At 40.6% G+C, this 104,420-nt stretch overlaps 4 protein-coding genes across 4 annotated transcripts; 3 read left to right on the top strand and 1 right to left on the bottom strand.

Moving 5' to 3' along the window:
- Positions 1-8,517: 8,517 nt before the first annotated feature.
- On the top strand, positions 8,518-13,204 carry LOC103279824 (uncharacterized). Its single transcript, XM_008116650.3, has 2 exons — positions 8,518-8,721; positions 11,342-13,204. The coding sequence occupies exon 2, from the start codon at positions 11,346-11,348 to the stop codon at positions 13,041-13,043; it is 1,698 nt and encodes a 565-aa protein (XP_008114857.1). The 5' UTR covers positions 8,518-8,721; positions 11,342-11,345; the 3' UTR covers positions 13,044-13,204.
- A 6,263-nt stretch (positions 13,205-19,467) lies between these two features.
- On the top strand, positions 19,468-57,367 carry igfbp7 (insulin like growth factor binding protein 7). Its single transcript, XM_062971703.1, has 5 exons — positions 19,468-19,988; positions 47,894-48,003; positions 52,990-53,106; positions 55,382-55,508; positions 57,175-57,367. The coding sequence occupies exons 1-5, from the start codon at positions 19,514-19,516 to the stop codon at positions 57,192-57,194; spliced, it is 849 nt and encodes a 282-aa protein (XP_062827773.1). The 5' UTR covers positions 19,468-19,513; the 3' UTR covers positions 57,195-57,367.
- Positions 57,368-82,800, bottom strand: polr2b (RNA polymerase II subunit B). The gene is made up of 25 exons (XM_003224643.4): positions 82,631-82,800; positions 79,661-79,733; positions 79,156-79,306; positions 77,688-77,800; positions 77,295-77,514; positions 76,477-76,635; positions 75,680-75,844; positions 75,264-75,460; positions 74,811-74,930; positions 73,378-73,564; positions 71,093-71,236; positions 70,399-70,538; positions 70,199-70,310; positions 69,808-69,962; positions 66,753-66,951; positions 66,464-66,632; positions 65,184-65,280; positions 64,044-64,138; positions 62,713-62,963; positions 62,541-62,630; positions 60,107-60,214; positions 59,374-59,487; positions 59,109-59,269; positions 58,404-58,599; positions 57,368-57,641 (listed from the first exon to the last, which is right to left on the bottom strand). Exons 1-25 carry the CDS (start codon positions 82,647-82,649, stop codon positions 57,552-57,554), a joined length of 3,525 nt encoding a protein of 1,174 aa, XP_003224691.1. The 5' UTR covers positions 82,650-82,800; the 3' UTR covers positions 57,368-57,551.
- A 1,813-nt stretch (positions 82,801-84,613) lies between these two features.
- Positions 84,614-104,013, top strand: noa1 (nitric oxide associated 1). The gene is made up of 7 exons (XM_003224666.4): positions 84,614-85,628; positions 88,012-88,176; positions 89,290-89,495; positions 99,735-99,866; positions 100,875-100,991; positions 103,312-103,429; positions 103,658-104,013. Exons 1-7 carry the CDS (start codon positions 84,689-84,691, stop codon positions 103,870-103,872), a joined length of 1,893 nt encoding a protein of 630 aa, XP_003224714.1. The 5' UTR covers positions 84,614-84,688; the 3' UTR covers positions 103,873-104,013.
- The last annotated feature ends 407 nt before the right edge of the window (positions 104,014-104,420 follow it).

A 104,420-nucleotide genomic window follows, 5' to 3' on the forward strand; every position in this document is an offset into this window, starting at 1 on the left:
GGTTCTCATCTCCATTTCTAAGCCAAAGAACTGGCATTGTCCATAAACACCTCCAAAGTCATGTGGTTGGCATGACTGCATGGGGCCACATTACCTTCTTGCTGGAGCAGTACCTATTGATCTACTCACGTTTGCATGTTTTCGAACTGCTAGGTTGGCAAAAGCTGGGGCTAACAACAGGAGCTAACCCCACTCCCTGGATTCAAACCGCCGACCTTTCAGACAGAAAGTTCATCAGCCCAGCAGTTTAACCCGCTTTGCTACTTTGCTGCTGAATATGCATGCCCAGCGTAGAACACATCTCATAACGTTAAAACAGTAGATGTTGCTCTTAATGAGACATGCCGCATTATCACAAGATCTCTATGCCCCACACCACTGAAGAAATTATACTATTTCGTCAACATTGCACCACCTGACATCAGTCAGGAACTAGCAGCCAATAATGAAAGGGTCAAGGCAGTGACATCTCTGGCCCATCCTCTGTTCAGACATCAGCCAGCACGCCAATGCCTTAAATCAAGAAATAGCTAAGATCTACAGAGATACTCTCAGGAACACCTCAGCAAGCAAGAGTCAAAAAGTGACAGGCTAAAACCCGGAACTTCAACCCATGGCTGATACTGAATGAGAGGTTCCCTCCTGGGCACACAGATGACTGGGTGACTTGGAAGGGGCTCAACTAACTATGCTCTGGCACCACGAGGTGCAGAGCCAATCTTCAGAAATGGGGCCACAAAGTGGAGTCCACAACATGCAAGTGTGGAGAAGAGCAAACCACAGACCACTTACTACAATGCAGCTTGAGCCCTGCCACATCCACAGTGGAGGACCTTCTTATAGCAACACCAGAGGCATTCCAAGAGGCCAGCTTCTGGTCAAAGGAAATCTAGTATATTGCCAAGTTTTTAAACTTTGTGTTTTTAAATACATTATAAATGTAACTTCAACACAATAAATAAAATTCTACAATGTAAGTGCATCCTCAGTCTTTCCCCCCATTTATGATGTTAATTCAGTTCACCCAAGGAATTTACATTATTTCTCCAGAACCATTTTAAGCCATGGATAAAATCCTATTGTCTCTTCAGTTCTTTGACTTGCTTTCTGGCTAGTTTCAAACCTTCTATCAGCTGTAGTATAGTCATTTGAGATTAGAGCTAATAATAGTATAATCATGTCATCTGGACTGGAGATGCTTTGTAGTGGTTGGTAGGCTTGATCGATCCACGAAAAATTTGATTCTAAACTCGTTTCAAAACTAGAGGGGGGCAGCGTTTCGTTTCTGAAGGTATTTCCGAATTTTGCCCCCCAAAAAATTCGAAATTAACAAAAATTCGTTATTTTCAAAATTAATTCGTTAATGGCGGACGCGCATGCGCAATTCCCAAAAACAGCACAGAGGGAGAGGACTTTACAGGACTCTCCCACCCTCATTTTTTGAGTGATCTTCTTCAAACTTGGTACAGTGGTAGAACACATTTAACACTGATAGCTCACCAAAATTTGGAACGTTTCCCTTATCCTCTGATTTTTGGAGAATTTTCATAGCTTTTATAATAAACCATTTTTTAATAATTGAGAAATCTGTTCCTGGTTTGAAAGTCTTATTTCCTGTTAAATTGGGTTGTCTTTACTGTGAAAGTCATTGTTCTACTTCAGAAACCTTGTTTTTGTGGCTGAAACTTTGTTAAATTGGTGTGTGTGTGATATATACTGTGTATATATATATAGTCCCTGCATATGTGTGTGTGTGTGTGTGTGTGTATAGGTAAAGGTAAAGGTATCCCTTGACGTTAAGTTCAGTCATGTCTGACTCTGGGGGTTGGTGCTCATCTCCATTTCTAAGCCCAAGAGCCAGTGTTGTCCATAGACACCTCCAAGGTCATGTGGCCGGCATGACTACATGGAGTGCCATTACCTTCCCAGAAACACCCAGAAAATGGGAATTCCAGACAGGAAACAATCAGGGCCAGCTAATACCTCCCAACAAAGGATTCCCCCAGGTAGGAAGCAGCCAGGCTTTGAAGCTGCAAGGCTATTCAATGCTAATCAAGGTGACCAATTGCAACATTCACACTTGCCTCCCACAGACAAGAGTTCTTTCTCCCACCCTGGACCTTCCACAGATATATAAACCCCACTTGCCTAGCTTCGCACAGATGTCAAAACCTCTGAGTATGTCTGCCACAGATGTGGGTGAAACGTCAGGAGAGAATGCTTCTGGCACATGGCCATAGAATACATACCACAAGAGTGTGATCCCGGCCATGAAAGCTTTCGACAACACAACCACAGTATCCATTCAAGTTCATGTAGCGTGGTATGGAGACCTGTATTGGGGGGAGGGAGGGTGCGAATCTGGGCCCCTGGGAGTCGTAGTCCTCCCTCCCTCCCTCCCCGGGAGCAGCCGAGGACGGGCCTGGCCCACACCCCCTCGCATCCCGGGCCTCTTCCTCCTCACCGCCGGGCCCCTCTCTGTCTCTCTCAGTCTCTCCAGGCCTGAGCTGAGGCGAGGCGGCGGCGGCAGCCATTTTCCCCCTCCGTCTTCCTCCTCCTCCTCGGCCTCCTTCCCCCTCGCCCCCTCCCATTGGCTGAGCCCGTGACGCCCCTTTTGCTGAGGGGCAAAAGGAAAGGGCCTGAATGGTGGGAGTTTGGGTGATTTGCAAAAGCTTTTTTTTCCTAACGAAAAAAACGAAGAAATAAGAAAAAACGGCCTCTCGCGATTCGAAACCGCGATATCCAGACGTGTGGACAATCAAGGCCGTATATTGCTTCAAAACAAACGAAAATAACGAATTAATAACGGGTAACGGGGAAATCGAATTATTTGAGCAAGTTGGTGATGGTGTGGCATATGATCTCTTTTAATTACCTACCTGTTCGTTCGTCTGTTCTTTGGTGTTGTTCAGAGGAATGATGCTCAAAATACAACAATGCAAACTGTACCAAAGTTACATAGGGGTGAGTCCTAACCTTGTCTCCTTAGAAGGAGAAAATGAAAACTGATGTCTTAGTTGTACAGTACGTTTTAATGTATATTTGGAAAAATATTGAGATTGGAAAGAACACTAGTCAAGACTGCAGAATTTCCTGAGACAAGTCGTGGTGGTCTCCTTGTCCTCTTCTTTTTGTTTGGTTCCTGTTCTCAAAAAAAAGAAATTCCCCCTGTAAGAGAGGTTGGGTCTGCCACCTGGTGTCCTAACATAAAAAAAAAAAACAACTTCCCGGAAAATGCCTTAGGTCAACAGATACAAAGCAAGTTGCCCGTCCCCTTTGCACCCTTTTTTTGCAGTTACCCATCTATACTACAACTCCAATGATTCCATAACATTTAGTAACGGTTGTTCAAATTGTGTCAAACTGCATTCATTCTACAGTATAGATGCACCTTCAGAGCATCTAAAACACTAAACTGCTCCAGTTGTTTTGGGCCTTCAACTCCCAGATATCCTAACAGCTGGTAAACTGGCTGGGATTTCTGGGAGTTGTAAGCCAAAAACATCTGGGGATCCCAGGGTGAGAACCACTGGTTTAAAAAAGTCTAATTTTTGTTTATCCTCCAACCCTCCAAAATCTGCATAGAAGATTAGAATGGCACCAAGGAACTGCATGGAAATGCAATGGACAAATAAAACACATTGTATGATAGCAGAATCTTGGGGGGGATGCATTTATGTGATATTATACATACATGTTAATAACTGATTGCATTTTGTGGCATAAGGACTGGAGCTGAGGAGACATACAAGTAGTAGTATCACTAGATTTAGGACGTTATCTCATTTGGAGGGGGAGATGGTCATATCACCATAGGGTAAAAGGCCAAAGATGTACAGTAGAGTCTCACTTATCCAACATAAACGGGCAGGCAGAATGTTGGATAAGTGAATATGTTGGATAATATGGAGAGAGTAAGGAGAAGCCTACTAAACATCAAATTAGGTTATGATTTTACAAATTCAAGCATCATGTTATACAACACATCATGTTATACAACAAATCTGGCAGAAAAAGTAGTTCAATACACAGTAATGATATGTAGTAATTACTGTATTTACGAATTTCACACCAAAATATCATGATATATTGAAAACATTGACTACAGAAATGCGTTGGATAATCCAGAACGTTGGATAAGCAAGTGTTGGATAAGTGAGACTCTACTGTATATGATTTGAAGAGAAACCACAATGTGACGCCATAATGAAAATTGCATCTCTGAACATGTGCAAAGTGCTGACCAAGTTATTTTTAATCTATAGCAAACACATATCCTTCATGCATCTTTCTCCCTCACTGACAGTAAAAAATACATTTACATTTTAAATAACTAGGTATTTGCTAAGCTTTAATGATTTAAAAAGCAATTCCCTGTAGCAGCTGCTTCACTCTGTCTTAAAGCAGCAAGACCTTTGATCATAGGGAATCCACACCTTGATCCTATCCACTGCAGGCAAGTTAGGGAGAAAGGTTCTATCATATCACATAGTTAAGAAATATTTATTTGCTGCCTGTTTTTCCAAGATAAGAATCAAGCCAATGCAAGGTGAAAGTTGTCTCTACAGTGGACTCCGCTGTTGTTTCAGCATCTGGCAAAAATAAAAACAGGAAATGATTGGGAATAGCTCAAACATTGTGTTTCACTCTGTCTGATGATAGAGTCAGTCCCAAAGATAATATTCTACCAAAATAATTAGATCAGTGGTTGCCAACCTTTGGGCATCCAGGTGTTTTGGACTTCAGCTCCCACAATTCCTAACAGCTGGTAAGATGGCTGGAATTTCTGGGAGTTGAAGTCCAAAACATCTGGAGGCCCAAAGACTAGGAACCACTGAATTAGATGAATCTTTAGTAATCTATTCAAGTTTACACATGCTTATGTGCCCTTAAGTTGCCTCTTGACCAGTGGTTCTCAACCTGTGGGTTCCCAGGTGTTTTGGCCTACAACTCCCAGAAATCCCAGCCAGTTTACCAGCTGTTAAGATTTCTGGGAGTTGAGGGCCAAAACATTTGGGGACCTGCAGGTTGAGAACCACTACTCTTGACATATGGCCACCTCATGAATTTCATAAGGTTTTCCTAGTCAATAAATACTGATTTTGCCAGTTTCTTCTTCTGAAATATAGCCTACACCTCCTAATGTACTTTGGTGGTTTCCCATCTAAGTACTAACCAGGGCTGAGACTGCTGAGCTTCTGAAATCAGACAGGATCTGGTGCTTTTGTTGTTTTGTGCCCTCAAGGCATTTCCAGTTTATGGCAAACCAATCACAGAGTTTTCTGAGACTAATAGTGTGTGACTTGCCCAAGGACACACAGTAGATTTTGATGGTTAAACAGTAATTAGAATCCTGTGCTAAGTCCCCTTTTGACTGAATGCTGAATGGAACAAACAAAACAGAATTATGATTATTAAAAAGGTAAAGGTTTCCCCTGATGTTAAGTCCAGTCATGTCTGACTCTGGGGGTTGGTGCTCATCTCCATTAATAAGCCGAAGAGCCGGCGTTGTCCGTAGACACCTCCAAGGTCATGTGGCTGGCATGACTGCATGGAGCGCCGTTACCTTCCCGCCAAAGCGGTACCTATTGATCTACTCACATTGGCATGTTTTCAAACTGCTAGGTTGGCAGAAGCTGGAGCAACAGCGGGCGCTCGCTCTGCTCCCGAGATTTGAACCTGGGACCTTTCGGTCTGCAAGTTCAGCAGCTCAGTGCTTTAACACACTTCGCCACCGGGGCTCCAGTGATTATGATTATTACTATCACTTTAAACTTTTATTTCAGACAGTTCTAGAGTGAGAAGGACGACGTTAAAATGCAAAATATAACAATTTAATTTCATGTTTCATCTTTTTCAGAATAAAAATTAGACTTTTTCCCCAGAACTAAAGTTGCAGAGACTTTTCAAACTCACACTTTAAAAAAAAGCTTATCAGAGGTTGTACAACAGAAAGACACAGCAGAAAAAAGAAATCAACCTGAGAAGCACTATTTCGTGATGCAGACACACACCCAGATTAGAAAGAAATGGGTCCAATACTCATCATTGCTAAGTAGTTTCAGACTGAAATGCCATAGCTAGAGCCCATGCTCTCCAAGACATTGGTGGCTTTTATTGTATATCAAAGCATGTGTCCTTTATTTACTATGAATATTGAAAATACTGAAATTAAAAAATTGAAATTAAAAATACAATGACTAAATTAGTTATCCCATTTGTACACGTCTGGCTAATTTACTTCATATATACATGGAAATGGAAATGATTATTTTAAGAAGGAAAGTGTGTTTTACACTTTTTAAAATATTATTAAAACAAATTCACATTATGTACAAAAAACATTAATGACTTCTGCCCCTTGAATTATTCAAATATTCATTTGAATTATTCATTTGAAGAATTCATTAGCATAAGTTATATGCTTTTGTCTTATTTTGCATTATTTATTTGAGGTGTATTACTCATGGCAAGAGATACAGGCCTATTCAAAAGTCTGAAGGAGCAAATAGAGAAAAACAAGGAGGGTCTTAACATACTAGAAAGGTTTTAGCAGGTCTTAAAGTGAAGCAAGAGGTCCAAGAAAAAGTAAGAAAAGCTATCCCACATTTAAGGAGCTCTACTGTAAAATTTGGAATGACAGAAGCAATAGACAAAGACAAGATCAAAAGCTGAAAAGGGTGAATAAAAGAAAAAGCTTATATGGATGTATTAAAAGCTGATAGTGTCTTGGTTCTGTGGCTTTAAATTGTAAGCCACAGGGCAGTGAACTGTTAAATTAATAATATGTAAATTGCTTTTGGGATTGTTTTTGAGTAAAGAGTGGAGCGTGAATGCTCTATAATAATAAATGGTAAGGTAATAGAATTAGGAAACACAGTTTAGCATTCTTATGTCATAGAAGACAGCAAAATCAGTGCTTTGGATCATCTATATATCCATTTCATTGCAAGTCTTACGAGAAAATGTTGCAAAAAACATGTTTTTTCTCCAAAACATGTTTGTTCTCCAAAATCCTAAAACTCATTACATGGAACTCACAAATTGGTCAATATTATTAAAACTGTGCTGTCAAAGGCTTTCATAGCTGGAATGACTGGGAATTACAAGCCAGGCTTTGAAGCTGCAAGGCCATTCAATGCTAATCAAGGTATCCAACTGCAACATTCACACTTTCCTAAGCAGACAAAAGTTCTTTCTTCCACCCTGGCCATTCCACAGATATATAAACCCTACTTGCCTGGTTTCCAACAGACCTCACAAGCTCTGAGGATGCCTGCCATAGATGTGGGTGAAATGTCAGGTGAGAATGCTTCTGGAACATGGCCATAGAGCCTGGAAAACTCACAGCAATCCATTATTAAAACTAGTCAGTGGCATCAAAATACAATCCCGCATTCCTTATCGATTCTCTGTCAAACATAGGAGAAACGTGCAGATTATAATTTCTAAATAGCAAGGTCTTACATTTTAAGGAATTAATATTTCAATCCTTCATTATCTATCTATAGCAGGGGTCCCCAAACTTTTTAAGCCGAGGGCCGGTCCACAATCCTTCAGACTGTTGAGGGGCCAAATTATCATTTGAAAAAGAAAATGAAAAAATTCCTATGCACACTGCACATATCTTATATGTAGTGCAAAACAACAACAATAACAATGAAAGACCAATACAATATTTAAAAATGAAAACAATTGTAACCAACATAAACCTATCAGAAGTGTGGGCCTGCTTCTGGCCAATGAGATAGTCAGGTTAATTAGGATTGTTGTTGTTGTTGTGTCTTCAAGTCATTTCAGAATTTGGCCGAGCCTAAGTCTAAAATTAATTATTTATTTACTACATTTATATCCTACCCTTCTCACCCCGAAGGGGACTCAGAGCAGCTATATGTACATACAATATATTATATTATTAGCTTAACACAAAATTAGCATTATATACCACTATACTATTTTATAATATGTAATACATAACATATAATTAATATTATTATATGGTATTACTATTAGTATAATATTGTATAACATAAGATTATTATCAATATTATATGTATATACAATATATTATATTATTGAAACTGATATAAAAATATTATATTATAAAACTGAGGGTGGGGGCCAGGTAAATGACCTTGGAGGGCCGCATCCGGCCCCCGGGCCTTAGTTTGGGGACCCCTGATCTATAGTATCACTTTAAGACTTAAAGCAATGCAATCATGGGAGACTTGATTAAATTAACAACATGCTTTCTCCCATGAGTAGAACCCACACCTTTTTCAATAGGCAGAAGCTGTGTGCTTGTTGACAGCTGCATCACTGGCAAAAGTCAATTGGGAAAGTTTTCCAAAATTTCACCATTGCATCCCCTTATGTGGTTATCAAATGACTACAACTTCTATTCTTCTAAAATATGCAAGCAAAAAGTTACTGCATCCCTACTGTCTTCCTGTACTAGCTAATGCTATGCATACAGGTGTCAGTATGTTGCTATTTGGGATCTTAAGTCCATAGCATAGCTTTGCTCGTGGGGGTTTCTCCCACAGGCTGAGAAGGATTGTTTCAGGAGCCCCACATGTGTCTTGGAGGGGCAGCCAATGAGAGGGACACAGGCAAGCCCCCGCCCCACCCCAATAAAAGAGCTCAGCAACTGGGCTGGTTGTTACTAGTCTATCTGGATGCTGTTGTGTAAAAACAGGGATAACTGATTGCGTTAAGAAGGTAAGTGGTGATGTTGGTGTGTTTGTGGAGAGTATATGTTTACTGTAGAACATTATCTGTGGGGAGTTATGTTATGCTGTGCTGTATCATAAAAGAAAATTAGTTTGGGGTGGTTGGTTTTACCTCCCAGAATCCTGGCCAAGGATTTTTAAAACCTGAAAATTTTCAGGGGGGGGGGGTTGAACCCCATACCCCCCCCCCCCTTGGCTACAGCCTTGAGCACAAGTGACTGTCATGTCAGGACTACCATGATCCTAGCATTGCTCAGTTTGAAAGTGGAAGTTCAATATGCTTCAATTGCTATGTGACACAGACAACCCAGGGAAATATTTTCCTCACTCTGTGAGCTTGAGCAGTTTTTGCCTGCAGTTGTTGAAAAACACAACACTTGCACATCTTAAAACCACAGTCATGTGTAAGGTGGAAAATCATGCTTTTTTGCTGGAACCCACATGACTGTGTACAATTGATTTATAGTGCATCCATTAATTTCATAGGATTTTGTTAGACAAATGGTAGCCAGAAGTGGTTTCCATGTGGACATTAAGCTGTGATCTCCTTTCTCAGCATGAAGAGTGATTTCACCTGCTTTACTTTCTGCATTACTGTAAATTGCCTTTAAAGGCACAATATCTGGCAACAGTTGAAAAAGGCCTTATAGCAGGCATGGGCAAACTTTGGTTCTTCAGGTGTTTTGGACTTCAACTCCCACAATTTCTAACAAATGACAAGCTGGTTGGGATTTCTGCGAGATGAAGTCTAAAACACCTGAAGAACCAAAGTTTGTCCATGCTTGACTTATAGGTATGTGTGATGGCCCAAGGAGGCTAAAGTGCATTGGTAGCAAATAAATAAATAAATAAACAGACAAGCCTACAGGTGCCAAGATATCAGTAGCAGGAGAAAGTAGAGCCAGGTGAAAGTTTTGGATGGAGTTTAGAAACAGGTCAGATATCTGATGGAGGATAAGCACCATGACGTGACCCTCACGGTGGCAAAGTTCCTTGCAGTGGCAACAAGGCTGAGAAAGAGCCTAGTCTCCAATCAGAGTACAGTGTTCCCTCACTACTTTGCGATTCACTTTTCGCGGATTCGCGGTTTTTCAATAAACTCTAAAATACTATTATAAATCATAAAAAATTATAATTTACAGCCTCAGGAAGGGAGGAAGAAGGAGAAGCCAAAGGGAGGGAAAAGGAGCCCAAGTGGCAACGGGAGGAGAAGGAGGCGATTTATCAATACACAATTGGTTGATAAAGACTTAAAATAGTGTATAACTACTAAAATAATGTATAAATATTAAATAAATATAGTGCCCCTACTTCACGGATTTTCACTTATTGCGGGTGGTCCTGGAACCTAATCCCAGCGATAAGTGAGGGAACACTGTATTACCTGACTTTGTGTAGTTTGTGTGTGTTAAGCAATTTCCCCAGTTTGACTGTTCTGTAAACTCTTGTATGTTACTCATTTAACAGCTGTGGGTCCATGGACCATAATAAAGTTATGTATGTATGAAAGAGATGGTTCTTTCTGCCATAAGCTGGGCTAGTAGTAGTAGTAGTAGTAGTAAACATTATTTTTGTCTCATCACCATCTCCCCAAAGGGACTCGGGGCGGCTTACAAAGGCACTCCGGGGTGGGGCCATAACCAGAAAAAAAAAATCGGGGGGGGGGGGGAGTATGAATTTTTTTTTAAGCGAATCATGAAGTGTAGTTCCATAACAAAATAATTTAGAAATCAGGCTTCATTGATAAACTTCAGTGGATACTCATGGGGATTTGGTTAATCAGTTAAAATTCATGAGTAAACCAGATTTTTTTAAAACCTGAAAATTTTCAAGGGGGGGTTGAACCCCTAACCCCCCCCCCCCGGGCTACAGCCTTGCTCCAGAGTGCACATATAACGTACAGTAGGTAAAAACAGTACATAAGTATAAAACAAGTCATATAAAATTACAACAACCCCTGTCAGCACATATAGCATAAAATCAAAATAATACAAATTTAAAAACAGTAAATAAAACTAGTTGCCATCAATTCACCAAGTGCCAACATATGGGCCCATTCAGCCTACTCAGAGTCAAAAGCCTGTTTGAACATCCATGTTTTCAGGTTGGAACGGAAGGATTGAAGGATGGGGGAGGGGTTAATCTAATCTCTTTTGGGGGGGTATTCCAGAGCTGGGGGGCCATCACCAAGAAGGCCCTCCCTCTTGTTCCCACCAACTGGGCGGTGGTGGGACTAAGAGAAGGACCTCCCCTGTCGATCTTAGAACCCATGCCAATTTGTAGAAAGAGATGCGGTCCCGAAGATAGGTTGGACCCAAAGAGCCTGGAAACTTATTGGAAGCCAGTGGAGCTTCAGCAGGGATGTGGTATGTACCCTGTAGCTAGCTCCAGTTAGTAATCTAGCAGCCGACCGTTGCACTAGTTGCAGTTTCCGAACTGTCTTCAAAGGCAGCCCCACATATAGAGAGCATTACAGTAGTCCATTCTGGATGTAACTAAGGCGTGGACCACTGTGGCCAAGTGAGGTTTTTCAAGGTACAGCCAGTTTGCTGTAAAGAAAACATTTTCCATTTGCCTTTGTCTTCATTGAATGTCTTGTCATCTTTCAGAAACATGGCCAATCCACCAAGGACCCCTGCCAAGACCCCACGCCGCCGTGTTTCCTTGACCTCAAAGGATGAGACACCGTCCCAGTTTTCTCGTGGCTGCCCCCTTCCCGATGTCTGCTCCACAAGAGTCTCCCAGATTCGCAAACAGGTCTCTGCCTCATCACTTCCTACCGAAGGGCAGTCCCGTGTCACTTCACTTACTTCACCCCGATGCTGCCATGCCAAATCTGAGCCAAACCCTTTAGTGATTGCCTTGGTGCAGGCCGTTGCTCAAGCAGGCCTCCCGCTTTCAGAAGCTGAGCTCTTTGAAGGCCTTCTCCGCCTCTTGGGGGCTAGGCGACCCATACTCTCAGTTGCTCAGCTCCATCGTACCGTTCTCCCAGCCTTGGGGCGGCAACATGAATCAGCCCTGCGGCACGCTCTTCAGCACCGTGAGGCCTTTGTCTTCCTCCATGAGGCAACCACTGGTGATGGACGTGCTGCCCTAGCTATCTCCCTTTTGCCTCTTGACAGGGCTGGAAAGCTCCCACTCCTGCTTGGGGTGGAGTTGCTGGAACAGATGAGCCATTCTTTTGTGGCCCGGGCAGTTGCTCGTGTGCTTAGTGAGGGGCATGTCTTATTCCATCGAGTGCTGGCCGTGGTGACCTCTGGAAGTCCTCCCATGATGCAGGCTTTTGCTACTAATGGGATTTTGGGTGCTGTCTTATCAGCTGCCCTCCATGTCCCCTGCTTGTTACATCAGCTGGAGCTGATGATGGAGCTGTGGCCAGACAGGCTGGAAAGACTGGGCATGCTGCTGCACCTTCTGGAGGACACGTTTGGGCGGCGTCCTGCCCTCCGTCACCGCTATGAACTGTTCCTACAAGAGCGGCAGTTGAGCCTCTCCTTGCCCATACTCAGCACGGAGATGGGCCCAGAGGCCTGGTTGAAAAAAGCCACCAGCATTGCAGAACATCTCCCTCTTCTGCCAGAGTTTGTGGCCACTGATGAAGAAGAAGGTCCCCTGATGATGAAGCTGAAGGCCTTCCTAGGAGAGAGTAATGAGGAGTTAGTGGCAGAAGCAACTTTTGTAGCAGAACATGCATCCAGTTTGTTGAATATGGCCCATTTTCTCCGCCAGATGGGTGAGCCGTTGGCCCATCGAGTCTACGGAGAACTGGACTCCTTACGCGTTTCTTTCTCTTACCACTTAGACACAAGATTGGGGCCTAACACAGAAAGACAATTAGCTCTTTGCCAACCCCCACTGATGGATCGGTTTCGTGGGATCCTGGCTCGTAGTCTGGCCAGGCTAGAGCACTTGTTTGACTCGCATCCTGCTATGTCTGCCCTGAGAGCAGTCCGAGTGCTAGATCCCAAGCAGCTAGGGGCTGTGGGCCGGAGTGGATTGGAGCACGAACAGGGGATCCCTGGGCTGGCAGAGGTGCCAGAGATTGAATGGTTCCGGTACCAACACTTGGCAGAAGCAGCTCCGGCCAATGTCTCTCTGCCCCAGTGGTGGGAAGTACATGCAGAGCAGCTTCCCACACTGTCTCCACTGGCTCGGCGATACCTCTGGCTGCCTGTCTGTTCTCCCAAGTCCCCCTTTGGCCCAGGAGAAGTGCTCAAGCTAAGAGGTGCTGAGGAGAGTTTGACCGGAGAGGCTGCCCGCCTCCTCTGTATGCTCAAGTATAATCGTAACCGCCTGCTCTCTCGTGCCTGATAGAGTGAGCTTAAACCCCTGTTGCATGGCGTGGAAATCCTGGATGTTGTGAACCCTGTTCCATCCAGCCTCTCACATTTGCCTTTTTATGGCTTGTTAACAAGATGAGTTATCACAGTCTATTATGGTAGTGGTCTAATAAAATCCTATGGTCTGCACAAGGTGTTTCTTGTTCTTTCCTTTTGATAAAAAATCCTACAAAAGGGATGGGGGTCATGAAGAAACATGGGGAAGCGGAGGCGGGGTGAGTGTGAACTTGGATCATTTTCAGTAAGATGTAAGCCTCATAACACTATGTAACATGATTTTTGTTCCTGGGTTATAAATGTCATTTCCTAATCAGTTCTACCATAAAAACATGAAAAAAAGATTATTAAACTGCAAAAACTTTGTTTTTGCGGGACATCCTGCAGCATATTTTGCTATAGATTTTCAATGAGTATCTGATAGTGTCAGCTCCAACTTCTGCCAACCTAGCAGTTCGAAAACATGCAAACGTGAGTAGATCAATAGGTACCGCTCCAGCAGGAAGTTAACGGTGCTCCATGCAGTCACGCCGGCCACATGACCTTGGAGGTGTCTACTGTCTACGGACAATGCTGGCTCTTTGGCTTAGAAATGGAGATGAGCACCAACCCCCAGAGTCGGACACGACTAGACTCAATGTCAGGGGAAAACCTTTACCTGATAGCCTCAATCTATTCAACATAGTTTGTGACAGCCACAAAACAAAGTTTTTGGAGTATAATGGGAATGTTGAAGAGTGTATAATCTTTTCTATCTAGTTTTGCTTGGCAATATGTTAATTGTTGAGTGGTTTCAACTACTGCAAGAACCACAGGTTCAGAGTACAGCATGTCGAGCTATGGACATTATCACATTACATTGTTACAGTGCAATTTTTCCACTTTAAGTGCTTTGGCTTCATTATTTGGGATTTTGGAGCTTGTAGTTTATAAAGACCTAAGAACTCTCTGGCTAAGAATTATAAATGCCCCCACCCACCCACCAAGTCCCAGCATTGCATATAATCATCATTATAATCTTTATTTCTAGACAGCCCTTTCTCCCTAGGGGACTTAGAGCAGTAGGGACTCAGGGCAATATGATGCTGTCATGGCAGTTAAAGTAGAATCCATCCCACACTGACTATGGAAAATGTTGTGGAAGATATAGCCTACAATGCCACATATGGCCTTCATTTTTGCATCCTCCAAAACCCCGATTCTTAAAAAAAAATTGCCCAAGAAACTCAAAACATGTCAAAAAAAATACTCTCACCCCACCAAATTTTTCTGGTCATCTATCCATCAATATGGTGGTCAGAAATGAGTATGTGTCAGTACTTCCAGATGCAATTTTCAATAGGATTTGCCCCAAACAAAAGGTAATTGGGGACATCAACAGTAGAGGCTGTTGCCAGTGGCCGCATTCAGTATTTTCCCTAGAATAACAGAGTTGAAAGAGACCACACAACCCATCCAGTCCAACCCACTGCCATGCAAGAAAAGTATAATCACAAAGCACTCCTGATAGATGGCCATCCAGCCTCTATTTAAAAGCCTGCAAAGAAGGAGCCTCCACTACACTCCAAGGCAGAGAGTTACACTGTTGAACAGTTATTATAAGCAAAAAGTTCCTCCTAATGTTCAGGTAGAATCTCTTTTCCTGTAATTTGGACCCATTGCTCTGAGATTTAGTCTGTCCACCTCTTCCGATCAAAACCCAGATGGCCTGTTGTGAAACACAGGATCCTGCAGGACACTGTTTATAAATATGAGTGAATTATTGCTAGTTTTTGGCTGCTTCCATCAGAAGACAACATAGGTGACCGCTTCCTCCATGGAAGTGGCACTTTGACCATGTAATATGACACTTGACCAGTGGAGGGCACCACTAGGCCATGTTAAATGGGAACTTCTGAAATTTAAGTGAGTTAGATGTGGCTTTGCCTATTCCAACTGCAGCACCAGAGCTTATTCCTGTGCATGCAAAAAGAAAAATGTATGCCACTGTTAATGTTAAGGTAGTTGTGCCCTGAGAACATGTCAGACTACACAGAGAAGCCATTGAAATCCACAAGCATGAGGACAATTTCAACAGAAAAGAGAAAACAATAAAAATGAACAAAATCTGGCTACCAGTATTAAAAAAACTCTAAAATCAGGACAGTAAATAAAGAACAAAACCCAGAAAACAAGGGAATTCCAGACAGGAAATAATCAGGACCAGCTAATACAGCTTGGAGAGAATAATGATGCTAGGGAAACAGGAAGGAAAAAGGAAGAGAAGCTGACCAAGGGCAAGATGGATGGATGGTATTCTTGAAGTTACTGGCATGACCTTGAAGGAGCTAGGGGTGGTGACGGCCAACAGAGAGCTCTGCCGTGGGCTGGTCCATGAAGTCACAAAGAGTCGAAAGCAGTTGATCTAATAAGCAACAACAACACCTCAGAACAAAAGATTCCTCCAGACAGGAAGCAGCCGAGCATTGAAGCTGCAGGGTCATTCAATGCTAATCAAAGTGGCCAATTGCAACATCCACACTTGTCTCCAACAGACAAGAGTTCTTTCTCCCACCCTGGACATTCCACAGATATATAAAACACCACTTGCCTAGTTTCCAACAGACCTCGTAACCTCTGAGGATGCCTGCCATAGATGTTGGCAAATCGTCAGGAGAGAATGCTTCTGGAACATGGCCAGACAGCCCAAAAAACTCACAGCAACTCAATTTAAAAATAAGGATTTGAGTGGGCATGTTTGTAGCATTTTTAAGACTAGCTGGTTTATTTTTGCATGATCTTTTGTAGATTTCAAACCACTTTGTCAGATATAATGATGGACTAAAGCATTCCAGCCCTAAGTGTAAAGGCACACGTTACATAACTAAGACTTGGAGGCGGGTACAGATAGCTAGCATGGTATTTCCATCTGTGGGCATGTCTCGACAGCAGCTCCTTCCCTGAGTGGTTTCACTGTTGGTTTTGCAGTGGTGCAGGCTAAACCAAGCCCTGCATCTACTTCCTTTCCTCTGCCACCCTTCTGGAACATCACAGTCTAGAATTGCCTGGCATGGATCATTCAAAGGAGGGGGGGCTTTAAACATCTGGTTGAAGCCATCCTCTGTTCACAGATCTATTGCCATTAGATTGTAACGTGCTTGCTGGAGAAGGAAACACCCTCTGCACATATTTTGGAAAACTGTCTTAATATTTTACAAGACTGATTGTGGGACTGGGGCATGCTGAAAGGAACAAAGAAAATGAAACAAGGGATCGAAAAAATAGGAGGGTCCTAAAAGTCAACTAGTCCAACCTCAGGACAGTGCAGTTAGTCAGTATGATGGCACTATGTGGCCAGTTACTAATGTTTCCTCAAAAATAAGAACTACCTTGAAAATAAGCCCTAACACAGTGTTTCTCAACCTGGGGGTCAGGACCTATGGGAGGGTTGAGAAGGGGTGTCAGAGAGGTTACCAAAAACACAAATTAATTCACAATGCTCTTCAGAGGTAGGTGAACTACATCTCTCCTAAATCACCGTCAATTCCTCCCAAATCCCTCCGGTATTTTCTGTTGGTAATGAGGGTTCTGTGTGGGAAGTTTGGCCCAATTCTATCGTTGGTAGGGTTCAAGGGGCTCTTTGATTGTAGGTGAACTATAAATCCCAGCAACTACAACTCCCAAATGTCAAAGTCTATTTCCCCCAATCTCCACCAGTGTTCACATTTGGGCATATTGAGTATTCGTGCCAAGGTCCAGACGCATCATTGTCTGAGTCTACACAGTGCTCTCTGCATGTAGGTGAACTAAAACTCCAAAACTCAAGGTCAATGCCCATCAGACCCTTCCAGTATTTTCTGTTAGTCGTGGAAGTTCTGTGTGCCAAATTTGGTTCAATTCCATCGTTGGTAGAGTTCATAATGCTCTTTGATTGTAGGTTAAGGACAACTCCCAAATGACAAAATCAATCCCCCCCACCCAACCCTACCAGTATTCAAGTTCGGCATATCAGGTATTTGTGCCAAATTTGGTCCAATGAATGAAAATACATCCTGCATATCAGATATTTACATTATGATTCATAACTGTAGCAAAATTACAGTTATGAAGCAACAAAAATAATTTTATGGTTGGGAGTCACCACAACATGAGGAACGGTACTAAGGGATCGCAGCATTAGAAAGGTTGAGAACCATTTCCCTAGCATAATCTTTCATGATTTTTGAGGATGCTCAAAATATAAGCCCTGCTTCAAAAATAAGCCCTAGTTATAGTTTGTAAAAAGATAATGTCCAGGCAGCTATAAATGTAAAAAAGTAAAATCGATTGGCAATAGAATGTAGCCGGACATCTAAACCCCTGACCAAGGAAAGCAAATATTCCCAAAATAATCACACTCAACAGAACCCAATGTTGATTTTTGTTCATGACTATCAGGAAATGTAGATTGTTGTACACGGAAAAAGGAAATAGAATAACAAAACATTCATGATAGAGTCCAGGACTTGGTGTGTTATGATGTCATTCCAGAATATGATGACATTGACTATATTTGATTTTTTTTTTTTTGGTTCAAGAATAAATGCAAGTTGTTGCTCATGGAAAAATAAGATATCACCTGAAAATAAGTCCTAACGCATCATTTGGAGCTAAAATTAATATAAAACCCTGCCTTATTTTCAGGGAAACAGGGTGTTTGGGCCAGACTGTGGCACAGCTGGTTAGCAGCCAGCTGCAATAAATCAGTACTGACCGAGAGGTCATGGGATCGAAGCCCGGGTCAGATTGAGCTCCCAACCATTAATAGCCTAGCCCGATGTCCACGTTTTTTAGTAGAAAATCTAGGTAACGCTTATGCAGGGAGGCTAATTTAACTTAATTTACGACACCATAAAAACTGCCAGCAGCGTGTGGAAAGGAATGAGGAAGTACTACCATCAAGTGGTTAATGAAGCGGCAGCTATCAGTATTTTAAAAAACTCTAAAATCAGGACAGTAAACAAAGAACAGCACCCTGAAAACAGGGGAATTCCAGACATGAAACTATCAGGGCCAACTAACATCTCCCAACAAAGGATCCCAGCCAGGCTTTGAAGCTGCAAGGCTTTTCAATGACAATCAAAGTGATTAATTGCAACATTCACACTTGCCTTCAAGTGGTTTTTCTATACATTATAACTGTATTCTCAATTCGCTTCTGCCATGATAAATAAATAAACTAATGCTTTGTCCCCAATCCTTGTTTCCACGACAACCCAACATTTTCAAGATCCAATTGTCACAGGGAAAGAAAGTGAAGTGAAATCTTTCAAGCAGGCAGACAGCAAAACAAACACCACAGGGGTGTTAACCCTTCCCTATGCTATCCAAAGCTAAGAGATAATATATATATATTTGGCTAGAGTAACAATTAAAAATGTATCTGTTCTGATTTACATATTAATTCTGTATTTTAGAATGTATTTTATGAATGTCCGATGTAAGTTAATAATTTTCAACTGTTTTATAGTGTATTGTACAATTTTTATATGTGTTTTATTGTAAGCCGCCCTGAGTCCCCTGTTGGGTGAGAAGGGCGGGATATAAATATTGTAATAAATAAAATAAAATAATAAATATCTCAGCTATTGCAGCTATTGCAATGTAAATTGGTAGAAAAGAAAGGCAGATAATGACAGTGTGATTAACCAAAATTCGGTTGTGATAGTCCTTGTAGTTCTGAAGGAAAACTAGTTTTGTTTTCCATACCTCACAACCTCTGAGGATGCCTGCTATAGATGTGGGTGAAACGTCAGGAGAGAATACTTCTGGAACATGGCCACACAGCCCGAAGGACTTACAACAACCCTGTGATCCCGGCCATGAAAGCCTTCGACAACACATAGTTTTGTTTTGGTTCTCATAGGTTTGGCATGGGGATTTGGTTAACCCAGTGGTTCTCAACCTGTGGGTCCCCAGATGTTTTGGCCTTCAACTCCCAGAAATCCTAACAGCGGGTAAACTGGCTGGGATTTCTGGGGGTTGTAGGCCAAAACACCTGGGGACCCACAGGTTGAGAATCACTGGGTTAAGCAGTCAAAATCCATGAATAAACCAAGTTTATTTTTATTTTTGACCTGAAAGATTTTGGGGGTGGTTTGAACGGCGCTCCAAGCAGTCATGCCGGCCACATGACCTTGGAGGTGTCTACGGACAACGCCGGCTCTTCGGCTTAGACATGGAGATGAGCACCAACCCCCAGAGTCGGTCACGACTGGACTTAACGTCAGGGGAAACCTTTACCTTTACCTTTTGAACCCTTAAACCTCATCCTTTGTTGTGTGTGAGGAAGGACAGTCCTGGAGAAGCGGGAATTGCTTTGCTGAGGGAGATTTTGCGTGGACCACTGGAGGCGGAGTCTCTGTCTCTCTGTCTCTCTCTCCGCCCGCCTCCAGCCGCTCACTCTGTGCCTCGCCCGCCGCCGTGATGTCCGCCCCGTCTGTCCTGCTGCTGGGCGCCTGTTGCTTCTTCTGCTGCTTCTTGTCCTCCTTCTGCAGCGGCTCCTTGGCTTCCCCGGGGGAGACGGAGCCTCCTTGCCCGCCCTGCGTGCCCTCGGCCTGCCCTGCCTTGCCGCCGGGAGGCTGCCCGCTGGGCAAGGTGCGCGAAGGCGGCTGCAGGAGCTGCTGCTGGAGGTGCGCCCGCGGCGAGGGCGAGGCGTGCGGCTTCGGGGGAGCCGGAGCAGGAGCGGGGCGCTGCGGAGCCGGGCTGGAGTGCCGGCGCCGACCCTCCGCCAAAGGGCCCCGCGGGGTCGGGATCTGCCAGTGCAAGAGCCGCTACCCGGTCTGCGGCAGCGACGGCATCACCTACCCCTCCGCCTGCCAGCTCCGCGCCGCCAGCCTCCGCGCCCAGGGACGAGGCCAGGCGCCGGTCTCGCAGCGCAGCAAGGGCCCCTGCGAGCAAGGTCAGCAGCACCACGCAGGAGGAGGCGTTGGCCTTCTCACCCAGGCATGGGCAAACTTCGGCCAGGCTCCGGGTGTTTTGGACTTCAACAGCCGGTAGGCTGTTAGGAATTGTGGGAGTTGAAATCCAAAACACCCGGAGCCTGGCCGAAGTTTGCACATGCCTGTTCTAATATCCCCATCATCGTGTTATCGAAGGCTTTCATGGCCAGAATCATTGGGTTGCTGTGAGGTTTCCGGGCTGTATGTCTATGTTCCAAAAGCATTCTCTCCTGACCTTTCACCCACATCAAACATCCCGGCGTCCCCTTGGGAACGTCCTGGCAGACGGCCCATTCTCTCACACCAGAAGCAATTTGTAGTTCCTCAAGTTGCTTCTGGCACACAAAAAACCCCATATCTATGGCAGGCATCCTCAGAGGTTGTGAGGTCTGTTGGGAAACTAAGCAAGGAAGGTTGTTGTATGTCTTTCGGGCTGTGTGGCCATGTTCCAGAAGTATTCTCTCCTGACTTTTCACCCACATCTATGGCAGGCATCCTCAGAGGTTGTGAGGTTGTGAGCAAGGAAGATTTATATATCTGTGGAAGGACCAGGGTGGGAGAAAGAACTCTTGTCTGCTTGAGGCGAGTGTGAATGTTGCAATTGATCACCTTGATTAGCATTGGATGGCCTTGCAGCTTCAAAGAACATTCACTGTTTTTTAAAAGCATTGAATTTATGCCGTTGTTTGTTGGAATTTGCCCTGAGACCCTTCGGGGAGATAGGTTGGAATAGAAATAAAGTTTTATTATTATTATTATAATTACAGTAGAGTCTCGCTTATCCAACACTTGCTTATCCAACGTTCTGGATTATCCAAAGCATTTTTGTAGTCAATGTTTTCAATACATCATGATATTTTGGTGCTAAATTCGTAAATACAGTAATTACTACATAGCATTACTGTGTATTGAACTACTTTTTCTGTCAAATTTGTTGTATAACGTGATGTTTTGGTGCTTAATTTATAAAATCATAACCTAATTTGATGTTTAATAGGCTTTTCCTTAATCTCTCCTTATTATCCAACATATTCGCTTATCCAACATTCTGCCGGCCTGTTTATGTTGGATAAGCGAGGCTCTAAGGAGCCTCCGGTGGCCAAGGGGATAAAAGCCTCATGACTTGAAGGTTGGGTTGCTGACCTGAAAGCTGCTAGGTTCGAATCCCACCCGGGGAGAGCGCGGATGAGCTCCCTCTTTCAGCTCCAGCTCCATGCGAGGACATGAGAGAAGCCTCCCAGAAGGATGGTAAAACATCAAAACATCCGGGCGTCCCCTGGGCAACATTCTTGCAGACGGCCAATTCTCTCACTCCAGAAGCAACTCCGGTTGCTCCTGACACGAAAAAAAAGCAAGACTCTACTGTATCTGTGGAAGGTCCAGGGTGGGAGAAAGAACTCTTGTCTGCTTGAGGCGAGTGTAAATGTTGCAATTGATCACCTTGATTAGCATTGGATGGCCTTGCAGCTTCAAAGAACATTCACTGTTTTTTAAAAGCATTGAATTTATGCTGTTGTTTGTTGGAATCCACCCTGAGACCCTTCGGGGAGATAGGGTGGAATAGACATAAAGTTTTATTATTATTATTATTATTATTATTATTATTATTATTATTATTTATTACAGCCTGGATGATTCCTTCCTGGAATGATCCTTTGTGGGGAGGTTAGCTGGCCCTGATTGTTTCCTGTCTGGAATTCTCCTGTCTTCAGAATGTTGTTCTTTATTTATTGTCCTGATTTTAGAGTTTTTTTTAATACTGGTATCCAGATCTTGTTCATTTTCATGGTTCCCTCCTTTCTGTTGAAATTGTCCACATGCTTGTGAATTTCAATGGCTTCTCTGTGTCGCCTGAATGGTGGTTGCTATCGGTACAATGGTCCAGCATTTCTGTGTTCTCAAAAAATATGCTGTGTCCAGGTTGGTTCATCAAATGCTTTGCTATGGCTGACTTCTCTGGTTGAGTTAGTCTGCGGTGCCTTTCATATTCCTTGATTCGTATTTGGGCAATGCTGTGCTTGGTGATCCCTATGTAGACTTGTCCACAGCTGCATGGTGTACGGTAGACTTCTGCAGAGGTGAGAGGATCCCTCCTGTCCTTTGCTGAACATAGCATTTGTTGGTCTGAAGACAGTCTGTAGGTTGTGTTTCTTTATCAGCATCCCTGTGCAGTCTGTGGTTCCCTTGATGTATGCAGAGCACTTGATGAACCAACCTAGACACAGGATATTATTTGAGAACACAGAAATGCTGGACCACTCTAACAACCACCATGTCAGACTGGGAGTTGTAGACCAAAACACCTGGGAACACACAGGTTGAGAACCACTGGGTTAAGCAGTCAAAATCCATGAGTATTATGAGTATGATGGCATTAGTTTACCATAGTGCTTCAAAAAACTATTTCGGCAGCATTATTAAAAGTTTAAACTGCACTAAAGGTTGGAATGTGCGTAGAAAAAGGCTTGGCGCACATTCCATGAAGCACTCTTGAAGTTTAAAATCTAATCTATTTACTTTCCACTGGGTGAAGAAAACTTTAATGCATTGTGCTGTTTTTATATTAATTATTGTGGTTACTCATAAAGCTAGAAATCATAAGATCAGAAAATGGCACAGAAACCTTGTGGCTGGTTCAAATGGCACATTTTATTATTAGCTCCTTTTATTGAAGTTTAAAGTCTCTCTTCCAAAAAAGTGCTTTTCAGAGGCATACAATCCCACAATCCATTTCATGACAGTGTTTCCTGCAGCCCTTTTTTTTTTTTTTTTCAAAATCAGATCACAATTTCTCCCTAAATGTGCAAGGACGAATAGCAGCAATTTCATAATAGCAGGAATTTCATTGATGCTCAAAGTGCATTGTCAGTTTAGAGTTTAGACCCTTGTAACTACTGTGTTTAATTGGTAAAAGTCAGAACAGTAAAGTATATGTACAGTAGAGTCTCACTTATCCATCATAAATGGGACGGCAAAACATTGGATGAGTGAAAATGTTGGATGATAAGAAGGGACTAAGGAAAAGCCTATTAAACATCAAATTACATTAAGCACCAAAACATCCTGTTTTACAATAGATCGACAGAAAAAGCAGTTCAATACACGGTAATGTAATGTAATAATGTAATTTACTGTATTTACAAATTTAGTACCAAAATATCGCAATGTATTGAAAACATTGACTACAAAAATGCCCACTGCGTTGGATAATACAGAACGTTGGATAAGTGGAAGTTGGATAAGCGAGACTCTACTGTATATATAACTTTATTACAGTCCATGGACCCACAACTGTTAAGTGAATAACATACAAGAGTTTACAGAACAGTAAAGTATCAAGAGATTAGGCTTCTCCTCCGTTCTAGGGGATTTCAGGATCTGTTGATGCCCAAGGCTGTGTGTCTTCCAATAACTAGGGACCAAGTCGGGTAGTTAACACATTTTGTTGCCTGCTGTTTTGGGAAGGAGGAGCAGGGTTTTGCTGTATAACCCCACACTCTACATGGGGTTGCCTTTGAAGACTGTTCGGAAGCTCCAGCTGATCCAATGGGCAGCAGCAAGGTTGCTTACCAGAACGGCGTACAGGCAACATACAACTCTCTTGCTACACCAGCTCCACTGGCTGCCAGTTCAAAGTGCTGGCTTTGGCCTATAAAGCCCTAAATGGTTCTGGACCAGTTTACTTGTCCGAACGTATCTTCCCTGTGAGCCACCTCGAAGATTAAAATCATCTGGGGAGGCTCTGCTTTCAGTCCCGCCTGCTTTTGAATCGCTACTGGCAGGGACGAGAGACAGGGCCTTCTCAGTGGTGGCCCCTCGGCTGTGAAACTCCCTCCCCAGCAACATCCGATCTTCTTTCTCCCTGCTAGCCTTCAGAAGGAAAGTAAGAACATGACTCTGGGATCAGGCTTTCAGCAATTAGTAGAGGGCAGAAGTAGACCTGGAATTATGTACAATTTGACGACGGAATGGCCTCGGACTATAGTAGTAGTAAACTTTTCTTACGTCAGTGACCAGCTCGTAGCAGGGGTACCCAGTTCTGTACATCCATGTCAGACTTGGTTAATAATAATAAAATTATAATAAAAAATGTAAAAACCACTATAAAATTGAATTATTTACCAATTTAAAATCTAGGCTAAAGACCACATACAAGTAACTCGGACTATGATTTTCGGATGATGTGATTCTAATACTGAATGTAATTGTTTTAAAATGCTTTAATTGTTTAAAATGTATTAATTTTAAACATTTTAATTGATTTTAAGTGATTGTATATTTTCAAGGCATCTAATGGTTGCCATATGTAAGCTGCCTTGAGTCCCCTTCGGGGTGGAGAAAGGCAGAGTAGAAATAAGGTAAATAATAAAAGCATCCCAGTTTTGTTCTAACATCAGTTGGACCTAATCCCATTGAGCTCAAGGAGTTTAGCCACCTCTGAAGTGTCATTTCTAAAGGGTTGTATTATTTCAGCAGGACTGAAACCAGGAGCTCAAAACAAGTTTATGAAGCTTCTGTGGTCTTTTAGCGCAAATTCAACAGTGGTTAGCCTATCACGGAGCAAGAACAGAGTATTTCTTAAAAGAGCAACGCTGTGTGGTGGAACCGAGAATTTTAAACTAATATTAAGTACATATAAGAAACCAGGCTGAAGAGACCTCAGCTAAAAGGAGTTTCTCTTCACCAAAATGCTGCATGGAGACTCTGTTTCTACTCAGTTTGTAGGGTTCCCCTTTTACTTGCAATATACCCTATTCCACTAACAATCCCACCAACAACCCCACCAACAATCTGTGCTGCATAGGCAGGGCTGGAGTAGGTCTCATGTGTAGCAGACACTTGGGCATTTGGCTGCACTATTGGTAGGCACCCCAATCCTTATCTGACCCAAACAATTGTGTGCTCAGGAGTTTATTCAAACTTGAAGAACTAAACTGGACTCATGATACTTGCATTACCCCCCTCCCCCAACACTGTAATTTGAATTTAAGGGATTTATTTTATTTTATTGCTGCTGTTAGCCAACTCCTCTGAACAAATCTTGCCAAGAAAACCTTGTGATGAGATCGTCCTAGGATCTCCACATGCCAGAAATGACTTGAAGGCACGCAACAAGAACACCAGATGAAAGGTTTACTTTTAAATACACAATCCTGGTCTGTTTCTAATACAGATCTTAAGGCAGTAGTGAAAGTGAATGGGTGGAGGTGCAATGACCAGAGACTATGATTTGACTATGACCAGGGACTATGACTCTGGAGACCAGGAAATCTTCTCATCGTCATGAAACCCATTGGGTGATTTCGGGGAAGGCACACTTTCCCAGACTCAGAGGAAAGTTATGACAAACACTTACTGAAAATAATAAATATAATAATAATACTTTATTTATTCCCCACCACCATCTCCCATAGAGACTCAGGGCAGCTTACAAAATCGCAAACAAAGATGCCATACATGAAATACATAATACATAAAATAAAATACATCAACATGAAAACAATAGTAACATTACATAAACCAGGTATATAAATTAGATAAAACAACCTCTATTAAAATAGAATCAATTCGAAAATCCATGTAATCAATAAAGCAGCCCAGCTGAATGCACAGAATGTAGATATAAAATGCTAAGTGATTGGCAATCAATTCTGGTTACTGTCTAAATGTTATCAATTCCTGCTGGAAAAAACAAGTTTTTAACTCCTTCCTAAAGTGTTGTAGCGTAGAGGCTTGTCTAAGTTCCCTGGGGAGGGAATTCCAGAGCCGGGGAGCCACCACCGAGAAGGCCATAAGTTGGAAATAGTTTGAAACCATACAGCAACAAAGATCAAGTGCTAAGCTCCAAGTTTTGGTCTCAGAGTACCATAAAGGAATGGTTGTAAATCTATTTAATGGGAAAGCTGAGTTTTGTATGAATATCCCGATATCTGCCCTGGGTGGGAAGACCTTGTTCTTTTACCCCGAGGATATAAAGGCAGGATACGGTTACCCTGTGATGGGTGAAAGGTGAAGAAATATCTTTCCTGGTTTGTTTGTTTCTCCGAAGGAGAGCACAATCTTAGATAGGAGGGAATTAAGATTGTGGAGGAGGAACAAGAGTGAGGCTACAAGGCCATCAATCTCTGCAAGATATTTCTCTGTTTAATGTAGAGATACATTGCCATTGAACTTGTAAGTCTAATTAATCTGTGTTTTGATAATGAACAGATGGGTTCATTATGTGTTTGATCCCTTTTAAAGCCTCCTAGGCCAGTGGACATACTCATGTCTTGTGGCGTCAAATTGCCTAATTCAGTTATTAGTTATGAACAAAAGTATTTTATTTTGCTTGTATTACATTCAGCTGTCCAAGTTTGAAAATGTCAAAATAGCTGATTTCGCCATGAGTTGGCACTAATGAGGTTAGAAGGAAAGAGAAAACAGTGCAGTTAGCAAAACACCAATAATTGTATTTAGCAGGTAAAGAATGGTCAATTTTTCAAAAGAATATAAACAATAATCTGTCCTGATACTCCATGCTGTGTGCAAATGTGTTGTGTAGTCATTTCCCAGCTAAAAGCTCATCTTTTCTACAGTATTTTCACATTTCTGGACTGTTATTTCTGAGACTTGCAGAAAAAGATGTTCCACCAACAGCTTTACAATATTCAGAATCGGCAAATACACTTTGTCTTTCAGACACGGGTTAAACATCCCTTATCTGGAATTCCAGAATCCGAGATACTCCAGTATTGTTCACATGGGTGTCTGAGATAGTGATAGCTTTGCTTTCTGATTGGTCAGTAAGCACAAACTTTGTCTCATCTACAGAATTATTAATACTGTGCATAAAACTACCTTCAAGCTATGTGTACAAGGTATACATGAAACACAAATGACTGTTGTGTTTGGACTTGGAACTCCAATCTCCAACATATCTTATTATGTATATACTAGTATTCCAAAATATGGAAAAATACAAAATATAGAACAGTTGCTTGGCTGACTCTGCATTTGAAAAGGAGACCACACTGGAGAAACATTACTGACCTCTCAGTCTGACCATCCATTAAACTTTAGTATTTACTAGAGTTATTGTTCATTAAAGATGTTTAGTTAATCTGTGACCTCTCATTTAGTAAAGTAAAGGTAAAGTTTTTTCCCCTGACATTAAGTCTAGTCATGTCTGACTCTGGGGGTTGGTGCTCATCTCCATTTCTAAGCCGAAAAGCCGGCGTTGTCCGTAGACACCTCCAAGGTCATGTGGCCAGCATAACTGCATGAAGCGCCATTACCTTCCCACCGGAGCGGTTCCTATTGACCTACTCACAATTGCATGTTTTCGAACTGCTAGGTTGGCAGAAGCTGGGGCTAACAATGGGAGCTCTCTCCGCTCCCCAGATTTGAACTGCTGACCTTTCGGTCTGCAAGTTCAGCAGCTCAGCGGTTTAACCCACTACATCACCGGGGGCTCCTGATCTCTCTTTTAACCATGTTAAATTTATTTAAAATGGTTAAAAGATCTCTCTTTTAACCATCTTAAATAAAGTTGCATCTTACCAAGCACTCAATATGAACGCCTTTTGAAAATAATGAAGGAATTACAAATTAACTTTTAACAATGCCATAATTGAGAACAGTTCTGGATTATTGTGAGGGAAAGCAACTCTTGGATCACACCCCAATATGAGCCTAGGAGCTAAATATGATTTCTAGTTTAAACCACAGTTGTAGATCAGATGAAACCATGGGACTTACACACCTATTAATTTACCATCCAGCAATTAATGTACAGTGTCTGCTTTAGTTGGGATTCATTACTGTATTTGATGTAGCCTAGATGTGCCGCATCCCTAGAAATGCTACCTTCTTTTAAGGATGCAACAGCATTCTTGAAACTGGCCTCATCAGTAGTGCCATTTAAAGCAATTTGAAACAGCATTGTATGATCAGAGTAGACTCATATAATGCAAAATGCAATTCAGTGCAGTTAAACTACATTATATGAGTCTAGACAGAACATATAATGTAGTTTCAAACTTTATTATATGGCAATGTAGATGAGGTCTCTGTCTTGAATCGAAGCTGTTGTATTTTCTTCAGTAGTTTTGTGTTTCATTCCTTCATTCTTACCTAGTACAGCCTTAACATGCCAGGATTGTCATGTAGGGGCACAACTCATTTTCATGTGTTAGCAACTAGGTTTGGAAATATTTTATCCTTGGATCTTTCCTGGATGAAAATTGCTAATGTGTATTACACATGCACTGTCATTTAATTTGTATCTGGCCATTATGAACATACGGTATTGTGTCTCCTGCCTGAGGAATCATGGCAGTTAAAAGGAATACGGTCGGAGCTCCATTTCTACATATTTAATCATCTACGGCTTTAAAAGGTTAAATATAAAAATCCCAAAAGCAAATCTTATATTTTGATACTTGCTGAGATTCCTTCCTAGTCCATGAGATCCTGATTTTGAATATACCTTCTTTTTATTCATTCCATGGGAGCTTTCAGATATTTTTGTCACAGTGATTTAGTATGACCAGAACATGGAACTTTAAGCTTTTCAAAGTGTAACAAACTGGAATTTGTGCTCAGTTTCCAACATGCCCTGGGAATACCAAGATGAAAGGATTGTGAGGACAGGACCACACAGGCTGGACGGGTGATTTAAAAGTTGCCAAGGAAATCACCATTTTTAAAAAAGAAAGTACAGAGAAGTGCCTGAGATAACCATCAGTCTCTTAGAAGTTACACATTTTTCCCCTCATAGTAGATCAGCAAGGACTCAAGTGTGGAAGTGTACAAATTGTGAGAAGGAATTCAAAAATAGCAAGTCTCTGCTGGTGAGCAAAATCCTCTAGTATTGATTGCTGTTCACTAATTACTTAGAGCTATGTCTCCGAATCTATTATGGACAACAATAAAAGAAGATGCACCCAACAATGTAGTGTGGCAGTCTCCCATAAGTCTCAAATTAGGATAATGTGCTTTCCACTGAGTACAGTAAGAGAGGCCGCACAACGTCCATCTTTGTTATAGAGTAAAAGAAGAGACTGACCTAAGGAAACCATGAAAATTCATGCAGAATTAGATCTGGCTGTGCTCTGTTATTAGGGATTCAAGATCCTGCTGTGGTGGTTGCATAGGAACAGCTAGCACACTGTTTTTAGTTAACAGTCAGATTTGTTAAATAGAATTTTAGAAGATGTTGAAGTGGAAATTAATAATCCCAGTTGTATTTCCTGGATGTGGACTGGACACTTCTTGTTAGTAACTGATGTAAATCCACACCAAAAAATTACTGTATATATAAGAGACTGTGACAGCCATTTTTAATAGTAATTGTCTGCTGCACTCTCTTTACAGAGAGACTATGCAGTAACCCTTATTTTTTAAAAAAATCACCATTACCATTTCACTACAACTCAAGTGCTCAAAATGGCATGTCATCATACTTTCAAGTTTACGGCAAATTCAGAATCAGTTTTCAGTTACATGTAAATCTGTGCTCTCTTTTAATCCAAGGTGCATCACCTAATGAAAATGAATGGGCAACTTCAACTGCAAAGAATCAACCATCCACTCCTAACCAAATATACTTTTTGTAGTGGTGTCTCTTTACCCTTGGCCATCTAAAGACTTGGTTCTTCAGTTTAACAGCTGAATAAATAATAATAATAATTAAAAACAACACTTTATTTATATTCTGCCCTATTTCCCCAAGGGGACTCAGGGCAGATCACAGTACACATACACAGTTGGCAAACATGCAATGCCGTTTGGAAACAGGACAGAACAGAATAAGACAAACAGAAGGAGGTATGTAGTCTTGAAGTCCAGTTTTTTTGGTGCCTTGGAGGTTGAGTTTCGCTCAGATTCAGTCACAGAGAGTACTGTTGCTTCATTCTCTATGACGAAGAGTCATCAGGACTTCCTCCTTCCTCTTGGTCACCACATCTCTGGTCTTGTTATTCATGGTGTCGCAAAATACCTCCCCCACAATTTACGGTACCTAATTTCTCTACTTACAGCTTATAAACTGTTTTCAAACTGCTTAGGTAAACAGTGAGCTGGGCTTGAGGTCGAGCGCTCCCCCTGACCAACCGGGCTTTGAACTGGCCACCTTTCGGTTGGTAGATCTTATTACTGCTGGTGATTTACCACCTGTTCTACAGCCCAGCCCTGTGTGCTATTACATGAATCCTTGTGAATATCACTTGTTCAAAGAGTTGACTTCTAACAAGGTCATGCTTTTCTTGATTAGTGGTTTTCCAAAGGTAGGTGTCCACATAATCATGGAGATTCACATTTGCCAAAAGGATATGTACCCATAGACTGGGTGCAGTTATGTTCCAGTGGCTTATGTAATAAGTTACGTTTTGCAATAGGTTATGGAATGTCCAATATATGTCCATGTTCCAGAAGCATTCTCTCCTGACATTTCGCCTACATCTATGGCAGACATCCTTAGAGGTTCTGAGGTTTGTTGGAAATTAGGCAAGTGGGGTTTAGGTACTTTTGGAATGTCCAGAGTGGGAGAAAGAACTCTTGTTTGTTTGAGGCAAGTGTGAATGTTTCAATTGGTTACCTTGATTAGCATTGAATGGCCTTTTAGCTTCAAAGCCTGGCTGCTTCCTGTCTGGGGGAATCCTTTGTTGGGAGGTGTTAGCTAGCCCTGATTGTTTCCTGCCTGGAATTCCCCTGTTTTTTGGGTGCTGTTCTTTATTTACTGCCCCAATTTTAGAGTTTTTTAAATTCTGGTAACCAGATTTTGTTCATTTTCATGGTTTCCTCCTTTCTGTTGAAATTGTCCACATGCCTGTGGATTTAAATGAATGTTCAGTGAATGTTCAAGATGTGTCCTAGCATCTTGAAATAACTCAATTGGCATTAGCCTAACCATAGAGGAGGGGAAGGAGAGAAAGAATTGCAAGCTTTGAAAGACTTCTCAGTGTTTTCTAGTGCTATTAATGCCTTGTCACTCTGAGCAACAGGGCTTTGGGTCCAGTAATCTTCTAAACATGTGCTTTCACTCCAGATATTTTCAGGAAAGCATGCATGTGACCTTTGCTGAAGCAAGATGTTGGAAGTATGCCTAGCGCACAAACGCCTTGAGCCTATTATAGTTATGTTCTCTTTTCCTTCCCATCTTTAACATCCATCTTTTTTTTCTTTGTGGGAACTAAACAATCCAGTATAATAGGAAAAGATATAAAAGATAAATGGTCAAATTTTTTTGCAAAGCTGGCCAGTATTATTTCCACTCAAATTATAATAAGATGCAGACCAAGAGATTTCCCCACAGAAATCTTGCCCGACATGAGGAGCTGGGGGGGAGGTTTGACTGATTCGACCTCCCAGGTGCCGTAACATAATTTCACAGCAATGGGGCCCCCCATGTTAATCCTGATGCTTGTTATCCATGGGTCACACAATAGTTTTGTATGCTGCAGCAGGTGCGTGCAATTCTGGAATGGAAACAGCAAAGAGTTCCCATGGAACGGCTGTAGAATAAACATGCAAAATAGCTTAACTTGCTGGGAACAGTACCTCTGGTTTTAGCAATAGGAGATCCTGTCTCAAACATTTCTTGCCATTCCTACTGGGAATCTGTATTTGTAACTTTTGAAGGGAAATTTCCAAGGGGTACAGTGGAAGTTGACCACCTGCTTGTGGTTTGTGGTCATGAATTTCCAATTTCTTTACAAGCACAGAAATTTATTTACTTTTAATTTTGACCAAAACTACCTTCAAAACATTGTTATTTAATAAAATAGTTAAGACTATACACCATTTAAAAACCTGGTCAGCACACAGTTGTTTCCCTTGATTGTTTCATCTCAGCTCTTCTTAAAGAGCTCGGTTTTGTTCAACACCTTCTTTAGTAACTTAGGGCCCTTCCACACAGCCCTATATCCCAGAACATCAAGGCAGAAAATCCCACAATATCTGCTTTGAACTGGGTTATTTCAGCCCACACTCAGATAATGTGGGATTCTGGGATATAGGGTTGTGTGGAAGGGCAGAAGGAGGTTGGACTAAATGGCCCAAGGGGTCTCTTCCAACCCTCATTATTATTGTTATTATTATTATTATTATTATTATTATTATTATTATTATTGATGCAAAGACACAGTATAACACAGCAAACAAGATATATATGCAGGCTTTCGTATCACAAAATCACAAGTGGAACACTTCCCAAGTGTTTAGGACTGTGTGATGTATTATTATTACTAACAACATTGAGGCTGGGTGACCATCTGTCAGGGGTGCTTTGCTTGTGCTTTTGGTGCACAAAGGCAGAAGAGGACTCTTAGATGAAGGGTTAGAAGGCAAGATCATCAAATTTGCAGCCGAAACCAAATTGGGAGGGATAGGCAATACTCCAGAAGACAGGAGCAGAATTCAAAACGATCTTAACGGATTAGAGAGATGGGCCAAAACTAACAAAATGAAGTTCAACAGGGACAAGTGCAAGGTACTCCACTTAGGCAGAAAAAATGAAATGCAAAGATACAGAATCGGGGCCGCCTATCTCGACAGCAGTATGTGCGAAAAAGATCTTGGAGTCCTAGTGGACAACAAGTTAAACATGAGCCAACAATGTGATGCAGAAGCTTAAAAAAAAGCCAATGGGATTTTGGCCTGCATCAATAGGAGTATAGTGTCTAGATCCAGGGAAGTCATGCTACTATTCTGCCTTGGTAAGATCATACCTGGAATACTGCGTCCAATTCTGGGCACCGCAGTTGAAGGGAGCTGTTGACAACTAAAATGATCAAGGGTCTGGAGAACAAGCCCTATGAGAAGCGGCTTAAAGATCTGGGCATGTTTAGTCTGGAGAAGAGAAGGCTGAGAGGAGACATAATGAGGACCATGTATAAATATGTGAGGAGAAGTCATAAGGAAGAGGGGGCAAGCTTGTTTTTTGCTGCCCTGGAGGCTAGGACGCGGAACAATGGCTTCAAACTTCAGGAAAGGAGATTCTACCTGAACATTAAGAAGAACTTCCTAATTGTGAGAGTTGTTCAGCCATGGAACTCTCTGCCTCAGGATGTGGTGGAAACTCCTTCTTTGGAGGTTTTTAAACAGGCTGGATGGCCATCTGTTAGGGGTGCTTTGAATGCGATTTTCCTGCTTCTTGGCAGAATGGGGTTGGACTGGATGGCCCACGAGGTCTCTTCCAACTACAGTAGAGTCTCACTTATCCAAGCTAAACGGGCCGGCAGAAGCTTGGATAAGCGAATATCTTGGATAATAAGGAGAGATTAAGGAAAAGCCTATTAATTAGGTTATGATTTTACAAATTAAGCACCAAAACATCATGTTATACAACAAATTGGACAGAAAATGTAGTTCAATACGCAGTAATGTTATGTTGTAATTACTGTATTTACGAATTTAGCATCAAAATATCATGATATATTGAAAACATTGACGACAAAAATGGCTTGGATTATCCAGAGGCTTGGATAAGCGAGGCTTGGATAAGTGAGACTCTACTGTATATGATTCTAAGCTGGTGTTGTCACAATGTTCCAGGTTTTGCCATATGTTACCTCTGTATCCGCTCATTCCACTCTTTCAGGATCCTGTTTGCATTGATTTATTGGATCCGCAGTAGAATTCTTTCAAGTATGGTTTGATGAGATGTTTGAAGGGCAAATTTTCTCCTCTACATTAATAAAAGGATGCAGTGTTATAGTGCAAAATTGCAATTTCACTGACACACTACAATTTATTTATAAAAGGAAATTGGAGAAGAGAAGCATGCTGTTCTGATATGTCTCAGATTTAAAAAGAAAACTACTTGAGTGTAGGAATAAAACATTGCAGCTGGTACTAAAACATGCCAGAAAATAGTCTGGGGATTTGCCCTGCTTGGATGAGTACAGAGATATCTTTTGCATTGCCTTCTGTTTTTGTTGTTGTTGTTGTTGTTTTTTTTTTTTTTTTTTTACCTTCCAGAATTAATCACTTGACTAAAACTTGCCCAATTAGGCCTCTGGATATTGTGTCCATTAAGGATAATTGAAAGTGAATATAAGGGAGAGAACTTTAGAAAGATGCACTTTCTGCAAGGAATTAAAATAATGTTGGCATGTTCTCAAATATTCACCAATCTGATAAAATTTTTGGCCCCAACGATAAAAGGCATGCCTTACAATAAGGTTCACCTAGCAACCCTAAATAAAAGCAACAACAAAAGCCTAAATAGCATTTTTGAATGTCAACATTTTAAACAAGAACAAGCATAGTTTGATGCCAGTTTTGCGTTTCATGATTAGCTTCCAGTATGTGAATATTCAACATTTGTTTTGGAAATAGTTTTTTTTACTTCCAAGTAAAATAAACCATCTAAATTCAGTGTTATGTAATGAAAGCAACAAATGGGAGAAGGAAGAACACAGAGAAGTTGTCTGTTCTTCATCATGGCATGCCTCGATGTTTTGTGAAATATAGAAATGAAAGATACTATTATATCCTCCATCAGTAGCCCAAATTAATCTTAGAAAACATAACTCTTTGTGTTTGTCGTCATGTACCAGATAGATACGATATATACAGTAGAGTCGCACTTAACCAACATAAACTGGCCGGCAGAATGTTGGATAAGCAAATATGTTGGATAATAAGGAGGGATTAAGGAAAAAGCCTATTAAACATCAAATTAGGTTATGATTTTACAAATTAAGCACCAAAACATCATGTTATACAACAAATTTGACAGAAAAAGTAGTTCAATACACAGTAATGCTATGCAGTAATTACTGTATTTACGAATTTAGCACCAAAATATCACGATGTATTGAAAACATCGACTACAAAAATGTGTTGGATAACCCAGAACATTGGATAAGCGAATGTTGAATAAGTGAGAGTCTACTCTATATCATATTTGTCGCTGTGTATAAGTCACCCTCCAATAACAGACTTGAGCTATTTTTATAGGGAACAAGATCATTCAGCTATGTGTTTCAAGACAACTACAAGACACTAGCTGAATGGTTTTTGCACCAACGAAAGTCATGTGGTATGGGAAAATAAAAACAGGCTATTTCATGTACAACTACTATAAATAGCAGTTAATACTGGAATCTTGTCCTTTTAAGTGTTATGCACTCTGATCCATGTATTTCACAGCAGATACCATTGTGTTCATTAGAGTTACTCCCCATCTAATACGTTCACGATTGGAATTAAAATATGAGTTGGCTTATATCATACTAGCTATACCCGGCCACGCTTCGCTATAGCTCAGTATGATATGTAATGAACCTGAAAGTAAATAAAAGTACTGCAGTGAACATAGATTCACTGAGAAAACACATAATTCAGTTGAATACTTTGCCTTGTGTTGCTGTATCTATGTGGAATGAAATGAAAGGAAGGAGAAAGTTTTTTTCCAAAAATCTTTTTTTATTGTAATGCTAGTGGATTGACTACATTTTTGGTTTGTCCGTTTTCTGCATAAACAGTAAGATCAGACCGTTTACTGACTCTGGAGCATGTGACGTGTAATTGCCCATGAGAGAAGCATTTGTTTTCTAATTTCTAACCGCACACTTGCAAAGATTGCCCCTGTGTTTTATTGATAGTCATTGCGAATGTAAGGCATATTGGTAATTGAAGTTGTTTGAACTCGAACGTCATGTCCGTTGGAATGAATGGGATTCCCAGGGCAATCATGCCCAATTCCTGCATGTATGTAGACTTGACTATGTTAGGTCTGTGTGCCATGTGTGGTCCTGATTTGTTGTCGGCTGGGTTCAGTGCACTCTGGATAAGGGTGAACTACAACTTCCATAATCAAGGTCAACTCCAATATACCACAGCAGTATGTTCAGTTGGTCATGGGGGTTCTCTGTGCCATTGTTGGTGGGTCACAATTTCTCTGGATGCAGGTGAATTATAACTCCTGTATATCAAGGTCAATATCCTCCAAACTTTTCCAGTATTTTCTGTTGGTCATGGGGCGTCTGTATGCCTCCCCATGACCAGTTCCAAAATCTGCAGTATCCATGGCTTGACTGCTGCAGAGAATGTTGTTCTTTTTTTGCAGGCACTGACATATCTAAGCTCTTTGAAATTGATAAGTCTAAGTACTCCTACATCCGTGATTGCAGCTAATATTGCTTTGCTGCAGCATGACTTGGGGACCATTTGCTTGACTATGAAACTCAAACCAGTTATCAGTGAAACCAAAGAAATTCCATGAGTATTTTCTGTGCCCTGCAGGGAAATGGTCTACATCTACAACATTGTGGAACAGTGAAGCCTTTCACAGTTGCAATTCCAAGCACAACACAACCGGATACAAAGGCTCCACTAACATCCTGCAGTTTCTGGAAGTGTTCCATTGAAACCTAAAATGAAACTGCCATTTCCTGTCCTTATGAAGATGACATTTCTTTAATGCATGAAAAAATAGCCCTCTTGCATTTTTACAAAACAATTTCATTTGAGATTCTTTGCTACAGATAATGAATTTTGGCAAAATATTTATCTCTGACTTCTTCTAGGTCGAGATATTCCATTTCAGTCTCTCGAAACCAGAACTTTTAAGTGTTCTCTAGGACAGTATAAGAATTGATAGTGGGGCATCCTGTTAGTTTGTATCATAATATGCAGGAAGATTAAGCTTTCTTCCACCTTAAAAACAACTTCCTATTTCCATCAAGTAAAAACATGTTGGGAATCTATTGAGCGACTCACAATAATCCTCCCTTGGGATGATTCCACCAAAAATATAGCAGAGTGCTAGAAACACACTTCATAACAAACAGAAATTTACTTGTGGTGAGCTGGGAAAAGCTTCTGTTGCATAGGATGGCACAGGATTGCAGAGCCAAAAATATAAGTTCAAAAGTATTTATTGAAGTAAAAGAAATACATTCTGGATAGAAAAGTTCTTAGCTAACTAACTTTCTAAATCTCCTATTCTAAGAAAGGCAAAAGGTAAAGATATCAATAATGTGCATGCAGCTACATCTTGCCTGGAGAATGGCAAGATGCATCCTCACAGGAGGAGAGAAAAGGCAGAAGAGAAAGAAAATGGAGGCCAACCATGTGGGTCCAGTGACAGAGAAAAATGGGTTATAAATAAAGAATTGTTATTGTTATTATTATTGTTATTATTTTATGACACAGCAAACAAGATAGATATGCTGGATTTTGTATCACAAAATCACAAGTCGAACACTTCCCAAGTGTCTAGGACTGTGTGATGTATTTTTGGATGATGCGCGCAGATCCTAGTAGGGTGGCCTTTTGAAGTTGGCAGATCGTAATTTTGTCAATGCCTATTGTTTCCAAATGCTGGCTGAGATCTTTTGGCACGGCACCCAATGTGCCAATCACCTCTGGGACCACCTGCACTGGTTTCTGCGAGAGTCTTTGGAGTTCAGTCTTGAGGTCCTGATAGCGGCTGAGTTTTTCCTGTTGTTTTTCGTCAATGCGACTGTCCCCTGGGATGGCAACATCAATGATCCAAACCTTTTTCTTTTCCACAACTGTGATGTCTGGTGTGTTGTGTTCTAGAACCTTGTCAGTCTGGATTCGGAAGTCCCACAGTATTTTTCATTTTCCAATACTTTTGCAGGTTTGTGATCCCACCAGTTCTTTACTGCTGGGAGGTGGTACTTGAGGCATAAGTTCCAATGAATCATTTGGGCCACATAGTTGTTTGTAGTCTGTCTGTGCGATTTTCTTACAACAGCTGAGGATATGATCAAGGGTTTCGTCGGTTTCCTTGCACAGTCTGCATTTTGGGTCATCAGAATTATTATTATTATTATTATTATTATTATTATTATTGTTGTTGTTATTATTTCAGGAGAAGGGACTGGCAACACCACCTCTGACTATTCCTTGCCTTAAAAAATTCATGGGGTAGCCATAAATTGACAGGCAAGCTGAAGGCACATACACAATAAGCTGTGAGAAGTGGAAGGGTCTTTAATACCCTTTCTAAAGTTCTACATTAGTTTGGATATACGTATTTTAAAAAATAAACAAAAATGAACCTCATGGTGAAATAGGGTATATAAAATGGCAAAGTCCAGGCTTGCTTTTGGAATGTGAAGGAGTGACTAGATTAACATAATGAGTGAAGAAGTTCTGAAACTCGGTTAAATGCATTTTGCTGCTCATCAGAGTTTTCAGGAGAGTAAAATTCATTCCTGGGAGGTAGGAGGCCCTGCAAAATAACAGTTGCAGGGAGCACTGCAGGCCATAAAGGCAGCCTTAGGAGCTTCTTGTGGTTCAGAGCTGCACTGTGCTCACCTCTCACCTTAAGTGACAACACCCCCCTATGGCCAGAACCAAGCACAAGCCTCCAAGATGCCAAAGATGGGAAAAGCCTATATATACTATGTACAGTTGTCTGTCTTGTGTGTATAAATGGAATTGAATGTTTGCCGCATATAAATGTTCCATGATCTGCCCTAAGTCCCCTTCGAGGCGAGAAGGGCGGAATATAAATACTGTAAATAAATAAGTAGAAACTTCAGCAGATGCAGAATATAGGTGGTTTTCTCACTCACCGATGTTGCATGACTCCTATCCAATCTCTCATTCCAACTAAACCAGTGGTTCTCAACCTGGGATCCCCGGGTGTTTTTGGCCTACAACTTCCAAAAATCCTAGCCAATTTACCAGCTGTTAGCATTTCTGGGAGTTGAAGATCAAAAACATCTAGGGGCCCCAGGTTGAGAACAACCAATCTATTGACTACCGGGGGGGGGGGGGGGAGAGTAGACTATGGGCTTCTCTATGTGAGGCAAACTTTCTTGGGAGGCGTTAAGCATTGGAATTAGTCTGTTAGTCTCTAGTTTATGTTTGTGAACTAAACTATATTTCAAGGAGCTATCATAAGGCTCTACCTCTACCTTCAATTTTTTTCAAGATTGGAATATGTGCAAGAATTTTCTCTGGCTAGCTTGTATTATTTGAAAGTAATTTACTTCCATTGTACAGTCCTGGGAATTTTTTCATTTCCCAGCTTCTGAGTGCACATATTTGAATTTCCCAGAGGGTCTCAGCAGGTCTGAATTCCTTTGTGCCTTGGGAACGTTGCTCAGTGGGTCGTGGGCTACTTCAAGTTTAAAGAGAGGGGAAAGGAAGGGAAAGACTCGGTTCTTGAAAGAAAGTTCCCTAGCTACAACGCATGGGAAATTTGTGCTTTAAAATAGTTTGTCATGTAAATCATTACAAGCACCAAAAAAAGGAACTCATACCCATGGGTGTTAGAAATCATGGCTAGAATCCTGCATTAGCTGCTTAGTTAAGAATACTAAGCAGACTTAAGTGTAAGTAATTTAACTTAACCAAGTAGTCAGTATAGGATTCGTAACAAATGTTTATAATTTTAATCTTACCATTGTTGTTATATGCCTTAACATTATTGCTGACTTATCATGACCCTAAGACTACCCTATCATAGGGTTTTCTGAGGCTAAGAGTGTGTGACTTGCTTAATGTCACCCAGGCCCCTTCTACACTGCCATATAAAATCCAGACTATCTGCTTTGAACTGGATTATATGGCAGTGTAAACCCACATAATCCAATTCAAAGCAGATAATGTGGATTATCTGCTTTGATAATCTGGATTATATGGGAGTGTAGAAGGGGCCCCAGTGGAATGTCAAGGCCAAGTGGGGATTTGAACCCTGTTCTCCAGAATTATAGAGCAATGCTCAAATCACTACTCATTATTTTACTGCTGATTTTGATTAAAGGAAATCCATCTGAACATTTAAAAATCACTATTAAAATCCACTAAAATTGTTCCCCAAAACATTTTTGCCCCCAAAAGTACAAGCATACGGTTGGAAGAGACCAGAAGAGCCATTCAGTCCAATTCTTTTCTGCCATTCAGGAGTCTACAGTGAAAGCACTCTTAACAAATGGCCATTCTGCCTATTTTTGAAAACCAAAGAGAAGGAATCATGGAATGATAGAATTGGAAGAGTCCACAGAGTCTAAACAGTCCAACCTACCATAGTCCACACAGCTTCCCAACTACATGGATTAAAAGAGTAGTCCATTCAGTATGTATACCTGATGGAGTCAGGATGTATCGTTCTCCCACAGTGATTTAATTTCTAGAGTTAAATCCCGGATTCTGAAATACTTTATTCTGAAGAGTAAGAACAATCCAGCTGTTAAGAAACCAGGTGTGTAAGTTCAAACCTGAGGCTTAAAGCAGCTCTGAGACCATACTTCCTGGGCTATTTTCCCAACACAGACATGAAGGAATTGATTTCTAGTAACATACACACATTTATTGACACACAACAGCAAAATCACAGCATAGGCATATACAACAAGTCACGAATAAAAAGGAAAACATACTGAAAGATTACTAATCTCAAGAATAAAATTTTCAACAGTCTCACAAAAGAATGCATCAGACTTGTTCAGAAGATATGGTATTTTATAACACCCTTGCTGTTAAGAACACTGTGAACAAATGGTATTCCTGCATTTCATCCATATACTATATTTGGGGCAAACAAACAGAGAAAGGTGAAGTGTTTCAACAAAAGCCAAATCACAAGAACAAATCCTTCTGGAACGTTCCACATTCTTATACCCTGTTTCCCCAAAAATAAGACATCTCCTAAAAATAAGATCTAGTAGAGGTTTTGCTGAATTGCTAAATATAAGGCCTCCCCCAAAAGTAAGACCTAGCAAAGTTTTTGTTTGGGACCATGCCCGCCAAACAGAATGCCAGAGCATACAGGATCATTAAATGTATGTTCCATAGATTGTTATACAGGGAAATAATGGTAGTAACATGAAATTCTTGATAGGATTCAGTTTAATTATGCTGGTTTGTGATGACAACTACTGTACAGAATATAATAAATGTTCAATTTTTTTTGTTCAACAATAAATGTGAATTTTTCTTTGTGGAAAAATAAGACATCCACTGAAAGTAAGACCTAGTGCATCTTTGGGAGCAAAAATTAATATAAGACACTGTCTTATTTTCGGGAAAACAGGGTATCTCCCACCCACAAGTCATGATCTTTACTCTCTCTACATTACAACCTGATGGCAACGCATTACATCTTGCAATCGCCAAAGCTCTCCACTGGGTGGGATTAATCAAAATGCGAAGATATGCTGCTATGACTCCACGCCCACATGGAATTAATGATGCGGTAGGGGAATAAGTTGCCTTTGCTGCAAGTCAGATTATGAAAACCAAGATCCAAAAGTCTGCTCTTCATTGACTTGCAGGCTTCCACATTTGTTAGCATTGAGAGTGCTTCCAAAGACAGGCCAATTGCTTCGATCTTTCTGAGACTCAAACAATACCATTCTGAAATAAAATGATCTGATAACAGAGCGGGAATATATCTATTGGGGTCTGCTGCCAAAATGTTATAGCTCTCATCCATGGCAAGATTTCAAGAGTGGTTTGATTTCTAATGCATGTATCTGTTGAGGAATTGACAATTAATAAACCTAATATTGAAAAGCAAATCAAACGTATTTCCTCTCCATCCCCTATCAGATTACTGGTCCATTTTAGAGAGTTGTAACTATTAATGGCTGTGTTCCATGTTTCAGGCAGAGGGACATTTCCAGGGGGGCTTTTATTCTTCATTGTTATAGTATTATGATTCCACTTTAACTGCCATGTGTGGAATCCTGGAATTTACAGTTTCATGAGGTGATTAGAATTCTCACTCAAAGAGCTGTAGTGCCTCTCCAAATTGCAAATCTCAAGATTCCATAGGATGGCAGCATGGTGGATCAAGTGGACCCAAAGTGCTAGAGTTGTCAAGTGTGAAAGGACCCTATCCTTTCTACTTAATGTTTGCTGAGCAAGTGATGCCCTAGGATTGAACTAGGGACCTTAGCACGCCAACAGGATGTGATTTCATGGTGCTTTGTGGTCTTGTTTGTACAGCACTCAGATCTTTGGGGAAATATTCAAATAGAAAACAAATTTAGACATAACAGAGGCTCAATCTGCTCATAAACATTTATACACACAAATTCCAGCTGTGACCCTTGAATCTGAGCCAGCTTTCCCATGAGATAGAGCAGAACTTGGGAAAGTTATTTTTGTGGAATCCCTAAAACAGCATAGCCATTGGATATGGAGTTCTGGGAGCCATAGCCCATAGTAAATAGTTTTCCCCAGCTCTGAGACAAAGGGTGTTTCTACACTGTAGAATTAATGCAGTTTGACAACACTCTCACTGCCATGGCTCGATGCTATGGAACCATGGGAGTTGTAGCTATACAAGGTCTTTAGCCTTCTCTGCCAAAAAGTGCTTGGTGCTTCACCAAACTATTAACTCACAGGACTCCATAGTGCTGAGCAATGACAATTAAAGTGGTGTCAGTTCTGCAATGTAGATGACCAAAGTAAAGCAGGTGCTTCAGGTTGTAATGTAGAGAAAGTTAAGATCATGACTTGTGAGATAAAATCCATTGGGAATTTCTCTTGTTGTGGCTCAGTAGTCATGCTGCTACAGAACAGAATTGTGGATTCTGCACATGGTCATTATTTTTATGTTTTTAGAGTGATGGAGTTATATTTTTCCAGAGACACAGCAATGTCTTAGACCAGACCTGTTCCGGTAACACAGAGCAAGACTTAATTCAACAAATGCTGGTATAACCTGAAAAGGCCCAGGCTGTGGCGCAGGCTGTTGAGCAGCCAGCTGCAGCCAGCTGCAACAAATCACTCTGACCAAGAGGTCATGAGTTCGAGGCCAGCTCGGAGCCTGCGTTTGTCTCTGTCTTTGTTCTATGTTAAGGCATTGAATGTTTGCCTTATATGTGTAATGTGATCCGCCCTGAGTCCCCTTCAGGGTGAGAAGGGCAGAATATAAATACTGTAAATAAATAAATAAAAGCTTACGAAATGGAGACAGGCACAGATGGACATCTCCAAGCCAGATCATTTTATTTTTGTGTGTGAAAGTCTCATTTATCTCATCTGGCTTTTTAGTCTGGGGCTGTCTGACTCATAGTTTTTGAATGCTTTGTGTTGGCATGACTTCCTCTTAAAGGGGGGGTTATGGCTGACTTTAATCTGAAGAGCTGCCTCTTCTCATGGCAATTACACACATACACATACACACACACACACACTTGTCTATGGACATACTTCCTCCAGCCCTGAAACAGATCCCAGCAAAATAGTACAAAAGGTCGCAACCTAATCAACTTCAGCTAAGCCAAAGAAAGACGCTCCCAAGTCTAGCCTGAGATCTGAGCAAGTAGAATATTCTATGCTACATAAAATGTTGCTGCACCCCGTTAATATTACAGAGTGTTCTTCTTGTAAGGCTTACATTTTGACCTGAAATTATGTTCATAAATTGTCATTTCCATGGTAACTTGGAGTGAGAAAGCTCTCTTTTCCCTCCAGGGATGGAACATAAAAACAAAACAGATATCTTAGTAGGGAATTGCTATCTCTTTACTACTTAATTTTTCAAAGCCTATTTATCCTGTGTACATAGATGTTTCTCAGTACAGTTTAAAGTCATCTTGGAGCACCAAAAGTGTGTGTGTGAAGGGAGACAGTATCAGAGATTGGGTCAATGACACTGCACTAGTTTACAAACAGGAAACAGCTGTTTCTCCTTGGTCTCTCAATTCTGTTAGGGCCCTTCAAGACAGCGTCAAAATGCGGGACAAATAAGTGGGGCAGAAAATCACAGTACCTTAAGAAGAGTCCAGACATGGAGCTGTCAGTCCCAATAAATGATTCCCCGCCATCCTGACATGTTTGTTTGTAGTAGATTTTAGAAATCCACAAGATGAACAGGGAACATCCTGTGGAAGTTTACTTTTAATTTTATTTTAATTGACTCTCCGAGATGCGCTAGACCTCATAAATGCTGATGCGGATATCTGAATGTGCACACAAGCAGATTCCTTGTAATTATTTCTCCTCACCCTCCTCCTGCCTTTAGATTTGCCCTCTTGAACCCTGCCCACTGTATAAATTCAAGCTCTGTTTAATTTCATAAACATCAGAACAAATGAATGCTTGCAGAGAGTTCTCATGGGAATTGCTTTCCAATTGTGCTTCATTTAGCCACTTGTGTGCTTATAGCTCCATTTGTTTACAGCCCGCATCAGCTGTAAAATGGTATTATAAAATTTGGACATGGAGCAGTCCACACCAGCATATAGGAATGAAGTAGCATGTTTTCCTTGCAGAGATATAAAGTCATGCAAATATGCACACTTTCCAGCCCAAATCAGGTTTTAAATGCACCTTTTAAACACGTGTTTCTTGCCAGTTAATATGATCTAGCGCACGTTTTTGGCAAATGTCATTTAGCCAAACACCCCTTTTATCCTGGTTTCTTCCGCATTTTAGGGCTCGTGTAGAAGGGCCCTCAGTTGGATAGAGTTGACAGCTTCTACTAGAGACATGATATATATTTCCAGAGAACAGAACCAAGTACTAGTTGAGTATTCCTTATCCAAAATACCTGTGTTTGCATAGACATAATCTTGGAGATGAGACCTAAATCTAAACATGAAGTTGATTCATGTTTCATATACACCATATACACATAGCCTGATGGTACATTTATGCAATATTTCAAAAATAATTTTGTGCATGAAGCAAAGACTATTAGAAAGCAAAATGTCACTATCCCAGCTATTCACATAGACAATTTGGAATTTTTGAGTATTTCGGGGATGCTCAACCTGTATATGCAATACTGACATCGTGGTTGAATGCCTCAGCAAAGATAGTTACTAGGGTATGTAATAACAGGCACATGATGCCTAAGGCAGGCATTAGCTCAACTGATCAGCTACATCTGGTTGAAAAAAACACACCCTAAAACCCTTACAGGGTAGAATGCTTGAGATTAGACAACAGAGTTCTCTGAGATACATTGAGAGAACTTAAAGAACTTCTATTATTCAGCATGAAGTTTAACGTACAGCAGACATTCTGAGATGAGTGATCACTAGCTATGGTCAATAGTCGTTACACTGTGGGAAACATCAACAGTGTTCGTAATGCCGTATATACTCATGTATAAGTTAAGGGCAGGCTTTGAGGACAAAGTTGTGGATTATTCTGAAGAAATGGGAAAGTACCAGAACTGACTCAGGGAGGCAGCTGCCCCTGGCCACCATGTCATTTCCCCACCCAGGTATCCCAAAAGGCTAGAAGTGGCACCACTATGTAGAGGGGTTTGATGCTTCTTTGTTTTCACCTTTTAACACTCTACCTAAACGGGATTCCTTTTTTATAAGAATTAATTGACACTTAGATAAGCCAACCCAGGTTTTTGGGGCTGATTTCTGACTAAAATTTCTAGATTGATACTAAGTGGGTATAAACATTAATGAAAAATATACAGTAATGAATATGAAGGAGCAAGTGAGCCAACCTCTTGTCAAACTAAGTACCCTGGAGAATATAGATCCTGCCTTAATGGGAAACTGCAGATTTCTTCAGTAAAGTACTTTGTGAATGTAGAAATCTATATATATATAAAAGGGTAATGGAATCACGGCACTGGACAAAACAACTAAACTAAACGCCCCACAACCTCGAAAATTGACAGCAAAACCTCTTATCCACGCCTCTAAGTTCATACAACAAAAAGAAAAGAAAAATAAAGTCCTAGCCACCGCAACGCGTGGCTGGGCACAGCTAGTGTATTATGTTCTCTGACAGCATTTAGCTAGTGTTGGGAAAAGTGTTGTCCACTTATTGTCATCCCCAGGATATTTTTGTGCACCCAGGGTCCAAAACACTTGAATCCTCGTCCCGCCAAATGTCCACTGAGATTTGTGGGGACAGTTATACTTTAGTATAACTGTTGCAATGGTAGTGATGTGTGTTTTTGTGTTTATATATGAGATACTATCATTGGTCTGTCTGTCTTGCATCTGTCTATAAAGTGCAATATGAGGGTGTTCAGAGACATATTAGATAAAATATATTTATAATGATGTGACCCCTCCCCCAGGGTCTCCCTCAACCAACATTTTCCCCCCTGTGATTTACATTTTCTAAATAGTCTCAGACATGAAACATTGCCTGCTAGCGGAGAATGTTTCTGTTTCTACTTGTGAATACAGTAGAGTCTCACTTATCCAACATAAACGGGCCGGCAGAACGTAGGATAAGCGAATATGTTGGATAATAAGGAGAGATTAAGGAAAAGCCTATTAAACATCAAAATAGGTTATGATTTTATAAATTAAGCACCAAAACATCATGTTATACAACAAATTTGATAGAAAAAGTAGTTTAATACGCAGTAATGCTATGTAGTAATTACTGTATTTACGAATTTAGCACCAAAATATCACAATACATTGAAAACATTGACTACAAAAATGCGTTGGATAATCCAGAACGTTGGATAAGTGAGACTCTACTGTACTTATCTGCTTTCTTTTTTCTTGCCCACATCACACTCTATGTTGGATTCCACCATTCCTATTCCTTGCAAGGGTGGGACGGACCAGTCCCAGTGCACATATGGGAAAACTATCTAGAAATCTTCCATGCACACAGACAACACAAGGAGTGGACAGCTGTGTCTTTTATTCCCTCTCTTGTGACAGCCTCTCTTACCTACTAGATGTCTCCACTTGATGATTCCCCAGCCTTTAACCTTGTTGAATTCATTCTATTGTGTATATGAACCTAGAACAGTGCTTCCCAACCTGTGGTCCATGGACCACCAGTGGTCCCCAAGAACTAAAATATGATCAGCAGCCTCACCGTTACTACGCAGTTGCAACAAGAGTGACTGGTCTCACGAAACCCTCTTATAGTGCCGAGGGAATGGTGTTATCTAGAGGGGAAAGGCTGACTACCCATGAAAGGCATGACAACAAGCCTCCTGACTGCTGCTTCTCCTCCCTACCCCTAAGCAGAGCCATTCTATGTGGTGCTTGGAAGTAGGGATGCCTTGGTGTCTTCATTTTTAGACCTGTTCCTAGGGTGCTGATTCAGAAAATTGCATTGGATAGACCACATCAGCTCTAGATTATTAAATATGGTTTTCTGTAGGCGAGGAGATGGTGACTACTGGATGGCATATGTTCTGTATCAGAAACTAGAGCTGATGTGGTCTATCCAATGCAATTTTCTGAATTAGCACCTCAAATAACCAAACTGAATCTAAAGTTGGCCAAAAACTGATTTGTAACCCTTTTGGAACTAATATTGGAGAGTGGTACCTGGTCAAAGTGGTCCCTGGTCAAAATAAAGTTGGGAACCACTGACCTAGAGTAATGCTTTTGGCCAACCCTCTTGCCTTGCCTGAACACAAAAAGGTTCTCATGTGTCAATATAGACATTAAAGTGAGATAGGTACGCCTACCTTAACAGTCACTTGTCAGAATTTTCTCAGCCACACAACTGCTAAAGCCACAGTAGCAGTCATTCAACAACATATCTTTTGTTGTCTCATAGTAGAGACAACATATAATTTAGGGGAAAGTCAGGTTCTCAGTCTATGGAACACCCTCCCAAATGAGATCAGACAGGATCCCTCTGTCCTATCTTTCCACAAAAAAGTGAAAACTTGACTGTGGGACCAGGCTTTTCAATGATAGAAGCAGCAGCAATTACAATTACAATGAACTATGATACAGTGACAGAATTGGATTGGACTCAGAATGCACCTTGTTTATATGAATATTTTAATCTACTTAATTTTAAATTGTAATTGATTATAATTATACACGCGTTTATATTTGTAAGCCGCCCTGAGTTCCCCCCTCGGGGGTGAGAAAGGCGGGGTAGAAATGTTGTACTAAATGAATAAATAAATATTATTGGGCAGGCCTGGTTCCATTTCCTGCATGTGTTGCTTAGCCTTTTCTCTTCTTTCTAGGACCATCCATTGTGACACCCCCTAAAGACATCTGGAATATCACTGGAGCCCAGATTTTCTTGAGTTGTGAGGTCATTGGAGTTCCAACCCCAGTGCTCACTTGGAACAAGGTGAGTGACCTTTGGTGCACATTTTGAAAACAATCCACAAGGAAGTTCTATTGTGCTGTCACGCCTGGGGTTGTAACTCTTAGCGAAAGAGGCATGGACGTGACATCTTTCCCCAGGGGATTGCTTCTTGCCCTCCTTTAGGGAAACTGGAACTCCCAAGGACCAAAACACTGTAGATAACTCAAAACTGGTTTTATTGTTCACATAAGGTTATCCCTTTAAGGCAATAAACTGGAAGTTTCAAAGTGGTAAAGGAAAATACATTACAGTCTTTGGTTGTCTTAAGTCCAAGGAGCTCTGCAGCTGAGAAGCTTTTCCAGCTCCCTCTTTCTCAATGGCTGTGAATGCCGGAGCAATCCTCAGCCTCATTCCAAATGGCCTATGTTTGAAGACACAGTCTTCCTTTGGTGCCGAAGAACTGATTTGAAGGCGCTTGAGACTCCTCAACGTCGTCCAGGTTGGCCCTGAACATGAAGCATAAATCTCAAGGGTAAGAATCTCAGAATTGATGCTGAAAGGCAACTTAATCAAGGGCTTTTAGAGCCAAGTCTCTCTCTCGCGTCCATCTGGTAGAAAGCTTGATGGTGGAATGAAAAAAGGAAACACTGTCCTACTCCAGGAAGAGATGGAGCCAAACAGTTGAGCCGAGGAAGCAATATAACTGGTGCAAACAACATTGATTGACAGCTATAAATAACCAATCAATCCAACTACATTTACAGGGTAAAGGCAAAATCAGGCATGATACAACAATTCAAATCTTGCAACTTACAGTTCGACATATAGATGGCGCCACTCGCGGCGTCACATCTATACAACTCACCCCAAAATGGATAGAAGCTTTGACAGAGTGCTACTACATTATCCTGTGGGAATCTGGTGAAGGTGAATAGGATCCACAAAAGAACAGTCCAGAGCTCTCAGTGAGTCTTGTGCAGACCATGTAGGAGATTGTGTTCTTTGCAGCAGCCCTTTTTCTGCTAGCAGTAGCCTTACGTGTAATTATAACATTCTGGGAGATATAGAAGGAGGATTTAAGATATTAACCACATTTAAAAGTTATCACATAATCATGGCAAATGCAGAAGTGGAGAGTGTTATAACAAAATGGGAATGCAAGAGGGGTGGATTGAAGTGCGTGCCAAGCAAAACACTCCCTCTTAGCTCTGCAAGCATAACTTACATTGCTAGACAGGGAAGCTCTTAACAACAGGCATTTGCAAAAAAGAAAATTGTCTTCTCTGCAAAGATTAGGAATTATATAATCCACCTTTTGCCTTCTGGCATTTATGCCTCAGTAGGTTCTGGTTTCATTTCTGGTTGTCTTCATAAAACAAGCCTTGATTCAGTTTACCATATTAGGCCTTTCTGGGGCAGAGGAGACAGTAGTAAAACTCACTATGTGAGCTCATGCATGTTCGGGAAGTTTTGAAAATATTTAAAGACGTAAGGGATCTGGTGATATTACTCGGTCGTATTTGTGCAGGACTGTTGGAGGGAAGGAGGGCCAAGGAAATTTCTGGTAGACTTTAGTGCCCAGAATATGACATTAAACGTTAGTAGCCTTGGTTTATTCTGTAGTGACTAAAAACCGGAGGTTTGTGTTCAGATGTCCTTGGGTCCCAGTTTCTGCCAACCCTTGTTTTTGATTTCTCCTTAGTGACATCTAGCCTAGTTTTAATGAGATAATCATTTTCTTTAAAAACAGACTTGCAGATTGGAAGCACCTTTTAATGTGTCTGTGTTTCCAAAGCCTCAAAATGTCCCGATTTGGCAACAACAATCCCAATTAAAGACCTCTCGATGGCACAGTGGGTTAAACTGCTGAACTTGCTGACCGAAAGGTTGGCAGTTTGAATCCGGGGAGTGGGGTGAGCTCCCACTGTTAGCCCCAGCTTCTGCCAACCTAGCAGTTCAAAAACATGCAAACATAGATCAATAGGTACCACTTCAACGGGAAGGTAACAGTGCTCCACGCAGTCATGCTGGCCACATGACCTTGGAGACATCTACAAACAACACTGGCTCTTCAGCTTAGAAATGGAGATGAGCACCAATCCCCAGAGTCAGACACAACAAGACTTAATGACAGGGGAAAACCTTTACCTCTAATCCCAATTAATCCTCTGTCATCCCACTTTTTCTGATGCTTTAAAAATGCCCTAGTTCCTTTCTTCACTCTAACTTTCACCATTTACCCTGTTTATTTGTTTTAAACTGAGTTCAAAGTGCTGAAGTAGTTTGCATTCTGTAATCTTGGGGAGGGAGGCATAATTCTGCCCTTGTAGATTCAGAGAAAAGCAAACGGCTGCCTCTGACCCCATCTTCTGTGTCGTTTCTCATTAATAACTTTTGCCATCCTGAGTATCTTCTGAGGTTACTTGTGTATCCCAGTTTTCATCTGTGAAATATTATGCCCCTTCTACACTGCCATATAAAATCCAGATTATCTCCTTTGAACTGGATTGCATGGCAGTGTAGACTCATATAATCTATTTCAAAGCAGATAATGTAGATTATCTGATTTGATAATCTGGATTGTATGGTAGTGTAGAAGGGGTCTTAGGTCCCTTCCACACTGCCCTGTATCCCAAGATCTGATCACAGATTTTATCCCAGATTATCTGGCATTGGAGGTTCATATAATCCAGTTTAAAGCAGATATTCTGGGATCAAATTCTGAGATATAGGGGTGTGTAGAAGGGGCCTTAGAGGGTATGTGCTCTTGGTTGCTCAGAAAGCCTCCATGTCTCATGTTCTGGGGAACACATTCCTTGGATAACTTTGGGTTGAATTGCTTTAGCACACAATATATTTTTTGATATTTTAATATACACTTCAAGAAATTCACGTGGTCTAGCAAAATTCTCAATGGGTTGGAACATGCAACTTGTTTCTTTTTTTTGTAGCAGCTACATTGGTTCCCAGTTCATTTTTGAGCACAAATAGAAATGCTCACCAAAATATTGAATCTATTTACTATATTTATAACCCGCCCTTCTTACACCGAAAGGGATTCAGAATGACCTATATGAGTATGTAAATTTAGATACCTGCCTATTTAGCAGAGATACTAAGGACCTTTCCACACAGCCATATAACTCAGAATATCAAGGCAGATAATTTATTTATTTATTTATTTATCTCACCCCAAAGGGGACTCAGGGCGGATCACATTACACCTATAAGCAAACATTCAATGCCTTTTAACATAGAACAAAGACAAGACAAACATAGGCTCCGAGCGGCCCTCGAACTCATGACCTCCTGGTCAGAGTGATTCATTGCAGCTGGTTGCAGCTGGCTTGTTCTCCAGCCTGCGCCACAGCCCGGGCCCACATTATATGCTTTGAACTAGATTATCTGAGTCCACAATGGCATATAATTCAGTTAAATGTGGATTTTATGCAGCTGTGTAGAAGGGGCCTTAGAGACCCCTTTACTAAATTATGAAGGTCTTTAATGGATTACCAGCAAGAGCACCCAATCCGTATTAGTGAGCGATGCACACCAATACTCCTTGCACACTAATTTGAATTCCACACCAGTGCAAATCAGGCACTTTGCCATCATTACAACATAGTAACATAACAGGAGTCCTATAAGCAGTCATACCAGCCACATGACCTGGAGATGTCTATGGACAATGCCGGCTCTTCGGCTTAGAAATGGAGATGAGCACCAACCCCCAGAGTCGGTCACGACTGGACTTAACGTCAGGGGAAACCTTTACCTTTACCTATACTGTAAATGGAAGTTACAAACTGGAAGTTAACTCTTGCAGATGTAAATCCACTATAAAGTATTCTGGCCATTATTATCAACTTCAACATTTCTTATGGTATAGATCCAGGATCTGAAACAAATGTAGACCAACATATGAGCCTCCTGGCCATAAGGTCTATATAGGGAAAGTTTTTCTCCTTGCCCTGATGGACTGCCTTTCTCCCACAGAGTCGGGGAGATCCTGCATGAACACTAGATCTAATAACAATAATAGATCTGGGATCCTGTAAGTAACATATGCTAGTGTAAATGACAGTTGTGTCAGATCAAGTACTTTTTGGGAATGTTGCCAAAGAAGCCCTGCTGTTTCCTAGGCATTTCTGATCCTCGGGAGCAGGTCTCAGCTTTGTCAGGCTGCCAATTACTGCAGAAGCCCAGTAAATTTATATTTGTGGAGCTTTACACTCCACCTGAGTGTTATAAGATATTGTTGTAGTCCTTCCTGTTGACTCGTGACATTGCTCAGACAGTGAGGGACAGAAGTTGACTCGCAATGCCAAAACTGTCTCTCTACATCCCTCTTTTGGTCCCAAGCATCATCTATGAAGTGATATTTGGTATCTTTTTATGTACCACAAGATCATAATCAACCAATTTATAGGTGGGATCCAAAGATTTGTTTAGGTTCACAAAAACAACTTTTATTAATCCAGTTGTTACTACAGCAAGAGTTCCATATTTGTTGAGGATATATTCCTGGCTGGACTGTTGTTGCCTGAAAGCATGGATGTGAATGAAAGCCATTAAATTACCTTACTTCTGGTGTAGAATCTTATCCGTCCTCCAATTTTGGGGAAAGATAACAGAGAATCACCTCGAGGACCTAGCAAATTGCTCAAGAGACAATTTCTCCTTGGCTGCGAGTAAGTGAAGTCATGGATATGGGTTCCATGGTTACAGGGTTCTTGTTGTATTTTACTTTCCTTGTTAGAAGTGACATCTTTGCTACATATCAGGAACTGATTATGAATCTCACCTGCTCCAAAACAGACTTTGCTATGCAGCGTTTTGAGGAGAGGAAAATGTTGGTCAGGATCCAAATAATCTTGAAACTAGTTCCATGAGCTGGGGTTGTCCTTGTCCCAGTGTATAAGATCTGTTTTAAACATTGACCTCTATGGATAACAAAATTAGGTACTGGCAAATTAAGAAATAACTTCAAAAAACAACTATCATAAATCCTTTTCCTTCACATACCAGATTTCAAGGGGACAATATGGTGTCCAGAGAATGGAACTTCTTCCGGGGGATCGGGATAATTTGGCCATCCAGACTCGTGGTGGCCCTGAGAAACATGAAGTAACAGGGTGGGTGTTGGTAAGTAGCAGGTTTTTTTACTATTGTGATTGAAACAATTTTGTGTAATTTTTATAGGGCAACAGGAAGAAAATTGGCTTTTAAGATTTCAGAACCAGCTGGAAAGTGATGCAGTAGGGGAATGATATGATCCCAAGTCTATGCTTACTGAATGGTATAAAGTTTACACATTGCATACTGATGTAGAGTAAAATGCATGAATGCCAGTATTGTTCAGTTGATCCTCAGACTCAGTGGAGGATTGGAATTGTATGTGTCAGGTCTTTTCCTGTTGCATTTCTATACATAGAGACTTTACAGATGTTGCTTGTGCATATAGATTAACAGACCCAAGATAGATACACTGAGTAAGAAAAAAGCACAACCAATAATATATTTGATTTTATGTACATTTAGTTGTATTTAATGGCTGGAACCATTTTCAGTTTTCATGTATCTTCTCTGTCTGCAACTACAGGCTCTAATCTAATCACAGAATTAATGACCAGTGCCCAAATCAGTGGTTCTCAATCCAGATGTTTTTGGACTTCAACTCCCAGAAATCCTAACAGCTGGTAAACTGGCTGGTATTTCTGGGAGTTGTAGGCCAAAATCACTGGCCCAAATCTTCCAGAAAATTACCATTGAAATATGGCCACCTAATATTTGTTTAAAATCTTTATGAAGAAGGGTCCACCAACTCCCATGAAGTGTAGGATATATGCAATTGAATTACTGCAGATGAGAGACCATTTCAGTTTTCCAGGCCAGTGGGAAAAGGTGTGCAATGTTGCAGTGTTCACATAGAGCAGTGGTTCTCAACATGTGGGTCCCCAGATATGTTGGCCTTCCAGAAATCCTAACAGCTGGTAAACAGCCCAATATGCTCAGCCTGCAGGTGTCACTGTATGACATTTGGGGGAAGATACGCAATCTATATATATAAAAGACTGATGGAATCAGGGCACCGGACAAAACAACAAAACTACAAGCCCCCCAACCTCGAAATTTGACAACACAACCCATCATCCACAGCTCTAGGTTGATACAACAAAAAGAAAAGAAAAATAAAGTCCTAATTAGAGGGAAAGGAATAATTGTTTTTATCCAATTGCTGCCAGTTAGATGGCTAAGCTCCGCCCACTTGGTCTCCTAGCAACCTACTCAGCCCAGGGGACAGGCACAGTTAGGCCTCAGGCCTCTTCCACACTGCCTATAAGATACAGATTATCTGATTTTAACTAGATTATATGGCAGTGTAGACTCAAGGCCCTTCCACACAGCTATATTACCCATTTATAATCTTACTAGCTGTGCCCGGCCACGCGTTGCTGTGGCGTTGTCTGGTGGTGTTGGTGAGAACTTGTTGAGGTAGTGGTGGTATTGAATGTCTGTTGTATGGTTGTCTTTATGTTTAGTATGCATTTGGTTGTTTGTGTACTGTGTAAGTGGTGAGGGTAGAGGGGGTCTATGTCCCTGTGTAGTAGTGTATAGTTTTTATACGTTGTCCATGTGTTGTGAATGCTTGGATTCTGCATAGTAGAAAGGGTTGGGCTGGATGGCCCTCTGCAAACTCTTGGATTCTATGCTTCTATTATTATCATCATCATCATCATCATCATCTTCATCTTCATCATCATCATTATGTAGAGGCTGGATGGCCATCTGTCAGGAGTGCTTGGATTGTGTCCTCCTGCATGGTAGAAGGAATACCACCACTACCTCAACAATTTCTCACCAACACCACCAGACAACGCCACAGCAATGCGTGGCCGGGCACAGCTAGTAGCATATATAGCAGTGATAGCGGTCTCACAGTTACTAAACCATTGGAATGTCCCACGGACCATGCCTAGTCAAGTGATCACTGGTAAAAAAAAAAAAAGGTTGGTAACCACTGATATATAGGAATTCTGGTGGATGGGAATCAAGAGGTAATGTCTACTGTTCCCACATGGAGCACTCTGGATTCCTACCATTAAAAAGTAATTTTGAGACCACGTTAAAAGTTAGGAAGAATAGCCTCTAGCAACTTCCGAATATTTCCTACACATAGTTACTAGGGGGGAAATAGCAAATACAACATACTGTCTCATAGTTTTAAGACATGGTTCTGTGCAGTGTTTCTTCCTACATCTCTCAAACTAATCAAAAGGATGAGGATGCCTGTGGGCGAAACATCAGGAGAGAATACTTCTGGAACATGGCCATACAGCCCGGAATACATACAACAACCCTGTGATCCTGGCCATGAAAGCCTTCGACAACACTATTAACTATGGTTTTGCTTTGGTAGATCTCACCCTTGAGTGAAGATGATGCTGGAGAATATGAGTGCCATGCATCGAATTCTAAAGGAGAAGCCACAGCCTCTGCAAAAATTACTATTGTTAATTCTATAAATGAAATACCTACCAAAAAAGGTAGGTAGTCTATGTTTGTCTTTTGTTGTGCTAGAAATGAAATGTAGATATTAGATAAGAGATAAGTCTGCTGACTTATAGCAATATCACTGTATCATGAACCAAAAATCAGGTTTGTGAACGAAAAGAAAGCTTTAAATTATTGTTCTTAGTAGCAGATGGTGAACTGAAGGAATCTCTCACAGTAGACACATGAGAGATTCCTGAAGAAAGTGGAATTCATTGCTGTCTATGAAGCTATGAAGAAAGGTCCCAGGGAAGAAATGGGAAGCAGAAAAGGAGTTTCTCCTTATCTTGGTTGCAGTACATCAGGAGATCATAGGCTTCAGAGGTGGCATGAAATGCATTCAGATGATGGGCTTGCTAAAAGTTCAACACTACTTTGTCCCCAATAACCCTAGAGCAGTGGTGGCGAACCTATGGCACGCGTGCCATAAGGGGCATCCCTGCCATAAGGGGCACACAGTGCCCTCCTGGCACATGCCACACATCACTCGCCCACCCTCTTGTCCCTCACTTGCCCAATCGCTTGCTTGTCCACCTCTGCTCGCTCTGCTGCCCCCTCCTCCCCCATTTTGCACACTGTCTCTAAAAGGTTCGCCATCACTGTCCTAGAGAAGTAATCTTGTTATCATACATGCAATCTAAATATAATTTTGCATGAGGGATGCTTTACTGATATAATCAGCTATCCCCATTTGCTGGGTTTAGAGGTGCAGAACCCCATGAAAGTGGAAGAACCATGAATAAATGAATAAATGTTTTTTACTAGAGAAAACATCTCTGGAGGTTTTTGTGTTTACTCTATAGTCAACACTTGCCAGAAGCTGACCATACAACTATGCTGGACGATCCACAAAAGCCCAAAAAAGTGTAGGAATCTCCAAGTATTCCAGAAAACATTGATTATAGAATTACTCTAGAGCAAGCATGGGCAAACTTCGGCCCTCCAGGTGTTTTGGACTTCAACTCCCACAATTCGGAATTGTGGGAATTGAAGTCCAAAACACTTGGAGGGCCAAAGTTTGCCCATGCCTGCTCTAGAGGATCTTGAGATTTCTAAAGAGAACATATTAATGAAATCTGTGAATAATCATAGAATAGTAGAGTTGGAAGAGACCTCATGGGCCATCCAGTCCAACCCCCTGCCAAGAAGCAGGAAATCGCATTCAAAGCACCCCCGACAGATGGCCATCCAGCCTCTGCTTAAAAGCCTCCAAGGAAGGAGCCTCCACCACAGCCCGGGGGAGAGAGTTCCACTGTCTAACAGCTCTCACAGTGAGGAAGTTCTTCCTGATGTTCAGGTGGAATCTCCTTTCCTGTAGTTTGAAGCCATTGTTCCGTGTCCTAGTCTGCAGGGCAGCAGAAAACAAGCTTGCTCCCTCCTCCCTATGACTTCCCTTCACGTATTTGTACATGGCTATCATGTCTCCTCTCAGCCTTCTCTTCTGGAGGCTAAACATGCCAAGCTCTTTAAGCCGCTCCTCATAGGGCTTGTTCTCCAGACCCTTAATCATTTTAGTCGCCCAAATAAATCTGTAAAAGTGAAGGGTTATCTGTTTCCCTAAATATAATTGAACTACTTATAGGCTATCATAACTTCTTTTGTGTGTATTTCAAAGAAAACAGAATCTTTGGTTTATAATGCTGTCTTTTTTTCCCTCAGGTGACAGCGCTGAGCTCTGAAAGGTGAAGCTTATATATTGAACACAGAGAGGTAGAAGCTCTAATCTATGCCAAGGTTATGTTAATCTTCTGGAAAATTGTTTTTCTTTCTTATTATTCATACCTCTCCATACACTAACTCCTTGAATATGTTTTTTTTTTGCTGAGTAACAATAAAATATTTGACAAGTGTATACATGAGAGTAAAGCTTTTATTTCTATTTACAAAAACAAAATAGCACATACACAGAACAATTGGAAAACCTTAACCACAAAGATATTCAAATTTGGGGGAAAAAACATTTAAGAGAAGCTTGCACCTAAAAAGCTTGGGTAAAAACTACACTGTGGCTAAAAAACGGGGGAACTTCCCGAAGGCTACACACTCATCATTCGAGGTGCAATACTCATGGACATCAGCTCTTGGAAGAGGAGCTTACAGGCGTACGGCATTCTCACCAGAGAAATCTGAAAAGGGAAGGTTGACAAATATTACAAAGAAATCTTACTTCGTTAAAAATACTGTACTTTAATGTGACCCTTTTAGACTCAAGGCAGCTCACACAATGAATAAACACGGCGAGCAAAAGTTAACACTAACAGAAAACAACAGAAGTAATATAATAATAATAATAATAATAATAATAATAATAATAATAATAATAACAACAACAACAACAACTACTACTACTACTACTTTATTTTTATACCCCGCCCCATCTCCCCGAAGGGACTCTGGGCGGTTTATATGGGGCAATATAGTGATCAATTCTGGCAGAACCAGTAAAGCCACCAAATTAAAACCAGCTTCACTGACATGGTAAGTTGTGGGAAATGAAGAAGATCTTTCTTTAGTATAAGTGGAATGGCAACCATATGACACTGGTGAGAAACATACATATATATATTCTTTTACTAAATAGGACCACCATCTAGAAGGGAAAGGGGGTATATTCAGACATATATTGCAAAAACAATTTATTCTTTCAAAACAGAATTCAGTTATCTTACTGCTATTGCAATAATTAGAGTTGTAAATATATATCTGAAGGAAAAAGAGAGCCACATCCGAAAGCCAGACTGGGATGATAATCAAAAGGAGTAATCCACATTATCTGCTTTACACTGGATTATTGGAGTCTACACTGCCATATAATCCAGTTCAAAGCAGATAATCTGGATTTTATATGGCAGTGTAGAAGGGGCCACTTCCATCAACTTTTTACATACCTGTGTCTTATTCCGGCAGCCCCTGCACTCATATGTGTGCGTCCTGGTATTTGCAATTGCCATTAAGCCACAGAGGTTGCACACGTGAACCTGATATGGGTCTGATGCTTCAAACAACCTTTCTCTTAGGAACTGGGCTGCTCCATGAGCAATCTGGCAGTCTCGTTCCATTTCTCCAAAACGGAGGCCACCATCACTGAGAAAAAGAAAAAACACATGATTCCAATTTTTTTTCCAAACTGGAAGGCTACCAATGTGCCTCACAGTTCCCAATAATGTAAGAAGCTACTGGAGCAACATTTGGACTAGATGCAATAAATGCTGTTTTTTTTACAGAACACCTGGAAAAACCCCATAGGAGTACCTCAAGATACTCGTTCTCTATATAGAAGTTCTAAATATAAAATGCATGAAAGGGAATCAGAAGGGATACTCTTTGTAAAATCATTAGAACAAATTTGTTTTGGTATGTAAGACATAATTTGTAAAATGTATGAGGATCCATTTTCGTGAGGATTTCTGTTTTTAATTTGCTTTTTTACAGCAATTTATCCTTTTGCACATATGGAAAATGTGAGAAAAAGCATAGGCAAAGCCCATGAGAAAATCTGAGACACCAAAAGATTTCAAGAGTAATGGAGTTTCAATGCTCAATGATGCATTTTTTTCTTGCACCAGTGGCAAGCTAAAAGCAAATAAACATACCGCGATCGACCTTCCATAGGTTGCCTGTTGAGGATCTGAATCGGCCCCCTGGCACGAGAATGAATCTTATCATCTACCATGTGTTTCAACCTCTGGTAGTAAGTAGGACCGATAAAAATCTGCGATGTTATTTTGCGACCTGTGAAGCCATTGTACAAAACCTAAAGAAAAAAAAATATTGAATGAACACCCAAATGGTAGTGAAAAATCTGATGAATGATAGGGCACAGTCAGGAATGTAATTGCTAGTGAGATCAGCATATACCTCATTTCCTCTCAGATGGTAACCATAATCAGAGAGCAAATTTGAAATCTTCTGCACATTGACCGCGTCATTGAAAGGTGTGGCATCACCTATTTCTCCCTTGTTTGCAGACACCTAAAAGAGGAAGTAAGGATATTACTTTTACTGAATAGAACAACCACCTAGAATGAAAAAAGGGCAAAACAGAATTCTGATATCTTACTGCTATTGCAATAATAAATTAGAGTTGTAAAAGGCAGCACAGTGTAGTAGAGACAAATCATTGGACTAAGACATAGGCAAGCTCTTGTTCAGTATTTTCCTGGGTGTGATGCTCATTGAGTCACCAAACATGAGGAGATGCTCTATTTAAAATGTTCTGAACTTACATAAGGAAAAGACTGATTAAAATATAAGGAAAATGTTTAAAGAGGAGCTACAGGTATCTGGCTTGTCAAGTCAAGATTCACGCAGAATGGATTCAAGTCTTTGCCTGCACCCAGATTAGCTCTGAATTGTGGCTTTAACTCTGTATTACAAAGTAAACACAGTCCAATTTACAACAAGAGATTGAAGTCAGGTTGCCTGCCTCGCAAAGGCTAGATATGCTGAATTCGGGTTCAAGCACTAATTCTTTGTCCATAATTCTGTCTCCAACAGTGATTAACCAAGTGTTCCGACCGTGGAAGCTCACAAACAGAGTAAGACCGGGGTGGGGGGGGACCTCAACTCCAAAGTGGCCACAGGTTCTTACCTTCCCTTGCAGACATTCAATCAAGTGACCAATTGTCATACGTGAAGGGATGGCATGGGGATTGATGATAATATCAGGGGTGATTCCCTCACAGGTGAAGGGCATATCCTAGAGAAAACAAAGGAAGATGACGGTCATGCTTCCTATCTTCAAAAGAAGAGCAACAAAACAGATCTTGAAGATTACAATCATGTCTTCTTTTCAACACAGTATGCACAATGTCGCTGGGCAAGCTGAAAAAATATTTTTTGTTCCAGCAGGCGTTTGATCCTTTTGGAATTTCCTCTTGTGTGTTGTGTGAAATTTTGTTTTTAGTGTGCTCTGCTTTTCCTGTATTTGTAAACATTGCTCATGGGGCTGTGAATCTGATCCAGAGATTTTCAGTTAGCTAGAATTCTACAACCCAACTTTTAACAAGGGCTGACTGCTAACAGTATATGAAGCTTTAGAGTGTATTTTTAATGCACTGGCTTCAGGTACATTTCCAGGTCCAATTTTCTCAGAGCTCTAGGTGTCCTAAGTCTAATACCATTACAATGACGTATTCTTTTGTGTGATCCTTCCTCTCTTCAAGATCCTGCTCGGAGCCAAGCAACATAAAGGGAAGAACTTTCTCAGTAGTGTCACACTTGCAGGTCACCCACGAGGACCATAAAGCCATTTTGATTGGCCAGCTCTGGTAGGCTTACAAGGATCAACCGGCCCTGAGGGCTGATCACCACCACTCACTACCCTTAGTAAAATGAGGACAATCAATGTATCTATCTTTTATGAATATAATAAAAGTCAAAATATGTATGTATGTATCTATTTTCCAAGATAGCTCCCACATCCAGAGAGCACTGTGACTCCCACCGACAATGGATCTGAATCACTTGACACACATATCCAGCATGACCAACTTTAAATATTGGAAAGGTTGGGGACAATGAAAGAGGGTTCTGGGAGTTGTATTTCACCTCCTATCCAGAGAGCCCTATGAACCCCACCAATAATGGATCTGGACCAAACTTGGCACACATACCCACCATGGCCAACTGCTGGTGGGGTTTGGGGGAACTGGTCGGGATGATGGGAGTTGTAGTTCACTCACATCTTTATGCATTTTCTAATGGGACCATTCAAATATCCAAAAACAAAAAATGAGAAAAGTCCAACCTGGGCATTGACGGGTACCTGCTAGTATCTATATCTATCTATATCTTCTATCTTCTATATCTATATCTATATCCATAATAAAAGTGAAAACCCATATGTGTGTATGTGGCACGAGTATCTGCTCACACAGACAGCCTCTGGCCTCCACAAACAGACTTTAGTACTGAATGCTGAGGAGCCACCAAGTCACTCTTTTCCACTGACATTGCGGTTACAGCAAGCTCCATGAACATGGAGCCCAAACCCTGCCAAAGTCCTTCCCAAACACTAAGAGCCACCACCCAAGGAATGTTTTCATTTGGGGACCATTTCATCCTAGATTTTGCATTTTCCTCCACCACAGGCAGGCAACCCAGGATTCTTCATTGGTGTGAAATTTGCATGACCCCGCCTATTGCCCTTCCCTTTCAAATCTGTCTGCATAACAAACAGAGCAGATCTGAGCACCAACTAAATTTCCTGGAGGAGTTTGAGCAATTGACTCCACATGGTGGAAGTTGTAGTTCACCCTGTATCAAGTCAGAGCACTGTGACTCCTACTGGAGAATTTAGAGGAGTTGTAGTTCACCTACACCCAGAACGCTATGAACCCAACAATGATGGGTCTAGACCAAACTTGCCATGCATACCTGATATGCCCAGATTTGAATACTGGTGGGTTTTGAGGGGAATTGGCCTGGACATTTGGGAGTAGTGGGTACTGGGATTTATTGTTCACCTGCAATTGAACCCTACCCATGATGGACCAGGACCAAACATGGCACACAGAGTCCCCATAACCAATAGAACATATTGGACAAGTTTGCGGGAAAGGGACTTATAGTTCACCTGCATCCAGAGAAACAGTGACCCCCCCCCCCCCCCCACCGACAATGGGCCAGGACCAGACTTCGCACAGAGAAGCCTCATGACCAACTGAATATACTACAGGGATTTGTGGGAATGGGCCTTGATTTTGGGAGTTGTAGTTCACCTGTATCCAAAGACCACTGAACCCAACAAATGACTGATCTGGACCACACTTGGTACACAGACCCAAAATGGCCAACTTTGAGTACTGGCAGGGTTTGGGGAGGATTGACCCATGATTCTGGGAATTGTAGTTTACCCACTCCAATAGAATACATAATAGAAGACAAATAATGCCTTTTCAAATAACCTGGGCACCACCGGGTCCTCAAGCTAATTCTAAATAAAACAAAGGGCAATAAATCCAGAATGATTTTCTGAATATGATTCTCTTTCCTATCATACAAACACAACTGGAGGCTTTTACCTCTTGTCTGTACTGGATACCACAGGTACCTTTCTGACCATGTCTGCTGGCAAACTTGTCTCCAATTTGTGGGATTCTTACAGAGCGCACCTGCAGACACAAGAAGACAATCAGTTGTTCAGCCTCATTGCTGGCTTTATCTTTGCTGACAGACTATCTCTACTACACTCACCTTAATTTTACAAAACTTGTATCCCTCCTGGTTCAAGGTAACCATGACTTGATCAACAATGCCAGTTTCACTAGTGCGCAGGAAAGTACTGCAATCTCGCTTGGTGTAACGGCGATTTGTGCTTTCCAGTTCATCTTCATTCTCCGGCAAAGTTACTGTCTTGCCAATGATGACGTCATCCCCCGATACACGCACACCAGGTGCAATTAAGCCGTCATCATCCAGTTTGTCATAGATGGCATGCCTCATCCCTACAGAAGTGAAACAGAAACAGTGTGCTCAGATCAGCCCTACATAACATTCAACCAACTAACTAAGCTGTGCATGACCATTATAAGCCCTTCAGAGACTCAGAAATTTCCCATTTTGCTGTTGTCTACACATGTCATCTATACACCGGGAGCCCCCGCTGAGCTGTTGAACTTGCTGACTGAAAGGTCTGTGGTTCAAATCCATGGAGTGGAGTGAGCTCCCACTGTTAGCCCCAGCTTCTGCCAACCTAGCAGTTCGAAAACATGCATATGTGAGTAAATCAATAGGTACCGCTCCAGCAGGAAGGTAACGGCGTTCCATGCAGTCATGCTGGCCACATGACCTTGGAGGTGTCTACTGACAACGCCAGCTCTTTGGCTTAGAAATGGAGATTAGCACCAACCCCCAAAGTCGGACACGACTGGATTTAATGTCGGGGGGAAAACCTTTACCTTATAAATGGCTTAGCATAATACATACTTTATTAATACATAAATAATACATATATATTTAGTTTGTGTGTATATATATACACACACACACACACACACATTATAAATAGGGCAAAAATTTATGTTCCCCTTCAGCAAATGTGGTAGGTAAACTCAGATGAAAACTCAGCACATTTTCTAAATTGGAAAGCTCTGAATTGGAACTCTATTTATGCACTATATTTTGTGGCAACAATCCATGAAATCTCAAAAAACTTTACATGCATGCAAGCACTGGGAAAGGAAGTGTGTATATATTTGGGGGGGGCATGGAGATGCCACTTCAGATTTATGCAAACCAACCTGAAAGAAATCTTTGGTTCTTTAGAAGTTATTTCTATTACTTTTACTGACAATCTGTTAGGGACCATTTGAAAGTTTCCCATGATTCAAGAACTACTGAACTGCCATGAACCATATTAGCAATAACCTTGTGCCAGAGATTTGTTCATGGGGCTCTATGCCAACAGAACAGATTGAGAACTATAAACTGTTCTCTGCAATTTTATAGGAATATAATTATAAAATTCCAATACAGAGCAGTCACCTGTTAGCCCAATTTCGAACTGTCGTTATGTCTACACTTACCTTGGCACGTTTCACGAGTAGGCTTCTCAAACACTTCTTCTTGGTCAAATCCTTTCTTGGATTCTTGCTCTTTGTATGAACGATAGAACACAGACCTGGTGGAAAAAAATTAAAATACCATCAGATCCATGTCCAATAGCATTCTTTCATTTCAGATGATGGGTATAGTTGGGCATGATTTAACATGACATGGTAAAGTGAAGAAGCAGGAAAAGGAGAGTGCAATATGAATTTAATTAAGGGGAACATGCTAAAATACACCTCTATCAGCAAAGAAATCTTTCCACAGAAGAATAAGATCTGGGATTGTAAAGTGATCGGCAATTCAATGACAGTTACAGTCATGTCCATGTGCCTGCCCCAAGGTTTTCCTCTCTCTGCTTTAAATATCTCCTTGGATTCTGTTTGTTAATGCACTGGCCTAGATGGACTGCCTAGCAACCTGCATGTACACAGTGCTCCCAAAATATGCCTACACCCTCACCAACATCCAGGTCAGAAAAAGTCCAAGAAACATAGCAAAGATGAAAAAGATTTAGATGTGCTGGCCTACTAGAAGGACAATATCTTTGTGTAGAACTGCAAGACGTGATTCAAGAAAGCATATGAAATTATTTTAGATATACAGTGTTTCCCCCGATACTTCGCGGTTCGCTTATTGCGGACGCGCTTTTTCGCGGGGAAACTGGGATATATTTAAACATTATTTTAATTGTTATGTGTCCTCCACGAGTCCCGCCCCCTCTTCCGAGTCCTCCATGTTTCCCGGCGTGGCCCAGCTGGAGCGGAGGAAGAAGCCAGACCTGGCCGCCTCTTCCAGGCTCTTGCTGCCGCCGCTGGCCTTCACTCTCTCACCCACCATCCCATGCTCACTCATCCGGCAGGGCAACATGGCAGGTCCAGAGCAAGGGCCCAGCTGGCGCTGGTAGGGAAGGGTTCACTAGCTCCCTGGGGCTTGCAAGGGGGGAAAAGGCCACATAACTATTAAAATAATGTATAAATATTAAAATTAAAATAGTGCCCCTACTTTGTGGATTTCCACTTATTGCGGAAGGTCCTGGAACGAAACCCCCGCGATAAGTGAGGGAACACTGTACTCTAAGGATTACATATGGATCCTCAATTTTAGCATAGCCAGACCTGAAAAAGCCTCTGTCAACAGCAGAACGATTCATGATAACAGAGTCTTCTTGATTATATCCAGTGTATGAAGCTATAGCCACAATCGAGTTGATGCCTGTAAGAAATTCACAAATATCCATCAGTATCATACTCACACAATCACCTATTCTGGTTTTTTGCATTAATCTTTTTAGAACTTACTTAGTATAAAGGACGTATAATAACAGAACCAGTGTGGTGTAGTGGTTCAAGTGTTGGATATCTAGAGGAACTTGGACAAGTCACATTCTCTCATCCTCAATAAAGGCAAAGGCAAAGGCACTGCCCCCCCCCCCCAACAAATCTTGCCAAGAAAACCCCATGGTAAGTTTGCCTTAGGGTCAATATGAGTCACAAACTACCCGAAGGCACACAACTATAACATCCCATACTGAAGTATTGATTTCCATAATAAACAACAGTTGCAAGACTTTTTAAGTCATAAAATGTATACAGCACCCCCAGGTGGAGAAATCTAGTAGTGTGCTCATGAAATAGAATTGTCATATCTCTGGGAAAGCTGGGAAGAAATGTGCTAGCAATTGAACATGTTTCCTTCCACCCCCAGAACTGTCACTTAATGTTTTTCCCATCTGCTGAACTCTCCAAATACTTGTCTTCTGGTCCTTGCTCAGAGAAAATGACTGGGAAACCATGACTGCCTTCTTATTATGATCCATCACAAACTTAATAATTTTTATTTCTTTTCCAGCTAACTATAGAAAACAGCTAATACTCCAGAGCTATCGTAATGAAAACGTGAGAAACAAGTGATCAAACTTACTAAGTTAATCTTAAATTAAAGTAACAATAGTTATACTCTTGGCTAGCTATTCCAGTTAAGATCAGAAGTGCATATATTTTCATTAAACAAAATGTAATTGCAAAGGAATATTATAATAAAGTTTTTTAAGGAGCCCCAGAAGTGAAAGGATATTAGTAAACCTCCTGCCATTCCCAGTGTTAAAAGTCTCAAAGTTGCTGCCATCAAAATGGCTACAGCACTGGATCTAGTTTATCAATTATATTTGATATCTGTACTTTTGAACCTAGAGAGGTCTGGATCTCTTGGAAATGCAGTCAGCCTCCCTGATTGCCAACTCAAGATCTAAGGAGGTTTGGAGAAATATATGTGTATACTACAAGATCTGCTTACAGCTCCTCAGTTCCAGGCGCATAGTAGTGGAGAACTGACATGGTTCTCAAATAGGCTCAGGTGACTGTGTTTGCTTATGCTCAATAGCAACTCACAAACCTACCTGCTGGCAACTCTCTGAATCTCAGATATTCCATAGATCGCGTAGTCACAAGGGGCTTCTGTGGATAATACAACACATGGGCAAGTGTATCCATTCGAACATGAAAATTGGTGATATAAACACCCATGGCCTGTTTGCCCATAGCAGATTGGTAGGTATTCCTAGGAGACTATAAAGGTGAAAAAACAAAAATTATAAGGTGGCAAAAACCTTCTCCATATCTATTAACATTTAAGCATATATAAAACATTACACACTCTGCCAGAGGTTAGTTCTAAGTCTTACAAACCTGATTGTGATCTGGAAATGGGATAATGGAGGCACAGACTCCTAGGATCATGGATGGGTGAATCTCACAGTGTGTGTAAGTTGAACAGTATGCAATCCCTTTCTCCTGCAGGTCATCTGGAGTCATGGCCAACATAACAGTCTCCTCTTCTAGCGTGTCAATGTATTCCACTACACCACTGGCCACCAAGTCCTGCCAACTAAACAACAGACCTCAATTATTACAGGGCTAACAATAATTTGCTATTAGACATTATACTTTGGCAATTTGCGGTGTCTTGATGTCACCAGAGTCGCTATTTCTACTCAAACATTAGGACTTCCTTCTCCTTTCCTTACCCCTGAAGCCTCACTATCTGTCCTGTGGGATTCCTCAATCAATGAGAGAAGATTTTGAGGGTGTTAACTGCATTCAGGGAAGGAAAAACCATTCATTTTTCCCACCATAGCTGCTGATGGGAGCTGCCTTACTGGCAGAATATATTAATACCGTCCTTTTGTTCTCATGTTTACCTCATCCCAAGCCCCTTTCTCATGATAATAATCCCAACTTGTTTACCTCTCCTCCAGTTTATATTCCTCACTATATGCACTTTCTTCTGGCCCAGTTCATTTTTGTGAACTTTCTCTGGTTTTTATCTATGTTTTATTGTAAATGTGATTTTAATATGTTTTATAGATTTGTTTTTATATTGTCATGTCTTTTACACTGTCTGTAACTATCTGGGCTTGGCCCCATGTAAGCCGCCCCAAGTTCCTTTGGGGAGATGGAGGCGGGGTATAAAAATAAAGTTACTATTGTTGTTGTTGTTGTTGTTGTTGTGTTTAATTAATGACTGGATAGCATTTCAGAGTTCCTAGACAAACTTTAATAAACTGCAGCTTATAGCTAAGTACTTGGAATGTAGACGGTTGATTATGCAATCTTTATAGTTCTGCGTGTCTTAGTTTTGGAGTTGTCTAGAGGTGTCTTCCAATTACTAATAAACTGTTTTTCTACTTGTGACTGGCTTGGCCTTTACCCCCCTCCAGCAGCCAAAAGTGAAAGGAAAGAGAGGGAAGGGAGTGTTAGCCAGCTGGTATACTCACTCTTAAATTCTCTAGTTCAATGTAGACAAAGTTAATTGGGAAGTAAAAAAACTTGACACAAATTGAGGAGGTTCCCAATTTTCACTCTTTTTTCAAGTCGAATTATTATACTAATGGAAGGACTGCTTGAAAGCTGGGGCAAATTTCACAAAGAAGCTAAGATGGCAGTCCGAGTCTCTGTCTTATGTGTGACCAATATTCCCTTCTGGATTCACGGATCACTAAGATGCATCTTGGCTCATATGGATCATTCTTCATCTCCTTCTACGCCGAGGAGTTACTACCAATTTCAGAGCTCCAAAACCAGCTTTTAACTGCAAATTGCTTGCTTCCCACATTGAGACAAAGTGAGAGAGAACTTTTGACTCTCTACCACACCCTCAAAGTGATGAATTTCATGTTTATACTTTGCTCCCAGTTCCAAAATATTTAAATATGTATGTACATGCAAATATAGGTAGTGTATTCCAAAGTCTGGGGATAATATCAAAATACTTTTGGTCCTAACCATTTCAGATAAGGAATACTCAACCTGTATCTCTTTCGTAGGCAGTGAATAACAGCTATATGCATGTACCCACTTCCTTGACAATGAAAATTTGTAGACTGAGACACTAATCCAACCCTACTGTTAGAGAAGTATGACAAAGCAACAGACTCCTTCTGAAATCCAGACAAAGAAATAAATATTGTATCCAGAAGTTCAAAAAAAGTTCATAGTTAGCACACAGCAATATTGATGGCTGAAATATTAAATCTTTGCTGCCAGGAGCAGTCTGGTTCAGCATGGTGCCATTAGTCTGTTTTGTAACAGGATGATTATTCAAGCAAGAAACTCTGGTTAGTTGCCCCACAGTTGTCATTTTGGATAAGAATCAAATAGAACAATTAACACAGCCCAAAAACACATGCTGAGTCAGGACACTGCCTTTATTGCAGGCCTCTCCAAAATAGTAGCAAAACTAGTATAAACAAAAAGTCATACTGAATTTATGCTGCATAAGTTCTTCTACAATACATCCAAATTAACCTCAGAAGGGGCTGCAAGAAAGGTAGTCAGATTTGACATAAAGTGAAATGTTTAGGACACCAAGTATGCCACACCCAAAATCACACTAGAGAGCCAGCATGTTACAGCATTGCAACACAATTTTTATTCCTGGGTTATAAGTGTATTTTTCTAATTGCTTCTATCATAAATCATGGAAAAGATTTATTAAATTGCAAACGCTTTGTTTTTGCAGAACATCCTGCAGCACATTTTGCTATAATTTTTCAATGAATATCTCATCAAGTCTCAACTAACTCAGCATAGCTTGTGGCAATCACAAAAATGAAGTTTCTGGAGTAAAACAACTATTTTCAAAGTAAGTACCATACAACTAAACAGAAATAACACTTTCAAACCAGGAACAGAAAAAAGTTATCTCTGAAGCGAGAAAAATTCGACAAGGCAAAGAAATAGTAACCGGTGTCAAAGAGTCCAAACGGCTGTAAGATCCTGGCTTAGTTTTGGAGCTGAAATGGAAATGTTACATAATGTCATCAGTGTTACAGTCTGCATGCATTCATGGAAATCCTTGGGCACAACACACTGATTCAGACCAAGAGGAAGGAAATGACAGATCTCTTCGGAAAAAAATGTTGTCGGAAAACTCTGATACGATTGCCATATGTCAAACTCTACTTGAACAACAGCAGCAAAAAATCATATTCCGGATGAGAAGCTTTGAGTTCTCATACATAACAGGTGACTGATACAGGATAACCTTTTAACTCCTACCTGTTTACTTGTAGCGCTGTAATGCACATATTGGGTAATGCAACTTCCCTCTCCAAAGCCCTTTTCTAATTATCACATCAAACTGCTTCCCTTGCCATGAAGCTATCACAAATGCTGATGGAAAATAAAAAGGCAAGTATACTTTCCTTCAAAAGCAAACAAAATGCCATCAGGAGTATCCTACCTGTAGTTGTTATATTCACGTTCCTTCAATTGGTCAATATGCCTCTTCTTCAGAAGCAACTTTTGTTTTTCCACAATCAGAAGTGGCCGACAAATCCTGCCAGCATCAGTGTAAATGCGAATTTCTCGCTCTCGGATATCCCTGATCATTGACACCTATATAAGTAAATACTCATATCAAAAACAATGATATAACTACAGATCAGCCAAAAACTAGTTTTTTAGCAGAAGACATTTAATATACAAATTTTCATTTGTAAATGCATTCATTCCAAACAAACCAAACCAATCTTATCAACAATATCTGTATCAAGCACAATGTTTATACACTAATTAATTTTGCATGTATTGCATTCCATCTTGTAGAACTAAAATCACAATCCAATATCCACCTCTGACACAATGATGTCCATCTGACGACGCAATTTTCTCAGAGTATTCATCAGTTGTTCTGGGTCTTTGTGAATTCCAACCCAACATCCATTTACAAAGATCTTTGTAGCACTAAAGAGAAGAAAAAGCTATATGAGAAGGCTGTCCCCAGACTGAGCTACGGGGAGTTTCTTGAGATTCAACTCCCTTTTATACTTACTCTGCAATGGCTGCTGGAGAGATTTCTTCCAGGTTTTCCATGCTCCATTCTTCTAAAAATTCCAGAATAGGGGATGGCTGGGATCCCACAGAAATATAGGCCATGAGAGCAAGATTCTTCACAAGTCCCACAGCATGACCCTGAGAAAACACGTCATTTCTTGTAACTCAATCATCTTCATATCCATAAGACATTCCAATCTGTACCTTATTTATCAAACCAAATTTATGTTTTAAAAAGCCTCAACTAACCATAGTGCAAAAAAATTGCATGATATGGAAGTTCCACAATATGCAGAATTTTTTGTAAGTTTGAAATTATATATTCTGCTCAGAAAGCAAGTGCCTTGGCTATTGGACCTCACTGTCACCCTGCTTAAGGATTTATCCTAAAACTTGCTCAGCATTCTACTTTGAAATGTAAGAGAAGACTAATAATGAATGGCAGGCAATTGTTTTTTACATCAAACCCTCAGGCTTCTCAAAGTTAAGGTTCTTCAATGTATAGATCAGTAACAGAAATATATTAACTTTGAGAAGCCTGAGGGTTTGATGTAAAAAACATTTTTTTTTAGATAATCAAGTTTCATTACAAAGCCTAAAAATAAAACTGCCACTGCAGAGGAAAATATATGGATAGGTACACAGTCATATACACACGTTATACACTTATTTTGATCTAATCTGTTCATTACCTCTGGGGTTTCGGCAGGACAGATCATTCCCCACAATGTGTTGTGTAATTGCCTGGGCTTTGCTAATTTACCATCTCTGCCGATAGGGGAATTCAAACGACGCAAGTGGGAAAGCGTAGATGCAAAGGTGAGTCGGTTCAAGACCTTCAAAAGGAATGCAACCAAGAAAACGTTTAGGTGTAAACATGAGACACATAGTTTAGACCTTGACAAAGTAAAAAAAAAAGACTACCTTCCTAAAGCAAGAATTATTGTGGACATTAATTTGAAGCATTTATCATATGAAACATAAGCATTACAGTTTACAAGATGAATAGAAATAACTTCAGAGGCAGCAAATGAGCAAATGGCAGCAGATAGCAAATATGGACTCAACTGTCTGGCAGATTACAGTTGAAGTTTGATTTGTTAAAATGTACAATTTATAGTTCCACTGTTATAGCAGACAAAAGAAAACTCTGACCAATTTCCTGGTATTAATAAAATTATAATAAATCTGCTTGACAGCTTCTGCTATAAACTTCTTTTTGTGTCAGAAGCGACTTAAGAAACTGCAAGTCTATTCTGGTGTGAGAGAATTGGCCATCTGGAAGGATGTTGCGCAGGAGACTCCTGGATGTTTTACCATCCTGTGAGAGGCTTCTCTCATGTCGCTGCATGGGAAGGTGGAGCTGACAGGTGGGAGCTCACTCCATTCCCCAGATTTGAGCTGCCGACCTTTCGGTCAGCAGTCCTGACTATGAATTACAACACAGAAGAAGGAAATCCAGACTTCTGTTAAAACTAAGGACACTGCCTGAAGACAACACAAATCTAGCTGACTCCTCAGCCATCCCTCAATTATCACAAAATATTATTTTGTATCTCCTGCAGAGGTGGACTGGGATGTAGAAATGTGAAGAACAAAAGGGTGAAAAAAACCAGGAAAAATGGGAGGGTGGGATTTCATCTTTCCAAGCTTTTCTTCTTTCAAAACTATTTTCTCCAAAATGAAAAGATAGATTATAGAATATTTTACTTTATTAAGATAAATTAAATGTTTAAGATCAGTTTTTCATTTATTCATGGAAGGTTTTCATATATTTACTTCCCAAAACTGTTTATAAAAAAATCACTAGGAGGATTAGTATATAACTATGTACAATGTAAGATCGTTGCAATTCCTGGACTTGGTTTTCTTTTCTCGGTTCTTTTTATGGGAATGAGTGCTCTACACATGCTTGACATTATGGCAGAGTAAAGAGACTAAATCAATTTCTTAATTTTGCTCATTCTAATGATTTTTTTTCTGTCATAGGTTATTGTTGGGTTTTGGTTTGTTGTTGGTTTTGAGTTGTTATTGTTTGCCTCCTCCACATAAACTGGCAAAAATCAAACTTTTCCCTTGCAGTTCAGATGTTCTTTATAGAGTTTAAGACTTGTTAGATTTATTGGTGAGACAAATATTTTTTTAATTGTATCTTTCATTTGTAACAACTTCCTGGCATTAACCATACTTTTAATATTCAAAACATGAGAACTTTGCATCAAATAAAATTAAACACAGTAATTTTATGTTCCAAAGGGATTAAGGTTAGTAAACTATATTGCAATTATACTTTTTCCCCAGAAATTTCAATTGCCCTGCCCAAATAGAGACTTCTCTCCCTCCCCAGTGCTTCAAAACTTCCAGAAATTTGACTTCTCTTGTGGGATGGGGCGGAAAAGTCACCATACTGATACAAAATGCAGCTGGCATCCAAAACTGTTTGGATGAATGTTCTATTTCAAAGGGATAGTGAAGAATAAGGATGGTGATGCTGCCAAAGGGAAGGGGAATCTAAGAGCAGAAATGCTGAGATCATTAGAAGCGAAGCTCAGAACAGAGCAATGGATGGATAAAGAAGGGAAAGAGGTGACAGAGGCAGCAATTCATGCAGAAGAAGGACTTACAAGACTTTTGAGAACAGAATGGGTTATCGAAGGTTTTCATGGCTGGAATCACCGGGTTGCTGTGAGTTTTCCACTGTCCATGTTCCAGAAGCATTCTCTCCTGACATTTTGCCTACATCTATGGCAGGCATCCTCAGAGGTTGTGCTTCTGAAACATAGCATACAGGCTGGAAGACTCACAGCAACCCAGAATGGATTATTTCTCTTGAAGAAAGAGAACCATATAAAATAAAATTTCATGCAATGATTTCAACCAACAAACCAAATGATTGTGTGTTGCTTAACAAAATTCCAGTGAAACAACAGAAACATCATCTTTTCAAATAAACAAAATAGACTGGAAGAAAGCTTACTTGAGATACTCCAGCTCTGGCCTGATGAGCTTTCTTCTGGTCTCCCCAGTTCCCTGTAGCCAAGGAGTATTTCAGCCCATCTGATATAATCCTGGTTTTAATTGCTAGCTCCAAGTTAAAATCTTTCCCTCTGTCAATAAACTTCTGTGCATATATTCTAACTTCCTTCAGCAAGTTTTTAAACATTCTGTTGAAGAAATCAGAAAAATGAATTCTAATATGCATTGCAACACATGACTGCAACAACAAGCACCCATTGGCATTCCTTAGCAATGAGAGACATAAAGCCTGACACTGGAATTAATATTTAATCAGGTAGTTAAATCCTCCATTTCCCATATAGTACCCAAACCATCTTACACTACACATTAAAAACAATATAGCTAAAGCAGTCTGAAATACAAAAATTAGAAAAGCATTTTGCATAATCCACTTAAAACATTAAAACAGTTAAAGCCCATCAAAACCATTTATCTCAGTGGAGTTGCGGTGACACAATGGGTTAAACCCAGCTTGTGCCAGCTGCACTGCCAACCTGAAGATAGGGTTGCTGACCTGAAGGTTTCCGGTTTGAATCCAGGAAACGGGGTGAGCTCCTGTCTGTCAGCACTAGCTTGTGAGGCCATGAGAGAAGCCTCCCAGCAGGATGGTAATGCATCTGGGCATCCCATGGGCAACGTCTCTGTAGACGGCCAATTCTCTCACACCAGAAGTGATTACAGTATTTCTCAAGTTGTTTCTGACATAATAAACAAAAAAATCTCAGTGGACAACTCCAGTTTTAGTATTATTGTATCCAGTGTCTAATATTGCAGTTATCAATTTTATTTACACTCTGTCTCTCACCCAAAACTGGGACTCAGAGGACAGTGGGACAATGTGAAAATACTTCCTGTCATTTGCTTTCTCTATACCAGGGATCAAAGCCAAATTTTACTCTCCCTCCTTACAACTGTAGGCAGAATCATGTTTTTGGCTGAAAATGTAATCTGCATATGACTGGAAACCGCTTTCAACTTTCTTGGGCTTCACGGGCAGTGTTTATGGTTTGGGGGAACTGGCAAGATGTCAAATTTGGGGCAAATTTGGAACAATTTTCACTAGCTATTGTAAAAATAAGCTGGGTGAATAAGAGTCACAAAAAGACCTTTTGGGTCACATGTGGTCTATGGAAAACTCTTCATTCCTGATTTACACTATGCATAGTTTTATGGCAGCCAAACTACAAATTAATGTGGGGAAAGGCTACTTAATGAGGCCTTGGCTAAACTCACAGATTGCTCTGAATTCTGAATTCAGTCCAGCTGAAAGGGAGATGTCCAAAGAAAGGTATAGGAAATTTAGCTTCCTCTCAACCTTTTTCCAGTACCATATTCCAGGATCCTAGCCAATACTGGCTAAGATTAAGAAACAACAGAACTTCCTATACTCACCCTCTGAACAAGAAAGCAAGTAATGGCCCTGCAAGATCCAGCCGTTTGTTGCCGTAGTGATCTCTGTCATCCAACTCCCTTCTCCCCAAGGCTGCCAGCAATAACCTATGAACCATGTACCTGAAAGACAAAAGATTAAAGTTTTAAGATAGTCAAGACAAGTCATTTACAAATTTCTGCCACTCCAAAGATATAGAAAAAAGTGGAAAGCTATCTTGCTTGTCTGGAATAAAGCATTCGGCTGCTTTGGCTATCAAATTAGCTTTGGCTGCATGCCTTTCTAAAACATAAGCAATGGAATTGTAAGTATATTTTGTTTTAAATTACATCATTTGGAGCAGGTATTTTTTAAAAAAATCTAACAATGCATCATATGGATAAATTGTGTGGCTTATGCTATGCTTGTAAAAGAAACAGTTTCCATGTGTGGCAATATTACTTATTTTGACATACCCAAGAAAATAAGCCTTTTTGGTTTCACAAAAGTCACTGACACCAACATGTGGAAGCATCTCTTTCTGCAAAACCTCTTTTGCATACTTGATCCTTTTCTCTTTGGTGACACCAGGCTTTGCACCTCTTGAACCAATGAAATTGAGGGCAACATTCTGTTCCTGGATGACAAATGCTTCATCTAAAGAAGGTTTAACCTGATATGCACAGGAAAAAAAGTGATGCTATCAGCCCGAGAAGCTTCCTGAAATCTTTAGCAGTTAAATATAACAAATGTATATTCCCAAGAGTGGTCCATAAATTTAAATTATCTGCAATCAACTTTGTACTTTAGCTTTCATAATATTAGAGAATTGTATTTCTGAAACACACACTGCTCTATGTCAAAATTGGTAGATAAAATCAATAAACATTACCATTTCCATCATCTCAGGATCTTCAAAGTCATAAATTATATGCTCCAAGATGTCTCTGTCAGAGACAAACCCTAAGGCACGAAAGACAATAATGATGGGGACTTCCTGTTTGATGTACGGCAATGTTGCTACAATGCGCTGCCCTATGGCACTCTTCTTTGCACCCTAAGGATAACAACAGACACATTTTGAGCATATTTGCATTCAAACACCATAAATTAATGTATTAATATCAAATATATTGTTAAGTCAAGCAAATATGAAACTCCATATAGTAGAGTCTCGCTTATCCAACATAAACGGGCCAGCAGAATGTTGGATAAGCGAAAATGTTAATATAATAAGGAGATATTAAGGAAAAGCCTATTAAACATCAAGTTAAATTATGATTTTACAAATTAAGCACCAAAACATCACAATGTGTTGAAAACATTGACTACTAAAAGGCAGACTGCATTGGATAATACAGAACGTTAGATAAGCGAAGGTTGGATAAATGAAACTCTACTGTATATTATAACAAAAGTTATCTTCCCCACTTTGACATACATAGAACAAGCAATTACCATATACACTCGAGTAGAAGCCGATGTATAAGCCAAGGCACCTAATTTTACCAAACAAACTAGGAAAACTTATTGACCCGAGTATAAGATGAGAGTGAGAAATGCAACATCTACTGGTGAATTTCAAAATAAAAATAAAAATAGATACCAATAAAATTACATCAATTCTCCTTACCCTCTCCTTATCCCACATAAATTTCCATTAACTGATGTTTTATTAAAAATTCTTACCTGTCCACCTCTAGCCAGCATGCTAACCCATATCGTACTTGTGGGCCGAGAAGAATTCTCCAAGCAGGAACGGCATTCTCCTGTGTATGCATATTTAGAATCCTTCTTTGCAAACACATATACTGTGTTTGTAGCCATTTTCTCCTGAGCAATCAGAACCTGTTCAGAGAATACAAACAAGGTTACAGACACTATTGTCAAGTTAATGTTTGTAAATTAGACACTTTTAGGATCTTGGCTTTAAAAGCAGGGATGAGAATCAGGCAGTTCACCCAAAGCTAAAAGACTGTGACTGCCAGTATTCCTCACCTTAGCCAACTGTGTTGACTAAGATGGCTGGAAATTGCAGTTCAGCAACAACAGGACATTTGCCACCCAATTCCAATATATAGTGGAGAGACCATCACATCTAAGTCAGAAACCAGAATAAAGAGTTTTGATAGAACAAATATAGGACATGCTTTGGCTCAAGTTTTTTTTAAAAATGTTAGAATCCAAATGCCCTTTCAGGAAACATAGAGATCACTTAGTGCCTTGAACAAAATCTCTATCTTTCAGCTTAAACTCTTTTATTTTTTGTTCTAAGTAGAAAATATAATTGAATGACCCAAACCGTGTTCTCATAATAGGCTCAGCATTCTGGAGCACTGCATGGTGATAACTAAGTGGAACAGTGGGACTTCATTCTTATATTCAAGAAGGATGACACAGCCTTAAAAGTAAACACATGACTGGCTAAGCTGACTGAAGCCACCATGCAGCAAAGATATGGAACTTTCTGTATAGAGTATTTCTTTTTCAGAATTCTTACTCCTTACCTTTTCTGATCCATTAATAATAAAATAGCCACCAGGATCAAGAGGGCACTCATTCAGTTGACAAAGATCACGGTCAGTCAAGCCATTTAACAAGCAATATGTGGATCGCAGCATGATAGGGATCTTTCCTATAAATGTTTTTTGATGTTGTGTCTGTAATTGATCCTCTCCTTCTTTTACAACTGTCTTAGTTATGTCCACATACAATGGAGCAGAGTACCTTGGAAAAAGAAGTTGAACAGAACTGTAATTATACAGGTAATTTCCTAAGTAATTTAAATAATACCAGTTCAAGCTTGCATCTTTTGTATTACTGCACTGTATTTATGACACTGATAACAAGTGAGCCATCACCATATATCATCCCTAGATATAAAAGCTGTAGTTTCTTACGTGAGGTTTCTCAGTCTCGCTTCATTTGGCATCATAGGTGAAGGGGCGCCATCTCTTTCCCAATGTGTAGGCTTGGATAGATAAATTTGCTCAAATTTCAGAAGATAGCGGGGCTGAAAATGTCCCAAAACACATGGATTTGATTAGACATTTTACGGAACATGACAAGTGGCAGCTTATACAATCATTTTCATTCTATTTCTCTATTATTAGCTAGACTAAGTGTGTGTGAAAATATAGGAATGTATAAAAGGCAAGCTGAGCAGAAGCAAGTCTGGGCATGGGTGGGAGTGCCAAGGAGGGCAGTACCGGGTATTTTCAGCCAGCATGTACTCCTCCTGGCGCATCTGCATCAGAAGAGCAGGCTGATGATTCACTAGGAACAAGCAGCATTGGCACATGGCCCCTCCTCTGGCACTATGAAGTTAGACCTGATTTGGTGATGCTCCCATCTCCATTTCACCATCTTCTTCCTCAGCCTCACGACAGAAAGTAGTTCAATATATCAACTTTGTTTTTTTTTTAAAAAATCTGGTCTTCATATGAAAAAATATATAATTCATCATGCTCAGACAATTTCTAATGAAATCACAGACACCAAAGAGATGGATAGATACGTTTCTGATAAGTGTATGGGGAAAATTGCTTATGCTTCCTGGGACATAAATAGTAAAATGATTTGTTTCTTAATTACTGTCTTATTGTTTTGCATGCCATTTTTCATTGCTGGTATCTAGACTCAGTTAATAGGTTTGATGAAAGGCAACAAGTGGATTTATTTTTGGGAGTTTGGTGTACAGACCCTTCAAATGGGATTTTACTTTCCTTGAACAAGCAGGTGCAAATGTTTTGGAAAGTTGCTGGATCTAATCTTGCCACTAGCAACAAAAGGGAAGCAAATTCGACTTTATTTAGTTGTCTAGGCTGGTTTAATGAGAAGCATGCCTAAAAGGTGGCCTGCAGAATTTGGCTCCTAATGGGTACATTAGTCGTTTAGTCTTGGTTATTATGTGTTTTACTGTATGCTATGTTTTAATTGCTTATTTTATTTGATTGTTGTATTGTTGTTTTTAACTCTATATATCCATTTGTAACTGTTATATTTTGTTTCTGTTTTGGGCATGGCCCGAGGTTAGCCACCCCGAGTCTCTTCGGGGAGATGGTGGCGGGATAGAAAAATAAAGTGTTGTTGTTGTTGTTGTTGTTGTTATTATTATTATTATTATTAATTACAACCTTGTAAGATTTCTAAGAGCTCTGAATTGGTTACCTATTAACTACAGTGCATTGATATGTCCCTATAATCCTCCAAATGGCTTGGGACCAAAATACCTTCTTCTACCAGTCTATCACTTGACAAAAAAAGCCTTTTCTGTGGTGGCATCCCATTTATGAAACACCTTCCCTAAACTGCTATAAACAAAAGACCAACACTTTGGATTCATTTCATCATCACATCAAAACTTACTGGCTCTTCTACTTCGCCTGTAGCATGTTGAGCTTCTGCTTGCAGATCAATGGGTGGGGCATCTTCAACAATTCTTTGCACGGACATCTGAATGAACTCATCAAATGAATCAAGCTGCTGACGGACCAAGCCTTTTTCATCAAAGTAAGAGCTTTGCAAAACAAGTTAGAATAAATGAGCATTACCACTCAGAATAACAACATATTCCAAAATAGTTTCTTCAAATATCTTCCCTAGAACTCCTTGATTAATATAAAAATGTTGGTCAACTGCACAAGAGCTCCAAAGCAGAAGTACATTGTCTTCAGATTCACATGAACATTGTAATGCATATACCTTTAGAAGAACAATTTCCTCCAGTATGAAACTTGAAACATACCACTACTGTTTTCTGTGGAATATATTATGGATAGGTTCTTCTCTTCAGTGAAATTCAACCAACTTTAAAAAGTGCTTATTTTGGAGTGAATCTGAATTATTTCCTATTTTTTATTTGAACACTTACCTGATGACAATCCAGCATGCTTCTTGCCACAAGTCTGGGGTGATTTCATCATCATCTTCATCATATTGCATATCTGCGAAGAAAACGCAAAACCCAATATTTTTGTGGTAATTTTTGCAATCATTTCAGTGCAAATATTTTCACAACATATATGGGGATAATATATGACTCGCTTTTATTTCTAAAATTACAAACATTATTTCTTTAGGTCTCAGCAAAGGCCTTGCCCAGGCCTACCATTCAAGAATCTTACAAAGACTGGAGATGCGATTCCCTCTGTGGAAATACTAAACCAAGATCTGAAGTCACATTTATATGAAGGCATTTCATATGTCTAATTGTAATACTTGCCGAAGAATTAAGAATACAGCACTAGGTACAATTATGAATATATCACAATAAAGTAAGGGGAGTTGGAACAACTAAAAATGCTCATAATTGCTCTATAAGACAGCACTGTATAAAGCAGATCAATGACTTTCAAAAAAAAATCAGACTCCCTATTCCAGCTGTGTTGCATACTAGTTGAAAAAGTGGAAACAACTGCATGTAGTGCAGGATACTCATAGTTTGCACTGGATTATCATGATAATGTAAATGTTAAAGGTTCTATCTGTAGGATTGGGTTCAGCACCCTGGACACCTCCTTAAAGGTTTAAATTGAAATTGAGAGTGAATTTTCTGCCCAACTGACTTGGAGAGCAAGCTGTTTTCACTCTGGAAAGATGAAACCTTTGTTAGAGGCCAAATGTGGCTGAACTTCTCTGGTTATCCAGGCTGAGTCTCATGTGTGGAATACCCTGTCTTAGAGGTGTCCCTGAGCTATGTACAGAGCAGCTGTTGAATTCCTTAAACTTGCCCTTCCCATGACACCAGGGAGTTTAGAAGCACTTGGCTCTTTGACAAGCCTGGTTGACCATTTTATTAAATTGTAAATTGTAAAGCATCCGTCAAACACCTTTTCACCACTTCCACTGAATGAGCCCTTTCCCAAAGGGCTCTGTTGCTACAGAGTTGAGATCTGAATTTGTAATGAACTGTAACTGGAAAAAATGCTCCTTTTAATTCACTTTATTGTATGCCATGCTGAGATCTTAGTGTAGTGGATGGAATAATATTACTTATTACTTTTCCATTATCCAGGCATAGACCACTAGAGGAGGATACTTCATTCATGGGGCGGAGAGTGGGTTGAAGGAGTAAAACCATTTCCACCTGTTTTCCTTGTTATTCCCTCCATGCATGTCCATGTCATGGAAACAACCTTTATTTATGATATGGGAAATGGGATGGGGAATAACCAGTGAAAAGGGGGGGGGGGAATGGTTTTTCTCCTTCAACTCCCTCCACCCCCATAAAATGAAATATCCTTCTCTCTCAAGCGGCCCCCTAGTCGCCTCCGCCTGGATAATAGAACAATATCCATTATTTTAACCAACTAATTTAAATCATAAATTATGATGTGAATCTGCCTTGTTTCAGTAATTAGGATAAATCTCAATTTGGCCAGGCTATGTCACCATTAACAGGTAGCTAAGTTAATCCTTAAAGGTGTTCAGAGTTTTCCATGGGTTTTGCAAGCATTGTATCACAGACCTTCCCTCTATTGCAGATTGGGGGTGTGTGAGTAATTTGGCTAAGGCCACTCAGGATATCTATGGCTCCTTCCACAAAGTTGTATAGAATCCACACTGAACTGGATTATATGGCAGTGTGGACTCAGATAATCCAGTTAAAAGCAGATTTGTGGATTATCTGCCTTGATATACTGGGTTATACAGCTGTGTGGAAGGGAGCTAGATCTCTCTATTTATCTATCTACTTATCAGTATATGTGTACTTTGGTTGCCTTGGTACCACAAATAATTGAGGGGTTGGAACCTTTTGGGCCCAAAATTGAAGGAAAGAAAAGGATCAAAGGATTATCTGACATATAATCCAATTCAGTGTGGATTTTATACAGCTGTGTGAAAGGGACCCTAGTAGTAGTCAATCTGCATCATTCCTTTTCTTTCCCAGTCACATCACAGAGGCCACTTCACTTGGCAATGGATTGGCCATTTCTAAGTGAAGTGGACTCTGTGATGTGACTGGGAAAGAAAAGGAATGATGCAGATTGATCTGGGTTATATGGCTGTGTGCAAGGGCCCTAGGTGACATGAAGGTGAGGGTGGGAGGAAGGAAACAAAAAATAAGAGAAAGAAAGGAAAGGAAACAATGGAAAGGGTGGAAAAATAGGAGGGGAGAAAGAAGGGAAGCGAAAGATAGGAAAAAGGGACAAAGGAAGGAAAGGATGAAAGGAAATGGAAGAGAAAGGAAAAAGAAAATGAGAAAGAGAGAGAAGTTGGCGGAAGTGCAAGAGAAAAAGTAATGGAAGAAGGAACAAAAGGTATAAGAGAGGGACCAGGCTTATGAGAGAAATGGAGGGAGGAAGGAAAGGAACTACAATTGGGATGTTTAGCCTCTTAGACCTTACGGTGCGCCATCTCACCCCGTGACCCGCCACTGAAGAACTAATACTAGCCTTGGTTGCTGTGAGTTTCCCTGGCTGTATGGCCATGTTCCAGAAGCATTCTCTCCTGACGTTTCACACACATCTATGGCACGCATCCTCAAGAAGTTGTGAGGTCCAATGTCAGAACCTCTGAGGATGCGTCCATAGATGTGCGTCCATAGATGTGGGCGAAACGTCAGGAGAGAATGCTTCTGGAACATGGCCATACTGCCCAGAAAACTCACAACAACTCAGTGATTCCGGTCATGAAAACTTTCGACAACACAAAACCTGCCTTCTTTTAGAGAGCAGGAGTTCTGTGGCCATTGCTGCGCTGATACAAGGGACAGGGACACACTTGGGCTCTTCCAGGAGCATCGTTGCTCTTCAGCCGCCCCAAAGAGGAAGGCGAAGCGCATCAGGAGAACCTCTCCCGCCTTCCCCTCGCCCTCCAACTTCCCTCAGCAGGGCCTCACCTTCGTCCGCGTCGTACATCCTGGCGGCGGCAAGTCAAGCGCTCAGTAGCAGAAAACACAGGCAGAGAACGTCGCTCGACAGAAAGCACCAGCTTACGGTCGCGTTTCCCAGGCACTTCCGTCCCACTTCCAAACGTCACTTCCGTTCACTCCAGACAGCGCCTTGTGGTGTGTTTCCTGAGCCTCGGCGCCTGCGCAGTGGGTTGAAGCGAGAATTGTGCGCGCGATGAGGTAATGCCAAAGAAGGCTTTATAGACCTTGCCTGCTATAGACAATCGTGGAGGTAAAGTCCAAAACATCCGGAGGACCGAAGTTTGCCCTTGCCTGCCATAGACATCAGTGGAGAACAACACTCAGAAGACAGGGGAATTCCAGGCAAGAAACAAATCAGGGCCAGTTAACACCTCCCAACAAAGGATTCCCCAGACTGGAAGCAGCCCGGCTTTGAAGCTGCGAGGCTATTCAATGCTAATCAAGGTGGCTAATTGCAACATTCACACTTGCCTCCAACAGACAAGAGTTCTTTCTCCCTCCCTGTACCTTCCAAAGATATATAAACCTTACTTGCCTAGTTTCCAACAGATCCCAGGACCTCTGAGGATGCCTGCCATGGATGTGGGTGAAACGTTAGGAGAGATTGCTTCTGGAACATGGCCATACAGCCCGGAAGACTCATCAACCCTGTGATTCCAGCCATGAAAGCCTTCGACGACACAAATAAAGACATGAGTATGACACAGCAAACGAGACATATATGCTGGATTTCGTATCACAGAATCACACTTCCCAAGCGTTTAGGACTGTGTGATATAGCCTTCGACAAATAAAGTACAGTAGAGTCTCACTTATCCAACATAAACGGGCCGGCAGAATGTTGGATAAGCGAATATGTTGGATAATAAGGAGGCATTAAGGAAAAGCCTATTAAACATCAAATTAGGTTATGATTTTGCAAATTAAGCACCAAAACATCATGTTATACAACAGATTTGACACAAAAAGTAGTTCAATACGCAGTAATGCTATGTAGTAATTACTGTATTTACGGATTTAGCACCAAAATATCATGATGTATTGAAAACATTGACTACAAAAATGTGTTGGATAATCCAGAACATTGGATAAGTGAGTGTTGGATAAGTGAGACTCTACTGTATTAGTCTCACTTATCCAAGCTTCTGGATTATCCAACACATTTTTGTAGTCAATGTTTTCAATACATCATGATAGTCGTCGTCAACTCACTCATTCTGTCGTTTTCGACTCTTCGTGACCTCATGGAACAGTCCATGCCAGAGCTCCTTGTCAGCTGTTGCTGCCCCCAGTTCCTTCAAGGTCGAGCCAGTCACTTCAAGGATACCGTCCATCCATCTCGGCCTTGGTCGGCTTCTCTTCCTTTTTCCTTCTATTTTTCCCAGCATCATGATCTTCTCCAAGCTTTCCTGTCTCCTCATGATGTGACCAAAATACTTCAACTTTGCCTCTAATATCATTCCCTCCAGTGAGCAGCCGGGCATTATTTCCTGGAGGATGGACTGGTTGGATCTTCTTGCGGTCCAAGGCACTCAGGATTTTCCTCCAACACCAAAATTCAAAAGCGCCTATCTTCCTTCGTTTAACCTTCCATCATGATATTTTGGTGCTAAATTTGTAAATACAGTAATTACAACATAACATTGCTGCGTATTGAACTACTTTTTTCTGTCAAATTTGTTGTATAACATGATGTTTTGGTGCTTAATTTGTAAAATCATAACCTAATTCGATGTTTAATAGGCTTTTCTTTAATCCCTCCTTATTATCCAGGATATCCGCTAATCCAAGCTTCTGCCGGCCCGTTTAGTTTGGATAAGTGAGACTCTACTGTATTGATTGATTGCCTTGTGGCCTATTGCCTTAAGGCCCAGACACAATTCTGAAGCCTGAAAAGAGAAGTTATGCAGAGGCCAGGCTCTCCGATAGGGGGCGCAATTGCTTCCGGAAGGACCGCCGGCTCTCTGGGGCCGCTCTGGTCCAAGCACTCTCTGCTCTCTCCTCAGCTTTCCCTCACGGAGGAACATGCAGGGCCTGAGGCGGGCGTTGCTTCTGGGGCGCCTGTGGCCCGGAGCGCTGCCAAGGCCTCGCCGCGGCCTGACCTCTTTTCCGAGCCTGGGCAGCGGCTGGGCTGCGGCGGAAGAAGAGGAATTCGTCTTCCCGGAGTACCTCCCCTCAGAGCCGGGCCAGGAGGAGAAGAAGCCGCCAAAAGGAGGAGAAGGCCCGAGGCCGGAGGAGCGACGCCGGAAGCCACCTCGGTCGGGCCTCCACCAGGCCTCGGGGCGCCCGGACCCGTCGCTGCCGGCCAGCGGGGTGAGCTGCCCAGGCTGCGGGGCCGAGCTGCACTGCCGCGACCCGGCTTTGCCTGGCTACCTTCCCAGCGAGAAGTACCGGAGCCTGAAGGAAGAGGAGGCGGAGGAGGAGACGGTGTGCCAACGCTGCTGGCTCCTGGTGCACCACCGCCAGGCGCTGAAGGTGGAAGTGTCCCGGGAGGAGTTCCACGGCCTGGTCGGCGCCGCTTTGAAGGCCCCTCCGCGCCACAACCGCCCGCCCTTAGTGCTGCTCCTGGCCGACCTCCTCGACCTCCCCGAGTCGCTGCTCTCGCCCGACCTGCCAGGCCTGCTGGGGGACCAAGCCCACCTCTTGGTGCTGGGCAACAAGGCGGACCTGCTCCCGGGAGACTCGCCCGACTACCTGCGCCGCCTGCGGGGGAGCCTCCGTCAGGCCTGCGCCCAGGCCGGCCTCCGCGCCGAGGAGGTGCACCTGATCAGCGCCAAGACCGGCTTTGGCCTGGAAGAGCTTATCACCCGGCTGCAGCGCTCCTGGAAGTTCAACGGGGACGTCTACCTGGTGGGCGCCACCAACACCGGGAAGTCCACCCTCTTCAACGCCCTCCTGCACTCAGACTACTGCAAGTCCCGGGCCTCCCAGGCCATCCACCGGGCTACCATCTCGCCCTGGCCAGGTTAGCTTGGCAAATGGGGCACTTTGCCTGCATCTGTGGCAGGCATCCTCAGAGGTTTGTGAGGTCTCTTGGAAAGGAGGTAACCAGATTTTGTTCATTTTCATGGTTCCCTCCTTTCTATTGAAATTGTCCACATGCCTGTGGATTTAAATGTCTTCTGTTGCAGTCTGACATGATGGTTGTCAGAGTGGTCCAGCATTTCTGTGTTCTCAATATTCTGTGTACAGATTGGTTCATCAAGTGCTCTGCTATAGCTGACTTCTCTAGTTGAATTAGTTTGCAGTCCCTTTCATGTTCTTTGGTTCGCGCTTAGGCACAGTCACAAAAATGAACAAAATCTGGCTGCCAGTATTAAAAAAAAAACCCAGAATCAAAACAGGAAATAAAGAATACCACCCAGAAACAGTGGATTTCCAGACAACAAACATTTGAGTGCCAGTTAACACCACCTAAACAAAGGATGCCCCCAGGCAGCAACAGCCAGGCTTTGCAGCTGCAAAGATTTTCAATACCAATCAAGCTGGCCAATTGCAACATTCACACTTGCCTCAAACAAGCAACAGTTCTTTCTCTCACCCTGTATATTCCACAGATATATAAACCCCACTTGCCTTGTTTCCAGCAGATCTCACAAACCTCTGAGGATGCCTGCCATAGATGTGGGCAAAATATCAGGAGAGAATGCTACTGGAACATGGCTATACAGCCCCAAAAACTCACAGCAACCCAGTGATTCTGGCTATGAAAGCTTTTGACAACAAATGTGGCTTCCATTCTTTTTGGGTTCTTTGGGGCACTGCTTCTTAAACGGTGGTCCCCAACCCCAATGAGGTCCCCTGAGCTCAATGTTGGGGTCAGGAAAAAATGAGCAACAGTAAAAGGTTTCTGGATGCCACCCCAGGTATATAGATAGATAAAATTGGTATAAAAATCAAACATTGACTGATATTAAATCAGCATTTGTATGGCTTGCTGAACAGGCTGAAGTCTTTTCTGCAGAGTCCAATGTAAACACTGCACGTCATTACAAACAGGTTTCTGTAATTTAGTGGCATTTTACTGTGGGCAAATTTTTCATGACCGCAACATCGACCTCAGGGGACCTTTACAGTTAAGGACCTCTAGAATATCACTTAGTGGCTATTTTAGACACTTACATTAATCTGATCTGCAGTCTTTACAATGGATTCTGCAGAAGATCCTTCATCCTGTTTAGTAAGCCTTGTGAATACAGATTTATCAGAAAATTTTACAGGGAGGCCCTGGAACCCAATCTTTAGTGTACTATATATATAAACTATTCAGAATATTCTAGTAGTGTCATGTAAGATACCCTTTTTGTGAAAGACATTTACATCCCTAAATTGGTGGTGGCTTTTAGATTCCTACAAATAGTCTGATAGTTATACTGCACAGTATGACCCTCTTATCCACAGTTCAATATCAATGGTTTTACTTACTGGTATGCATACTCCAAAAATATCCCACTCTCTCCCAAAAGTGTTTTTTTGACTTTTCCAGATCCTGCAGTGAGATTTTATAGTATACTCAATGACCAAGTATAGTGAAAAATATAGGGTTCACTATTATCCACTGTTTCAGGTATCCACAGGGGTCTTGGAATATATCCTCATGAATACGAGGGACATACTTTTTCTGCAGATGTAGAAATCACTATTGAATTCATGCCCAAACATACATAATTAGGGCTTTGAATAGTATGCTTTGTACTTAAGCAACAATTTTCCATTCAGATTTTGAGGTACTGGTTTGTAAACTATCTCAAGTCTGTACACATCACAGTTGTGTGTAACTGAACACACAGTTAACTGTGTGTAACTGAACTGAAGTTGTGTGTAACTGAACACATAGTTAACTGTTGTTCTTTACAAACTATAGCAGGAAAGTTTAAATTTCCACATTATGTATACATAGGTCAAAGGAATATGTACAGTTTGTCATACCTAGCCATTATAACGTAATTCAGTATTCTACTGATATTACACATGAGAGAATGGGTTTAAAATGCAGCATCTTGTCTGAGAATCATATGATCATAATTAAAACAAATTTTGAACTAGGAATCGCTTGTTGAATGATATACTGTTTAGCTATTATATTATACCAGTTCTAGAGAACATAGGAATAAAGCCGAATAAATACTGAAACAATTTTTATCATCCTTTTTCTATTATTCCCTGTGTGCCACCTCTGTTTAAAGTTTCTGTCCATGGCTAATGTGCTTAAACTTTCTTAAGATGTTAACAAAAATGCCAAACTGCACATAATAGTTCTACAGACTGTTTTTATGTAACTACTTTAGAATCTTAGTTCTCAGTTGGTTCCACGTAGTCATAACCAAATGTGGGGCTTTCTTTTCTAGGAACTACCTTGAACCTGCTGAAATTTCCAATTATTAATCCTACACCTTACCGAATATTCCGGAGGGAAGCAAGGCTAAAGGCAGATGCAGAAAAAACAGAGGAAGACCTTAATGAAGAAGAACGTAAACAGCTTAATACTCTCAAAAAGCAAGGCTACTTGATAGGTGGGTAGTTTTTGGGATCTGTGTAAAGTACTTCATTATACAAATAGTTAATTTTTTTTTGGTACACTTTTATTTTGTTGCAATCTTTATCTGTTTTTCTCCTACTGGTAATATATGAATACAGTCTAAATCCAATTTAACCACAATCTTCTTGCAGATCATCAGCTAAGACTAGAACGGAGGAGAGATTTTGTAAACATATAGCTTCGTGTGTTTATTCTGGATATGTCCTAAAATACCATGATCAAAAATACATAAATGCATATATTTGTATTGTTTATTGGTGATAATATACATTCTAGTTATTTGAGAACATTATTTATTATTGTAGTATAATCAGTTTTCTAAAGATTTTTGTTTTTATCCTTTTTTTGCAACATTCATCTCTCTTGTTTTTGTATATTGGTAAGAAACAAAATGCTTCATACTTTTCTATTTACTGCCACACAAATGTGGAAATATGTAATTTTCTTTGTGGAATTCTAGAGTTAAGAATCCAGTTCTTTATGTACTTCTTTGGGATTAAGTACATGGGTCATAGTACAGATATTTTCCAGAGTAAGCATGTAGCAAAACTGTACCATAAACTGCTAGTTCATGATCCAGTTCAAAACTGGCTGGTGAGATTGACAGTAAGAGGATCCAAACTATTACATCAGTCAGTGTAAGAAGTTTCTATATGCACGGTATTTTTATTTTGAACAGCTATACAATATCAATTGTTATAAAAAAAACATAGAATTTAAAAATTATTTTAACATGGTGTGAAAAACATGTCTGAAATTCTCTTGGGGTCATAGTTTACTGTTTGTTCATTCTTTGGTGTTGTAATATGTCAGATCAATTGAATGTGAGAAAGAATGAACATGTTAAATGAAGCAGTAAAGAGTTTGGTACATTTTGTTTTGAGTTCAGCCATCAGAGAATAGGATGTGAGGTATGTTTTCATTGGAGTCAAAACTCTGAAAATTAAATTACTCCAAAAGTTGAAACAAAGTTGAAGTATTGTAGTTGAAGCGTTGCTGTGCTAGAAATCCGTAAAATGACTTATATGGAAGTACTAAAAATAATATTGAAAAATTGAGTAATTTATGTTTTTTCCTCTTAATATAGGAAGAATTGGGAGAACATTTACTGAACCACAGAAACAAAGAAAAAATTGTGAAATTCGCTTTGATCCTGAAGCACTCTCTTTTAGTATGGAGGAAGAAGCTTCCCTTCCAGCCAAAACTGCTCCCACAAAAGTTGAACTCACATACAATGAAGTGAAAGATGCTAGATGGTTTTATGACACTCCAGGGATTGTAAAGGATGGATGTGTAAGTAATTTCTTCTATTTCTAAAACATTTGATATCTGGGACAAAAAAAATCTGAAGATAAGTTATGTGGGTTTATTCTTAAGTTGAATTTGTAAGTTGGAATGGGTACATTTTTAAAATCATAGAATAGTAGAGTTGGAAGAGACCTCATGGGCCATCCAGTCCAACCCCCTGCCAAGAAGCAGGAAATCGCATTCATAGCACCCCTGACAGATGGCCATCCAGCCTCTGTTTAAAAGCCTCCAAAGAAGGAGCCTCCACCACAGTCCGGGGAAGAGAGTTCCACTGCCGAACAGCCCTTACTGTGAGGAAGTTCTTCCTAATGTTCAGGTGGAATCTCCTTTCCATTGTTCCGTGTCCTAGTCTGCAGGGCAGCAGAAAACAAGCTTGCTCCCTCCTCCCTATGACTTCCCCTCACATATTTGTACATGGCTATCATGTCTCCTCTCAGCCTTCTCTTCTGCAGGCTAAACATGCCCAGTGCTTTAAGCCTCTCCTCATAGGGCTTGTTCTCCAGACCTTTGATCATTTTAGTTGCCCTCCTCTGGACACTTTCCAGCTTGTCAACATCTCCCTTCAACTGTGGTGCCCAGAATTGGACGCAGTATTCCAGGTGTGGTCTGACCAAGGCAGAATAGAGGGGGAGCATGACTTCCCTGGATCTAGACGCTATTCCCCTATTGATGCAGGCCAGAATCCCGTTGGCTTTCTTAGCAGCTGCATCACATTGCTGGCTCATGTTAAACTTGTTGTCCACAAGGACTCCAAGATCTTTTTCACATGTACTGCTGTCTAGCCAGTTGGCTGAGGAGAAAGGAGGGAGGTTGCTGACAGGCTCCCTCTTGTTGTTCCTCAGCCAACACTGGGTTAAGGGGCAAGCAACAGGCTCCTTCACCCCTTGCCTCAGTGTTGGCTGAGGAGAAACGCGAGGGTCATCCCTTCATCCTCAGCCAAGGCTCTGGTGATGAGCAAGGAAGGTTGACGACAGACTCCTTCACCCTTTGTCCCAGGGTTAGCTAGGGAGGAATGTGAGGCAGCCTCTTGGCAAAGTACAAACCTTTCTCCACAGCCAACACAGGCGAAGTGCAAAGGAGCCTGTTGCCCGCTTCCTTTGCTAGCTTCCTTTACCTTTGCTAGCTCCACCACTCCCCAGCTGACCACCTTTGCCCCGTTCATATCTATGCATTTGTAAGTCAGATGTCCTGTACTTCACTAGCTGCCTTTACCCTAAGATAGATTCTTTGGTGCTCCAAACAGTTTTTTAACACACTATTGATTGATACTGAATCTATCTCCTATAAATGGAAGAGCCATTTTAGCACTTTGTATTGCTGCACTGTGTGGTAAATGTGAAAGCAAAATGTTGATTCTCTTCCACAGTAACATCTGCAGGAGCATTAGTAACCTCCACATTGTGCAAGTGGAGACAGGAGAACATTTTGACCCCTATTTATGCGTTTTTTGATTTGTACAAACTTGCATAAACATTTTCAGAACAGCGCTAGCATCTGTTCTCTGTCTGATGGATATTCTTTCTGTCTGCATAATTATTTTGTTAAGATAACGGTATCTGTCAATGATTTTTTTTTCATTCAAACATCTTAGGACCATTATTAAATGAGAAACTGCTAGCTGCCACACAACCCTATCCAAACCTACAGAATTCATGAGAGTATTGTCTGCCAGCTGTTTGTAAAAGGGTGTATTGAAAAATGTTCTCCCTTGTTGTAGAGAGCTGGCACATCACTTGGGAAAAAGATCCCCCAGTGGCGCAATGGGTTAAACCCTTGTGCTGGCAGGACTGCTGACGGAAAGGTCGGTGGTTCAAATCCGGAGAGTGGGGTGAGCTCCCGTCTGTCAGCTCTAGCTCCCTATGCAGGGACATGAAAGAAGCCTCCCACAGGACGGTAACATCAAACATCCGGGCATTCCCTGGGCAACGTCCTTGCAGGCGACCAATTCTCTCACACCAGAAGGGATTTGCAGTTTCTCAAGTTAGATGCAACTTCTTTGCCATGCTTGGTTTTTTTTTGTTTTTGTTTTTTTTACTGGATGATTGGGGATTATACCTGCAGCTGTGCAAGCTGGTTAATGTGCTGAAAGAAGCTGTGCAGTAACTTGAGACCCATATACCTACACTTCCAACTTGTCGGGAGGTTGAGAATTTTTTTTAAAGTGGGTCGATTCCTAGAAGATCAAAACCCTAGGAATGGGTTTTGAAACACTTGGAAGAATGTGACTCACAGAAGCAGAACTATTAGAAACTGTGATACAGTTACATACTTGATATGAAGTACTTTGTTTAATCACTGATTATGAGACATAGGCACAGGAGCCACAGCCTCAGTCCTCAAAAGAATGTAGCCCCTGCTTGTTCCCAGAGGAAGAAGAGTTGCGTGGTCATGGTGGATGATTCTATGCTAAGACAAACAGGGGCAGTGGCACTCAGACCTGATGAGATGCCTCCAGTGGTGTGGTCTCTCCCAAAAGCAAAGATCTGTGACATAATAGAGATGCTGACAGGGTTCATCAACCCCACTGACCATTGTCCTTTCCTTCTGAGCCATGTGGGAACAAATAATATTGAAAGACATAGCTTTCAACCAATGGCATGGACCTATGGGGCTCTGAGTAGGAATCTGAAGGATTTGGGGGCACAGATGGTTATTTCATCATTCCTTCCTATTGATGAAAGAAAGAAGTATAGAGATGAACAACCAGCAATACAGATGGTCCCATGAGGAAAGATTTGGTTTTTTGGTTCATAGACCCCTTCTACACTGCCATATAAAATCCAGATTATCTGCTTTGAACTGGATTACATGGTAGTGTAGACTCATATAATCCACTTCAAAGCAGATAATTTGGATTATCTGCTTTGATAATCTGGATTATATGACAATGTAGAAGGGTCCTTAGCTCTTTCATGATGTCTGCCAGGAGACAGGATCACACCTTATAGCAGTTAGTAAAAGCATATTTCCTAGGAGACTTGCAAAACTGATCAGAAGGGAAGGAGTCAGTATTCCAGAGAACTCTGGATTTGACTGCCTTGTGAACTCTTCTTTATAAAGAAGTTGGATGGCAATATTGTGATGCTGTTCCTGTACCACCATACCACTTTAAATCACCCCCTGTCTTGTCTGATCCTAGGCAGGTTAGTCTTAGGATGGAATATCACAAGGAATACTAAGGATCTCCAAGTGGGGCTAGGAAAGAATTGTATTTGGAATGCTGGTGCCAGGCAGATGGGATAGTACTGTATTAGATGGGCAAATAGTCTCACCTATTATAAGGCAGCTTTCTATGTTCCTGTGACCCTTATTAACTTTAAGTCTTCAATGAATAAAGAAGCATCTGTATTACTTGGGCAGAACCTTTGTGCTTTTCAGTCCATTATGCTACCTAGTCTGGCACTGACTGGCAGTATAATTGCAGGAATAATGAAAGCACTGCCCCAAAATCTTTTATTTTTATTTTTATTTTTTGCTGGCTTGTTTTGGGTGATCAGCATGTGGTCAGCTAACATCACAACTTAAAAAATATTATAAAGATTGAAATAAAAATATACATGCTAAGCTATTAATTTATTTGCATATAACTTTTTAGACACTAATCAGCTATCATTTGTACAATAAATAAATAATTTTCCAGAAAGGTTTTTATATCACTGCCATAAGGAAGCACTAAACATGTAGCTTTAGTATTATAAACAAAGTGTATTAATACACACCTTTAAGAAAACACACCAAAATCTTGGCATTCATCCTCTCAAAACCTGGGAATTAATACATCAGTGTTTTAAAACCATATTACTTGTTCCTAGAAACAAAGGACACTACATAGGAAATAAGCAGTTGCCTATGGCAACTAAGGGTGTCTGCTATGAATGTTGCCTCTGATTGCATTATTGTCTATCGTTTGCTAAAACTGTTTTCTTTGAGATTCCAGACTTCCACTTACCTTTTGTCTCATGTCTTGTGGAACATTTCTAAGATAATATTTGTCTGAATCTGAAACGTTTCAGAGAATATGCAGGCTGCAATACTTCTGTTTGTGACATAATTTTTTGAAGATGTAGGCATCAAAGCAGAATTCTTCTGTAGATCAGCATTATTTCAATGTGTTAATTCATTTGAAAGGAAAGTTAATTCAAAATGTGAACAACATGCTTTGTTCATATTTTTCTTTAATCATTTTATTTTATATTCAGCTCTTTATTCAGCAATTCAGAGCTGCTAACTATAAAGTAACAAAATAATCACGGTACCAAGCATGTCATTATAACAGTATTGTTACAGTATTTTGTTTGCCACTTTTTCCATTGTAATTTTTTTTAACTTAATTTGTACCTCAAAATTTTGAAGATAGGACAGTTTTAAAAAATGAAGTTGTTTCCTAATTCATTTTTCAAAATTCTGTTACTGGGCAACTTCATGAAAATGTAAAATTAATCCTATCACTCATTTTTAAGTGAATTGTGGTGTTTAGTCCTGGTATATGGTAAATAGAGGAGAGCAGGCACAATGGTGCTCTGTGGACTGTGGTGGTGGGGGATTATTATAAGGCCAAAGATTTCAGTGAAATAACTGAATGGATTTTTTTAATTAAATGGTTAATGAACTATGTGTTTGGGCAAGCCATCTCTACTTAGTTTGCTGTTGCCCACCTTTAAGAAATCTCATAAAACTGAGCAGGTTTCCCACAGCTTTTTGTTAGATCTAATATTGGTTAATTGAGTGTTGTTTAATGTTTTCTGCAAAACAAATTTTTGGCTTTGAACTATTTTGTGTGGAGTTGCTATTGACTACACATGCTACTATTGCATGGAGCATTCAGAAAGTGTCAGGAGGCAAGCAGATGTGTAGATTGGGTGAAGTTTTTAAATCATTTTCAATAATTTTGTTGGTATTTGATTAAATTTGGAATGTGTGTTAATTAAAAAAAGGATGATAAGTCAAATTGCATTTCAGAATACATCATGCTTCTAGCAGTAGGCTGTCTGTTTAAAGAGACAGAATTTCTGCAGAATGTGCTATTTTGATCCTTTCCCCCTAAAAAATGCAATCACGCTTTTGGAATAAAATGAACTATGAAATATTTGAGGATTAATTTTTTGAGAGTGCTACCTTGTTGCTAAGAGATGGCCTGGTACGTGGAATGAATAATGTGTTTTATAGAAGCGGTTCCATAACATCATAGGGGTTTCTCAAAAAAAAAATCTTATTTTAAAAAAACTTTTTAAAAAGCCAATGTTAGAGTATGAAGACTGTATTTAAATTCAGTGTACCTCTGTTTTAATTCCAAATCTACTACATTATGCTAAACACCCAAGCAATAGGAGTAGATTCAAGAAGAAAGAGTATTGTGGGTTCACAACACTTAGGGACAGAGTTAGGGTTTTGCAGGGGCGAAAAGAGTCTTCTGAAGGATTCCATGACTGAAAAAGTTTGGGAACCACTGTTTTATAAAGTAACACTTGAGCTCTATACAAAAAGCAATGATATAATTATTATTATTTGAAAATAAGAATGTTAGAAGAATTATTATGAATCAGATCAAAGGCTTATACTATAGCCCATCATGCTTTCCACACATTGGACAGCCAGGTGCCTATGAGTACAGTAGCACTTCTATATATACCAGCCATTGACTTTCAGAGATACTGTAGTTGGAAAGTAATATTAATGGGTAATAGCCATTGATAGTTGGTGTCAGTGGCTAGATTTTGTGGTATAAATTTCAGTTAGTAGCTAGAATTCTGTTTGTGCACTATACCAGCATAAGCAGTGGCAGCAAGAAAAAAACCCAGGGGTGCAACAACCATGAAGGAACTCTGGAATTTTTTGCTCCCTCAAACCCCCATTAGTGGGATACAACCAGAAATGACATCATATCACTTCCAGCATCATTTCAACTATTTTCTGGCTGATTTTCCAATGTTTGCGGGAGGAAGAATTTGGGAGCACAACCATTGTGTTTTCCAGCTGCTTTCAGCCAATATAGATGTAGAACTTTAATCCAAAATATTTCAGGTTTGTGGACAGTTAGAGCCTTTAGGGGCTGTAAACAGCCCATGTATTTCCCCACTTTTGGCTTTTCCTACTTTTGGCTTTTATTAAATCACACTAGCTTGGGGACCCAGTGGTGCCCGGGTTATTAGAAGAAGGCATTGTTTGTTTTATATTACAAATAATGTGATGGTAGTTAATATCACTGAAGTTTGGTCCAGATCCGTCATTGGCTAGATTCGGTACAGTCTGGATAAGGGTGAACTACAACTCCCAGATTCCCAGGGCAATCACCCCTAAACCCTGCCAGTATTCGCAGTTGGGTCTGTGTCCCAAGTTTAGTCTAGATCTGTCATCAGCTGGGTTCAGGGCTCTCTGGTTAAGGGTGAACTACAACTCCTAGATCTGAGGTCAGTCATCCCCAAACAAGGCCTGTATGCACAGTTGGCCATGTTGGGTCAGTCTGCCAAGTTTGGTCCAGATCTGACCTCAGCTGGTTCAGTGCTTTCTGGATGCAGGCGAACTACAACTCCCAAAATCAAGGTCCATTCCCCTAAACCCCTGCAGTATGTTCAGTTGGTCATGGGGCTTCTCTGTGCCAAGTTTGGTCCCAGTCCATTGTCAGTGGGGTCACAGTATCAGTGAAGGTACTGCAAGTCGCATCGTCCAAGACAAATTTGGTCCAGATCCATCATTGGTTTGGTTAACAGTGCTCTCTGGATGTAGAGCAAGTACAAGTCTTGTAAATCATGGTGAATTCTTCCCAAAGCTCTTGTACAGTTGCTGATCAATTCCTCCGTTAACTCTGTGTCATAGGAGAGGGTAGGAAAGAGTTAAGGGTTAAGGTAGAGGCAGTGGGTGGGGTCATGCAAATTAAGGAACCCTGGGATGTCCATTCTGGAGGAAAAACAGAACATCTAGGATGAAATTGTCCATGCATGAAAGCCTTCACTTGTGTGGGGAGCAGAATGGTGTTTGTGGAGGACACTTTGCAGGGCTTGAGCTACATGTTCATGGCACTCACTGTAACCTGCATGTCAGTGGAAGGAGGGCCACTGGTGTCGCCTGTTCAGTGGGAACTATAGCTGTTTGTGGAGGTGGGAGGCTATTTGTGTAAGTGGACACCTCCTCCACATACACATTTTTCACTTTGATTATGTGTTTAGATTTGTCATTTTAATTCCCAGGTTCATCTTCTAATTCTTTGGAATAGGTTTTTGGTCTTGCCATCTTTTGCAGTTCTTAGCTGAGCAGTAATAAAGTAGTCATGTTTGGCTCCAGGAAGAGCTGTGGATGCTGGAACTGGAGGAAAAAAGCATGATTCCCAATATGGTTCACTTTAGCATGAATTTTAGGACATTTCCATGTGGCCTCTCTCTTGTTTAGGACCATATTCAAATAAATTGTTGCAGTAGGTTAACAAACTATCTTCAGCTTGTGTATATTTTACCCCAAAAGCATCTCTGTTCACAAAGAGGGAAAGAAAACCTTCCCAGTTTTTTGGCTTTTCCATGTTGCTATGATGAGTGCACGCATCAGCAGATTCTTCTGGTTAGTGCAGTGTCGATGCCAGCAACTGGCAACTCTATGGAGTGGGGGAAGCACTTCTTCAAGCTATATTCTGGTAAGTTCTATGAAGAACATTTTTTCACCCTATAATTAAAATTTTAGTGTTCCCATTCCAAAAGTCACCACTATCTCAAGACTGAAATTACAAGTGTTCAGGAAGAATCTTAACATTTCTGAGCCTTCACTTGATACTAAGCTTTGATGAAAATTGCCATGCTGTTTTGGACATATTGACCACAATCCAAAAAAACTGTGTGTGTTTATGGAAGGGAACCAGTGTTTTCTTTCCCCTCTGATCTATTCTCCCCAGCTCTTCATAGCTATTCCTAGAATCAAACGTGCTTCATTAATTCCTGCTTAGCCAGGAAGCTCAATGGGTGGCCTTGGGCAGTAATGTTCTCTCTATCAGAATGACTAGGCTAAAAAGAAAAAAAAGTTAGAATTCTGAGCTCCTTCATGGAAATCTGGGACAGAAATGCAAATTGATTTTAAAAGAATTGGCCTCATAACTAAATGGTTTAGTCGGTTCACTCCTTTAAAAAACAGATTCTCATACAAAGACAAGCTTTCTGAAATCTCCTGACTTTGGAATGGCATATGAAACATAATTCTTGGACCTAATGGCCCTGCACTTCATTTAAAAGGGAAATGTTCGGAAATTACTTTGATATTCATAAGTCTGTAGAGTAGGGTAGAGAAATCACAGACCTCTATGGTCCCAGGGTAAGTTATATTTGCCAAGCTGTAAAAGTTATTCACCCTGGGGGTGGGGGGGGCATCACCTTTGTATCAAAAAGTGTCCCTCTTTCAAATCAAGGTCGTTGTGATCACGATTAGCTAAATGAATTTTAACAAGTTGGATATGTGTTGTCGAAGGCTTTCATGGCCAGAATCACTGGGTTGCTGTGAGTTTTCTGGGCTGTATGGCCATGTTCCAGAAGCATTCTCTCCTGATGTTCTGCCCACATCTATGGCAAGCATCTTCAGAGATTGTGAAGTCTGTTGGAAATGAGGTGAGTGGGGTTTATATATCTGGAATGTTCAGGGTGAGAGAAAGAGGCAAGTGTGGATGTTGCAATTGGCCAGCTTGATTAGCATTAAATAGCCCTGCAGCTTCAAAGCCTGACCATTGAAATCCACAAGCATGTGGACAATTTCAACAAAAAGGAAGAAACCATGAAAATGAACAAAATCTGGCTACCAGTATTAAAAAACTTTAAAATCAGAACAGTAAATAAAGAACAATACTCAGAAGACAGAGAAATTCCAGACAACAAACAATCAGGGCCAACTAACACCTCCTAGCAAATGATGCCCCCAGGAATGAAACAGCCAGGCTTTGAAGCTGCAAGGCTATTTAATACTAACCAAGCCGGCCAGTTGCAACATTCACACTTGCCTCAAACAGACAAGTTCTTTCTCTCACCCTGGACATTCCACCAACAGATCTCACAAATTCTGAAGGTGCCTATGATAGATGTGGTCAAAACGTCAGGAGAGAATGCTTCTGGAACATAGCCTTACAGCCCGGAACACTCACAGTGCTTTCATCTAAATGGTCTTTATAGAATGGGTACTCTCTTGCCATTAGTGTCTAAAACTGTTTCTTGTACTGACATGTCTCAGTTAACAAATCATCTAACAGAAAAGCTCCTTTTTACAAAGTATTATGAGTGTCCAGCTTTCCTTGTTCTCCATATAGCTGTAATAATTTTAACAGCCTTGGCAATGAGAATGGTGAAGCAGGGCTGGAGAAACATAGATTTTCAGAGCCAGGCTGCAAGAGCATGTCTGCAGTAAACAATATAATAAAGCTTGAGCTGACAAAAAATGAGATTCTGCTCCAGTTGATCCTATTTCATGTGATTCTACAAAAGGCAAGGTAGACAACAATTGCTTCCTGATTCCCTTACAGACTATTTATCCATAGTGAGACAGAGAGAAAAGGGGAGAGCAGAGAGATTTGTCATACTAGCTTTTTGCCCCCCAGTATGTTAATCAAAATTGAAATCATAAGAAGAGTAGGACATAGGTAAAGGTAAAGGTTTTCCCCTGACATTAAGTCGGTCTAACTCTGGGAGTTGATGCTCATCTCCATTTCTAAGCCGAAGAACCAACGTTGTCCATAGACACCTCCAAGGTCATGTGGCCGGCATGACTTCATGGAATGCCATTACCTCCTCGCTGAAGTGGTACCTATTGATCTACTCACGTTTGCATGTTTTCAAACTGCTAGGTTGGCAGAAGCTGGAGCTAACAGCGGGAGCTCACCCCACTTCGAACCGCCGACCTTTCGGTCAGCAAATTCAGCAGCTCAGCAGTTTAATCTACTGCGCCACTGGGGGCATAGTGAAAGAAAAAGTCATCCTAGCATGCATTCGTGATGAAACATTTAAGTATTCTCTAGGAGGTTCAAAATATTTTTATTTACTTTATCAGGTTGTTTTGTCAGATGTGCATATTGTTAGCTTTGAATAAAAATTGGCTGAAACATGCAAAACTGCTCTTTTTGTGGTATAAAGAGCTCATAACTATTATTTCCAAGCAATATATGAAGAATTTTCAGCTTATATAGTCATGAAAGCTCAAGTTGTCTGTTTGCTATTTTTTTTTTAAATGAAAAATTGATTTGAATTAGTTTTTCTGGTTTGCTTGTAGGTTTTAAACCTCCTAAATGAAAAAGAAGTCAAATATGTCTTGCCAACATGTGCTATTATTCCAAGAACATTTTTTCTTAAGCCTGGGATGACCCTGTTTCTAGGTGCATTGGGTCGAATAGATTATTTACAGGTAAGAGATATGGTTGGAGGACTACTCCAAATGTCTTAGCAAATTCTTATTCATCACAGTATTACAATATGCTGTTGCATGGCCTGTGTACATTCCTATCTGCTGAGGTATATTCCAGACCGGTTTTTAAAAAGGCAAATAATAGTCATATGATCCATGCATAGAAACAAAGATCCAACGTTCTGTTATATCTCTGCTGGGTTTACTCAAATCTCAAAAATGAATCAGGTTCGTTGTCAGTAGATGAATAGCTTCTAATATGTAGCCTATGGCTTGAGATCAGTAGCAAGAACTGCAATAATATGGCTTGCTTGGTTCCAGTTATCCATTTGACTAATAAGGAAGCTTATTTCCATATCAAAGACCTTTTTTGATGAAAGCTGGATGGGGGACAAAAGCTTAACACAATAGTAAGAGAGATGAGCCTGGGAACCTTTCTTTTCCCTCCCAACCTACCCTCAGTCCATTCTCCCCTTCCCTACACACTGTTTTCACATTGTTAAGGGGTGTTATAATATACCTAATTCAGTAGGTTCTCCAATCCTTGGAAGAGCATTTTGGGAATACTGTTTTGGGGGAGGCTGGTCTCTAATTCCAAGCTGTAGGGCCAGTTGATGAAGAGGAATGGGTTATTGCAACGTGGGAGAGAAATATCATATAGTTTTGTTTCACATGTGATAAAAAACCATGTTTAGGCACTATAGGAAGACATCTCCAGCATGTGCATTTCCTTGCAGACTCTTGATTTCCATCTTGATTTAACCTTTTGTGGCAAACCATGGGTATTAGGAAATTATGCTGTGCTGTAAAAGCAAAAAATTGAGTTGATAAGAGAACAGGAAACTTGGAAACTTGGCCAATTTGGTACATTAAAATACCAGCCTTCAAAAAGTAAGACACTGTCAGTTATAGAAAGTTTGCTAACTGAGCTGACTTTAAATTTGTCATTGAGACTGGTTTTTAAATATAGAATCTGTTAGAATTAACTTTCTCTTTATTATTCTATAGGGGGACAGCTCCTCCTGGTTTTCTGTTGTAGCCTCAAATTTGTTACCTGTGCACTTCACTACATTAGAAAAAGCAGATGCTCTCTATCAAAAACATGCAGGTCAAACTTTGCTGAAGGTAAGCCAGCACTGACTGTACACTACTGGAAAATCTATGAAAACGAATGCCTTGTGGTGATTTCTCTTATTCCACAGGCATTGATTATTGTCTCCCTTGGTCTTGGCACAAGGCAAGTTTTGTTCCACTCTTAGCCAACACCATGGCTTCATTGTCTTGGACAACCTCTCCCTGTCTTGGTGGTCTTGCACTTTATGCAAGAAAGAAATAATTGTTGGCATTGTTTAGTTTCTTTCCTAGCTCTAATGGTTGTTGAATTGATGAGTTTACTCTCAGTGTTGGTGCAAATTGAGCTATATTAAGAAATGGCCTTTCTGCGTAAAGCACTGTACAAAGGGCCAAGATATATAATAGATTTAGATGTATGTTTCTTCATTTGTACTAACTTTGCACACATAAAGTACATACTTCATAATATACAGATAGACAATGCAGTCACCATTGCCCATTTTTGGTCTAAAACTATTTAGCAGTTTGGGATCCATTTATTTTATCAGTTTTAAATTTATCTATTTATGTAATGCTTTTGACACTAAATAAAAACAAATAATATACATTAGGCTGAAAACATCTGAGAAACAGTACTAAGCAGTCCAACCATTAGTTATCCGAGGGCCAATCAAACTATTGTATTGGAATGTGAGGGCCAGAGACATTCCAGAAAGAAAACGAATTACATATTGTATTCAAAAACTTAAAGCAGTAAGAAGAGTAATTTTTTCCAAATGTTAAATTAAAATATTTTTTCCAGTGAGAAGGGCAAGGGCCAACAAAAATGAATTGGTGGGCTGCAGGTTGGACCACACTGCTCTATGCTATACTATAAACTACTATAATTCCCTTAATGCCATTAGCTTTTTCCACAGTGGAGGAGGAGGATCCATTCATTTGGTGCTCTGTCTGGTGAACAATTAATTTGGCTAAACATCATATGAGGTTGTCAGCCTCTTGCTTTGCCAGAGTTCAAAGACTGGTTTTATTGTAAACATGGGAAATTATTTCAGACATTATATTCTACAGGAGTTATGTTCATAGACTTGCAACTACTGTGGGGAAAAAGACTGTATTGAAACTGAGGAGAGGACTCCAAATGAGATAGAAAATCTTTTTAAGTGGAATATGTCCATTGTAATGTTGAAGTTGTCAGTTGCCAGACTATAATGCAGTTTCAGTCCAGAATAAAGTTTTACCTTATATCTGTCTTCCTGCACTCTGGCTTTTGATTTAAAAGAGAGGAATCCACACTATGATAAAAGTTATTTCTAAGAAACTATCAATTTAACCTATAAATAACATACTGAGCCAATGTTCTTTGGCTGGAAATGGCACCTTGCATTGCTGTCCTGCTTTCACAACCATAAAGATGGGAAAGACGAGGACAGGCATTCAGTGATATATTTTTATACTACAGGATCTTGTCTAATTCTTTCATAGGTGACCTTCCTGGTTCTAATCTTTTGATTTCTTACCTGCAGTCTCCATTCTGGTTAATGACTGAGTCAAGGTATAGAAAATCACCTCTTTCTGGGTCAGACTTGAACAAGTTTTTGACTTGAACTCTCAGAAGCCCAAACTGGCATGGTTAGTGATAAAAGAATTATGGGAAATGTAGTCCAAAATATATAATGGACTAAGGAAGCCAGCATGGTGTAATGGGAGACACTGGGAGACCAGTTTGTGTCCCCACTCAGCTGTGGAAATCTACTCTGTGACCTTGGGCAAAATACACTAGGCTTCAGAGGAAGGCAAGAGCAAAGCTCATTAGAATAAATTATGCCAAGAAAACTTTGTGATGGGACTGCACTTAAAGTCTTCATAGGTCAGAAATGACTTCAAGGCACACAATAACAAAGATTCCCCAGATTACCTTCTACATCTGCCTTTCAAAGGTTTCTTAACATTATTTATTTTCTTATGCTTTTAACTGAAATTTTCTAGCAACTTCTGAACCACGTTCCAGGTTGCCACTTATAAAAGTGTGGGGAAGGCAATCTATATATTACTTTATAATACCTCAGGTGCCCAAAATACATCCCTTCACATCACCACTGAACTTCACAGGCTGAAAAAGTAGGTGAGAAAGGACTGCCTTTATCCTGTTTGGACAAGTCCTGGCCTTAGAGCTCTTCTTACATCTGCCTCTTGTCACTACCTTCACACTGGTTCCGTATTCCAGCATTGGCTCATGTATAAGTCTACCCAGGTTTTGGGAGGCAATTTTTGAGAAAATAAATTAAGTTTATATACAATGTATATAAGGCATAACTTCATTAATTTTTTAAAACTTCTTAAATCCTTTACTTTTAACTTTTCACCCAAGATTCCTATGGGAGGCGAAGAACGGATGAAAGATTTTCCACCGTTGATCTCCCAGGATGTGACATTGGAAGGAATTGACGAAGCTCAGGCAGTGGCTGATATAAAGCTTTCAACTGCTGGTAACTTTTGAAAAATCTTCTCAGAAGTAGTTCTCATCTTGTGTTTTAACCTCATTGTATGTAGAAATACCTGGATAGGCACTAAAGAGGAGCATTTTCTGAAGGTTTTTGTCTTGTTTTAAAAGTGAAGTAGGAAATTAATTTGATAGAACTCTGTGCCAGACAGATATAGTAGTCCAGCATTCTGCTTTCCTTTCATTTTTTTAATTTAGTGTATTTTCTGCACAGGTTGGGTTGCAGTGACAGCTCATTCAAACAACAAAATCCATCTGCGATGCTATACTCCCAAAGGGACAGAGCTGACAATACGTAAACCACCTCTGCTGCCATACATCGTTAACATCAAAGGACCCCGTCTGAAAGGAAGTCCAGCCTATAAGACTAAAAAACCACCATCCCTTGTTAGCAATTTAAAAGCAAATATAAATCAAGGAAAAAAATAATCTGCCAAAAATGTAAGACATAGAAGATGGGAGTTCTCCATGTAACATTTAACCCAATATAGTATTTTAGACATTCAGTTTTAAAAATACTTTGTAAAATATATTGAGATGTACATTTATAAAGGTCATTTAAAAACTAAACAGGTTTTGTGTTTCATTCTCCTAACATTGCTATCTGCACTTGTCTTGCTATTTTTCACAGATCCTCATAGAATCCTTTGAAATTGGTTTAGTTTAAGTGGGTGAATTTTGTCTGGAAACAGGTTACCTGTGTCACCACTCCAGCATATGCAGAACATTAAGAGTAAAGTACTTGTTAAAACATGCAGAAATCAATGCAATTTTATTTTATTAGGGACTAAAAATATAGGGTTCTTGTTTTTCTGGTGGGGGGTGAATTAATTATTTTTGGTGTGGTACATGTCAGTTTTTCTGGCCTGGTTTTGAGGAAATGTTTCTTGGATCAATTTTTATATGGGTGTTACGATTTTTTCCCTTGGGAGTGTTGGTGTGTGTGGTCTGGCTAGATGTTCTGCCTGCAGATATAT

The sequence above is a fragment of the Anolis carolinensis genome, chromosome 2, assembly GCF_035594765.1.
Source record: "Anolis carolinensis isolate JA03-04 chromosome 2, rAnoCar3.1.pri, whole genome shotgun sequence".
Taxonomy (NCBI): domain Eukaryota; kingdom Metazoa; phylum Chordata; class Lepidosauria; order Squamata; family Dactyloidae; genus Anolis; species Anolis carolinensis.

What these genes read in the sequence shown, in the direction of transcription:
- LOC103279824 (XM_008116650.3), top strand. Translation starts at nt 11,346, where the DNA reads ATGGCCAATCCACCAAGGACCCCTGCCAAGACCCCACGCCGCCGTGTT.
- polr2b (XM_003224643.4), bottom strand. An exon ending in AAAAAGGCTTATTTTCTTGG is followed by an intron (nt 74,931 to 75,263) that starts GTATGTCAAAAT and finishes TTTGTCTTTCAG; the next exon opens with GTACATGGTTCATAGGTTAT. An exon ending in ACAAGTTTTGTAAAATTAAG is followed by an intron (nt 62,631 to 62,712) that starts GTGAGTGTAGTA and finishes TTGTGTCTGCAG; the next exon opens with GTGCGCTCTGTAAGAATCCC.
- igfbp7 (XM_062971703.1), top strand. Translation starts at nt 19,514, where the DNA reads ATGTCCGCCCCGTCTGTCCTGCTGCTGGGCGCCTGTTGCTTCTTCTGC. An exon ending in CAAGGGCCCCTGCGAGCAAG is followed by an intron (nt 19,989 to 47,893) that starts GTCAGCAGCACC and finishes TCTTCTTTCTAG; the next exon opens with GACCATCCATTGTGACACCC. An exon ending in TGAAATACCTACCAAAAAAG is followed by an intron (nt 55,509 to 57,174) that starts GTAGGTAGTCTA and finishes TTTTTCCCTCAG; the next exon opens with GTGACAGCGCTGAGCTCTGA.
- noa1 (XM_003224666.4), top strand. Translation starts at nt 84,689, where the DNA reads ATGCAGGGCCTGAGGCGGGCGTTGCTTCTGGGGCGCCTGTGGCCCGGA. An exon ending in AAAGCAAGGCTACTTGATAG is followed by an intron (nt 88,177 to 89,289) that starts GTGGGTAGTTTT and finishes CTCTTAATATAG; the next exon opens with GAAGAATTGGGAGAACATTT. An exon ending in CAGGTCAAACTTTGCTGAAG is followed by an intron (nt 100,992 to 103,311) that starts GTAAGCCAGCAC and finishes TTTTCACCCAAG; the next exon opens with ATTCCTATGGGAGGCGAAGA.